Source organism: Phyllostomus discolor, chromosome 8 (assembly GCF_004126475.2).
Source record: "Phyllostomus discolor isolate MPI-MPIP mPhyDis1 chromosome 8, mPhyDis1.pri.v3, whole genome shotgun sequence".
Lineage (NCBI taxonomy): Eukaryota > Metazoa > Chordata > Mammalia > Chiroptera > Phyllostomidae > Phyllostomus > Phyllostomus discolor.
In genome coordinates, this window is record NC_040910.2 from 64,980,280 (window position 1) to 65,124,458 (window position 144,179).

Genomic DNA, 144,179 nt, shown 5'->3' on the forward strand with positions numbered 1-144,179 from the left:
GAAAATCTTGCAGGACTTCAATAAAGTTATTGACAGCAACACAATTATAGTAGGGGATTTTAACACCCCACTATCAAAAATGGACAGATCCCCCAAACAAAATATCAACAAAGATATTGTGGCGTTCAACAATGCCCTAGATGAAATGGACATAACTGATATATACAGAGCTCTTCATCCCAAAGAAGCTAAATACACATTCTTTTCAAATGTACATGGAAAAGATAGACCACATGATAAGACACAAAACAAACCACATTCTTTTCAAATGTCCATGGAAAAGATAGACCACATGATAAGACACAAAACAAACCTCAACAATTCAAGAAACTTGAAATCATACCAAGCATTTTCTCACATCACAGAGGACTAAAACTAGAAACCAACCCCAAGGGGAAAAAAAACCCAAAACACTCAAAATCATGGAGATTGAATAGCATGCTATTAAACAATGAATTGGCCAAGAATGAGATCAAGGAAGAAATCCAAAAGTTTCTGGAAACAGACAAAAATGAACTCACAACAACCCAAAACTTATGGGACATGGACAAGGCAGTCCTGAGAGGGAAATTCATAGTGATACAGGCCTACCTAAAAAAGATAGAAACATTTCAAACAAATAACCTAACCATACACCTACAAGAACTCGAGGAACATCAACAAAGATAGCCCAGAGGAAGTAGAAAGAAGGAAATAACCAAGATCAGAGAAGAATTAAATGACATAGAGACTAAAAGCACAATTCTAAGGATCAATGAATCCAGGAGCTTGTTTTTTGAAAAGATAAACAAAAACAACAAGCCTTTAAGCTGGCTCATCAAGAAAAAAAAGAGAGGACCCAAATAAACACAATCAGAAATGAAAGAGGAACGATTACAATGGATACCACAGAAACACAAAGGATTGTAAGAAATTACTATGAAGAACTGTATGCCAAGAAATTTGAAAACCTAGATGAAATGGACAGATTTCTAGAAAAATATAATCTTCCAAAATTCAATGAAGAAGAAGCAGAAAGCCTGAACAGCTTATGAAAGCCAGTAACAGCTTATGAAAGTCAAGCTGTAATCTACAACTCCTGACACACAAAAGCCCTGGACCAGATGGTTTCACAGGAGAATTCTACAAAGCATAAAGAAACAGCTAACCCCTATCCCTCACAGACTATTCCAAAACTTCCCAATATGATGGAAGACTCTCAAGCCTTTTTTATGAAGCCAGCATAATCCTAATCCCTAAACCAGGTAAAGACATGACAAAGAAAGAAAACTTCAGGCCAATATCGCTGATGAACATGGATACATAGATGCTAAAATCCTCAAGAAAATACTGGCAAACCGCATCCAACAATACATTAAAAAGATCATACACCATGACCAAGTGGGATTCATCCTAGGTAGGGATGCAAGAATGGTTCAATATTCATGAATCAGTGAATGTAATACATCACATAAACAAAAGCAAAGACAAAAATCACATGATCATATCAATAGATGCAGAAAAAGCATTTGATAAGGTACAACACCCATTTATGATAAAAACACTCAGCAAAGTGGGAATAGAGGGAGCATTCCTCAACATAATAAAGACCATATATGAGAGACCTACAGCCAACATCATACTCAATGGGTTAAAACTAAAATCTTTTCCACTAAGATCAGGAACAAGACAAGGTTGTCTACTTTCACCACTTCTATTCAATATAGTATTGGAAGTTTTAGCCACAGCAATCAGACAGGAAAAGGAAATAAAAAGCATCCAAATCAGAAAGGAGGAAACAAAACTGTCATTGTTTGCAGATGACATGATAGTGTACATAGAAAATCCTATAGACTTGGTCAAAAAACTGCTCGATGAAATGAATTTGGCAAAACAATAGGATACAAAGTCAATATCCAGAAATCAAAGGCATTTGTGTATACCAGCAATGAAACAGCAGAAGCAGAAATTAAGAAGAAAATCCCATTTGATATAGCAACAAGAAAAATAAAATACCTAGGAATAAACCTAATCAAGGATGTAAAAGACCTGTATTCAGAAAACTACACAACACTGAAGAAAGAAATGAAGAAAGACATAAACAAATAGACAGGGGGAGGGCAGGAATGGTGTGGGAAATGTAGAAGCTAAAGAACTTATGACACATGGACATGAACTAAAGCGAGGGGGAATGTGGGTGGGAGGGGATGGGCAGGGGGAGGGGAGTGAAGGGGGAAAATGGGACAACTGTAATAGCATAATGAATAAAATATATTTAAAAAAGAATACCAAATTAAAAAAAAGAAAAAGAAAAAAAAAAGAAAGACATAAACAAATGGAAACATATGCCGTGTCCATGGATCAGAAGAAGTAACATCATCAAAATGTCCATACTACCCAAAGCAATATACAGATTCAATGCAATCCAATGGCATATTTCACAGACATAGAACAAACACTTCAAAAATTTATATGGGACCATAAATGACCCTGAAGAGCTGCTGCAACTTTGAGAAAGAACAGCAAAGTAGGAGGGATCACAATACCTGATACCAGACTATATTACAAGGCTGCAGTAATCAAAACAGCCTGCTACTGGCATAAAAAACAGGCATATGGACCAGTGGAACAGAACAGACAGCTCAGAAATAAACGCAGGTTTCTACAGTCAGTTAATATTCAACAAATGGTGTTGGGAGAACTGGACAGCTACATGCAAAAAAATGAAACTCAAGCACCAACTTACATCATACACAAAAATAAATTCAAGGTGGATAAAATCTTTAAATATAAGCCCTGACACCATTAAAGTCCTAGAGGAGAACATAGGCAGGAAAATCTCAGATATTTCACACAGCAACATTTTTACTGATATGTCCCCTAGAGCAAGGGGCATAAAGGAAAGAATAAATAAATGGGATCTCATGAAAATAAAAAGCTTCTGCACAGCTAAAGAAAACAGTATTAAAATAAAAAGAGAACCAACTGTATGGGAAAACATATTTGCCAATGATACCTCAGGCAAGGATTTAATCTCCAAAATATATAAAGAACTTACATGACTCCCCTCTAAGCAGACAAGCAACCCAATTAAAAAATGGACAAAGAACTTGAACATACATTTCTCCAAAGAGGACATACAGAGGATCCAGAGACACATGAAAAGATGTGCAATATCATTAGTTATCAGAGAGATGCAGATTAAAACCAGAATGAGATACTACTTCACACCAATCAGAATGGCCATCATAGACAAAGCAACAAACAAGTGTTGGGGAGGTTGTGGAGAAAAGGGGACCCTAGTGCACTGTTGGTGGGACTGCAGACTGGTACAACCACTATGGAAAACAGTATGGAATTTTCTCAGAAAAATAAAAATGGATCTGCCTTTGGACCCAGCAATTCCATTGCTAGGATTATATCCTAAGAACCCTGAAACACCAATCCAAAAGAACCTATGTACCCCAATGTTCATAGCAGCACAATTTACAATAGCCCAGTGCTGGAAGCAACCTAGATGCCCATCAGTAAATGAATGGATCAAAAAACTATGGTACATTTACACAATGGAATTCTATGCAGCAGAAAGAAAGAAGGAGCTCCTACCCTTTGCAACAGCATGGATGGAACTAGAAAGCATTATGCTAAATGAAATAAGCCAGGTGGTGAAAGACAAATACCATATGATCTCATCTTTAACAGGAACCTAAACAATAAAACAAACAAGCAAAATATAACCAAAGACACTGAAATAGAGGACAGGCTGACAGTGACTAGAAGGGAGAGGGGAGGGAATTTCAGGGGGAAAGGAGAAGGGTTTACAGGAACAAATGTAAAGGACACATGGACAAAAACTAGAGGGGGTGGAAATGGGAGGGAGGTGGGGACAGCTGGGGGCTTGGCTGGGATGGGAGTAAATGACAGAAAAGTGTACTTGAACAACAATTAAAATAAAAAAAATAAAAAAATTTTAAAAAGCGTCTCAATGTTGTCATTCATTTTATATGAAAGCTGCATTGCAGTGCTTATTTGTTCAGTCAAATATCAGTCTAGATGGTGTTGTGATGTTTTAGATGTAACTAACAGTTAAGTCAGTAGACTTTCAGTAAAGCAGATCACCCTACATAAGGTGTGGGGTGATTAAATTAGCTGAAGACCTTAGGAGAAGACTGGAGTATTCCACCCTCACACCAGCACCCCAGCTCACTACCGAACTCAGGAAGAGGGAGTTCTGCCTCCAGATGGGTGGGACTCAAGACTGCAGCCTGAGCTCTTTCTGGGTCTCCAGCCTGCCCTTCAAACTTCAAATTGGTCAGAGCCCACAACCACATAAGCAATTTTTTAAGATAAACCTCTCTGTATATATACACCCCATTTCTTTTGTGTCTCTGGAGATCTCTCACTAATACACCCAGTGATTCTATGTTTGAGAACTGGTGATCTAGAGGAGTGTCTAGGGCATAGTAGGCAGTCAGTGAATACCCAAATGTACCAGTTTGTGTCAGTTTTCCCTGTAATGTGCAGACTGTAATGAATTCTGGAAGATGCTTTCTCTGGGACATCCAGATCCTAAAGCACCAAGAGAACAGCTAAGGGGTTTGCGGGGGCAGTGCTGATAAGAGCAAAGGGGAATCATCCAGACATTGAACTCAGCCCATCAGTGAGCACAGCTGAAAAGGGAATGAGAGCAGGTTGTTTTTCTCAGAAAGGATGCAAACATTGACTCAGAGATCCCAAAAGAAATCACATCTTTGAAATACAATGTAAGTAAGGTTCTGTTTCTTTCCATTTTAAGAAATAAATGTGAAATAGATAGGATCAAGGATATATGGTGACTATCATTTTTTAAAAGTTGGCCTCTAAACAGTATGGAAGGTCCTTAAAAAATTAAAAATGAAACTGCCTATTACCCAACAATTCCACTTCTGGGAATATATCCAAAGGTACCTGAAACACTGATTTCAAAGAATTTGCACACCCTTATGTTCATGGCAGCATTATTTACAATAGTCAAGATCTGAAAGCAGCCCAAGTGCCCATCAGTAGATAAGTGGATAAAACAACTACGGTACACTTATACAGTGGAATACTGCTTGGCTGGAAAAAAGAGAAGGAAATCTTACCCTTTGTGCCAGTATGGATGGTATTAGGCTAAGTGAAATAAGTCAGACAGAGAAAGACAAATACCATATGGTTGCACTTATATGTGGAATCTAAAGAACAAAATAAATGAACAAACAAAATTGAAACAGATTCATAGATAAAGAGAACAGACTGATGATTGCCAGGTGGGAGAGGGCCCAGGGACTTGGGTGAAAAAGGTAAAAGGATTAAGAAGTTCAAATAAGTAATTACAAAATAGTCACAAGGTACAGCATAGGGAATTTAGTCCATAATAGTGTAATAGCTATGTATGGTGCCAGATGGGTACTGAAATATTGGAGGGAATACTTTGTAAAGTACATGCTTATCTAACCACTATGCAGTACACCTGAAACTAATACAAAATAATATTGAATGTAAACTGTAATTGAAAAATAAAAATTAAAAATTAAATTAAATAAAAATGTAAAAATAGGTCTCTAGAAATAAGTCCTGGTTTGAATAAGAATAAATAATTAGAAACATCCCCTTCGAGACAGCCACCAGGCCGGTCTACCTCGAGTTTTTCTAAATACCTATTGAAATGACTAATGGAAAGCTGAACTGGCTCAGAACCAGAGAAAAGGCTTGACTCTTTAAAGAAATTCTCCAAGAAATAGGGCAGGGGAGACCAGGTTGCAAGAAGGTTTACAAATCCACCATTTGCCATATATGAAGAAAAACCCCTGTGGGGCAGCAGCTGATGCTCAGAAGCACAGCCTCTCTGGGGACCTCTGAGGCAGAGAGAGAGAGAGAGGGAGAGAGAGAGAGAGACAGAGACAGAGACAGAGACAGAGAGAGAGAGAGGAAGAGAGAGGAAGAAGTGTGGGCCTGGGAGTCCTTCTTGGAGAGCATGAATCCCCTGTTTCTGCTGAGGTCCGGATTGGGGGGCACACAGTCACTGTGGAGAGAGACAAATACAAAAACCTTGGATGCACTGTGGCAACCCAGGGTGGGAGTACCTGGCTGTGCTCAGACAAGGGAGCTCTGATGACCAGCCCCTCGGAAGCCCTTGGCACAGACCTCCAGCCAGGGACAGAACTGCAGCATATCCGTCTCTGCCCTCTCCCTGCATCTGAGCCTGGCAGTTCTCAACAGAGACCTCCACTTTGTAAAATACATCTCAACTGCTGAGTGGAGAAACACAGAGATCCACACCCCACCTCAACCCTGAAATCACTGGAAGAATGGGAAAGCAGAAATCGGTACTTGGAAAGAAGTGGAAGCACACTGAGGAATGAGACTTTATATTCCCCCATGAAACAGACTGACTTGTAGAAACAAGAAAAACAATCACCATAATTTCTGTGATTCTGGAGTAGGGATAAGGGGATGATCATGTGGAACACACAGAAAGACGCCTGCCAGGTCAAAACTCTGAGCTGATAATTTGAGAACTATCAGGTGTCCAGGCCTAGACAGTCTCACGTTTCCATTTATCCAGTTTATCCATGAGAGTATAGAGAGGCATCCAGCCTCCCTTGGGAAAATGCATGAGGGGAGAGCTCTAGTGTCTGGAAACAATGAAAAGGACAGGATGAAAATGTGCCTTGTAACATCAGCCTCCTTTTCTTTAAGCAGAACCTGGTACTTTCCAAAGTATGTCTTAAAGGTTCATTATCCTCAGACATGGAACCAAGATGTCTCCTTGTTTTTGCTATGTCAATTACACCTGGGCTTCCTGAGAATCTAAAATAGAATTTGGGCATTTCAAGCAGACTTCAGTTTAGATTATTTTTTAAGTTTGTTTGGTTTCTGCCTATTTTCTTAACCTGTTATTATGGGGGTTTTTTGTCTTATTTATCAAGAAAAGAGGAAATCACATTTTCCTTAAAACTCAGAAATGTACATGAAAAAAAATAAAGTGGAAAAAACTACCCTAAAATCATGTAGAATTTGAAGCAAATTATTGTGTATAAATCTTAATACATACAGAGCACTCTAGAGATATGCAGCAAAAGGGCAACACATTTCCATCCCAAAATCAGGACAGGGGGAATTAGAAACAATTAAGTTAACAGATTATTAATACTAATGTTAACAAAATGATAGAGAATCCACAATGTCTTGGGGAATTTACTAGCTACTAAAATACTGCATTCTGTTTTGTTTAAATAAAGGTTTTCCTTTTTTTAATGTATACAGTATTACCAAGAAGGGGAGACAGCACCAGACCACAGTGGTTTAATACACTCTGTAGACGGAAAATGCCTGAAGAAAAAGCAGATGGCAACTCCTTTTGCAGGAGCCACATAATTTCATGGTGCATTTTATCCTCATGGTTTCACTGAAATTCAAGCCCAAGGGCCAATTCCTTTTGGTGGCAGGATGAGCTCAGGGGAGAGGAAGGAGCAGCAAGGATGGAAGAAGTCGTAACAAAAGGTGGGCCAGTCCAATCTCTGCTTCTTTGTGCATGTCCACTGTTTCTTAGACCAATAGCTTTCTGGGCTTCGGCCCAACCAAGGCTCATGATGGCCACACTGGTACCTTCTCTGTTGGTCAACAATCTACTTCCCTCCACGCCACCCTATTTAAGTTCCTATTGAATTGGTTGAGCTCTCTTTTTTGAGTGAGATTACACAAACCAAAGGTCAGCTGCCAGCTTACCAGTAAATGCCCTTTTATGTTAGCACCTGGTTGTTTGAACACCACGATCCCCCAGGAGAGTTTGTAGGTGGGTAGCCACCCTACAATATGTAGGAAGTAGCACTTGGAGAGTGAACAAACTAAATCCTGAGAACAATTCTCAAAGTGCAGTCCCTGGACCAACTGGGAACTTGTTAGAAATGCAGAATCCCAGGCCCCATTCCAGACTTACTGAATCAGAAACTCTGGGGTCTGTCCGTTTTCACAGCTGTCTGTTTTCACAAGCTCTCTGAGGGATTCTAATGCATACTGAAGTTTGGGGATCACTGGTATAGAATAATCCCAGAATGCCTTTAAACTCAGGGCAATAGAGACTGAAAGTGAAGGCAAATTTTACCCCCTTAAAAAAGACTATGGACCAATGTCCATTGGTGAATGAATGGATAGACAAAATGTGGTATGTACATATAATGATATATTATTCAGTTTTTAAAAGGAAGAAAATTGTGTTGTGTGCTACAATATGGATGAACCTTAAAGACATTAAGCAAAGTGAAATAAGCCAGTCACAAAAGGACACACTGTGTGTGATTCTACATATGTGAGGTACCTAAAATAGTCAAAGTCATAGAGACAGAAGGTAGAATAGGCTACCAGGGTAGAAGGGAATGGCAAGTTATTTTTAAATGGGTACAAATTTTCTGTTTGGGTAGGTGAAAATGGTCTGAGACTGATTAGTGGCGATAGTCGCACAACACATTCACTAGTCAAAAATAAGGAGAACAATTAGAAGGTTTAGTGCAAATGCTCTTTCTTCTCTGAAACTGATTTATACCATAATTTTTTTTAAATTATCTGGTATTTTTTATAAAATTTGAAGAATAGTGCATCTTCAAAATGAGAATAACCTGGTTCTCAGAAAAGGTGAAACTCCTTTTCACATATGAAAAACTAGTTTCTAAGATTTCATAATAAATTTAAAGACCTAAAAAGATAAAAACTTTTAAAATACTCACATGTACTCACAACCCAACTTAAGAATAGAATGTTACCAAAGCCATCGACCTTCCCTGCATGTGTCCTCTCCCACAGTTTGACCACCTGGCCATAATCTTATATTGTGATCCCCTGATCGTTATACATCGCTGTGTCAGGAAATAGAGCACATACTTAAAAAGCTCAAGAAATACTTGTGGAAAAAATGGGCAATGATTTGTTAGTTGCAGTGTTTTCATATTTTATAGACAAATTTAACCCATTCCCAAATATTTTTAAAGATGCAACTTGACTGAGTAAAATACTTCAGGAATGCAATAGATTTCCTTTGTTAGAAACTCTGTAAAATTTCATAATGTAAATGAGTCTAAGGAACCAAAACGTTCATTGTAAAAATAGTCATAAGAAATATGATGAAATAGCCCTGGCTGGTGTAGCTCAGTGGATTGAGTGCAGGCCCATGAACCAAAGGGTTGAGGTTCAGTTCCCAGTCACGGCACATGCCTGTGTTGCAGGCCAGGCCCCCAGAAGGGGGCTCACAGGAGGCAACCACCCATTGATGTTTCTCTCCCTCTCTCTCTCTTTCCCTTCCCCTTTCTCTAAAAACAAATAAATAAACTCTTAAAACACAGAAATATGATGAAATATAACACTCATTTATTATTAAGGGGAATGACTGTCATAAATCATCAGTCAGAATATTCTTTTTTGGTAAAACATAGTTTATAGTAATGCCACTTAACAGAATTCTTAAGCACAGTTAAAAATTTATAAGAAATCCAACCTGATTTTTGGATAGTAAGCACCCAGAAAAATCAAAGAGAGTACACAAACATTTATTAAAACTAGAAATGCAGTGAGTTGGACAATGGTTAAACAATATGCAAAATTTAATCAATTTACCACATACCAACAAAGACTAGGTAAAAAATAAAGTTTACTATAGTTCAAAAATATATTTTCTCAATTAAAAAATGAATACCTAAAGCTAAATTTAAGAAATGACATGGTTTTATAGAATACATTTTAAAAATAGAAATATAGGGACATGTTATGTACTTAAAAGTAAACATCACAATTATAACAATGTCAGTTCTCACTAATAGATAATCTCAATAAAGTCTTAATGGATTATTTTGAAATATGAAAATATGATCCTCATATGCATTTGAAAGACTAAATATATGAGAATGGCTGATTTTTTAATACAGTAGGAAAGAGAAGCTTGCATATCATATAGAGTATCTAGAAGTAAAATAGACAAATATTAATATAATGGAACAAAAGGACCAAAAATGAGCTCACTCAAGTACACATTGGAATTTATTTTTTCCCTCTTCTCCTTTTACTACTCCCCACCCCTTTACCCCCTATGACCACCGCACTATATGAGTGAAATTATATGGTTCTTAGCTTTCTCTGTCTGACTTATTTCACTTAGCCTAATATTCTCAATGTCCATGCATGCTGTCACAAATGGCAGTATTTCATCTTTTCTCATGGGTGATTAGTATTCCATAGTACATTACATTCTTCATCCAATCCTCTATCAAAGGGCACTGTGGTTGTCTCCATGGCTTCACCACTGTGAATAATGCTGCAGTGAACATAGGGGTATATATATCTTTGTGAATAAACATCTTTGAGTTTTCAGGTAGATACCCAGAAGAGGAATTGATGGGTCATATGGTAACTATATTCTTAATTTTAAGGAACCATGATAATGTTTTTCATATTGGCTGTACCATTTCACATTCCATCAGCAGTGAATGAGGGCTCCTTTTTTTCCCCAACTTCTCCAACACTTGCTACTACCTGTCTTGTTGATAACACCATTCTAACAGGGGTGAGGTGGTATCTCATTGTAGCTTTGATTTGCATTTCCCAAATAGCTACTAAAACTTGAAATTTTAAATTTTCATAAATTTGTTGGCTGTTTATATATCTTCCTGGAAAAGGTATCTGTTCAGGTCCTTGGCCCATTTTTTGATTGGATTGTTCATTTATTTAGTGTTTAGTTGTATAAGTCTTTCACATATTTAGGACATTAACCCCTTGTTGAAGCTGTTGTTTGAAAACATCATCTCCTATTTGGTTGGTTGCTTTTTTGTTTTGTTATCAGTTTCTTTTGCTATGGAGAATATTTTAATTTGATATACTGCCATTCCCTTTTTATGTTTACTTCCATTGCCTTTGGGGTCAAATTCCTAAAATATTCTCCAGGACCAAGGTCTGTAAGTTTAGTACTTAAGTTTTCTTCTATGTAATATACTGATCTCATATTTAGATTTTTGATCCGTTTTGAATTACATGTTGTACATAGGAATGAACTGTAATCTAGTTTCATTCTTTTGCATGTGACTTTCCAATTTTCCCAGCACCATTTATTGAAGAAGTTTTCTTTTCTCCATTATGTGTTTTGTCTCCTTTCTCAAAAATTACTTTCCCATATACATGTGTTTTTATTTGTGGCCCCTCAATTCTGTTCCATGGGTCTGTGTGTCTGTTTGTCCACCAATACCATGATATTTTGATTATTGTAGTTCTGTAGTATAATTTGAAATTAGGTAGTACAATACCTCCGGCTTCACTGTTTTTTCTTAAGATTCAGGGTCCTTTGTGGTTCCATACAAATCTGATATTCTTTTGTTCTATTTCTTTAAAAATAACATTGGGATTTTCATGGAGATTGCATGGAACCTGTGTGAGTAATATGGCCATTTTAACTATGTTGATTTTTCCTATCCATAAACTCAGAGTATCTTTCTCTTGTATTGTCTTTTTCAATCTCTTTTAATAATGATTTGTAGTTCTCAGTATATCTTATAGTACCTTAACATTCTTTGTTAAGTTTATTCCCAGGTATTTTATTATTTTTGTTGCAATTGCAAAAGGAATTGCTTTTTCCATTTCTTTCTCTGAAGTTTCATTGTTAGTCTATAAAAGCAGTGGATTTTTGTACATTGATTCTGTATCCTGCAACTTCACTGTGTTTTTTTTTATTATTCTAATAGTTTTTTGGTGGAGTCTTTAGGGATATATATTTTTTTAGTCTGTCCAGAAAGTACCCATCCATGTGCTATGGAAAATAGAAACATTTATTGAAGAAGACACAAGAAACATTGTACATAAGACAATAATGCCTAAGTCCCCTTCAAAGTAGGCTCCTTGGAACCCCACACAATTCTCTTAATTGCCATAAGCTGCCCCATCATATTTTCCTGAATCTCATCAATGGCCTGAAATCTATTTGCTTTCAAAGATGATTTTAGTTTTGGGAAAAGCCAGAAGTTTCAGGGCACCAAATCTAGGTTGTAGAAGGGCTGAGTACCTGGCTGATTTGGTGCTTTGCAAAAAATTCTGCATGAGATGTGATGCATGAGCAGTCTCATTGTCATGATGAAACTGCCAATCACTAGTTGCCTACAGCTGTGGCCTTCTGAATCATCCAAATAGTTTCTGCAGAGGAATATTCAAGCTTAACACAAAATTTGATGCAGTTTCTTTGCTCACTTAGGCATTTTGAATGGGATAGGTACACAGTACACATTCTCACTCAACAGTGTCTACCGCCCCCACTGACTAGTACAGTGAAGCCATCATTGTTCACATATGGTCATTCCAGTCCACTCTACTTGTCTGCCATATTACACCATTGTCAGGCAACTGTTCTCATTATATTAACAATGGTTGGACTTTCTGGACAGACCTATAGAATTATGTCATCCACAAAGAGTGACACTTGTACTTCTTCATTCCCAATTTGCATGCCTTTTATTTCTTTCTCTTCCCTGATTGTTCTGGCTAAGAATTCCAGTAATATGTTGAATAACAGTGATGAGAATGGGCATCCTTGTCTTTTTCCTGATTTTAGAGGAAAAGCTTTTAGTTTTTCATGACTGAGTATGATATTGGCTAAGGGTTTGTCATATATATCTTTATCAAGTTTAGACACTTTCCTTTTATGCCCATTTTATTGAGTGCTTTAATCATAAATGGATATTGTATCTTATTAAATGATTTTTCTGCATCTAATGATAAGGTTATATGATTTTTATCCTTTGGTCACTGTGGTGTATCACATTGATCAATTTGCACATGTTGAACCATCCCTGTGCCCCTGGAATGAACTTACTTGACCGTGGTGTCTTATCTTTTTAATGCCCTGTTGTATTCCATTTGCTAGTATTTTATTTAGGATTTTTACATATGTGTTCATCAGAGATATTGATATGTACTTTTTTTTTATGTGTTATCCTTGCCAGATTTTGGTATCAGGGTTATGTTGGCCTCATAAAATTTGTTAGGTAGTATTATTTATTGGAATTTAAAACAAACAAAAAAAACTCATCATTGTAAATAAAGAGGTAATGCTAGATTATTTAACAAATAATGTGAGAAAAACTAAGCATTTAGGAAGAAATAAAACTAAATCTACCCTATATCTTCACTCAAAATATAATCCAATTGGCTCAAGTAAAACTGAGAAAATAGAATTAAAGAAGAAAACACGGATAATTTTTTATGTAATCCTGACCTGGAGATGGATATTCCTGTAGTGAATGAAGTGGTTATCTTATTACGTAAAATTTTTAAAAATCTGCATGTCGTAAGTTATTAGAAATAAAGTTACATGGCAAATAACATTGTTGGTGGGGGGAACTTCAGTACATATGCCTGACAAAAGCCTAATGTTCTCAAATTATAAAGAATTTTTAAAATAAAATTATAAGATAAATTTCTCTAGTGGAAAGATAAACAAAGATAAAAAAAGACATTTCATATACATACCCCTCACATTCACACTGCAGGAGTAAGTAATAACAAACAAAAAGTACCCAATCTCATTATTAATTAAAAATGTTTATCAAAACCACAATGATACATCATTTTTAGCCTATTAAAATGGTAATGATGAAAAAGAAAGAGAATATCCAGTGTTGATATGATTGTAGCAGGTATTTGTATTTACTTCTTAGCAAGTTAAGTCCAAATTGTTATACATTCTTAAGTGTGTCAAATTTTTTAAATTTTTCAAATCTTACAAAAGCAATTCTACTTCTAGAATTCAATCCTAAGAAATAATTAAAAATGTACACATGCACTCATGTTAGTTACAACAATGCTGGAAACACAAGTAAATTAATATTTCTTAAATTGAAAATAGTGTACAAATGTATGAATGAATATACAGGAGTACTTAGCCCTGAGTTGATGTTAGAAACACTAAAACTGACTAAAAACAGTGGATGGTGATAGTATAGTCAAATAAATTAAGGCAATGCAATCATTTTAAGTGCTATTTTAAAATAATATTTCATGTCATAAAAGGGTGCTTAAAGTATATGCCCTACTATAAGTACAATACTTATTGGCATCTAAATAGATAAAAGGTAGAATGTAGGTAAATAGGTATATAGATAGATGATAGATAACTTGATTGAGAAAGACAGAAGGATATACACAATAAAGTTCACAGCGGATAACTGAAAAATATTCAAATGTGATATTGTAAAATTGTTAATGTATGAACATTTTTAGGCTTTTTTTCTCTTCTACCACTGAAGAGGATTCTAGCCTTGCTGCTCCATATTCTCCCAACACCCTTTCTCTAACGATGGTTTTTGTACTCATATTAGTTGTCTGGGCCACCAGAGGGGTAGGAGAGAAGGACTGCAGGAGGTCAGGCTAAAGCTCTTAAAACACAGGATAATGTTGAGGATAGAGGCAAGGAACTGCTAGAGGATGTGAAGCCAGCATTTGGGATCAGTTGGGATTTCAAGAATTGTGGTTGCTTATTTGACTCCTTTTGAAATAAATAAGTGCAAGTACAATATGAGATATGCAAAAATATATAAGGTGTCCAAATTTTAGTTTGTGTAGTCACTCAAACTTTCTTAAAAAGTGAAATTCCAATACAAAATGTGAAATTACCTATGGCAGAGACTGTATTCACCCAAATCTATGCCCTGTCATTCACACACACAGCTACACTGCATTTTCCAGCCTCCTTTGCAATTAGATATGGCCATGTGACTGACTTCTGACATGGGAAGCAATGTGCCATTTCAAGACCTTACCCATAAAAATCTTCCCCTATATTCTTCCTTGGTTTTCTTGTTGTTGTTCCAGAGAAAGGCATGAATAATCCTACAGGGATCATGGAAGCCACGTGCTGAAGATAGCATCAGCCTGAGTCCCTGAATGACTGCAGATGGCAGAGTACCCGCCTCAGAGAACCACAGCCCCCTCCTCTAACCTGAAACAGTTCAACCACTCAGGACTACTAGGTGAGCAAGGGGCACACCTCTATTTTGTTAAGCCACTGTTGTATTTGGATCCACTTACTACAACTGTTGGGCTACCTTCACTAACACATCATCATATGCAAATGTTCAGAATAATGGTTGAGAAACTATTCCAACACCCTGGAATCTTCTCATCCACTTCAACAATGTCAAAGAGTTAATATTACCATACTTTTTGGACTATAAGACACATTTTTTACCACATTTTTTGCTTCAAAAAATTTTTCCTATTTTCCTCCTCTAAAATCTCAGCACATCTTATGGTGTGGACCCCAGATACACATAGGTTTTAGAGGAGGACAATAGGGGAAGAAGTTTTGAAGCAAAAAATGTGATAAAAATGTGCATCTTATAGTTTGAAAAATATGGTAATGTGATAAAAACAAGCAAGAAGAATGGTTGAGCTATTTCTATGTATGGAGGCATTGCTCAGCTGGGACATGCAAGCAGAGAAATAGGAAAGTTTCCCCCTTTCAAGCTCAAGCCTACTATGGGAGCTTTCAAGAAGATCACTTGCAGAACTGTAAACTGTGTACTTTAAAGTTGAAAGCTGATGAAGGCTAAGTGTCTGACTTGTACTGAGGGAAGTTAGGGCAGGCTGTGGAATCAGACTAACTTCTCTGTGCATGTCTAGAAGGCAAGAAGAGGAATGAGCAACTGCTTCAGGGGCAGAGTTAGAAACGTGTAGCCATAGAAGATGTTCTTGAGGTGTTTGCATTGCTGTTTTCAGGAGGACCTCAGCAGGAAGAAGCTATGTCTGGCTCCAAGGAGCTAAGAAGAGGGTACCAAGCAACCTTGACCAAATATGTGTTGATCCAGGTCAAAGGTATTGAAGAAAGAGCAGCATAGCAGGGAACTCTGAAGAGTTCAGGCAAGTGCCCCCAAACATTGGCCAGGTGAGAAAAATATGATGTCACATTACCACAGTTTCCTTTGCTGTCCCTCCAGACTAGCCCATGGGCACTGAATCCTCTAGCCAGTTGGAGGAGGCAAGGGAAACAGAGAGAGAAAGCAATGAAGGCTGATCTCACCATTGTAGGTGTCTAGCCTGAGTGAGATGCATAGAGAGAAGACTTAACACTAAGCAAAGTTTGAGGTTTTAACTTCTTAGAGGATTCTACATTCTTATTCTGAAAAAACAAACAAACAAACCTGAATTTAGGGCCTTAGAACAAAGGCCTTAGAACAGTCTTTGTAGGATGTTTTAGGTGTGAGAAGAGAGTCATGAGTGCCAGGGCATCCATCAGAGGGGCAGGGGCTGAGAGGAGAAGCACACTGGCTGAATCAAAGTGAAAGGGATGGTCCTCTGTGTGTCCTCCTTGGAGAAGTGTCTGTTCAAGTCCTTTGCCCATTTTTTAATTGGGTTGCTTGTCTACTTAGAGTAGAGTCCTGTAAGTCCTTTATATATTTTGGAGGATAAACCCTTGCTGAGGTATCATTGGCAAATATGTTTTCCATACAGTTGGTTCTCTTTTTATTTTAATACTGTTTTCTTTAACTGTGCAGAAGCTTTTTATTTTGATAAGATCCCATTTGTTTATTCTTTCTTTTATGCCCCTTGCTCTAGGAGACATATCTGTAAAAATGTTGCTGCGTGAAATATCTGAGATTTTCCTGTCTATGGTCTCCTCTAGGACTTTAATGGTGTCAGGGCTTGTATTTAAAGCTTTTATCCACCTTGGATTTATTTTTGTGTATGGTGCAAGTTGGTGCTCGAGTTTCATTTTTTTGCACATAGCTGCCCAGTTCTCCCAACACCATTTGTTGAAGAAGCTATTTTTACTCCATTTTATGTATCCTGAGAGGCATCCTCTTAGATTTGAGCTTCACATGTTAAACTGGACCCTGTTCTATGAATAGAGCAACACCTTTCAGTCAAGAGGATGTTTAATGCATGCTCTTCATCTGGGACTTCCCCATCACATCTGTTTGGAAGGTATTGTCTTTTCCCAAAATGACCTCTCCTTAAAATAAGAAGGTACTTCTTAGAGCTTTGAGTTTGAATGGGTTTTTCTAGACACTCAAGACCTTCCCATTTCCATTTTTTTGGGATCTTTGAGACAAGCCACATTTTAATTTTCCAACATTTGAAACTTAGAGTCTTCTGAAATTACAAGTTCTAAGGTGAACAGTTCACGCCCTGAAATCTAACTGATGGTATGATTGCCTTTGTCAGTGATCTCCAGGAAAACAGAACCAATAGGGCATCTTCCACAATCTGCCATCTGCAAGCTGGAGAAACAGAGAAGTGGGTGGTTGACTCGTTCAGAGTCTGAAGACCTGAGAATGAAGGGCTGCAGGTATAGCACCTGGAGTCTAAAGGCCCAATGTCCAAGGGCAGGAAAAATGAACATCCCAGGTCAAGGAGAGGAAATTCATCCTTCCGGCACATTTTTATCTTCTTCAGGATCTCAAAGATTGTATAATACCATGCACACTGCTGAGGATAGACCTTTCTCACTCAAATGCTAACTTCTTCCACAAACACCCTCACAGACAAGCCCAGAAATAATGTTTTACCTGCTATCTGGCCACCCCTCAACCCAGTCAAGTGGACACACAAAATTAATTATCCCAGTAACCATTACATAATCCCCTGTGACAAACCTGAAATGTACTCATTAGATTCTCAGATCAGCTATAGAACACATTTTAAAAGCAATATTCACATAGTTTTATTGTTTAAAAGACATTGTGTTCTGCAAATTTTATTGGAAAATCTGCATGGCACACCTCCTATAATCTATTCTCTCTCAAGCATCTGAAGTTCTTGTGGCTCCCGCAGACCTAACTTGTATCAACTAACCATGAATATTGCTTCGCTGTGACTTCTCAGTTGTCATACTTGGGTAGGGGAATGGGTAGAAAGGGGGGATGTAAGCTAGTCCTTTTGTCATTTCAGCTCTGTTCCATCCAGGGTGACAGGTCCACCCTGATATTCTCTGTACCAAAACATGGGATGAATTACTTTCTAGAGAGCCTGGGTTGTTCCTTGCTGGAATTAAAGACCAACATGGGTCCTAGCATGTGTTTATGAGTGTTCCACGTGTACAAGAAGGGAAATTTTCCCTCTTTTCCATCTTAGTTCTTCTGGCTAGTCTAATAATCATACTGACATGAGACAGATTAACTTGAAAAAATCATGAAATGTGTTATGTATGGACATACAAGGGTTCCATAAGAGTATAGGTCCTGGGGGCACATTGGAAGGTGATGGCTTATCTGCCACCTTGAGTTGAGGAGAAAGGAAGATTGTAGTTTGGGACTTCAGAGAGGAGGAAGGCAATTCACATGGAGATGGAAACCCAAATGTTTGGTAAACCAGTGTTTGCTGGGCCATCTTTAGCAATGGGGCACAGAGGGGGCTCTGGTCAAAGGGCTGCGCTGGGTTCCTCTCTCACACACATAGTTCATGTTGAACCACAGTTACCTATGATGATAGCTCACTTCCTGGAGCAACTCCTCTGTCTAAATTTTTTTAAATAGTTAAGAAAAGTCAAAGATTCTTCTCGAGTTTCTCTCTCTCTTTTTCCTTAAAAATAATCAGCTTACAATAATGAATATCCAAAAGTAGCATATTTTGAGATACAAAATTCTGCTTCCCCATCCATACACAAGAACTGGGGAAACATACTCCTCCTAGACCTCCTTTGTGATCAAGACAAAAAAGATAATTCTCTTCTAAAAAAGCATAAATTTATGTTGATGTTCAATTTTAACTAATTTTACTAATTTAATCTTGTTCTCTTACAAGTTTTTCACTTTTCTCACTTTTAGTAACCAACTTTTCTACAACCATTTTTATATCATGTTTAAATTGTAACATCATTTAAATGTTAGCAACCTTAATTTTCTAAAAAAATACTTGCAGATGTTTAAATTTGCAACATTTTTGCCTAAACTAAAATTATACCCCTTACTTTTCATAATATTTTTATGTTCCATTCATCATTATCCTTCAGTTTACAATGTTGACAAAAACAGAAACCAAATAACCCCAAAGAAAGAGAATGGATGGAATTAATAAATATAAAAGCAGAAATTAATAAAACAGAAAACAAAAACAGAAGAGCCACCCAATAAAACTAATGTCTGGTTCTTTGAAAAGACAAAAACAAAACACACACACACACACAAAAAAAAACAGATAAGTCTTTAGGAAGTCTAATCGAGGATAAAAGAGAAAAGACAGAATTAAATAACATTTATAATGAACAAGGACCCAGCTGCAAACAGATGGGTCATTTAAACAGTTTAAATGATAGATCTAGTTAATGGTGAAGGGCACAGATTCTGGAACCCAAATGCTTGCATTTATATCCTGGCTCTGTTCTTTGCTATGTATCCTTAATAAGTTACTTAACCCCTATTTGCCCATTTATTTTTATGAAAAAATGGCACATATTTATAATACCTGCTTCATAGAACTGCAGCAAGAACGGAATGAGTCAATCCATGTAATGCTCTTATAATAGTGTCTATAATATAGGGAGCACTCTAACTGCTGCCCTCATAACTGACTTCCGCTTGGTAATTAGCACCTCTATTCTCCCAGTTTCCAAGTGACTCAAAAACTCTGGAGGCTTCCTTGCCCCCTTTTGTTCTCCCAAAACCCATGATCAACCCAGAAACAAATCTTGTCTTCTGTACCTTCAAAATATATGCAGAATACTATTTCTCACCCCTCCACTGCTATTACCATGCTTCAAGCCAACTTTCAGCTAGATAGTTGGTTCAAATAATTAATAGCCAACAGCCTCTTCACTGATTATATGCCTATTCTCCTATAGCCTGTTTTCCATGTAGCTGCCAAAGTGAACATTCTGAAAACTAAATCAGATAAAGTCAGTCCTTGGCCCAGCCAAAGCCTTATCTAATCTTGCTCTATGTTATTATATAATTTCATATCACTACTCTTATCTTCCTCATCCCTTCCACTTCAAACATTCTTTTTTTGTAGCTATTCCCTGAAATGCCAGCTTGGCACTTGCTTGGAGACCTTTACACATTCTCTTCCATCTTCCTGGAATACTGATCCCCCAGAAAAGTGTATGGATGCCTCTCTCATTTCCTTTGGATGTCTTCTTTACTGTCACTTTCCTGATAAACTAAAGTAAATGTCCATTGATGATAAAATCTCTCAGCAAACCAGAAATAGAAGGGAACTTCCTCAATCTGACAAAGGTTATCTACAAAAGCTTATAGTATACATACTAAAATGTATTTATAAGTAATCTAAGGAAACACCAAGTTCGAAGAAAGGTAGAAAGATTTTTTTTCAGTTTTGTTCATTATAGGAAAACATTGAAAAATATAAATACTTATTATAAGGGAAATATTTCATACACTACTAAATGTTTTGCTACATTTACAAACAATGGAGTAGGTCCACATTTTTGCATGCAGAAGGATCTTCAAGCATGTAACAGAATAATTTACAAAGAATCTTAATTATATAAAAATAATCATAAAGAAAAAACATCTATCTCCATCTAATATTTTCATGTGACTATTACTGAATAGGAATGGTAAGGGAAGTTCTTCACCAAATGATAATAGTGAGAGGAAATGGGGGTGGATAGGTCAAAGTAAGTTTTGAAATCCCTTTATTCCAAAACTTCTTATATCAAGAAGTTATTTATGAGTTAGTGATACAGTAAACAAAGAGCTAGATAGGAGGGGAAGTTGAATAATGAAAAAGGAGTAAGTCAGTAATGTAATATGAGCACTTAATGAATCACCCAACTCAGCTCAGACATGAACAAAAAAATGGGAAATGAATTCTATTTTCTGCTGTTCATAGAAGGAGAATCTCTTTGTCTGAACCTGAATGAGGACATGAGACCAGTATAGGGACCCAGTAGAAGGATCAAGCTGCATCACTCACCAGGCACCATGTGTCCTAAGAGCTTTGGTGGATTGCCCCATTTCTATAGTTTCTGCACCCACCACCTATATCTATTGGAGGAGGGATAGCAGGGAGTTTTCTAAGGGCTCTGCTAGCTGGCAACAAGACCAAGTTGGTGACAGGCTTATTGCTTCCTAGCTTGCCTTTAGACTAGTTCTACCATTGAGGGAGTGCCAGCAAAAAATGCGGGCTGGGCATGGACAACGCCATACCACACCCTACAGATGCCTGAGCAGGCAAAAAGATTGCTGGAGTCTTTCCTGGATGCATTGCAAATGTCACCCCCAGGAGAAAACTGAAGTCTACTGAGCATATTAAACATGCCAGAAGGTGCAGAAGACTTAAAGATAAGTCAAATCTAAAATCTGCATTTGAAAACCACAGTCAACCATTTTCTTCTCCTCACACGCAAACACCATGGCAATTTACCTTTTGGGACATTTTACTTGTAGCTGTCTATTCATCTCACTTTTGTCTCTTATCAAAATATTTCATCAGAGTTTCCTATGGATGATTTAAATAACTCCTATCTGAACATCATTGTAAACTAAATTATGCAGCACACCTTGTATAACATTCCAGGTTAAAATAAGATCTATTTGCTAATAGCCCTCCCGTAATACCTATTCCAAAATTACCAAATTCATCCTTTCTCTTGCCTTTAAAAGCCTCCATTTAGTCCAGTCTCCTTTCCAACTTCTATGTTAAAACATAATTTATCACTTCTGCAAGACAAAGACATATTTATTTTAATCCCTTAACTCATTTAATTTATTCTGGCATGTGTTTGGACTTAACTGGCTCACTTTCCTAAGTCTTAGGGTCTAGCAGGAATGCATTTTTTTCAAGTGGGGTAGGAGGCATATGTTAGTGACCAAGGAACGTTTTGATATAGCTCTAAATAAGTGATCAGACTGAAAAACAGTTTCCACTTTTTAAAAAATTTTAGCATTTGCTCTTCAAGGGACCAAAAGGTTATTTTCAGAGTAACAGGGGTAGGGGAGGAGTAATGATCTCTCCAAGAAGTAAGCAAAGAAAGAACCAAAAAGGAGAAAGAAGAAGAGGAGATGGAGGTGGAAGAAAAAGAGAGGTGGAGGAAAGGAAGAAGGAGGAGAGGAGAGGAGAGGAGAGGAGAGGAGAGGAGAGGAGAGGAGAGGAGAGGAGAGGAGAGGAGAGGAGAGGGGAGGGGAGGGGAGGGGAGGGGAGGAAAGGGGAGGGGAGGAGAGGAGGGGAGGAGAGGAGGGGAAGAGTAAGAGATAAAAAGGAAGGAGGAGAGCAAAAGGGAAGAAGAAGAAGAGAAAGCATAGCTGAAATTATTCAACTGTTTTAGCTCATTGTGCTTGGTATTTAGCCAAGAATCAAACAAAAGGTATTGTCTCCTTATCAATCAAACACCAGGCTGGACATTCTTGATTTTTTTTTTTTTGCCAAGTCTATGGTTCATGATGCCAAAAAATTACTTGGCCAAACTTGGTTTTCCTTTCTTTCCCCACCCCCTTACCTTTAGCTAAATGGCTTTGAACAGTGTAGCAGAAACTGTGTTCACTTCCCTAGCATGTTTCCCACTTTCCCGCAGTTTTGTGACATCAGTGGTGCTTTAGGAAATAATCCCAGTGGCAGTAATGAGGTAAGGATTGATCAATCAAAGCCAAACACAGTTATTCCATCAACTTGTTTGAGGAACCTGGACTAATACCACCCAGTGCATAGCATTTGCTCAGCACCAGTTATTTCTCCAGAGCACACATGGTTGTTGGATGGAAGGGGGGAATTTTATTTTATGATTGGGGAAGAAGCTCTTTTTTGTTTCTTCTACCATTATACCCTACAGTTGTGAAGGGAGCCAGTCCTGCTCAGAAGCTCGCATTATGGGTGGCAGAGGAAAAGGACTCTAACAACCTGTGTCTTGATGATAATATTAAGCTGCTGGATCCACCAGCCCTACATTCCATTCCCTATTGTTAAAGCTCCAGTCATGTAAGTCACAGATTTTTATTATCTACACCAGCTTGAGTGACATTTTCTGTTCCTACTAAAAGCGTCCTAATTATATGAAGCCACCATACACGTTGACTTCTGATGATTATTCAGTGAGGAAATGTTATGTCCATTGAACCAAAGTGGTACAGTGACAGTTGCCTAAGTAGTTTGGCAACATGTAGACAGAAACTGGGGAATACATTTTGAGCATTTGGTACTAAATATAAAAAATGTCATTTTGTACAAGAGGAAGTAAATCAGTATGTCTGTTTCTCTGTCCATGGACTGAGTCTAGGTTCTGTGATCTGCATGGAGCATTAGAGGGAGGGTCCAGCCATTGATCTGTAGGCTCAAGTCCACCACTAATTGACCATAGTGTCTGGGTTGTACACACATGATTTCCTCATTTTTTTTCCAACAGTAAAGAATAGAGCTTAGATATAATGCAAGCTTTCCAATGAAATGAACCAAGATGCCTCTATGTAGAAGGTGACCACTCATTGACCATGCCCAATTCTACCACAGCCTCTGTCATCTGAGGTTTAAGCTTCTCCCTAGTTAGCATGGAAAACACAGTGTAGGCTCAAGCCCACACTTAGCCTACTGGGTCTCTGCTAAGTCAGCAGTGACAGAGTTTAAGTGTATTTTATTACAAGAGATTTATAAGTAAACTGCTAAGTCACAGGGCTAAGCACACCCCTCCCTCTGGGGTGTCTTTTCACGCCTACCCCACTAAATCCAGCCATACCACCTGGATACCTGTCCTTCAGCTGAACCAGGAAAACAAGCCCCTTCCAGCACCACCTGAAAGTGCTTTTCTCACAGGACACTTACAGCTTATGGCTCAGCTTCATGGACCTTATTCTTTCTCCTTGGTTCCTTTCCTGAAGTCAGCTTTCAAGGACATCTCATCATCTCTCAGAGTTTCTCATTTTTCATTCAGCCTTCATCCTTGTGACTATGTACTCAATTCAACTCCACAAATAAGTCTGAGCACTTGTGTGCCTGGCATTGTGCTAGATACTGAGATATTTGAGAGAGACATGAAGATTGCATGTTAACCGTAAGGACACAAATACACACAAATGTTTAAGTATGATAAATGCCTGTGAACAAACTGTAAAGCCCCTTATCAAGTTTGACACATGGTAGGAGACAGAGGGATGAAGCTTCAAGGAAGAAATAATAAGGGAAAGCCTTACATGAGAAAAAATATCTGAGCTAAATCTTGGGAAAAATGAAGAGTTAAGAGGCAGAAGAGTGAAAGGCACCCCAGGCAGCAGAAACCACCTGGGCAAAGGCACAAAGGCAAGAGAGAAGACGGCACGCTTAGGGTTGTCTGCAGGGTTGTTCTGAAGCATTAGGAGCAAGGTGTAGTGAGTAAAGATTCTGTGAGACACATAGGCAGAGGCTGAGTCATGAAAAGCCTTATGCATAATTCTAAAAATTTTGAAGTTATTTGTAGGAAAATCTTATGATTTAATCAAAATATTGGTAGGTAAGGTACACTAGATAATAAGCCAAATAATTCCTTAATTTACAGTAGACTAACACAAAACTTTATTTCTTATTTATAGTACAGTCTAATTCTTTACCTGTTTCTGGTTGGGTGGCTTCCCTCCCAGGAAAAATATAGAGACCCAGATCCCGTGAACTCTGTGAACCACGGTGTTCGCATGTAATTTCTAGGGCTGCTATGTGTGAGGAAAGACACAAGTGTTTAGAAAGATTTACAAGTGCTTAACCATGTCAGCCCAGAAAAGACACATGTACATCACTTCTTCTCAGACTCAGTTGGCAAGAACTAACCATGTAGCTAAACCTAAGTGCAGCGTGGGTCCTGGGATGTGTAGCCCCAGCCTCTGCAGGCAGCCACTTCCCTACAAAAACTCAACACTATGAAAGGAAAACACCAGTCATTAGTGGTCAGATATCTGTCTCTGACAAGAGCAAGAAAGCATCATGATTAGGTTAGCATTTTAGAGAACCCATTCTGTTTGAGGGTGGAGGATGAATTAAAGGAAAGGAAGAGGAGAGAGAGGAAGACCAGTGAAGGAGCCATGGCTCCCATTCAGGTGACAAATGACAGAGATCACCTACTACTACACCTCAGTAGTGTTGAAGTTGGAAAGGAGGAAAGAGGGTCAAGAAACACTCAGGAGACAGCATTGCCAGAACTTGGTGCCCAAATTCAGAGTGATGCTTAGAAAGAGGAGCAGGAAAACAGGTGAACTGACTTTCCAATCTGGGATATGATCAACAGGTTGGCACAGGCACCAGACTATGGAGCGTAAGGGGCAGAACAATTTTGGAGGCATGGGAAAGAAAAGAGGAACTATTAAACCAAGTTTAATTTTTTCAATGAGCTTAAAGTTATCTGGTAGATACCTTAAAGAAGCATTTTGTAAATCTATGCCTAGACCTCAGAGGAGAGGCCTAGGTTGGGAACATAGGTTTGGAATTATGGGTATGGTTATACACTACATAGCAGGGGTCCCCAGCCCCTGGCCATTGGCTGGTAGTGGTCTGTGACCTGTTAGGAACAAGGCTGTACAACAGGAGGTAAGCGGCAGGTGAGCAATTCATCCTGCTCCTCAGCACTTGCATTACTGCCTGAGCTACACCCCCTCCCCAGTCTGTGGAAAAATTTTCTCCCATGAAACCGGTCCCTGGTGCTAAAAAGGTTGGGGAGCACTCCTACATAGAACCTCTTTAGGTTTGAAACTCGGGATGCAGCCGGCCATTGGTTGTCCTGGGCCCCGCCTTCTTTCTCTTGTCCCTACTATTTTCATTTCAACCAAGCAATCTCTCAAACGTTACTAAATTATCTTCCCCAAAACTCACATTTTTACCCTAACTGCATAATTGGACTTTATATGATATTTTTTTAATTATAAAAATACTGTATGCTCATTGCAGAAAATTTTTAGACTTCCAGTCAAGATGCAAGACTGAGCAAATCTCAACATTCTTCTCCTTCAAACCCATAATTCAAAACATATGTATTTGCAAAAGGAAAAAGTGATAACTAAAGAATATATATTTACATTTTAAAATGGGAAGTTTCAGAGTCTAGAATCAGAGAGAATACACTCAGATACTCAGTCTCCCAAATGATCTGGATTGGATCTGTGACTTAGGGGAAGGAATTATAATTCTCTGTAGAGGAAAAGACAGAACTTCTTCAATCTTAGAAGCACACCAACGCAACCGCCCAGGGTCTGGACCTGGAAATGAACCACACCCCATACCATAAGAGAGAATAGAGTTACCTGTGAGAAGTTGAAATCCTAAGCTATGCTCTGTGTTAGATAAGATAGGAACTCCCATTATGCACTGTGAAACAGAGCCCTGAGTGCAGAAACATGTTAAATACAGGTGTGGACCTCATGACCTCCTCAAGACTAACACAGAAACAACTCTGCAACACCTCTTCATCCCAAACCAGGATGTCTTGGCAATCTAGTTCACAGGCTGGATTTCTACTAAAGGTGAGCTTGTGGACAAAAATGACAAAACACACATGGAAACACTTGGTCTTAAAGGAGAGTCAGCAGGCAAGAAACCAAACAATAAACTTTAGGAACTAGAAATATTCCAGACAATATATTTTATCAATATGTTAAAATTGTTAAAAAAAAAATACAGGTAAAGGAAAGAAATGAACCATTCATGCAATAATAAAAAAATGACCATTTGAAAAAGTTTTTCAAGAACCAAGTAACAATCCTGCAAATAAAACAGATAGCCAATATAATTCAAAGCCCAGGAGAATATTGCCTAATAAAATATAATGTTCATGAAGGCACAATTTGTTTGTTTGTTTTCTATGCTTCGTTTCCTTTTTAAACCTAGAACTTGGATTAGTACCTGACATACAGTCTATTTGGAAAAAGTCCAGCCATTGTTAATATAATGAGAAGGTTTGCATAACATCAATGTAACCTGACAGCCAAGGAGAGTGGACTGTAATGCACATGTGTGAACAATGACAACTTCACTGTACTAGTCAGTGGGGGCAGTAGACACCATTGAGTGAGCATGTGTACTGTGTGGCTGTCCCATTCAAAATGCCTAAGTGGGTAGAGAAAAGAATCTACATGAAATTTTGTGTTAAGCTTGAACATTCCAATGTGGAAACTATTCAGATGACTCAGAAGGCCGAAGTTATGGGCAACTGGTGATTGGCAGCTTCATCATGACAATGCACCCACTCATGCATCATGTCTGATGCACAGTTTTTTGGCAAAACATGAAATCACCCAGGTGACTCAGCCCCCCACAGCTCAGATTTGGCACTCTGCATCTTTTACCTTTCCCCAAACTAAAACCACATTTGAAAGGGAAAAGATTTCAGACCATTGATGAGATTCAGAAAAATGCAATGGAGCAGCTGATGGCAACTGAGAGAACTGTGTTAGGTCTCAAGCGGTCTACTTTTGAAAGGGACTTAGGTGTCATTGTCCTGTGTACAATGTTTCTTGTATCTTCTTTAGTAAATGTCTCTATTTTTCATATTACAGGGCTGGATACTTTCTGAAGTTAGAAAATTAAAAGCCTGTTTATTTCCTAATGTGCTTAGGGAGAAGATAGATGCTAAATTTAGACTTTGTTAATAAAACATAAAGTTCAGTATATGTGTTGAAAATATAAATGCAATATATGATCTCTAAATCAATACAAAGAGAAAAAGAGGGGACTATAAAAGGCAGGCTTTATTTAACTGAAGACAAAGAGTATCAAAAACAAATTAAACAAAAAAGCATGTTGATGGAAAACACAAAATAAGTAATCAAAGTGAGTGTTAGGAATGTTATTCACACACTGGTCAAAGACTCTCAGACTTGATAAAGAATATAATGAATATTAAGCTATTTATGAGATACTTTACCCCTATTAAAAAACTATACCTAAAGTTCTAAAATAAAAGAATGGAAGAATATACCAAGCAAACAGAATCTAAAAAAACAAATAAATAAAGAAGAACAACAAAGTCTCTACCAACGATAACAATAAAACTGAAAGAAGCAAAAGAAAATTGGTATGGCAGTAGTAACATTCAATAAAATAGAAAGCAAATAAAAAAACAGGAATTATAGAAATGAAAATATGTCATGTATAATGACAGATGCTGATAATAATAACTAATATGTTTGTATATATTTTCCAGAATTAGAATTCTACTATATTTTTTATTATTTGTTCTAGTCATTTATTGCTATATTAGCATTTTGTCATTTCTGGAAATTTTTCAACACCTGTCTACCATTTTCTAGGTGGTCTATAGTTTATTTTTGTTGTTAGACACTAATGTCCTAATTTTTTGCTGGTGTAAATAACACTATTATGAACACTCTCTTGCATAAATCAGTATGTAGTTTCTGCACAGCTTCATATTTATCTTTAGAAGAGTATAAAAAATTAAATATATGTAGGTGGAAAATTATTTGTTCTTTGGCATTTTAGGTGACTCAGTATGATGACTGGCATGAAAGGGTTTGATGTGTTTAGATCCAGGGAAAAGTTGGATTTAACAACTATTCCTCCTAATTGGTGGTGATGCTCAGAAGTAACAAGAGCATTAGCTTTGCCCTTCCTCCCAACAGTTGCTGGACTGCAGTTCTGGTCCAGCTGTTGAGTCAAGGTCTCTGCTGACAACAGAGGCGGAAAGGTGGAAGCGCTGTCCTGCCCACACCCATGCACTTCTCAGAAGACAAATGGAAACAGACAGGAAGACAGATCAATGTGACAAGGCTGTAAGGGATGGACCAGATCCATTTCATGTGGCTTTTCAGACTTCCATTTATTTTTTATTTAAAATAAGGGTAGAAGTTGTTGAAACCACTAAATTATTGATTGCCTTGGTTAATAAATAAATACAGAATAGTAAATACCAGACATCTTCTTAATATATTTGTATTCTCCAGAAACATTCTTTTCATTTAAATATCTCTAGGATTATTACAGTTTCTCAAACAGCAGCCCAGACTGAATCCCTGACTTCCCCTGTCTAACCCATGTACCCTGCATGGGGGGTTCGAGCACAGCAAGACCCCTCCTGGGGGAGCAGGCCCTGGGACTGGGCATCCCAGTGACGTTACTGCTGTCATGTCCAGGGCTCTACCCCTTCAGGAAGTCGAGCCTGTCCTCATGCTTTTCTCTTTCCCGAGAACAGTGACTTCCGTCCATAATATACAAAGACGCCCCACAGCACGTTTGCTATTTTGCTAATGAAGTTGTTCCAGGAAGTGTGAAGACAAAACCAGGACTTGAAAAGAGACAGACTTTGCTTTTTCTTTTATCACGATATCATTTTACAGCAATCACATTGACTAAAAATGAGGCAGATGATGGAAAAACCAAGCAGTGCCAATGATGACTTCACTATAAACACCCTAACTTGCAGTCCACCTCTTGCAGACCTGCCTGCCAGAAATGGGAGGAGATTTACCCACAAGAAGGAGAACTGAATTCTCTGAGGCCTAATACCATCACTTGGAGGTTTTTGACTCATTGACTAGGGTTAAAACTGGTGAGCAGAAGTTGGGGGGGTCCTCAAGAAATAGTAAATATTTCAATAATAGTCTTTACACTAAAATCAGTCACTGATCAGTTAACAGGTGTTTCTGAGCATTGTTCATCATGGGCCGAACAACAAAGGTACATGCAGGACAATGCTGGGATATATGGTTAGTCACCTGAAGTCACATGTTAGGGAATTTTAAAAAACCTGTGTAGCTGAATTACCAAAGACCAAAACAGTCTATATTATGGCTGAATGGATTAGCTTGCCAGGCAAGGAACACTGCATCACCCTGGAACACGTTCAGCCAATCTCCCTAAATATGTGTATTGGGAGATGAGGGACATGACACAGACAAAGTAGGATTCAGAAAGGTTTCCTTCGACTGAGGACAGGACTGAACGATCCCCTTGGTACTGATTGTTTTTTTCAGTGGGAGACGATAATGAGCCATCCATTCCATGGTCAGGTTCACATGAGGCCCAGGGGGTGATGCTCTGGCAGTCAGCCAGGCTGCATTCAGTCCCTGTTCACAGAACCGGGGCTGTGCAGAGAGTCTGTTAGCAACAGAGGGCTGCCCAAAATTCTTGAGGGGAGTGAATGATCAAGGTGGTATTTTAGACGTATGACTAACCTGATATCCCACTATTACCTGTTGTTTATTGCAGAGGTATAACAGGTATGATGTCACTATCCATTTCAGGAATGACTGGTTTGCTTCACCCAATTTCCATCCCTCGGTCATATTTGTGAGCACTAATTATTAATGGATCTGGGATCACATTTGAACATGGAGTGTAGTCACTACACACAGTGTTCTCGAATGTCAGTTTGGAAATGAGAGACACCTGGGCCACTCTTCTCATTAGCCAAGTTCCCTTTTCTGCAGGGAAGAAGGGCCAGCTGGTGGGTGTGCTTGCCTTGTGAAGGACCCTTGGGGCTCGGGCAAGTTTAGAACAGTACCTGGGAGATATGGGTGCAGATGGGGCATCTGAGTGAGCAGGGTTGATCGAGGGCTGAGGCCCAAGAGCTTCAGTGGGGAGGTCGAGTCAAGGAATCATTGGGAGGTGCCGCCAAACCTGGCAAGTGCTAGGACTTTCAGGGTAAGCAGTTGTGGTATGAAGTGTCTGCCACAAGTGCCTGGGCTTTGCAAAGCTCCAGAGGGCCAGCTTAAAAGGCCTGGTGCTGGACCAAATTATGATTTATGTACATACTTTTCTTTAGATGAGACTGAATACTTCTTCAAAGAAGACTTTTTCATTCATCAAGTATCCCCAACCAACTGGCACAGTGACTCACAAAGTGGGATCCCCAGCACCTATCATTACATTTTATTAAAAAGCTTCTTTCTTGCACAGTCATCAACCGAAGAAGATTCAAGATCAAGGCAGTATTCACAGCATTACAACACACAGTTAGTGCCTTTTCCCTTCACCTCACCTTGGTTCTGATCCTGGCCTCAGGGAACCCCCCACAACATTGCCCTCACTAGGTTTCTTCCTCCCTCAGCTGTAAGCTCTGCACTTGCAGGCTGCGGGCCACTCTGCCTCTTCTGGGATGTCTGCACTCTGAAGGACCAGCTTTCTTTAAAAAGGGCCACATCCCCTTTATAGTTGCAAATCTAAACCACATCAGATCACAAATTTATAAACACATCTCAGCAGAGCTGAACAAGGGCTCTCCATTAGAGAAAAAAAGCAGCAAAGTGGTTTTGCCACAACTACCCTGGTTTGGTGACAGCTCTCCCCTGACAGGCATGCGCAAGGCCTGGCTGGGGACTGGACTGGAAAGATGTGACCACCTGTGAGAGCACTGAAGGGAGAAGGTCTGGCTGGTCACCCTGTCATCCTGTGGCCTGCCCAGCCACTGCTCCTTCCACAGCAGCAACCTCTGAGACACATGAACAGACACTTAAGAGTCACACATTCTTGTGATTGCTCCACCCACAGTGATTTGGGGACAAATCACTATTTTCTTCTACCCACTTTATTGAGGTGTAATTTACATATAATAAAATATACTCATTTTAAGTATGCAGTGTGGTGAATTTGACAAACACATACTTGCACTACCAGAATCTTGTGTAACCAAGACAGAGAACACTTGTGAGTGGTTCCTGGTACCCTTTGCAGCCTACCTGCCTCCACAGCTCCAGCCCTGGCACCCACTCTATCAGTCTCTTCTAAAATTTGTACAGATAGCATCCTATAATAGGTAGTCTTTTAAGTCTAGCATCTTTAGCTCACCCTTATTCATCTGTGTTCTCACTTATAATAGTAGGTGGTTCCTTGTTTAATCCTAAGTAGCTTTTCAAGGTATACATAGAACAGAAATTTTACTGGTTGATGGCCTTGGGGTTGTTTCCTGTTTGGAGCTGTTACTGAATGAAGATGCTATAAACATTCACATGCAGATGTGACTGTGCACATTTTCATATTTCTTGGGTAAATGCCTAGATGAAATTCCTGGGTCATATACTGAGTGTTTGAGGGGGACCCCTCAGAAAACAGAACTTATTTATTAAAAATATGTATATTGTTGATGTAGCTCAGTGGATTGAGTGTGGGTCTGTGAATCCAAGGGTCACTGGTTTGATTCTTAGTCAGTGCACATGCCAGGGTTGCAGGCCAGGTCCCCTGGTAGGGGGCACACAAAAGGCAACCACACATTGATGTATTTCTCCTCGTCCTTCCCTTCCCCTCTCTCTAAAAATAAAGTAAATAAAATATATAAAAAATAAAAATAAAGAATTTTGTATTTATTCTTACATGTTTAATCTTCAGTCACTTTCAAAGTACTCTCCATTTGGTGCACTACACCTGTTGAGATGTTTTTTTCCACTGCTCAAAACAGTTTTTGAACTCATCAATTTTGATGCCTTTTAGAGCTTCTGCCATTTTTGTTTCACCTATTCCACATTGGCAAAATGTTTCCCTTTGAGAACTTTTATCATCTGGGGAAACAAACAAAAAAATGTTGATTGGGGAGAGATCAGGTAAATAGAGAGGGTGGGGCATAGGGATCATGAGGTGTTTCATCAAAAACTGCTGAACATCAGTGCAGTGTGGGCAGAAGCACTCATAAATCACCCATCATGAAATGGGCAAAGGTGTTGAAAGAGTCTTCAGAAAAAAATTCACTGAAGCTGAGTGCAGCCTCTCACAATGCCAGCAGGTGCATAAAGATGGGTTTCTAGAACCCTCACCTAGCAGAGGAAGCCTATACACAGGGACCCACCCTCCAGAAGATAATTTCAGGGTTTGGGGGATCCCCCCTCGTAGGTCTAACTTTATAAGAACTGATCTGTTCTGCAAAGTGACCGCACCATCTGTGTTCTCACCAGCTATCTGCAAACATTCCAGCTGCTCTGCATGCTCATCAACACTTGGTATTATCTGACTCTTTTTCTCTGTTTAGCTGGTGTCTGTGGTTTTAACTTGTATTTCTTAGATGCCTAGTAATGTTAAACATCTTTTTGTCTTTGTATTGATCATTCATGTAGTTCTTTTGTGAAATGTCTGTTTAAATATTTGAGACAAGTCACTTTTAGAAACCCTTGGATATAATGGGAAGACTCGGAAATGAAGTCCAGAGGACTAGGGTGTAAAACTTAGCCTATATATGGCTATGTCACCTTCGGAAATGATTCATGGACTGTAGGTATCAGTGTCTCATAGTTATGACAAGGAAAAATGATGAGATTATCTTCAAAGTTCTTTTTCAGCCCAAAGATTATGACTACAATCTCCATTTCTTCATTAGAATTCAGACACATAGGAACAGGTGTGAAGACAGAAGAAGACATGGAGATCTCATCCAGCTCCTGCCTAAAGTCGATACCAAGAGTTTAACGTTGTCAACACTATACAACTATTCAACGGCTTAGATGCATCTGAACCTGGGTCTCCTGGTTCTAGTGACTATTGATAGATGAGTCTGAGTGGGTGAAGGAAGAAAAAGTGGGGACAACTGTAATAGAATAAACAATAAAAGACAATAAAAAGGAGTTCGAGAAATAGGCATATATTCTGCCTCTGATTTAAAAGGAAATCTCCTGAGAGTCAGAGGTGGGTAACATGATTTTTTTGTTTGTTTTTCAACTAAAGTTAGGACATTTTCATTGGTGTCCCTAGCATTCACATGAACAACAGAAGGAAGTTAATATGAAGGACTCAAAAGCGTTCTATGCCCAGGATCTGTCTGGGGAAGCTTCCGAACCCTGATTTTACAGGTGTATTCCATGAAAACACAACCTAGTGTCCTCAGCCCAGGCAGCCTGTGAACAGAGCTGGGACTACTATAAACATTGCCATGCAAATTACATTTGCTCTCTGGTCTGCAGAATGCATTCTGTAAACTGACAAGTACTTAAGGACAAAGTATATTCCTCTGTAATTATGGCACACCATTCCCATGGGTGTTAATGTTTATAGAAGGATAGTTAACTTTGCACAGGATCTGGGATCACAGGGCTGTGTGTGTCATTCAGCTGCAGAGCTGAAGAATGCATTTCCACGGCCAGTAATGTGTACTAGTGCAGGGTGGACAATCATGGCTTGTTCTTGGGGCTGAGGAGAACACCCTGGACCTAGTTTGCATGGCCTCAAGTCCCCTGATTGCTCAACCAAAACCTGGAGCTTCACTTTCCCTGAACAACCCCCGATTAATGGACTGTGATGATTGGTCTTACACTGTAATTCTGTTCTATTACTTGAGCAAAGAGCAAACCATGTAGTTACACATTCATTTGGAACTTTCCAAGACCCTCTAGGAAAGAAGGGGCCATTGTAAACCTTTGAAACAGAACCCAGACATGCTGAGAGGCTTGGGGATTATTTCAAGTAACATAAAACTGCTTTTCATCAAGCACTCAAGGGGCTGCAAAGAAGGGCAAGACATGGTGCTTTTGTTCCAAAAGTTTACAACCTATAGTTTTTAGGTGGACAAGGCAGACATACATGAAAAATTCAATATAGTATCAGGTGATGTGTGTTAAATCTCTGCTGGAGGGCATAGAGGTGAATCTATAAGAGACTCAGAAGTGGGTAAGGTCACTGTGGCCTGTCTACAGAAAGGAAAACTTCATGAAGGAGATGGGATTGGACATGACCCTTGGTGGGTGTTGGAGTTTGGATAGCAAGTGGACCAGCTGAGGAAGTGTGTATGGTGTTCAGGTTGGAGCAGAGTCCAGTCTGGCTGAGGCAGAGCAGATGACTGAAGTTAGGGATGGAAAGCATGGGTCATGCCTGCAGATGCTGGGCATAGGAGAAGATTGAACAGGTCACCATGTGCTGGTTGCCTGTTCAATACCCTCCAATGTCTTCTTAACTCACTCCTTATGAAAACCAAGGTCCTAACCATGGTCCTCCATTGCCTGCCCCACTCCCTAGTATATCCCTGGTCTCCACACTTGCTCTACTCCAGCTACACTAGCTTTCTTGCTCCTGGGGAGGCCACTTTCCTCTGTAGCACTTCTGCACTTTCTGTTCCCTCTGCCAGAAATGCTCTTCCCCCTGGTATCCACAAGGCTTTCTGTCTCACCACTGAGTTTTACTTAAATGTCTCCCTGTTGGTGTCTTTCACTAATAACTCAATTTAAAATTGCAAAAGCCCCTCATCTTTCACTCTTTCTGTGCTCTTTTTCAGGATCATTATTTTTCTTAAGCATTTTGTCATGTACCATCATATATGTGCATATATGTATTTTTAAACCTTATTTATTGTCTCTCTTCCTTCATTAAAAGTAAACCCATGAGGTCACAGGATTTTGTTTATTTTGTTTATTGAGGCATCTCTGGCACCTAAAACAATCCCTAGATACTCACTAAATATCTATCTAATGAACAGATAAGTCAGTGATTTTTAAAAACACTGATATGACACAGGAGCTGTCGTCAGAGCACTGGACACCTCATACAGTAGAATGCATGGTGCGTGGCAGGGGCTGGAGGGAGACAGGTGATTTCAGCAGCTGCCCTTATAAGGCAGGATAGGGAAGGTATTAGTTAGGACTCCTTTGTTGCAAGAAGTAAAATTTAAACCTGCCTTAGGTTAAAGGTAATTTACTGAAAAGGGTCAGGAGCTCCCAGAACTGATGAGGAAACAGCCTAGGAAACAGAAAGGAAGAAAGCAGCCCTGGAGAGCAGGGGCCAGAGACCAGGACACCTGTACATGGCAGGGAGCATGTGCTCAGAAGGCTGCTGGTGAGTGGGACCAAATGCCAACACTTTTGAGCGGTCTTGTTCCTCTGGCAAAAATTCAGTTCCATCCAGGAGCATCCAAATGGCCTAGGTTAGGTCACTTGCCTGCTCTCATCCCTCCTTGTAAAGCTTTATTGAATCTTAGTGGTCCCACGTCCATTGTCTCCTCCTAGTATCATCACCAGTCTCTTCCCCTACCCCCACCCACCCACCTGACTACATAGATTTTGGATGGATTATATTCACAAATTTCTTTCTCCTCTGCTGAGAAGTTGGGCATGCTTTTCTTGTCCGAATTTTTACTCAGAGGGTATGACCTGGGGAACTGAACAAAGAGATTGCATTACAGTGATCTTTTGAGAGCTTAACATAATGAAAATGACTTTACTATTTATAAAACACTTCTACACATATTGTCCCATTTGAGTTGCAACCTTTCTGTATGGTGGGTAGGTATTATCCTCATTCTATAGATGCACAAACTGAATCTTGAAGAACTTGAGCAATATATGCCAGGTCTGTTTTGATATTAATAATGATGGCCAACATTTGTGAGCACTTGCCATGCATTAAACACTATTATGCATATTACATGTATTAACAATATTAATTTTCTTAGCAACCCTATGAGGTGGGTACTGATATTCTAGTTAGTAGATGAGACAGAAGTAAGGCCAGTAAGGCCATGTAACTTGCCCAAGGTGGCATATTTATAAAGTGCTGGAGCCAGGCTCCTCTCCCTGAATCTGTACACTGAGTACTATGCTGGATTGCCTCTCAAATTTTATTAAGTAAATGTGAGGGATGTATGTGACATCATCAATATTTACGTCCAGCCAAAATTCCAGATAAACACATGTTTCTGTGGTTCAAGTTTATAGATTCCAAGCATGCACAGTGCCCCTTCCATAGTAGTCATTCAATAGATGCAAGATGAATTAACGGATGAATGGATAGATGTCTTTCCCTCATAACTCTTTGCAGCAAGAGGTTTATCTTTCAAATAACTTTGCAGATGCTAGAACTTAGAAGCAGGATTCGTTCTAATGATTGTTAGTACATTTGTTTCTACTTGATGTCAGATACTAGGTACCAAAGAGAGGTCACTTCTGTAGCCTCCCTTCATTATGCTGATTCTTGAAGCATAACATGCTTAGAAAAGTATCTAAGGATATCTTTGTTCTGTGACATTTTGTGTCTAGTCTTGTTCCAAGGTGTCTATTTTTCTTAAGTAGGAAAAATCTTCTGATTTGGAAAATAATCAAGGTGCACCTTCTTTATGCCCTCCCAGTGGATATGCCCACGTGCCAGCTCTGGGAGCTCATACTGATAGTTGTCCCATGTGTGGGTGCCTTTAGCTTAAGAATGATGCAGTGTGGAAAAATCAAATTCATTTTTATTCTTTAAGCAATTGGATTTTTATTCTTGTCAGCATGATGTTAAGTTGGCCATGAGAGCAGCAAATGAATTGAAGCCTGAAGTAATAAAGAGACAGTCCACGAGAGAACAGATCAGTTGATATGGAGGCTCACTGGTGGTCTCCACCAGGCATTCTGGGGACTCTGGGGATGTGGAGCTGAATGAGACTGCCCCCTACTGCTTGAGCATGTGGCTGGTGCACCTGTTTCCAAAGGCCCAAGTTCATCTGTGTATAAAACACCTTTTCTGGAATATCCTTGGGGGAAAGTTCCCACAAGGTGAATTTGATTCAGGACTACCTGATCAGACAGTCACAAAGCCAATCAGGAAGCTACATCGAGTGTGTATCTATGGAAGCTGAGGGCCTGGGACAAGGATACTCATGGAAATGAGAAATGAAGATGGTGTGAAAGACACTGGGCAAAGGCAGGGGTTCTCCATCCCCCCAAATCCTTCAGTGGGTATTTAGAGTCATGCAGTCCTATGGAAAACCTGCAGAAAGAACCAGACATGTATAGGCACAACAGTGACTGGTACATAGTAGGTGAACAAATAAGCATTTGGATTATTGCATTCCTTGAAGGGGCTGCAAATGTACTAAATAATGCATGAATAGATGACATTACAGTAGTTATATTTCAACAGCTATAACTGCTGATACCTGGATCGATCAAAGAGGAAAGCTGAAATGAGGGGAATTTACCTAATCATTCTGAAAAGACTCCAAGAATGGGTATGGCAGCAGCTGTTTGGATGACAAGGTCAAGTCATTTAGCTACACTTGATTAAACACCAAGCATCACTTTAAAAAATGCACAGCCATAACTTCAGTGCAGCTTACAGCTTAGATCAATGCTCCTGTGTTCACACTTGGCTATAAACCAGCTTCAGCAGATATTGTCTTTATGCTGAAAGAATGGGATGAAGAATGGAGGAAAATAAACAGTTTTGGAGACATGGGCCGTGCCCTAGGAGAGGTCAGAGAACACTAACTCTAATTCCAGATTTCCATGAAGCTTTTAGTTTTACTTCCCATATGTGAAATCACTGACTATAAATCCAAGTCCCTAAGGTTATCGTATGCAAACGTGTAGTTTGACTTTGATAGGCACTCCGCAGTACAGAGCTGACACATAAAATAGTCACCAACAAGAAGACAGGGTTTGCGTCAGAATGTTCAAGGCCAGTTTCACTCCAAGTATAGCAGTGGGTTTATTCTCAGAAAACACGTGAGCTTAAGTTGGAGAAAGAACTCTCAGTAAGGGTCCCAGATTTTATGAGTAAACCATTCCATCTTCAGTCCTGAAGTTTCACACCTCCATGGGCTCTTTAAATATCAACAAAACTCCAAGGATTTGATGGAAAAATGGTGTTAAGTCTCATGTTGTTTCAGGAATTTCCCAATATGCACTAAATTAACTTTTGGGCCATATGAGGCTGAGTGGTAGGAAACCGCTCCATTGGACACAGATGGCTGTCCTAATGTTCCCAGCAGCTGCAGCACACACATGAAGTCAGATTGGGATTAACACGTACCTTCAGACCAGTCAGCCCCGGGTGCGTGGCTTCTCTGTAGTGTACCCCAAGCTTAGCTCTGTCCCTGGAACCACATGACCTCACAGGTCTTGGGAACATTTGATCCAAGAAATCTGAACCCAAGCAGAATTCATAAAGCATCAGGTACATGTTAAGCAAGAATTTATCTGCTTTTTGTCTGAAGTGATCTCACATCCTTTCAGCTTTTGTCTGACTCTGAGTGAAATATTTATAAGCAAGCTGCTTTCTAAGACAGAGTTACAGACTATTCGGGTATGGTGTGAAATGTCTCTGCCCGTCGACCACCTGCCGAAACTTAAATTTCAAGTGCAACCAGACCTAAGCTCATTTGTATCATCATGAGTTTGGAACTGATGCCAGGATGGTAACCAAAGTAAAATTTGCAATGTAACTGGCTATTGGTAAACAGATTAAAGACTCAAGTTTGTGATTAATGAAGACCCTCGCCAAAAAACATTTTTAGTCTTGCTTGGAAAAGGGATATTTCCTTTAGTGAGTCTGTAGTTTTATAGCTTCTGAAATTCTCTTTGACAGTATTTTCAGAACCATAGCTCAATCATTCAGTTAGATTTATAACTATATCTTTGAAGGATAAATTTGTTTTTAATAAATAACCAAAAGTCATTCAGAGCTAAACTTGTTGATCTAGGAAGTTGGGTGATATCAATATATATCAAAATGAGGTGTGACTTTTAATTAATAAGGTGGATTTTGTTGTATGACTTACACATGGTCTCAAAGCAATTCCAAAATTTAAAAAAAAAAGCCTATGTTGTAGCAATCTGAAACTTTAAATTTTGGAGTGTTTATTTAAAAATAGTGTTTTATTACATACAGTTACAGTTTTTATATGATCTTAATAAGCACAAACTTATAGAAAGTCATCAGAAACTTTTCTGTGTGGTTAATCATCAAGAAATAAGCAACTAAAAATTCCCAAAGCTCTGATCCTCTTCAGTTTTCAAAATTATTAGTCAAGATCTGAAGTTTTCCATGTTTTTCTGTCTTATGAAAGATCTATTAACAAGTTTAAATTTTCTTCTGTTCTTCCCTTTCATTATACCAAATTGTATGGCTCATCTTTTGTAACAAAAGCCAAAAGAGCGGTAACTAAAACCCAACTAAAGTTTATTTCTCTCTCATTCTATTCGAGTTTAAGCAGTCTGAGGCTAGTATGGTGGTTCCAGAATTTTGGAGATCCTCCTACCCTTCTGCTCTTTTTTTCACATCCAAGATGGCTACTCCAGCACCTGCCAACACATCCCCATGCCAGCAATAAATAGAGAAGGAAGAGAAATAACTTTTCTTTCAAGGGCACAGCCTGGGTGGTGTATACTATTTTATCACTTTGTTTCAATTCTCTTGGCTAGAAGTTAGCTGCAAGCAAGGCTCGAAAACATAGTTTAACTCCTAACCATGCATCCAGCTAAAACCTGTGACTTTGTTAATAAAGTGAAGAAGAAATAGGAATGTTGGCAAAAACAACTAGTTCCTCTGCTTCCTAAATCCTTGGTAAAGTTTTATTTAATGTGATAGCTCTGCCTTAAAGAGGGGAGAGAAGTTAGGGGAGAGGAAGTCCCCACTGGGACAAGAACAGCAGCCGAAAGATGCCAGCCAGGAGATGACAAGAATGAGGTGTGGGGGGCATCCAGCTGAGGTGAGAGGACAGATGTGCACAATGACTAAAGTTCCCTCAGGAAATCACCAAAACAGCTGGACTAAACTTAATGTTGTTTGTCAGGTTGGGCACAGTCTATTAGTGTTTAGGTGTTAAAGGGAAAAACTATCCCAGGAAACTGGAGACCACAGGAACATCTCGGGTTAAGCTAGTCTCCCTAGGACATGAGAATATCCCCAGTTCTGAAATACCAAACTTTCATTCATCAGAGAAAAGCCCATTCTGACATGTTTGATTTTTAACAAATGGTAGCAGACCAGAAAGCAAGGTGGTTAAGGAGAGAATAATTTAAGAGTATTTGGAATTACTAGGAAGTGAGTTGGGAGGAACCATTAAACCCCCTGGAATCTTCATTTGGCAAGTGCTTGGGAGCTAGCGCTCTAATTACTCCACAAGTGAAACAAATTTTTACTAAACACAAGATCAAGAAATTCCACAACATAAGGTCCACCACCACACTCTGTGGGTTGATGTCTCAATGCAGGAAACACCACTTGGCTGGAAGGCAAGATTTTTCTCTTCTGGCACTAATACACTGATATTTATGAGAATATCTCTCTCATTACTAAGATTTTCCAAGTCTAGTTGTACTCAGAATCCCAGAACAATGGTGTGGCTGACAACTGTCCTTTATGTGTATGAGTTGCTAATTAATATTATGTATAGTTTTAGAGTACCCTTACAAGAAGGCCACATTAAAAAAATAAAATTATCAGACATATTCTTTAATTATACTCTTCAACAAACATTGTGGAAGTATCAGAGAAGAATGAATCAAAGTGGTATAAATACATAACCTACTTTCCTTCAAGCGCTCTAGAAAGACAAAGTGAAGATTTTCTAGAGGGCTGTGATTAAAACCTCAATTATGCAGAAAGCAAGCCAGCACTCACATGGTGGTGGAAAAATGCAGTATAATCTGTGATGTTGCAAGTCCTGTTAAAACAGAGAAACAAGAATGGGAGGAGGTGGAGGAACAGGAGAAAAAGGAGGAAAAGAGAAAGAAGATGGTTTTAATCATGTTGGAACAGATAGGGTGCTACCAGTGGAGCAGTGGACCAGAAATGTTTAGCAACTTTTAAGAGACAAAGCAGGTAGAATCAGATCTAACATATATAAACAGTCCACCCCCCAAAAGAGGAAGCCACTGCTCAGAACCTATATGGACAGAGCCTTCTTCAGGAGAAGAAGCAGCTCTGAGGGATGGCGATGCCACAGCCAATGGCCAGAGGAAACCAGACCCCAAGATGCTGAACAGGGTGCTTGTTTTTTCACAGCTACACTCGGAGCAATTCTCTTCTCACCTCCTCACGAGTGCTGACCAGAGGAAGCAGTGGTGAGGGTATCAGGGACAGATATAAAGGGCAAACAGCCCCAAAGTACAGTAGCTGCAGAACACGCAGGGAATCTCTGCCCTGAAGAAAACCCACCAACCCTTCCTAACAATGTTGGGAGGTGACAGATAAAGGGCATGGGTGTCTCCTTGGGGTGATGAGAATGTTCTGAAATTGACTGTGGTGATGGTTGCCCAACTCTGTGAGCAGACTAAAGGCCACTGAATTATTCACTTTATTTATTTCTTATTTTTAAAATTTATTTATTTAAAATATGTTTTGTTGATTATGCTATTATGGTTGTCCCACTTCCTCCCTTCACTCCTCTCCATCCTGCACACCCCCTCCCACCCACATTCCCCCCTTTTAGTTCATGTCCATGTGTCATACTTACAAGTTCTTTAGCTTCTACATTTCATACTATTCTTACCCTCCCCCTGTCTATTTTCTACCTACCATCTATGCCACTTATTCTCTGTACCTTTTCCCCCTCTCTCCTCCTCCCAGTCTCCTGCTGATAACCCTCCATGTGATCCCCATTTCTGTGGTTCTGTTCCTGTTCTATTTGTTTGCTTAGTTTGTGTTTTTGTTTTCAGTGTGGTTGTTAATAATTGTGAGTTTTCTGTCATTTTACTGTACATATTTTTAATCTTATTTTTCTTAGATAAGTCCCTTTAACATTTCATATAAGAAGGGCTTGGTGATGATGAACTGCTTTAACTTGACCTTATCTGAGAAGCACTTTATCTGTCCTTCCATTCTAAATAAAAGCGTTGCTGGACTGAGCAATCTTGAATGTAGGTCCTTGTCTTTCATGACTTGGAATACTTCTTTCCAGCCCCTTCTTGCCTGTAAGGTCTCCTTGGAGAAAGCAGCTGACAGTCTTATGGGAACTCCTTTGTAGGTAACTGTCTCCTTTTCTCTTGCTGATTCTAGGATTCTCTCCTTCATTTTAATGTTGGCTAATGTAATTATGATGTGCCTTTGTGTGCTCCTCCTTGGATTTAACTTCTTTGGGATTCTCTGAGCTTCCTGGACTTCCTGAAAGTCTATTTCCTTTGCTAGATTGGGGAAGTTCTCCTTTATTACTTGTTCAAATAACTTTTCCACTTGTTGCTCTTCCTCTTCTCCTTTTGGTACCCCTATAATTCGGATGCTGGAACATTTAAAGATGTCCTGGAAGTTCCTAAGCCTCTCCTCACTTTTTTGAATTCTTGTTTCTTTCTTCTTTTCTTTTTGGTTGTTTCTTTCTTCATTCTGGCCCACTCCATTGATTTGAGTCCCAGTTTCCTTCCCATCACTATTGGTTCCCTGTACATTTTCCTTTATTTTACTTAGTGTAGCCTTCATTTTTTTCATCTAATTTGTGACCAAATTCAACCAATTCTGTGAGCATCCTGATTACCAGTGCTTTGAACTGTGCATCTGATAGGTTGGCTATCTCTTCGTCACTTAGTTGTATTTTTTCTGGAGCTTTGATCTGTTCTTTTGCTTGGGCCATTTTTTTTGTCTTGACACACCTGTTATGTAGTGAGGGGCAGAGCCTTAGGTGTTCACCAGGATGGGGCAACCCAGTCACTGGGTTGTGACACTGTATGTGAGGGAGGGGTCTGAGAGGGAACAATGGTGCTTGCTCACCTCTCTGCCGAGTTTCAGTCACTTCCCCCACTTCCCCCAAGCAAATTGGGCCCTTCTGGTGCTGATTCTTGGGTGGGTGGGTTTGTGTACATTTTAGAACCCTGTGGGTCTCTCCAACAAACTCTCCCAGCACCTCAACCCCCACAGGTGTTTTCAACCGGTGGTTTGAGGCTTTATTTCCCTGCACTGGGACCCTGGGTTGTGGGATCTGTCCCGCTCCCCAATTTCGCCTGGTTTATCTGCACGCAAATGTGGGACATCTGGGTCTGCCAGCTGCCTTGTGTGCCATGCCCCTCCACAATCTACCACCTCACTGGGTCTGCCAGTCACTGCATTGCTTCAAGTCCTCTCTGTACTGGCTGCCCAACTTCACCCCTCCTACTGGTCTGGATGAATATGTCCTTTTTTTTTTAAGATTAGAGAGGGAAGGGAGGGAGAAAGAGAGAGAGAAACATCAATGTGCAGTTGCTGGGGGCTGTGGCCTGCAACCCAGGCATGTGCCCTAACTGGGAATTGAACCTGCAATGGTTTGGTTCGCAGCCCACGCTCAATCCACTGAGCTACACCAGCCAGGGCTGAATATGTCTTTTTTAACTGTTTGGTTTTTGGACTTCCATATAGTTTGATTTTCTGTCCAGTCTGGTTGTTTTTTGTTTTAAAATTGTTGTCCTTTTTTTGGTTGTGCAAGGACCCACAGTGTGTCTACCTATGCCTCCATCTTGGCTGGGAGTTTGAATTGTTCACTTTAGATAGGTGTGTTGCATTGCATGTGAATTAGATCCCAATAAAGCTATTACCAAAAGAAAAATAGAAAAATCTGCTGTGAACTAGTAGTAGAAGAAAACTTCCTAGCCTAATGAAGGGTAACCATCAGAAAATGACAACAAATGTCAAAGTGAGTTCCCACTGAATGTCAGCTCTGTCGCCCAAGACTGTGTTTCCTGCACAGTCGCATCAATGCATTAGGAGATGGGAGAGCAGAGACCCTAATATTGAGAAAGGGAGGTAAAATACACTGCTGATATTTTCAGACGGTAATGTTATCAATCTAGCAGCTTTAAGAGAATCAGCAAACAAACAAACAAACAAACAAAAAATTATTAGGTCAGCCTTGGCCTGTGTGGCTCAGTTGGTTGGAGCATTGTCTCATAATTGAAAGTTTGCAGGTTCGATCCACAGACCGGGTGCATATGAGAGGCAACCAACAGATGTCTCTCTCTCGAATCAATGTTTCTCTCCCAATGACATTTCTCTCTCTCCCATCAATATTTCTCTCTCTCGCTTCTTCTCTCTAAAAGCAATGAAAAAAAAATGTCCTCAGGTGAGGATTAAAAAGAAAATCTGTTAGTTCAATAAAAAGGTTCAGAAAAGCAGATGGATGCAATATCAGCAAACAATAATTTTTCTATACCAGAATTAACTCGCCTGAAAATATTTTAGAAATAAATATTTTGTTTTTGTTTACCATAGCTACAGGAAACATAAAACACTTAAAACTAATGCATAGGACCCATGTGTACAAAACTATAAAATATCACCAAAGAACATAAAAGAAGAATTAAATAAATTGAGAAGTACACCATGAAGATTTAAGTTTGCCCAAATTAATAGACAAATTCAAATAGATAATTCTTATCTAAATCACCATGGAACTTTATGGAATGTTATAAGCTAATTCTAAGGTTTCTAATGAGGAGAAAATGTGCAAAAGTGGCCAAAAAAAAAAATAGGTTGATGAAACACAGCAATGAGAGAACCATACCAACCATATTGGTTTCTTAGAGTGCAGATTTGCTGTTTCGCTTGAATGCTCAGACTCTGCTTGGATCCCCCATAAAGAGACTGTATTCACACATTATTTGTAATGCATATTGCCACTGAGCTTCTTTTCCCAAATATTTGTTTGGAAATATTTTATATCGACATCGTGACATATTAACTTCTGAGCTGCATTTTATAGACAATGCATTGCCATTGATTTAGGTTGGATTTAAAAAAGGAAAGAAAGAGCACCAGACCACCTTTTTAAAAGTCAAAAGGAACTGAGGAATTCTTTTACAAGTCATTACCTCCACTGAAATCCAAATGACAGGTCAACCTGGCATTGGCTGGAAAGACCTTTCTTATCACTGCCACACACAGTGGTCAATTTTATTTGTTTCATTGCTGTAAAAGGGTTGAGGTAAGACATTTATAAAACTGGATCCTTCTGGCAAAAATCTTATCGAATTCCCCTGCCTCCTGTGCATGGAGGACATTTAGGTGATTTTCTGTAAATCAGGCTGAGCTCTTCCATTGTATTTGAAACAGATGCACAAAAGAGCCTAAAAGGAAAATAAGTTTCTTGATTTATGAAAAGATTACCTTTTGTCTACTCATTCACAAGAAACTAAGTATAAATAACTGATAAACCTAATTTGTACAGGTCCCAAGATGTTCTGTTGGGACTATTTTCACATTTGTCTGCAGTTACTTAAATTATTTGTTTACATGGCCCAGCCTAGTGCTTGTCTAATCAGGGACGTTCCATAAGTATTTGTCAAGGAGAAGAAAACGAAGGAGGGAGAAATTCCCACCAGTACAAGACAACAGAAGTATTATCTAATCACTGCATTTGTACTCACTTTCAGTCTATTATTTGAAAATGGGTTTCTGTTTAAAATCGCTTGTGTTTAGTGAGGACCCCTCAAACACCAACGCTTGGGTGCCCTGCCTAGGCTACCCTCCTGTGATTTGACAAAAGCCAGATGGTCCATTATCTCCAAACCACTCTGTTCCTTCAACCTACAGGGGATATCTCCGCCCAGGGGCATGAACCCCCTCCGTTCAGGAGGATCCTCAGAGCTGAGCCATCCTGACCCTGGCCTGACAGTGAGGTTGCTCTCACACAGCCCTCTGTCAGTAGTATCGTTGGTCAAAGTATGCTCAGTGTCACGTCTGATGTCTCATTAAACCAGCTACACTTTCATTTCCTTAACTAGACCACAGATACCTCATGACTGTTAACAGTAACCTTCGGTCAACAGCAGACCTTCCTCCGAAGTGGCTTTTTTCTCCCAGGCTTATGGACACTAGTCCCCACCCCCACCCACAGCAGTACCCTGTCCCTCGTGTATCACCATTAACCACCCAGTGCTCACGGGAACTGATAGGCTTGTTCAGTTAACACACCTCTGGCAAATTTCTTCTGAAGTAAATGCCTGTCTTCCAGTTTAAGATTGTTTCCAGCTTCCTATTAAAATACCCTTTAAAGCAGAAGAAAGGCAAGAAACTCACAGAATTGTCAAGCAACAAAATTTAACGCTCTAGGAGGAATTTCTATTAACTTATGAGGCAAATGGAGCCAGGTCTGGAAAATTCCATTCACAGGACCCTTTCACAGCATCTCCCCTTTCCAGCTTCTTATCTCTCCAGAAAAGAGGACCTTTTAAGCCACCACATACTTTAAAACAAAACAAAACAAAACATGTAATTAGTTATCTCTTTAACAAACAGCACAAATGACAAATAAATATGAATTGGTTTAAGCAAAATGCCCACTAATAATAATTATTATTTTACAAATAACCTACTTGCAGCTACTTATTTCCATTCAGCATCCCGACAGATAAACATGTGAGTTGATCTGAGTTGCCATTTCCAAACACAAACATGCTTCTAGGTGTCAGCAACCTCTTAGGCCTTCAGAGGCCTCAAAGGGGCTAGATAATTTCTCACAGGCATAAGGCACAGACAGGAATTATTTTTTCTTTCTAATATCAATAAACATATCCTCAGTTGAGGATTAAAAAATAAAAATTGGAAAAAAACACAATGAGCTGGGGCAGCTCTTCTTGAGGATCAGGACCATTGGCTACCAGCTTATCATTTCTGCTCAGTGAAGATGAGTAAGTTATAACCAGGCCTGGAGGTGGGTCATTTCAGTTTAGGTATCACTTGGGTTTAGGTGGGTTTAAGGTTTTGTTTAAGTCAGTGTGCCCAGCTACAGGTTGCTGTAAGGCATTCACAAGAAAGACTAGCACCTTTAGCACACAAAAATAGTTGAAGTTGCTTTTTTATTACTTGGTCCATTTACACAACAATCACAACTTCCTACTAAAGTATTGTCTACATACAGCCTATACAATTTATTTTCACAAACTAAACACATCTATGTAATAAGTACCAGATCAAGAAGAAGAAATCACCTGAATCCCAGTACCTGCCCTCCAAAGAATATCATCTAATCACTTAGATTACTTCGGCCTGTTTCGTACTTTACGTAGATGGATTCACACAGCATGTGTGCCTTTGTGGCTGGCTTATTTTACTAACATTGTTTGTGAGATATGGCCATACTTACAGTTCTGGAGGTTCAATCTCTTTGCTCTACAGTATTGTGTTGTGTGAATATTTCACCATTTATATATTCACTCCATCGTAGGAGGACATTGGGGTTTCCACATTTTGACTATTACAAACAATGCTGCTGCAAACATTCTAGTATATGTCTTTTGGTGAATATCTGTATGCATTCCTGTTGGGTATGTGTCTGTAAAATGGAATTGCTGAGTCATAGAGCTTGTATGGGACTAGTTTTGTTGATACTATGAAACATTTTTTGAAGCAGTTTCTTCAAGTTACACTCCAGCTATCAGTGTTGTCCTGCATCCTCGCAAATACTTGATATTATCAGTCTCTTTAATTTTAGCAACACTGGCAGGAGAGATGTAGTGATGGTAACACATATTGGTTCTAATTTGCCTTTCCCTTTTGACTAATGAAGTTGAAAAATTTTCATATAATTAGTGGCCACTTTGCATATTACCTTTTACAAATTGTTTGGTCAAGTCTTTCGCCTGTTTTTCTATTGGATTTTCTGGGCTTTTCATAATGATTTGTAGAACATTTTATTTTTTGGCTAAAATTCTTTTGTTGGGTGATTATGAGAGAGAGAGAGAGAGATTGATTCTTTCCATTGTATTGTCTGCCCTTTCATCATTTTAATGTTTTTTTTTAATTCTTAACTTTAAAAATAGTGCCAGCTATTTATTTTTCTTTCAAAATAACACATTTTGTATTCTAGTTAAACAAATATATTTTTCTCTGCCAAGGTCATGAAGGTGTTCTCTTGAGCTGCTTTTTCCTAAAAGCTTTATTGTATTACCTTTCACATTTAGGTCTGTAGTCCATCTGGAATTGATTTTGTGTATGGTGTGAGTTAGGTAGGGGTCAAGATAATTTTCTTCTTCCATATGGTTACCCAATTGACCCAGCACCATATTTTGAAAGACCACCTTTCCTCACCATTATTTTTTAATTTTCATACTGCTGACTCATGTTGAATTTGTGGTCAATGAGACAGTAAAGGTGCTTTTCATATGGGCTATATTAAACCAGGTCCCCTCCAACCTGCATATATCGCACAAGTGTTTTGTATCTATGTGTGTTTTTTTACTTAAATAGGAAATTTGAAGTTCATTCTTGATAAGTCTCCTCTTATTTTTTTAACCTGTTATTTTTCAGTGATCAGATAATTTATAAAGTTTTATGTCACCATCCAATATATTTGCTACCTTCAACAAGTTTAATAAAACTATTTTCTCTTTTTCACCCAAAATACTTAAAATATTGAGGAGGAACAGGCTTTACATTGTTCCTATGTCAGGCCACTTGGGAATGTTATCTGGGTAAACATTGGTTAATTCAACAGTGGTTTGGTAATACAGATAACCAGACAATTGCCTGTATATCATCCAGCCATGTTTACTTCTTGACCTATCATCCATACAAACTCCATGATCATCTACTCTCTTAGGTTACAACTGTACTTCCCCAAAATCGGTGACTAAAATTCAAAATGATGTCCAATTAGCAATCTGGTAGCCCAGTAGTATCTTTCTCAGGATCCAGGAAGCTAAACTGCCCAGAAAGCCTAAACGGCACCAGCTCCTCTAGAAATAAGGAAGCCCAACAAACACCTAGCCAACTATGACACCCAGATTCTTCACCCCTAAGCCATCACCTCATACATACCATAGTGACATCTGTCAAATGAGTACTCAGCATCTTCATTCCCTTCCTGTGGCAAGTCAGTGTTCTTTGGGGGACCTTTTGGGGGAACATTTACCATTCTCATCCCATGTGCTCTTGGTGAAGCTGACTCCAACCATATTTTCCAACAGTAGAACACATGACTTATACTAAAGCCAATTGGCAAACTTTTTTTCTGTAAAGAGCTGGATAGTAAATATTTTAGGCTTTGCAGGCCATGAAGTCTGATGCAACAAGTTAAGTCTGTCACTGTAGCACAAACAGCCATAAACATTACATATACATAAGAGCATGGCTATGGTCCCTAGACACTGTTTTGCAAGGATGGCAGAGTTTGCAACCCTAGACCTAGACTAAGCTATTTGGCAAACTTCATGCCATTTGGCCACAGTGATTGGTTTGAGTCAAAACCAATTGAGGCTGATAGTCTGTTAGGGGGCTGTGAGATGTGGGGGAAGCAGGCTCTCTCTTCCCTTGGACTGGACATTGTGAACATGCAAAGCTGATACTGCCAAGGATCTGATGAAGCACCTCAGAATGGAGACTCCACAGAGGAAGTGGAGGAGGAGAATAGATTTTGATTGCATCCTTTAAACTGTGGATCTAGATACACAAAGACTATCATGTAACACATACAGACATACACACTTCTTTTTTTTTCTTAATCTGCTTTGATTTGTGTTTTCTAGACCTTGCAACTTAAAGGGATTTATCAGACACACACATTGACTCCCAATCCAGATCTCCCACATCCTGCTCATTGGCCTGGACCTTTCCTTCAATGTGGGTCCTTACGTCCATCCTCATCAAATCTGACCAACATGCTCTAACTTGGCTTAGGCAGGATGAGCCTTCCCTACCTGATAAAGTCCAGGTGAATGTACAGAAATTAAGGGAATTTCCTTTATCACCTATATGGCAAATGTGTTCACAAGGCTAGAGATTTTAATAAAAAATAACCCGATGATTTCTTTGGGCTGCTAATCAAAATGGCAATGGATTTGTGCAAAACAGATTTTAGTGATGGAACCTTAGAAAAATTAAGGTATACATTTAAAAGAAGATATCTTAACAGTGTGGAACACATTGTTCACAGCCCACCAAGCTACCACCTTTACCTTCCTTCCCTATGGTTACATAGCTGGTTTTGTTCAGACTCTGGGAAAAGAGCTCTGCTCTCAGATGAGGCTCCTCCTTTGCCAGGTCTCAGACAAGACACCATGGTAATCCCTCTCCTTTTCCAGCTGCCCTTTCTCAGCAGGGGGTTGCAAAACCCTTTTCTGAGCAATAGGGCCTAGAAACTCTGCTATATATGCTCTTGGGAAGGACTTCCCACCTAGATAAGAAGACAAAAACTTACAAAAAGAAAACTCTTGTTTCTGCCCCTGTCTGCCTACTTGGGATGCTAGTTTAAGGATCAAAGACTAGTGTTGCTGCATCCACCTTGTGACCATGAGGGAGAGAACAAGATCACCAGAAAGACTCTAACCCAATGCGCTGCCATCATTGCTGAGCTAAATCAACCTTGCTAGTTTTTACATGAATGATTAAATATGTCCACTGATGAAGTCCCTGTACTTGCAGGTGTTTTCTTACTTGCAACTGAAAGTATTCTTGACACATAAAAATTTCAGAAGTATTTTTCACACATCACTGAACAAGAATATCCAAATTTGAGGGATCCTGAAACAGACACAGAAAAATTACTAAAAATAAGATCATTAGCTACAGGCCTTTAAATTCATATGGAAGGGTCATACTCTACAGCAGTCATTCCTGCAGTTCAGGGTGCCACCCACAAACTTTTCATGATTCCAGTCATCCACCCCTATGGATAAATATGCCAATTGGACAAGATCAGGGCAAGAGCAGCACAGCTTATTTCTATAGGCCAAGAGCCTAACATTCAAAAGACAAATAAAGCTGTCATACAATAGTCATGGAATAGGAATAAGACATACGGGAATGGTGAGAGCTGTGGAATAGGATAGGTGCACATCCTATTAGGATAGTAGACATCCTGCCTACTAATGTTCATGCTGTCTATCACATGAAGCTGTCCAAGGGAACTCCTGCAGAGCATATTTGGCCTACAGGCCCTGTTCTAGGTTATCATTAATTAAGCTGTTCATATAATTTAGTGTCCAAACCAGAGCATTTTGGGAAGTAAAATGAGGTGCTAATAATAGTTTCTCCAGGATAACAGAGGTCACTAGAAGTATCCCAGGCAAACCAGGATATATAACAATAACATTATGCCCATGAGGAAAACAAGGTCAGATTGAATCCAGGCAGTTCTGGTTGCTCTTCATGGCCTGGGTACCCCTTGAGGACCTATGGAGCCCACCTGACAGCTACTTACTGCAGTGTGAGGCCCCGAGAGATTTTCCGAGGGTGTGGTTTATACTCCACCACTGTGTTTCTCTGAGTTCTGTAGAGAGACATTTCCAGGCAGATCTGTTTTCCTGAGCTTTGGTCCTTTGGAGGCACTTAAGTGAACATGGCAGCAACATGCTGTGCAAACAAGCTGACTGTAGTCTTGAAAGGTTTTCAAAGCCAGCCATGTGCATAGCAGGCCTTGGTTCAAACTTCAGGAGGGCTGTCTTTCTAGGGCTGAGGCTTTGTTCTGCAGCAAATGTCAAAAGGAGCCCTCCTCTTCAGAGCCATGCAAGCCCACACATGGTGAGCCCTGGAAGAGTCCCAGACCTTGCAAGGCTGCCTGCAGCCCACCTGGAGCCACCACCTCCTACCCACACGTGGGATCCTTCCAGGATTTGGCAGCTGGAAAGACACCCCCCAGCTCTTTCATGACCAGGTCTCTTTCTCAGAACTATTTCAGCTGCTGTAAACCCCAAGAACCCCATAAAAGGAAATCAGTGTGTTCACCAAAAAGGGAACGAGGAGGCTAAGTTCCTTTATTATAGAAGAGAAGACTGAAATCACTTTATCCCATGAGTTTCACATTTGTTAGAGTTTAATGATGATTGCATCATTTTGGGGTAAAGAAAATTGAACTCCTTGAGAGCAGATACCATGTCTCACTGATGAATCATGAAACACCCATCACCAACCACAGTGGCTGGCACACTGTAGGTGCACAATAAATGTTTCTTAGATAACCAAAGGAAAAATGGCGGACATAAAGATTTAAAAGGGTGGAACAATGTACATTGCCCTCTTCCTCTCCATTCTGCCTCTATATAAAGGGAACAGCAGTTTTATACTCACTTAATTTATAGCATCTTTAGCTGTGGCCTTTAAAAGTGACTCAACCCAAAGCTGGGGTCTGTCAGCTGGGGAAGGAGGCAGAAAGGTGGCAGGAAGCAGGCTTTCCAGGAATACCCCTTCCCAAGTTTTCTGAGCATGGGTCTGTGGCTTGCATGTCTGCATTTCAGTGGAGCAGACAGCATCATCTCTGTGTTACCCTGACTTTAAGGATCCCCTCTCCTTGTACCCTTATTAATCATTTCAAGCTTAAGACCTTTTAAAATACTACCTTGTATTGGGAGAAGAAGCTGCAGCACAAAGCACTGTGGTTGGGTGATCTCTAGTATGGCCCTTTTGCTGCTGGTGGGAAATCCAAGTCCCTAAGTAGCAGAGAACAAAGTCACACTTCACTTGTTCTTCTTATTTGAGAAAAATAGTGATTGAGAAAAATTCAACATCAAAGTTGAATTTCCAAATTTATGACAAATTCTATTTGGGGGGAAATGAAGCATGCTGATGCAGTTAATCCTAATACTCAGCAAGTGGCCAACAAACTATAGCCCGTGACTCTTCTCCCCAGTGCTTCACTTTTTTTAAAAGATTTAATTTATTTTTATTGTTTCAGAGAGAGGATAAAGGAAGGAGAAAGAGAGGGAGAGAAACATCAATATATGGTTGCCTCTCATGTGTCCCCCTTTGGGGACCTAGCCTGCAACCGAGGCATGTGCCCTGACTGGGAATCGAACTAGCGATCCTTTGGTTTGCAGCCTGTGCTCAATCCATTGAGCCAAACCAGCCAGGTCATTGCTTCACTTTTGCATAAGACCTTGAGAAGAATCTAGGGGACACTGAAATACCAGGACCAGTCCCAAATGTCTCTACTGTGAGGGCCCTTCTCATCTGTCCCTCTAACTTCATGTGGCAACAAGCAAAGCTTTTCCTGTTTTCTGTTTTTATTGAGGTGAAATTGACAAAATATAATATTAACCATTACAGAACTGGTTATAACTGTTATGAAAGTAAACAATTCAATGGCAATTAAACCCTTCCCAATGTTGTGCAACTGATCCCAAAATATTTTTATTGCTCCAAAAGAAAATTCCATACTCCCTATCTGCTTCCCACCCCCAAGACTTGGCAACCACTAGTGTGCTTTTTCTATCCAAGGAAAGAGCTGTTCTAGGCATTTCATAAAAATGGAATCAGCCCTAGCTGGGTGGCTCAGTGGATTTAAGCATCATTTTGTATACTTAAAGGTTGTGGGTTTGGTACCCAGTCAGGACACATACCTAAGTTGTGGGTGCAATCCCATGTTGAGGTAAGTATGGGGGGTAACCAACCAATCAATGTTTCTCACATTGATGTCTCTGTCTCTCTCCCCCTTTTCCTCTCTCTAAAATCAATAAACATCATCAGGTAAAGATTTTTTAAAAATACAGGTCAACTTTGTTGTCCTGTATTTTTATCCTCATTATCCTCATTATAGCATGGATCACTACTTCACTTCTCTTATATGACTATTACTAATATTCCATTGTATGAATGTACCACATTCACCTGTTCATGGACACTTGGTTCCTTTCTCACCTTTTGGTTACTATAGATTGTAGGAGACCATTCTGCATGGCGTGGGCCCAGCTCCCACTCAGAGATGCACAGGATCCACGCCCATGGAGAGGTTCTCCCATGGGGAATTGTGGGGGAGCTCCACCTACAGGGCCCCCCTGGCCACCATGGATGAGAATAAGTCTACCAAGACATGATCTGCTTGGGGAGGAAAAGTGGCCAATCTCCCAAAGGAGAAGGGCCAAGAGCTTGTTCCTCAATGGGCTTTTATTGGGTTCATTTACACAAGAATTGAGGCAAAGCTCATTAATCATTGCCAGGCAGTAAGGATCAAACAATAGATAACAAAGAACTCTGAGGGCCTATTTTGAGTCAGAGTCAGATAGCTAAAGAGCTGTAAAATGTTGAGGAACAAACTTACTTTTTGTTTGGACCCTTATCATTTAATTGAGGGCATTCTAAATAAAGCAGATTTCACAGGATTTTACATATTCTTTCTTAGGCCTGATTGCCCGGGAACCCGCCCTTTCCAGCACAGGGCTGCACCACCCTCTGTCATTGTTTCAGGCTTAGGTGGAGCAAGGGAAGTAAAGCAGCCAAGAGATTAGGAGATTTCTTGCAGACAATGAGGACTCAGGCTATGTCAAAGCCGAGGGGCGAGGGTCCATCACCCCCTTTTGCTGTAGCCCCCCAAGTCCTTCTTTGAAGGCCTCCCATGTGACTGTGCCTGTCTTAGATCATTCCCCCTTTAGGGAATCTTACCCATCATTGGATAACCGACCAAGCATTGGGGTCCAGTTATGGATGAAGCAAAAGGAGCAGAAGTGGCACTCCTGCCAGGGAGATAAGCTTTTGTCTCCTTCATGGCTTACAGTCCAAGGTCACTCCCTCAGTCTTAGCCTTGGTGGGGGTTACAGCTTCTGAAACCAGGCAGAATGGTTCCCCACAGGAAATCAGGCCTGCATTGTGCCTAGGCCTCTTTGAGTCTTGCTCTTGCTAAAAAACTCCCTCACCCTGAACTGAGGACATTTACTGCAAACTAACTTCCTAAAATCCATGCTAAACCTTCCAAGGATGAGTATAACTGGTTCAACCACTTTTGCCTTTGCATTTGCAAATATCCCTCTTCTGTGATATGACTAGCAACATTGGCTCCTTTGTTTTCTGTAAAAGGTAACCACCTAAAGCGAACCTATGCATAGTAAATAAGGACCATCATATAATGTGTCGGGAAACCCAATAAAGGCCAGTCACAGCAAGGGCCAAGGCTTTTGCTCCCCTTGAGAGAAAAGCCATGCTATCCCTTTTCCTCCACCAAACTCAGTAGTCTGTGTGAATGTCTCATTTCATCCATAAAGACTAGGACACTGTGGGCCAGTGTCGGCATCAGTGGATAATGCTTCTATGAACATTTGTATACAAGTAATTGTTTGAACATCTCTTTTCAGCTCTTTTAAATATATACTAGAAGTGGGATTCCTGGGTCATATGATAATTCTATGTTTAAATTTTTAATGCACCAATGATGAGGACCCCAGCTCGTGGGGTCAGAGACATTGTGGATAAGATACAAGAAATTCACACGCACCACCGAGTCCTGTGGAGGAAAAGGGATGGCATGGCTTCTCTCTCAAGAGGAGAAAAAGCCTCAGAGTACCTCAGCCACTCTCTGAAGAGATGAGTGCCCCAACCCTTGCCTTGACAAATTTTATTGGGTTCAATTTGCACAGGAATAAAGCTCATCAACCATTGTCAGCCAAAAATGAATAAACAATAGATAACATTCAAAGAACTCTGATGGCTTATTCTGAGTCAGGGTCAGATAGTTAAAGGGCCATAAAACTTTGGAGTACAAACTCACTTCCTTTTTGCTCTCTTTTTATTTAAATTGAGGGTATTAGCAAAGTAGGTTTCAAAGGATTTTATGCATTCTTTCTTAGGCCTGATAGCCCCAGGGAACCCGCCCTTTCCAACAGAAGGTGGCACCCACCTCCAGCATTGTTTCATGGTTTAAGGCATTGTTCCAGGTTTAAGTGATTGTTTCAGGCTTAAGTCAGGCATGGGAGGTAGAGCAGCCAAGAGATTAGGAGACTTCTCGCAGACAGAATGAGGACTCAGGCTATGTCAAAACTGAGGGGTGAGGGTCCATTACCCCCTTTTTCTGTAGCCCCCCAAGTCCTTTCCTGGGAGCCCCTCATGATCATGCCTATCTTAGATTGTCCCTCCCTTGAGGAATCCTACCTGTCATTGGCTAACATATCAAGCATTGGGGGCTAGGCAGGGTGAAGAAAAAGAAGCAGAGGCGGCACCCCTGCCAGGAAGATAAACTTTGTCTCCTTAGTGGCTTATGGTCCCAAGGTCGCTCACTCAGCCTTATCCATGGGAATGGTTGCAGCTCCCGAAACCAGGCAGGGCAGTTCCCAATACACCAACAACTTACAACACATGAGTAAGGGGACTTACCATGAATTGTCTTATGGAGCACTCACTGCTGAAAGGAACTGGTGATTCAAAGTGGAGGCTCCTTCTCTGCCCGCTGAGGCCTTTTGGGTCACTGGAGAGTGAAGACAAGAAACAGAATGGAAAATAGAAACAGCCTAAGACTGGACAGTTGAAATGCTTGTGGAGGAAATAATTTCTCTAAAGGTCTTCAGGAAGAGAAAAGCCCCAGGGCTGGATGCCCATTAGACCATCTCACCTCTCCTAAAGCTAAGGAATAGTAGGAGAAACAGCTTTGTGAACTTTAACCTTAGAAATGCCCTTTCATCATGGAAAATGGCCTGAGCAGAGCTGTGGAGGCAGGGTGCTCCTCGGACCACAGACCATCCCTGTTGACTAGGAGGATGGTTCACTGGGGCCTCCCAAGGAATGAGACTGGGGAGGTCAGTGGGAGCCTGATGGTTGGGGGGCCAGGGACTGAGCAATAGTTGTATGAAATGAGAAGTCACTGAAGGTATTTCACCAAAGACAAGGAGATGATTTTAGGAGATGAGAATGAAACAAAGGAGGCAAATGAGACAATTATTACAATAACCCAAGTGTGAGATGACAAGAGCCTCCTGGAGGATGTATAATGGCAAGAGCAAAGAGGTAAGAGTCATAAGGGAAAAGAAAAAGAGTTCTCATAAAGCATCTATGAAACTTAGCAATAGATCAGAGGTCATAAGGAGAAAACAATGAAAGACTGAGAGAAGGCTTGAAATCCCAAGATACTTTTCTGTCATAAAGGTAGTGATTTGTAATAAGCCAAGTCACTTTGTCTTTCCACTGAATTATTATTTAGTGATATTAAAGAATTATTAAATTGTTAATCAAATTATTGATTTATTACATTATTAAATTATTGTTTACTCTCCCAATGTCACTAAAGACTGCACTTCATTTCAAAAAGCAAACAATACGAAACTGGACCATCTGAATAAAGAAAGGGCTTCATTTCCTGTGCTCTGTGAGACCACCAGCATGAATATTCATGAGTCTGAAACTACCAAAGTGTTGCATGTCTTATGAAGCTAAAAACTCCAAGAAAAAACAATTTGGGGAACTTTGACCTTGGAAATACCTAATGCCAGCAATTCTAACTAAAAACAAAAGTGCCTACACACCTGCTAATACCCACACATTCAGGGCAGTTCCTAGAGGAACATGTGTTGCTTCCACTCAGAGCAAAACAGATGCGATCAAGACCTTGCTCTAATTCTGAGTTTCCACAGTGCTGTGTGAGGCTCTAAAAAATGAGAGCCTGCCCAACATCTGTGCCTGGAACCCTCAGAAACAAGCCTGCAGAAGACAGAGGCCTCATGGCAGACTGATGGATTAGCCTGCACAAAAGCTAAGAGTATCTCTACATTGCAAAATACCATTAATCATATTAGAAAACGGGCACCACCAAACTGAGAGGAATATTTGCAACACACATAATGGACAGAAATTAACATCATCCTTAGATATCAATAAGAAAAAGGAAGGTACCGACTTGAAAAAGAAATGAGCAAAAGATACAAACAGGTGATTCACAGAAAGGACAATACAAATGACCAATAAGGATTCCATTTATTTGTAACCAAAAAAGCTCAAATAATATGATACCATTTTTGTTTATTAAATTGGCAAGATTTTTTTAAAAATTGCATAGAAGAATAAGGATCCCTAGTTGGCAAGTGTACTAATAAGTAGACATGGTTACAGACTGCCAAGGCAACTGTAAATTATTACAGCTTTTCTGGATTCACTTTGGGTGAGATGTTCCAAATGCCTTTCATAAATGTGCATACCCTTTATCCTGGTTCTGGACTGAGAAATCCATGCCAAGGAAAATATTGTGGGTGTTCATCAAACACGGTTGACATCAGTAAAAAATTGCAAACAATCTGAATATTTAAAAAAAAGAGGACTGATTCTAAAAACTATGGTACATGCATATGAGAAAGTACTGTGCAACTATTAAAAATGGTGATTTTGAGGCTCATACTGACATGTCGAGATGCATGTAATAATTTTGTAATGGACACTATAGAAAAGTAAGTGCATTATGATTCCATTTAGACTAAAAATATAAATATGTATACATTCCATTTGCCTGTCCTACATTCTCATTATGTTTATGAAAAGAAAAAATATGCCCAGAATATGGTAAATGTTAATAATAATTATCTGTGAAGGAGAGGTTATGAATTTTTTAAATAACTTTTCTTCAAGAAATTTAGACTTGCATATAAAAAATAAGAATAAAAGCAAAGAAAGAAAGGTTGGACAGAACCCTAACTCTGGCTCTGCCATACATCCACCACCCTGTCCTGGGCGCAGCAGGCCGAGTCTGGCCTCAGCCCTGAGGTGTGCCACGCATTGCATTCAACAGTACTTTGTGCTGGAATACGTCTCCAACCTTTTGCGTGCCTCTCCTCTAAGCAAACACAGACACTGTGGAGGGCACCCCAACTTGCTGCACTTGCGAGTTGTACGCTTGCAAAGGCAGCTGTGGGCCAGGCGGCAGCCTCACAGCTGTGCGCTGCTCAGAAGCGAAGCGGCTTCCTTAGGAAGTGGGAAAGACCTCACGGTAGCCAGAGCTTCTTGGGAAGGAAGAATTCAAATCAAAAATTGAGAGTTTAGCATTGCGGGTTGGGGAGGTTTCAGCAACAGCCCAAAGAGCTGGCGCACCTGGCTGTGTGACCACAGGAGTTTTGACAGTCCCGGGAAAGAAAGTCAACTCAGGCAGTCAGGGAGAGAAAACCCCCAAAGCTGCCAGGTGTCAGGCTCTGTGTGTCCTATAAAACAGGAACGGACATCTAAAGTGGCTGCGGAGGCCTGGGAGAGGGTCTCTTCATCTTCAGTGTGGACCATATCCATGACCTGGGTCCAATTCTTACCCAGACCCTCTCCTCCAGAGCCCCGGGACTCTGCAAAGCATCACTCTGCCCTGAAGGAACCAGCGGTTTCAGGGCTGAGGAAGCAGGCCTGAGCCTCCTCTGCACACCGGGTGCTGGGAATGCTGCAGGAGGTGGGTGCTGGGATGTGGGTGTCCTGGCCCTCCACACCCTGGCCCTCTGCCTCACCCTCTGGTAGGACATGGCCCTGCTAGCTGTTAGACCGGCCCAGGGTGTCACTTCTGCGTCCAGTGCTCTCCTTTTCGCTATCCCACTCCAATGGTTTGTTACTCTGAGAAGCCTGTGCATCAAACATCCTGAGAATAAGTCATCAGATTAGAGCTATGCAGCATCAGGGCTGGGAAAACTCCAAGGGAAGATCTGACCCCCATTTATAGACCTGAGGACAAAACTGAAGGTGCAAGGGGAAGTGAGATCCTGGGAGTCACCTGCAAGTTTGTGGCAGCCTGGTCCTGGAACCCACATCTCCATCACAGCTGTTTCCACCGCAGCCTCAGCACTCACTGTGTGGTCTGTGGCCCAGATGTACCAGCATCACCTGGGAGCTATTCGGAGAAGCGCAACCTTTTCTAAGCCTCAGCACAGACTCTCTGCATGAGAATCTGAATTTTAATAAGATTGTAAGTCACATGAAAATCTGAAAAGTGCATCTCTGAGGCAGTGGCCCTGACACTTTGGTGAGAGAATCGGAATTCCCTGGAACAGCCATTAACACACAGACTGCTCCTCCCGACCTGCAGAGTTTCTGATCCAGTGAGTCTGGTGGGGTAGGAGATGCTGCATTTTCAATCATTTCCAGGGTGAGGCGGATGGCAATGGGTCTGAGGACCACACTGAGAACTTCTAGGTTCTCCACCGCCTGCTGTTGACAGTCAACTCCACCAGCGGTAGGTTGCAGGATGGCCTGCCACTGGGCAGGGGGAGGGGGGCTGTCCCAGATAAGCCAGAAACAGCGAAGGTAGGAACAAAACTCAGAAGCACTCTCCCATCACCCTGGGTTTTGCCAGGCTGAGTCTGCTTCCACACCTTAGTTCTAGCCTAGCACAGGGCGGTGAGGGGTATCTACCCTGCAGAAGCTGCACGTGCCTGTTGTGGTCATTGCCAGTAAAACATTTCAAATTTGTGTCAATCTTCTGACTTCCCCCTTGTTACCTGCTTTGATTCTTTGTGTGAGTAGGGGAAATGAACAGGTCAGATATGACTGACCCCTTTATAAATGAGCAAAACCACCAGGAGAGAAAGTGAAAAGGTTTTCTTCTAACTGTGGACAAAACTAGAATGAAAACCCATCTCCCAACTCTTTCTTCCTGTATTCCCCCCCATAATTCATTGTCCTTCTGGGTTCTACTGCAGTGAGCATAACTAAGGTGTTTCTGATCATGTTCCAGGTGGGGTGGGTACACTGCTATTCCAGATGAGTGACAGAGCCATTACACTCATTTTACACATAAAAAAGGAGACACACACATACAAATATACATACACACAAAGCAATCAAGTGACTTTCCTAAAGCCTTAGTGCTAAAAACATATTGAGCTCAGCATCAATGCCTGAAGGATCAAAGACTTCCAAACGAGAGACCATCCCCAACAACAGAAAATCTGGTACTAATTTAACTCCACATTTTGCCATTCATAATGTTGTAAGCAGTGCCAAAACGTTAAAAGTGCTTTGCTTCAAAAGTGCAGTTTTAAGTCTGTTTCTTGAAGTGCAAAATGCCTACAGAGCATTTAGTACATAATGGGCACTTAAAAATTAATGCATTTCTTTGAAAGTTACAATGATGTAAATAGTGGAGGTTTTTCCCAAGTTAGTCCATAAAATCTGACTTCACCTACAAGCTATCTGGAATACCGTTTGCTTCTCTGACAGTGTCTTTTGAGGGGGGGTGTATTTAAACTTTGAATTCACAGCATGTACCACAGGGATTCCTCATAACTATTTCACACTATTTTAATTGCTGGTTACTTGTCTGTCTTCCCCTCTTGAAGGCAAGAAAGTAGGACCATATCTTTTCTTCATCATTGTACCCCATGTCAGTCTGATACATAAAGATATTTAGTGAATGAATGAATGCTATTCCTTGAGCTTGAGATGCTGTATAACAGGCTAAGACCTACTCTCAGTAAGGAGGCCAGGCCTCCCTTGACCCTCCATCAAAGTCAAATACCCACTCATGTCAAGTTCTCCCCATAACACCTGGTGCCATTCCATCACACTGATGAGTACACTGCACTTTAATTGTCATCTCGTTTCCCTCAAGTGTCACTTTTCAAGACTACACTCACATGCTCAGAACTATAAATTCATTTTTTTAGTCCCTCATTCTTAACATAGAACAGATACAAGGCAAGCATTTAAGACAAAGACTAAAACAAACAACTGGAAATAACATGTAGGCAACAAACTGCTGGAAAAAGACTATTTCAAGAACATAATATTATGAATGTTAAAAAATATATTACATCTATGAGTTATGAGTAGGGGAGTGGAATTTTATATTTAAATAAAGGAATATCCAAAACACAAAAGAAGGATTTTAGGAATTTAAGCAATGATGTCTGAAATTGTAAACTAAAGGTTGGAAGATAAAACTGTACATATCTTTCAGAAAAAAGGAGGGGAAAAAAGGAAAAACAAGAAAGGGAATGTAAGAAAATTAGCAGATATCCATGGAATCCAACAGTTTCAGAAAGGTAATGCAGGGCAAAGAAAGTTAGACAATCACCATCATCAACAATAAGATCAGAACTCTTACAGAACAGAAATGAAAATGTAACTTTCAAAATGGAAAGGGTATGGTTGAAAAAATCATACTGTATTTTGCCATGTATCATGTGCACTCATGTTTTTGTGCACATGATACATGGGGTTATTGTACCCATGGTATGTACTCATTATACCCATATGTAATATACATCCTTATTTTTCCCTCAAAAATTTGGACAGAAAAGTACACACTATACATGGAAAAATATGATACTTTCTATCCAGGCAAATCATGGTGAAATTTCAGGAGATGAATGACAAACTCCACAAGATTCCAGAGAGAAAGAGGTAAATCACATTCAAAGGGTCAAGGTTGAGAACAGCTTAGAACTTCTCAACAGCAACACCAAAAGATAGATAACAATGGATCATCGTCCTTTAAAATCTGAAGGAATATGAGTTCCAACTTAAAATTCCATTTACAGTACACTAATAATCAAACACAAATATAACATAAAAATGTTTAGACTTGAAATATTCCAAAAACATTACTTCCCATGGAATTTCTTCTTAGAAGAATTTGCTTCACCAGAACAAGAGCCTAGGTAAATATGGCCTAGGGTTTGGAAGTAGGGAGTACAACACAGTAGAGAAGTGATGGCAAGTTCTGGGATGGTGTGAAAGGAGATCGTCGTGTAACTGCTGGACACCACATCTAGATAATACTTGGTCCAAAATGGGGCAGACTTCAGAGACAGGTCCACTGAAGGCTATCGTAACCATGCATTCTGCTGGTGTCATCTTCAATGGAACAATTACTGGAGAATAATTACTTTACCAAAAAAGAAGCTAAAATATGAGACCCAAGAGCAGAAAATTCAATCCAGAAGAGAGACAACGGTGATTCTAATAATTACAACAAAGAGAAGTAATAATTCAAGATGAGGGATGTATAGTTCAGATAGAAAAAAGTTATTAAGAAATGTATCTAAGAAAAAAATTAAAACAGATGAATTCCTGATATAATTGACCTTGTAGAAAATTTTACTGAGAAGCCTTGGGAAAATGTGGGAAGAAATAAACACAAATATGGCCCAGGCCAGTGTGGCCCCATTGGTTGGAGTGTCATTCTGTACACCAAAAGCTTGAGAGTTCAATTCTCCATCAGGGCACATGCCTAGGTTGTGAGCTCAGTCCCTGGCTAGGGAGTATATGGGAGGCAGCCAATCAATGTTTCTCTCTCATTTCCTCTCTCTCTAAAAAAATCAATAAACATATTTAAATGAATAAATAAGTATGAATATGAGTGATCGGGGGTATGCCAGCAACCTGGAATTTAGAGCCTGCCTATAAGCCCACTTAGCCTGATCTTGAGTACATAATTTCTAGAAAGATACTGTAATATGTCAAGGCCCCAGGTGGAGATATTTCTGGAGTACAAAAAAAGCTAAATTCAACAAAACAAGCATCAAAGATGTTTAGACAATAAAATTCATCAGTTGAAGTTATTTAATAAACTAGAACAAATCTCCAGTCTCTAATGACCCTTTACAGAGTTTGTTCCCTAACAAACCTCATCCCATGGCAAAGTTGTCTGGTTGTAGACAGATGACTCACTGCAGCAGGGAGGCAGAAACAGTAAGAAAAGAGATGTGGAGTAAGGACTGAGGTCATCCCAAGGTCAAAACTCCAAGTTCCACCCAAGGTGCACAAGGTGGCAGCTAAAAACACATCAGAGACAAGAGGATACTTTGGGACTTCTTCAAATGGAAGTCTGTCACTGTGTACCTCTCCCCACTGAGGTGAGAGTTGTCTTGAGTGGCCACTATGACCAAGGCTTGGGACCAACACTGACAAAGTAGCCATTTTCTTTGTCTTTCTGGGTTCGGAGGGTCCCATGGAGTCATGAGATATTTCCCAATTAATAGACATAGGCCTGTTACCTGCATAATTATTGTGATAGTGGGGACCGCCTGTGTTAGAATTTACTTAGCATTTTTGTTTAAACCAGACTAGCTCTTTAACACTTAAACATATTTACTTAAAAGGTAGATTCATGACATGGCCACAGAGAAGAGCAGCATCATATTCTGTGGGAACCAGTCTCCCAAATAGCCACCATGCTTCTGGTCTGTTTGTATTCACACTGCTGGATTGCCTCTTCCCACACAGATGAGGTCTGACCTACATAACAGATAGGATACTGAAGGAAAGATGGAGTGTGAGTTCTAAAGTTAGGTCATAAAAAGCGTTATGATTCTGCCTTGCTGTCTCCTGGATCACTAGCTCTGTGAGAGGCCAGCTTCCATGTTATGAGGCCAGTCAAACCACCCTGTGAGTAGTCCCATGTGGCAAAGAGCCAAGGCCTCTTGCCAACAGCTATGTGACTGAGCCACTGTGGAAGCAAATACCCAGTCCCAGTCACACTGCCTGGTGAGAGTGGCCCTGGCTGACACTGTGTCTCAGCCTCATGGCAGCCTATGGACTACAAGCATCCAGCTGAGATGCTCATGAATTCTTGACCCAAAGAAACTGTGTGAGATAATGTTTATTGCTGTTATAGGCCACTCAGTTTGGGTATATTTTATTACATAGCTGTAAATAACTAATACACTTTCTGTAAGTAGGGAATGAAAACAAACCAATGCTGTTAAATTCTACTTGTAGGCTATTCCCTCCTGAAGTCTCTGCGCCTTAAGATTTGTTGTTTAATTAGTTAAAGGAGATTAGTGAGTATTCAAGTTAAAGACTAGTTCCAAAGACAGACTTTTTCTCCTTAAGATTTCTTTTGCTAAGAGAGTAGATCTGAAAAGCTCTCATCACAAGAAAAAATAATGTAACTCTGCATCATGATGGATGTTAACTAGAGTTATTGTGGTGAACATTTCTCAAAAAAATAAAGACTGCTCCTGTGATGAACTGGAGTAGGTAACTGGGACTTTTAGCTTCTCAGAGGCTTTTTTCCTTAGGATATATTTACAAATAAAACAGAAAAAATGCATGCAAGTACATGCATACCCATGCATACACATCAACACACAAATACACACAATCATATACAGTCTGATCTGGAGAAATAGGTTCTTCAGCTGAGACATCCTTGAGAGGCGGGAAGAACTACTGTTGATTCATCCTTGTGTTCTCCAAGTTCGAAACAGTGTTTGGGATAAAGCTGGTGCAATCCAGAAGAGAAAAGGAGAATTGGAAAGACTGACTCCCCATGCAGTTCAGGTATTTAATCTGATATCCTGCAACACCAGAAGTGATTCCAGGAACTGGCAATGGTAGGTGCTCCATGCCTGAAGAAGGGCAGATGGTAGAGAGGTCAGGGGATGGTGTCTGGGTTACTACAAGGTTTCTAGGCCCAGTTTTATCAATCCCTAGTGAGTGACTTTGGCATGTGAATTCAGCCTGTAAACCTCAATCTTCTTCTCTGTCAAAGGAAGATTGGACCAGATTATGCCTGAGGTTCCTTTTAGTTTTTGTAATCTTAATTCCAGGTGGGACCCAAGACATAAATAATAGTGCTATTTACCAGAACATCAGAGAACAGATAATAGCAACCTACAGAAAGCAGTCTGTAAACTGCTCTTTATTCACAGCTCAGAACATGTTTTAATGTGTTGTCGTGTCAGATTTGTTAATTCAAGATATAAAAAATGAATTTAGTCACATGCTCCAATGTAAAAAGTAAACAGCATTCCTGATTTATTCATCAAGAGCAGTTCTGATTGTTGCTAAAAATAAAGCCTGTAGCCTGAGTCACATCTAAGTCATAATAATTAAATACCAAGGAGCAGAAGCTTGAAAAGGGTGAGGTCTGATATCATTCCAGATGTGCATTTTTCACTGAGTATCAAAGTCACAGAGTTTCTGCATGAGAGCCAACAAGGCTCTGTGCCAATCTGAGCATTTTCTTTGACCTATGGAAAGCTAACCTGCTGGACCTGGAATTCTGAGAGAGCTGAGCTCATTTCCAGAGAAGCCTGATGTTTTAATGACCCTAAATTGATTCTAACCTACCTATGAACATATATGTACTCACAGTGACATATCAGCCTAGTATTATTTTCATAATATGTCCATCTTAGCGCATCTCATATCTATAGAGAAGAAGGCACTGAGGTATTTCCCACTGAGCTGCCTTGTCCCAAATATCTCCTACTTAACATTCATTTTGGAGGTTAACAATGCCACAAGGTCACTTCTCCTGTGTAAGGAAAGGGGTGGCAAAAGTTGGTGGTGCGGGGAGAGTTCTTTCTATGAGATCTTCTGAGAAAATCATATTTGAGAATTATGTACCAACTTTAAAAATTTAAATTTTTATTTGACTGTTCTTTCTGTGTTTAGATGGAAATATATAGCATTCAACCTGGCTAAGTTTAAGGTTGGAGCTTATGAAAGTTAATTCAGTAAATATAAATAATAATAATCATTAAGGGAAGGCAAAAGAAGGAGAAGAGAGAGGAAACAAGAACAAAGATGAGTGAAGAAGGAAGGAGTGAGAACAAAAAGAGTAAAAGAGAAAAACAAAAATAATAGACTGAAGTGATGAAAGAATAAGAGAAAAAATCAGAAGGGAAAGCAATTATTGACTTGTTCTTCAGGCTTTCCCGGTCTTCTCATTAGCACAAGACGACCTCCATATGACAGCATATTTATAGGCAGTGATGGTGCGATGTTCCTAAGCAATCATCCAGTCCTAGCCCAGCCAGCTCCTTGCGGAGGAGATTGCCCAAGGCCACACTCCGTCCATGGTAGAGCCACATTATATGTGGCCCCTCAGCCTAATGGGACCTCGGCTTTTGTTGAATTATTGAAGGAGCCCCTGCAGTTCTTTAGACAATCACCCAATTGTCCCAATTCATCTTGATTTTTTTTAAAATACAATATTGGTAAGTTTGTTGAAGACTGATGACATCTTACCAAGAACGTGTTTTCTCACCCAGCCAGAGTAGCTGTGAACCATTTATAAATGTTCTTCGGAGTCTGTGCAGGGCCAGGGCCAGGGCCACTCAGTGGGTCATTGTCTGATCAGCCATCTCAGGAGAACACAGGCTTCCCTCCACCCTTCCTTCAAGGAAGCTTTATGTTCAGAGCACACATGATAGAATAATGTTTTGAAATTTTAATCAGTTTGCATTTGCTTTGTCTACATTTTTCTTCTCTTTCATTTCTAGCTGGTAACTGGCCATGCCTATTCTTTCCTCAGGGACTTTTAGAAGGTGGAAAATCTTGAGCTGCAGTCCTCCTTGTCTTTTCTAAAGCTTAAACTTCCACAAGATTAAGCTAAGTGTTAGAAAAGAGAGAGCAAGCAAGTTAGTACCTTTGAGGCCAGCAATGTGGGAGAAAGATGTTGGATTCCCCACTAGGGCAGAAGACGTATGCAGCTTCTCCCAGGGCCTGGACCTGGGCCTATGTGGCCACCCAGTGAGTAGGCAAGAGCTCAAAGTGGACACATACATGCTACAGAAGGACTCTGGCCCTCAGATCTGAGAGGAACTTGGGGCTGGGATGATGGGCATCTCAGTGGGACTAATGGTCCCTGCATCTAGGGGCCTCTCTATACCTTATGCCACTGCAGGCCAACTAACCAGGACTACCGTGCACAACCATGTGATCTGTGCCCTGCCTAGGTGCCTGACCATAGGGCAGGTGGTCACTGAAATACAGCTTGTGCTCCACTCCCTGAGCTGTGCACCCCACTGCAGGACACCATCCCGAGGAGGACATGCCTTTCTCCAGTAGGCACAAAGCTGCCACATGATCAGGCAAGTGGCCTTGCCATGCACTGGCAGAGAGCTCCTCTACTCACTCAATAATTTTCCATTGCTAGTATAAGATGGGTAGGAAAGAGGGCTTGCAGTCAGATGTAGGTGATTAGAAGAGAATAAAGAATTGGATTATCACTCTGGCCAGTGTGGTTTAGTTGGTTGGATGTCATCCTGAAAACTGAAAGGTCACAGGTTCGATTCCTGCTCAGGACACACGTCTTGGTTGTGGGTTAAGACCCTAGTCAGGATGTGGGCAAGAGGCAACCAATCGATGTTTCTCTCTCACTTTGTTATTTCCCCGTCTTTCTCCCTCCCTTACCCTTTCTCTAGAATCAGTAAAAAATGAAAGAATTACATTATCTGTTGTATACAGAAACTTATATTCTACATTTAAAACAGTGGTCAGCCTTTCTCACACCCAAAACCCGGAACGGTGAGCACCTCTGTGGCCTTCCTACAGCTCAGAAGTACATCTTACAGATGCAGTGTCCCAGACAGACAGACAGACAGACAGCAGAAGGGACAGCGATTCCTCATTAGTCTTCACTCCTAGAGAAGAAGGGCCATGAGACTTAGCTGCAACTCCACCTGGGTAAATCAGAGGCCATCGGACGTACTGCTGAATGCCAGGAACTAGGATAAGGGTAGAAGGGCACATCCCATGAAAGCTGTCCTTTGTTAGGGAGGTGCCACTTTCCACTGTCCTCAGGCACACATGGGCCACTATTCGCCCAGGGATCCAGAACGAATGTCATCCTGTTTTAACGGCAGCAAGACCTCTGGCCATTGACCCATGTAAATCTCAATTAGCCAAAATTAGTCAGCTGTGTCCCAGCTCTGTCTTCCTTCAAAACACCCAATTGTGAGAAAGCCAAATTCCTTGAGGCACAGCCCCCACCTCCACAATCTGACCATCCCAGGCCCCCACCCCTCCCAAGGGTCTCCCTGGTTTTGTGTCTTCTCTTAATGAGCTGTGCCAGTCATCAGGACATTCCAGTGACACGTTATTACTCTTGGCAATCTTTCTATTCATTAGCCAGTGAGCCAAGCAAATGTCCCAGTTTGCAGGAGCTTCCCAGGTCCAGCCAGGCACTTCAAGACCCCATCAGCCTCCTGTCCACCCTGCTGAGAAAACACAGCCGGGCAAATGCTCAAGAAACATAAAGGGATGTTAATGTTGTACCAAATAACAGTGAGCAAGCCTGTGAGCCAGTGAGTATACATCCGTTCCCTCATGCTAGGGCTCTTTTTACCAGTCTTTGTGGAGTAAGTAATTAGATGTACAGTCACATAACCCAGAGCAAAAAATCAGAGACTGATTAGATTCCCTAACAGTGAACTCTTCAAAACTTACGCATGCTGTTTTTGTTGATGCGATTGAATATCCCTTTTTAGCTGTATCCATTTGCATTTTGGCAGGATGCTGAGCATGACACAAAACTAAACAGATCTCATTACTATGATTCACTTGTACTAATAAGACATCATCGTTGAAGTTGCACCCAGTAACCCCATTGACAAGATCAAGGCAAAGATCCAGGATGTCACAGGCCTTGCCCCAAGAAGCAAGAGCTGGATACACCCTGACTGACTGCAGCATCCAGAAGGAATCCTATCTGAACTGATGTAGGCCAGATAAAGTCCCAAGTTCTCAAGTTCATGTCAGGCTTTCAGGAAGAAAAAAATGCATTAAAGAAAGTCTAATTACATTCATTACAAACAAATCAAAATAAGATATTAAGAACAAGCTAGGTTTTTTTTATCCCTTTGCTCCTTAAAACACTTCTTTTGCTTCTTATAAAACCACATCAGACAAATGAAATCCCCAAGGAACATGCAGAACTGGAATTACATTAGGCAAATGAAAAGAGCAAATGCTAATTCTGAAAATTCACATTAGGTCACTTTGGCTTCATTCTCTGTCTTTTTATGTAAAGTAAGAAAACTCTTTCTTTTGTTTTCTCTGTGCTATGATTCAGTGCTGCTAGTTTACTGTGTCCAGAGGAAACTGGTGACAGTACTCCTAAACGTTGGCTTTGGGATTGAAGCTGCTTTGCCATAATCAGCCAACCATTTTCCCAGTTGACTCCTTGCTGGATGTGGGGCTGGAGCAAGAACTACTAGAAAAATGAGAAAGCAAGGTGTCAGGGGACAGATATGCTGTAGGTGCTGCAGACTATTCTATAATCAGCAGTCCCCACCCTTTTTGGCACCAGGAACATTTTGTGGAAGACAATTTTTCCATGGACTGGCGGTGGGGGGATGGTTTGGGGATGATTAAAGTGCACTACATTCAAGCTCACTTCCTGCTATGTGACCCGCTTCCTAACAGGCCCAGATAGGTACTGGTCTGTGGCCCGGAGGATGGGGATGCCTGCTATAATCTGTGCATGGCCCTGGGGTGCCCAGGAGGTAGGGACAGGAAAGCACCAGGGTCATATGTCACTGCATAGGGGAGTCCCTCCTGTAGACCAGACTTCAACAGATACTATTCCAGGAAGCAATGTACTGCAGAAAAGCCAGGCCTAATTCAGCCCATGCCTGGGGAGGGGCAGAGCTGAGAGAGCACAGCAGAAAGGAGAATTACAGTTGGAATATGCCTCTGGGGTGTGATGCCCTTCATGCTCTGGCTTTTTCCAAGTCTTCTAGAACCTGTGGACTAGCAATAGAAAGGTTGCCTGGGAGTTGACTGCAAATACAGTCTCAGGCCCCACTCAGGCCTATAAACCAGAATCTATCATTTTAAAATGTGATTCTTGCCCTGGCAGGCGTAGCTCAGTGGATTGAGTGTGGGCTGCAAACCAAAGCATCGCAGGTTCAATTTCCAGTCAGGGCACATGCCTGGGTTGCAGGCCACAGACCCCAGCAACTGCACATTGATGTTTCTCTCTCTCTCTCTTTCTCCCTCCCTTCCCTCTCTAAAAATAAATAAATAAAACCTTTAAAAATGTGATTATTTTCATCAACCAAGGAACAAGGTTGGCAGCATCTCACCCTGTGGTAAAACTCACCAGCCAAAGGCACCAAGAGCCTCATTCTTATGCTTAAATCAGTTGACCAGGATTACTCAGGTTTGGGAAAGCCCCCAATATTAAAGATAAAGGCCAAAACACAAAACAATTTTTATAAAACAAAACTTAAAGGAAACAGAGACAACACAGGAAACAAAAGAAAACTTATGAAAAAAATAAGAAACTAGGATACATACATCACAGAAGTAAAATTGCTTCCATGTAACAAGAATAAGAGGGTGTATGAAGAAAACAAGAGGAATAACCAGAGAAAAAGAACATATGAAGATTTAAAATCTCAGAGTCAAATTTGTTTTTAAATTTAGGGAAGAGTTAGAAGGCCAAGTTGAGACAACCTGTCATAAAATAGAAAAAGCATATAAAGAGTTAGACAATAGGAGGAAAAAAACTGGAGATTTAATTCCTCTAACAAGGAACTCAAAAAAAAAAAGATGAACATAGGAAGTAGTTGAGATAAAATTATAAAAAAAAATTGAGGAAATTTCTCAAAACTGTAGGACACTTTCAGATCAGAAAAATCTACCAGGCACCCAACACAACAAATGGAAAAAAAATACAAACTAAGAGACAAAAATAACAAAAGGATCTTAAAAGCTAACCTAAAGTGGGGTGTAGTGGACAAAAACAGAGATATTCCTTCAACATTCTAAAGGAAAATTATATCTAACCTAAAATTCTACACTCACCCAAACTATTAGTAGTCATGTGTAAAAGAGAAATAAAGATATTTTCTGATATATGAAGAATCCAAAACATACCTCAAAGCATGTGTCTCTCTTTTTTTTTTCCCAGAAAGGTACTGAGGATGTCTTTTATCAAAATGAGAACATAAATTAGACCAGGGGGTGACTGAGGGTCCAGGAAAAAGGTTTCTAACACAAGAGGACAGTGAAAGAAGAGACCGGGATGCACGCCCAGGACAGCAATGAAGGAGAATACTCAGGCAACTTTGGAGCCAGGGCCACAGGACACAGCACAGATTGAGCAGAAAGATGAAGAACTTCAGGGGTGGGGATGGGTGGAAAGCAAGGAAAAACAGAAAGGAACTATTGGATTATCTGGTGCATTTAAAACAGATTTATTTAGCTCCACAATAGCAATATCTAGATGGTCACAGAATTACTGTCATGTTAATCAATATGAATAATGATTTCACTAAAAAAAGTATAATAAAGTTTTGTTAAGAAAAGGGAGTGTACATAGGTTTATGGTATGATAGAGGGCAAGAGGAGATGGGTGTAGCAGCTAAGTCATTATCTACCTTAATATGATATTATAGACAACTTCTAAATTAGTAAGTCAGGAAATGACCATACAACCATACATTTAGAAAATCAGAGGTAAAACAAAAGAATTGAAAGATTTTGTTTCTGGAGAGCAGGCCTGTGAGGTGGTAAGGGGAGAATGAAGGGACTACTATCTGTCTAAGTCTTCACTACCTTTGATAAAAATGAAGATTAACTTGAAGAATAGAAAGAAAGAGGAAGAAAAGGAGGAGGGGAAGGAGGAGGAGAATGCCTATAGAAAATAGACTGTCCTAAATAATGGAGTCTAGGTCTTATGGGCTAAGTGACCAAATGGTCACGAACTTTGATCTGTGCCTTCCAGATGCCCCTGGGAAAGCTCTGCAACAGTGGAAATACTGTGGCTTCCCAGGGTCAGCCATTGGAATAATAACTATGTCCATATGTGATACTGCAAGGAATTTCTGATGAATAAAGTACAAGCAGAATAGGATAAATGGGTTGCCACCTTCTATAGCTGTCTTTTTGGTCCCTGTCGTCTGAAAGAGCAATGCTTTAAAAGAGTGCAAAGATCACCATTAAAGCCTCATCCAACCCCACTCACCACCTGTCATGATGGTTTTCTGTTGGCTGTGTTGACTGAACCCCCAGCAGACTGCTCCCCTGGGGTAACATGGGGTTGTAGTCAAGCTTTCCTTCACTTCCTGAGTTCTCCAGTATCATCATGCCCCATGCTGGAGAAGTTCCTCATTATTTTCAGCATGTGGAAGACTGCATTCTCTAGTTTCCAGTGTAAATATGGACTTTCTTCCATTTGCAATAATCCTTTAGTCTTTTTTTTAAAGATTGCATTTATTTACTTGTTTTTAGAGAGGGGGGTAGGGAAGGAGAAAGAGAGAGAGAGAGAAACATTGATATGAGAGAAAAATCTGGATCAGTTGACAGGGACCTAATCTGCAACCCAGGTATGGGCCTTGACAGGGAACCAAACCAGTGACCTTACACTTTGCAGGACAATGCCCAATTGAGCCATATTGGTCAGGACATCCTTTAGTCTTTCTCTTACAGTTTAGAAGCTATGATAGAGGTCAGGGGAGTGTTTTAACATAAAACTGGAAACCTCATAGATAACTACCCCCACCCCTTCTCTTTGAGCTTTGGAACCAGACAAAAGCAATCTTGACTTCACTACTTGGTAACCTTAGGAAGTCACCTCACCTCACTGCACATCAGTTTTCTTATCTGTAAAATGGGAGACACGATAATACAAACCTCACTGAGTGTTAGGACTAAGAGAGTTAATATGCATAAAGCACATGAAATATAAAAAAGTATTCTAACTAAAACAAAACGTTTTATTTTAAAAAAGCATTTATCAAAAATTTAATGCCCAATTCAGAAACTGCACAATGTGTCAATTTTTTATTCACACATAGTTATCCCATTTCCATTCAAGCTCATGTTCCTACCAGCCTTATTTCTAAGCCCCTCTTTAAATGTTCTTGTTGAAATGGGCCCCATCCATTCTTCACCGACTTAAGAACTTCCCAGCCTGCAGGGTGAACTTTCACTGTGTTCCTCAAACCTTTACTGGTCAGTAAAGGTATCTCAGATAGAGTTAGGAAATGCCCCACTCTGGACTGAAATGCCAGCTTCGGCAGACTACTCCAGTAGTCTACACTTGAAGAGAAAAAGAGTGTCTCGAGGGTGGAGAGGACAACTGGAAGTCCAGGGAGTGGCCAGGGAGAGAAAAGCAGGAGCAGCCACATACCCAAGCCCCACTGTGGAAATGGAAACAAAAATGAGAGGCCTGAAAGTTTTCATACATCATCCTTCCACAGGAGGGTGGTCCAACAGCCACCTTCACAAAGGACAGTGAAAACAATAACAGTTATGCTTCAAGTCACTGTGTGTTGCATGCCTATAAACCCATCAGAAGTTGAAAATACCATCAGTCAAAAATGCACTTAATACACCTAAACTACGAACATCATAGCGAGCCTCATCTGCCTTAAACATGATTCCGAACATGTCCAGTAGCCTGCAGTTGGGCAAAATCATCCAACACAAAGCCTTTTTTACAACAAAGTCTCATAATTTGTTGAATACTGTACTGAGAGTGTAAAACAGAATGGTTATATGGAACACATAGCCCTAGCCAGAGAAAAGATCAAAATTCAAAGTACGGTTTCTACTGAATACTATCACTTTTGTACTACTGTTAAGTCAAAAACTGTAGGTCACAAGTTAGGAGCTGTCTGTACTAATTGTGATTTCATGTGGGACACTCCAGTTTTCAAAGCACTCTCTCACCTCTTCTCACCTCACCAATGCTCTGAGGAGTTATTTGAGCAGGTGTGATGCCCATTTTACAGATGACATACAGAGGCTGAGAAAGATCTGATGGCTGGCCTAAGTTCCTTTGGCCAATAAGCAGAGCAGGACTGAAACAAGAGGCCGAGACCAAGTCCCGTCGCCTTCGCATGGCTGCTCGTGAAGGCCAAGGTGTGCAGTGCAGCTGAGTAGCACTGTGGAGGCCTCGGAGGAAACTCGGCACCGCCTCACAGCAGCCTGAGGAAAGAAGGTTCCCTGCCCCCGGGCTGGGCCAAGCCCGTTTGTCATAAAGGGTGCTGGAGGGAAGCACACTCTGCAGAGGGCACCTGAACAATTGTCTCCCCAGGGCACGCGGGGACCAAAAACACCTGCCTGACTGGAGTAGCTTAAGCTAGAACTCCCTCTGAATACGTGGGGGTGGACTCCGCCGCCTCACGCCGCGTGGAACGCATTATCCTAGGAGCTCATCTGAGTCAAGTATGAAGAGGTTAAAGAATGCTTTGCATGATGATATGCTCAATTGATCCAAACTGCATTATTACAAAGGAGGCCAGGGCTGTTAGAGTTCCCCTGCCCGGTGTTTGGGGGTGATGCTGAGAGAAGGAGCTATGAACACTAATCCTGAAACAGCAGACATGGGCTGATCCAGAGAAGAGTTTTCTGTCCAAACTAGTTTTGTGATTTTGATAAACAATCCCCTAGAGAACTATAAAAAACTCTTTGGCTCTGTGACAGAGCTAATGTCAACAAGAGAATCCCAATGAAATGCCTTCTCTTCTCCCATCCCTCATTTTGAATCTTTCAGCCTTTGGAATTGCTTCACTTCTGACTAGTCAAAAAACAAAAAAAGAAGAAGAAGAAGAAAGAAAAGAAAATAAACAAATACAAAGTATTGGTTCAGTAAGCCCTATTTCCAGTGAGCTGTCCTAACCCCTGTAGTGTTATGGTTTGGATCCTATCAAAGGTCTTCACCTCTGACAAGGACAGTTTTACTGTTTTTGGAAATAATCTAGTCATCTAGTATAGATTCTCTTGTATAGGTGGACACTTTTACATTGATTTTTTTTTCAGTCAAAAGACAATTGGGAAGAAAATGATGAGAGGGTTTAACAAAAGTTATAAGAACAAATAGAAAAAAAAGAAAGTCTAAGAAATAACACAAGGTAAACAAAAATAGTGGCAGTCTGAGAAAAGAGCCTCAACCATTATGTGTCTCAGTGAATAAAAGTGAATGAAAGATCTTAATTAATTTAATGAGAATTAAAAGTGAATGGAAAGAAGAAAGCTAGACAGAGATCTAGGAGAATAGGAAATGGGGAGGTAATAAATACCTTAGAGAAGAAAAGGATCAAAACTTGAAGTTTAAAGTAAATCATTGAAGTGAGCAACACTGACCTGGGACAAAGGAACAATTAAGGAAGAAACTAGCAGAGGATTAAGGATTGAGCATTAAGGAAAAGGGAGTCCCAGAAACTGAGGTGTGTCGGAGAAGTCTCCAGGAGCTCCCCCTAGATAACCAATTAATCAGCAGTCAAACATGTGAACGAGTCCAGGCCTTCTCACCCCATAACAATCTTGTGCATTCTTATCCCCAGATCACCTCCCTATTAAGTATGTCTGACACACACAGAGCAAGCTTCCTGGATGGCCACAATCTAAAATAAACAATGGTGAAGAAGGCACCAGAGATAGTGCTCAGTGCTAATCACCCAAGGCTTTCACAGCCCTTGTTACTTGCTACTAGCAGCCCCTGAGCAGAGAATCCTGCTGACCCAGTTAATCTCTCCCTTGTCATGAGGGGGTTTCCCAAGTAAAAGCTGTAAGTTTTCACCATTCCTCCTCCAGACTTACAGTTCATTAGTGCAGTTAGAGATGCATGGGACATATAAAAAACAGATCATCAGCTACACATCCCAATACAGGATCCAATTGCTATCTAACTGCACCACTGAAAGAAAGGGGGGTGGGGGTGGGGAGGAGTACTTCCCTTCTGGGGATTCCTAGATCCAGAGACATCCCATGGAATGCTGGGGTCTTGTATCTTAGACAGGGTGAAGGACTGATGGAACTCTGCTTAACAGAGACAGTCTTAAGGGTTCAATAGTGTGCCCTTCTTCCCACTGGAGAGGGGCCAAGACAGAAGACATCTTTCCCCAATGAGGAGGAAGGAAGAGGCCCTCAAAATTGATTGTGAATCTCCGGAGTGGGAGAACACTAAATCTCTTGCCATCTATTGATAGAACACATAGATGCTCTCATTTTGCTACTCTAACCAGTTACCCAGGATAGAGAGCTTGGACTCTTGAACTTCTCCTGTGTCTCTCTCTCCCTTGCCCATGGCTGTAAACTCTTATCCAGTAGCATTGGCCATTCTCTCCATCCCTGGAGCCCCAGCATCAGTCAGTTCAACTTCATAGCCTCTGATTGGATTTAATGCCATTGCTTTCTGTCTGGTATCCTCTTCTCTGTTTGCCATTCTACCACCCACTCATGCTGATGTTTTTCTAAGGCAGAGCTTTCCTCCCTTCGCATATACCCTTGAGAGGAGTGGGTCTTCTCTACTAGTTCCTAAGATCTGCATACTTTACGCTGGAATCCGAGGGGCTCCATAACCTGGGCCCACATACATTCCCACTATGTTGCTCACAGCTCTCCTTCAAATATACACCATGCTGAGCTCACCATCATCCTCAGTCCCCCGCACAGACTCCAGGCCTTCCTGCCCCTGTGTTTCTGCCTGGTTTTGCCCTCCAGCAGAGATGCCTGTCCAACAACTTGATTGAACATTCAGCATGGTGCCTGGCATAGAGGATTAAAGATTAAGGATAAAAAAGTTAGGTTGTAATTAGAGCAGCCTAACTACAGACCAGAACAACCAGTATCCTTTTCTTACTACCTTCTCTAGCCCAACACACATGTGTACACACACATTTAAACATGCTCACAAACATGCAATCACATGCATGAGTACTGAAACACATTCTCATGCACACATACACATTCACTTACACATGTATACTCACCCACATTTATATACATGAATACATACATGCACTTACACACATATGCTCACACATGTATGCTGAGGCACATGCCAGGACAATGGTCTCCATATTCCAGACTAAAGGCATGTTTGCAAACAGTCTAGTGACACAGCCTGCAATTCCCACCTCACTGGAAAGGAGCCTGGACTATGAAGGTGGGTGGGTAGTTTATCAAGGACTTTTCTGTAGTCTCCCTTATTGTGTGCAAAGGATGAACTTAGTAACTGTGAGCAAACAAGCTGGTAGTTTGGGCTTTGCTCAGGAAGACAGCCTGCCTTTCCCTAGGGTGGCATCTGCAAGTCTACTTTTGGCTCACTCCCTCTGATGGAATCATTTATACTGAGAGGTAAACATGGATGAATAAGCAGAAAGGAGGAGAGTGTATATTGGCATGTGTGAGTGATGTTTGAGTTTTCCTGCAGCCCTGGAAGCATCTGCAGCATCAGCATGTGGTCCTGGGAAGGCATTTGGGCAGCCAGAGTGCTGGGAGCCCTCTCGGCCTCTTGAACATCATGGCCCATCTGTCCCTGCACTTCGTGGGGCTTCTATTGCTTCTTGAACTGCACTCAGGACTCAACTCAAAGGACCTCCTAAGAGATACCTGTCTTGAATGACCACATATTGAATTGTCTCCTAACTCTAATACACTGTTTTTTATCCCTCAGAGCTCTTATCAGAACATGAAAGTTTCTTGTTTGCTTCACATGTTTTCTGTCTGCCTCCATCTACCAGAATGTAAGCTCAAGGGCTCTGCCTTCTTCACTTCTTTGTTGCCATCACTTTGAGTAGTTGGTGGTACATTGTAGTCATTCAATAAATGCAGTGTTTGTTGATTGACTGACGCATGCACAGGTTGCCTGAGGCCTGGGAAGAAACAAGTTGATAAACTTACTTCTCTGACCTAAGGATCTCAGGTGCAAGAATAACATAGCATTATTAAGATTTTTAAAAAATATAAAGGGCATTCTATTCTGAGTGTGATGGCTAATTCTATGGCCTACTTGGCAAGGCTATGGTACACAGTGGTTTGGTAAACCACCAATCTGGATGACACTGTGACAGTATATTTTTAAAGATGTGATTAACATTTAAATCATCAGTCTTCAAGCACAGCAGGTTACCCTCTCTGCTGTGGATGGTCCCCCTCCAGTTAGGTGAAAGCCTTAGAAGCAAAGATTGAGTTTTCCTGAACTTGAAAGAATTCTCAAGATGGCAACATCAGTTCTACCCTGAATGTCGAGCTGGCCAGCCTGCCCTACAGGTTTCAGTCTTGGCAGTCCCTACAGTTGTAGGAATCAATTTTTCAACACAAATCACTCTTTTCATATATTTTATATTATATTTATAAATTAATATAAATTTATATATGTATGTATACACATACAACAGGATATATAACCTATTGATTCTATGACTCTGTTTCTCTGGAGAGCCCTGACTAATACAAGGGATAGGCCATAATAATAATTGCTCCCATTTTCTTTTAAGTTGTCCTGTGACAGGTACCATGTTAAATGCTCAATTAAATCATTCCATCCAATTCTCACTACAACCCTATAAAACAAACACTGTTATTGTACTGAGTACTGAGCCTGAGTCTGTCTGTCCAATACAGAAATATTTGCCCTTAGTCACCATGCAGCACTGAAACAGGGACATGAATCAGGAGTGGCTCTTGCCTCTGAAGAGCATGTGATATATGATAGGGAGATATAGACAGAAGTAATGATAATCTACAAGGTAGAGGTCAATAAGATAACAGGTAAGTCTTATGGAATTTCAGAGGGAAGGTAAGATCAATTCTGGCTTCTATGGGTCATGCAAGGCTTAATAGTAAATAGGTGCAAACTGGGCTTTGAAGAATGGAAGAGACTCAAACACATGGAGCTAAGGAGGATGGTCACTCTGGACCAGCACTGTCAAGTAGACACATGACATGAACCTTAAAACAGGATGGTGCTTCTTCACCCCAAAGGAGAAGCATCACTCAAGGGAGGGAAAAGCCAGTGTCTACAACAGGATGTCTGACAAACGAGCCCTTGACTTCACTGTGAAGGTTCTTTGACTTCCTTAGTATGCTAAAGAGATCCCAGGAGCTTCTTCTGAAAACCCATGAACTGGCCCATGTGGGAGACACAAGAAGTATGCACCAAAAGCAGGTCAGGATACAGGCAAGCACAGGTGTGTGGCCAGTGCGCACCAACAAACAATGACATTTCTCTGATGGAGAGTTTCTGCTACTTTCTTCTGTAGGTAACTCTCAGAGAACTGGCCAAGATCCATATGTGGTCCCATGTTTCCTCAAGACAGTATGTAGAACAGATGTGCAAGATGGGGCAATAGTAGCTTTAGAGTTGTTCATAAAAAAATAACACAATATGCACAACTGTAAACCTACCCCCACACCTGTATGTTCACTGTTTGGAGCTAAGATCCCACATTCAACACCCTGACAACCACTCAGCTACTTTTCATCTCAGTGTCAAATTTTCAATCCCAATGTCAAATATAGGTTTGGAGTATAGGTTCCTGGAGTATAGGTTACCTGAAATTCTGACTTCTCTCTTTCTCCTTAATTGGTCTCAATAGGCTATCAAGTTCTAGAACACTGTCTTCTGGGAAAAAATAGTGTGTAAATGGAAATTAATACTTGATGAGTTCTAATGATATAATAAGCACTTATATGTGCATTTCCATGTAATCCTAATAGCCTATGACACTAAGGGAGGAAAGTAACTCTATTAGCCTGGATTCTTTTCATTGGAAATAGTAGAAACTCAAATGAGCTGAAACCGAAAAATGATGTATTACCTCCACAGCTGAGATGTGCAAAGATGGAACTGACAAATCAGGCAAGAATCTGGGGTTTCATAGAAGGGCTCCAGGAATTGGTGAGCTGCTGTTTTTGGCTCTGCTTTCCCTCGAGTTGGCTATACTGCCAGGCAGTGTCTCCAGTGAGGTGGCAAAAAGGCCTCTGTAGCCCTAAGTCTGCGCTATCCAAACAGCTGGCAATCCAAGCAAAAAACAACAAAAATCACATCTGCTTTCTCACAAGTTCCTGCAAAATTCTCATAGCTGACTCTCACCAGGATTGGCCATGTGACCATTCTGGAGAGAGGACAGGGTTAGCTTCCCCAGGACCACATGGCCTAAGAACGGGAAGAAGACGTCCCCCAGAGGAATTTTGACAGGTGTATTTTTAAATGTATCCATTGTCCTCCTCAAAATAAAGAGGAAAATTGACTGAGAAATGGCTTCCATACCATAAATGGCAGAAAGGACTTTAGCTAATGGTTTAGATATATCACTATATACATTTTTTAAAAAGCACAATTCTTCCATTATGATCTCTCTGATGGACACATACCTTCTTGGTTTGCTATCCCCTCCTACCTGCACACGTTTCCATTCTGAAAATCACTAGCAGCTCTGTGCAGAGGATTTAAAGCCTGGCTTCTTGGGAGGGGTTGGAAGGGGCCGGGGCTGGAAGGAGTGAATCCTATACTAGGGCACTCAAGCTCAGAATTATTTTATACTATTTCCAGATGTCTGTTCTGCAAAACACTATTCCCTTATGACACAACAAGGAGAAAAGTTTCCAATGATGAAATAAGGTTTGAAAAACACAGCACCTCATATCTCTTTGGAGAGTCACAATATGCATTAGCACATTAAAAACTCAGAATTTCTTCAGAAAGAAAGCAGTTTAGCTCCTTAATGCAATGTTTATCAACTTGCTCTGCCTCAAAATACTTTTTTTAAAAAGTAAATTACACATTAATGTCTTCAAACAAAATAATAAATGTTGGGAAATACTGGCCTGAGGAGTTTTACAAAGACCATAGGCTTCCAGATTTCCAAACCATCAGTTAAGGTGGATGGTAAAATAAAGCCATGTCATAGATTCAAGGTCTCAAAAGATATGTCTCCCATGTATGCTTTCTCAGAAAGCTATTGGAGAACATGTGCTGCTGAAGCAAGGGTGTACATGAAGAAATAGGAAGACATGGGTACAGCAAGCAATGGGTTAAATTCACACAAGAGAAGAAAGCTCCACAGGAACAGAGAGCAGCTATGCATTAGTTCATTGGTATGGGGGGCAATCGGCCCATACTGGAGCAGATCAGATGCTTCCTGGAAAGATTTGTTCAGGAAGATGAATGTGCTAGAATCCTCGATGCAGCATCAATATCCTAGGAGTAAGATTAGAATATTAGAAAAGTTTGAAATTGAATGAGTAAAAAGAAAAAAGTTGTAAGAAAATACATTAACAACAAAGAAAGAAAAATGTTATACAATAGAAACACAATATTGATGTAAACAAAATTAGGATGTCAGTTTTACCCATGTACATATACAGAGGAAGGCTTCAAGTAATCGTCCAGTTTTGCATCTCCTCCTGCACCAATGCCCTTTGCCCTGTAACTTCATGGTTCTCATGTAACCCCACCATGGGCAAAATAACCTAACCTGCCTCTTGATCTTGGGATCAGCCATATGGTCTGTTTCAGCTGATAGGATATTAGCAGAGGTTTCACATGGGCTTTCTCTCTTGTCCCTCTATCATCTCTATGAGAACACACCCACGGTGTCCTTCATGGTGATGAAAGCCACGTGGGGGAGAGGCTGACTGCAGGTGTACCCAAGTCGCCCCAGGTGAATCCAGTGCAGATTAGCCAATCCAGTCAACACCAGACACATAGGGAACTAAATCTGTAGAACAGAGAGCTGCTTGTCCTAGATCACCTAAGCCTTGCAATCGAGGGAAATAAATGTTTTGCTTTATCCAGCTGAGGTTTTGTTGTGTAGCATTTTGTGACCATAGATGAAAATGGGCCTGGGAAGGCTATGCCTAATGACAGAGGTGGAAGGAAAAAGAGAGCTAAACACCTTACCTTCAATATGAAGTGGAAAGTGGGTAGAAATGCTTACAGCATTAAAGAAGATGATAGATAAGGAGGAAAAGACGAGAAGCAGCAAAAGGAGAAGTGGGAGAAAGAAAAGGAGGAAGAGAAGAAAAGCAAGAATATTATTTAAACAACATGGACATGGACAACAGTGTGGTGATTGCGTGGTGGAGGAGAGGGAGGTACAAGGGGGACAAATGGTAATGGGGAAAATACAACAAAAATAAATTAAAAAAATATAGAAAGCTAGAGTAATCTTGTTCTCTCCTTGTAGAGAACGAATAAGGGACTTGAGGTGTGAGAGACAGGTAGTTATTTTTTTTTAATTGTCAATTACAGTTGGCATTCTATATTATTAGTTTCAGGTATAGAGCATAGTGATCAGACATTCATATAACTTACAAATGGTCTCCCTGACACCATACAGTTATTACAATATGATTGGCTATGTTGACTCTATGCTGTACTTTCTATAACTGCCCATTTGGACATCTCAACATGTCCCCCTTTTTTCACCCAGCCTCCAAACTTCCTTCCCATCTGGCAACATCAGTTTGTTCTCTGTATCTCTAAGTCTGTTTCTGTTCTGTTTGTTCCTTTACTTGGTTTTTTAAAATTTTACATATAAGTGAAATCATGTGGTTTTGACTTTCTCTTTCTGAGTTATTTCATTTAGCATAATACCCTTGAGGTCAATCTGTGTTGTCACAAATGGTAAGAGTTTACTTTTTTTTACAGCCGAGTAGTATTCCATTGTATATATGGAACATATCTTCTTTGTCCAGTCATCTATCAACAGACACTCAAGTTGCTTGCATTTCTTGGCCATTGTAAATAATGCTGCAATGAGCATAGGGGTACACATACCTTCTCAAATTAGTGTTTTGGCTTTCTTTGGATAAATACCCAGAAGTAGGATTTGTGGGTTATATGCTAGTCCTATTTTTAATTTTTTGAGGAACATCTATTTTGTTTTCTACAGTGGCTGCACTAATCTACATTCCCACTAACAATGCATGAGGGTTCCCTTTTCTCCACATCCTGGCCAGCACCTGTTGTTTGTTGATTTACTGATAGTAGCCATTCTGACAGGTGTGAGGTGATATCTCACTGTGGTTTTAGCTTGCATTTCTCTGATGATTAGTGATGTTAAGCATGTTTCCATATGTCTATTGGACATTTGTATGTCCTCTTTGGAAAAGTGTTTATTTGGTTCCGCTGCCCGGTTTTTAATCTGATTGTCTTTTTGTGTTAAGTTGTATGAGTTCCTCCTCTTTTTCAGATATCAACCCCTTATTGGATTACCATTGGTGTGTATCATCTCCCATTCAGTAGGTTCCTTTTCATTTCATTGATGGTTTCCTTTCCTGTACAATAACTCTTTAATGTAGTTCCATTTGTTTTTTTATTTGTTGTTTGTTTGTTTCTCTTGCCCAAGGAGACATATCCATAAAAAATATATTACTGAAAGCAATGTCAGAGGGTTTACTGCCTATGTTTTCTTCTAGGGGTTATATGTTTCAGATCTTACCTTTGAGTCTCTAACCCATTTTGAGTTTATTCTTGTGTATAGTGGAAGAAAGTGGTCTAGTTTTATTTTTTGCATGTGTGGGTCCAGGTTTCCCAACACCACTTACTGAAGAGACTGTCTTTACCCCATTGTATGGTCCTGCCTCCTTTAAGAAACAGCTAGTTTTTCTAAAGTTTTATTCTATATGGATGTATTATGTTAATTAAAATGTATATAAGAATACATTTTTAAAAATAAGGGCAAAAATTTAAACTCTTAAAGAAAACTTCTTTGAAGTCAAATATTATTTTTAAATCAGGAAAATTTTTTAAAAACTAGGAAATTAAAGTATCAGAGAATATATTAGACATCCATGAAGCCTGACATTTGGTTAATAAAATTTTGCAAAAGAGAACAGAGGAGCAAAGATTATCAAAAAAGTATGTAAGTATATTTTCCAGAGCTGACTAGCACACTAATCAGTCTTGAAAGGGTCCTAAATTTTTATTAAAACCACACCTCACACTTCATTATCCTAGAAGACCAAGGGTAAAAAGAATATTCAAAAGCCTAAAGAAAAAATAAGACTCTTTCTTCACCAAAAATGAGAATCAGACTAATATCTCAATGCTCCTAATACCAATAGAGGCTAGGAAACAACTATAAAATAGTTTCAAATATTTGAGGCAATGTGATTTTCAACTAAACCATATTAATGATTGAATATGAAGAGTCGATAGTCATGTTCCAACATGAAAGGACACAGAATGTTTATAGCCACAAACCATTCTTTAGGAATTCACTTAAGGTTATGCTATAGGAAAAAGAGAGAGGAAATGCTAAGAAGAGGGAGACATGGGGAATAGAAACCAGTGGAACAACCCAAAAGAGCTTCGACAAGAAACCCCAGGCCTAGGAATCAAACAATTCAGATCATGAACCAGAATAGAAGCCTCCAGGGGAGAGAGCTGAGGGGGGAAATAAAATCATTATAAAATGTAATTGAGTGGAGGGGGCAGAAAAAAATGAAAATATAAGAAAAAGTAATGGCACAAAAAAAGTGAGAGGCATTTTGAAACCTAGAAAAAAAAAAAGCAGTATAGCCCTGGTTGGTGTAACTCAGTGGATGAAGTGCCGGCCTGTAAACCAGCACTTAAGGGTTGCCAGTTCAATTCCCTGTCAGGGCACATGCCTGGATTTCAGACCAAGTCTGCAATAAAGGATGTGTCAGAGGCAACCACACATGGATGTTTCCCTCTTTCTCCCTGCCTTCCCCTATCTCTAAAAATAAATAAATAAAATATTTTTATAAAAAACAGTATAAAAAAAGGTAGTACTATCATAGTACCTGGTACCAGTGCGAATAATATTTACATAATTACAATAATGTAAACACTGTTTTCATTATGTTCTGGAACAGGATGTAAATGAAATCAACCTCAGTTTGTAAAAATGTAAAGTACAGATGGCAGAAGCTGGGAAGAAGAAGGGGAGGAGAGTCGCAGTACCATATTTACTTCCATGTTTATAAAGGAAAGAGTTAAGAGACATTGTCTGTAATTGATGGAACAATAGGCCAATATGTTAATATGATGTACATGTGAAGATAAGGAGAGAAAAAAGATGATATTAGAATTGCAGACATGAGGAAGACATGGGAAAGGTGGGGGTGAAATTATGAATAAGCTAAATCCTCATTAATATAGCCCAAGGTCAAAATATAATTCCTAAAACTGAAAATTTGCATATTATAGTATAAGAATATTATTTACAGTCACCAATAAAAATAGCTTACAGAGGTCAAGGTTATTGTCTCCAAGAAAAAATATTTAGGAACAAAAATAGATGGAACAGGGTAGCATGGTTTCTTCATTTACAAACATTTTAAACACTTTAATTCTTTTTTGTGTGCATATATTATTCCAATAAAGAAATTTATTTTAAAGAAATTCAATTTGATTCAACCCAAAACATCATGGCTACCTTCCTATCCATTCTCTTCACTTGTATCTAATCTAATCTCAGCCCACAGTTCAGGAACTGAGGCAGGAAGGTCTTCTTAAGCCCAACTTGTCCTTAAGCCCCTGACAGCCCCCAACTGCCAGCCCAGCTGAGGTCTGGCAACTCGGCCTGAGATTTCCAGAGGGAGCTGGGATCGTCTACAGTCCAGGTGCTCTTCCTGAGTTCCAGTAAGTCCGGAGGTCTAAATGAGAAAGGACAGAACAGCGGTGACCAATTGCTCCAGCAAATGCAGTGGCATGAATCATCCTCACACTGCGCTATGCAGAAAGAGAGAAGCAGGGAGAGAGACTTTGAGTAACTTTAAGACCTACTCTATGACACCCCCTGGCTGCTTACTATACCTTTATCTTTAAAAATATATCATAAAGCCTGTCAACAATACAGCTTTTAAAAAATACGGTTTTATTTTTAAAATTCCTTTTTAGTTTGTAAAAGCTCCATGTGAGCTTAAAATGAACATATAATCAGCAGTTGTTAGATGTAATTATATATATATACACACATATATATCAATTAGGTTAATTTTATTAATCATGTTTGTCCAATCTTTTTTGTCACAATTGGGCCACTGAGATGACTTGACACCAAGGGCTCAGTTACTTCTGAATGATCCTTACTGCTAGAGTATAGCTAACCAAGGTCTGGAGCTGACTGGAGGTGACTCATCAGGGCTCCTACCTTCAGTCTTGAGGAAGCCAGTCTCATGAGAGCCATCTTCAAGCCCCACACAGTTGCAGGAGTGGCCTTGGGCCTAGAACGTTTCCTTACAGGGAGACAAGGAGCCTTCCAGTCTGTGCTGGGCATAGTGCCTTGTTGGGGAATATTGCCCCGTTCCAAGCCTGACATGTGTGTGTCATATGGCACCTGGTGAACCCCACTACTGCATCTGTTCATGGAGGGGAGAGAACAGGGTCTCTCCCCTGCGGAATCACCCACTGGGCATGCTCACTCCTGAAGCTGGTCTTGCTCTGTGTCTTACCCATGAGAATAAAGCATTGTTGCAGCCAGTGCTGTGTGAGTCCTGTCTTTCTCAATGACTCTGACATCTGCATCCCTTGTAGTGGGGAGACATCCTGGGACTGTTGCTCTGAATTTTGTTGGGCCACAGGCATCACTTGCTCAACATTAGCAAGTCCTGGCTCTGGTTTTTGTTCCTCTAGTTCAGCAAAGCTGCCAAAGATTTTCTTTAGCTCCCATATACTATTCCTGAATTCGTCAGTGCCTCCAAAAGAAAACAGCCCCACATGGTGATGTCCCCTCTAGATTTCTGTCTTCCCCTTGGACCTTGGCCTGATAAATCTGCACTCTCTTGTTAATTCTCTGATGGCTTCAGGAGGACTACTTTCATATTTGCCTGGCTTTTGAATATGTCCAGAGATAGTGTCAGTCCAAATGACCTCATCCATCATTACCAGAAGTAGAAGTCCTTGAGTAGGGATAATGGTAACTTTCTTCTTTACTGTGTTCTGTATTGTCTAAACCTTTTACAATGAAAATGTGTTGCTGTTGTATTCTTTTATAATGATAAATAAGCCCTGTTTCATAGAAAAGATACTTTAGTAAAAGAGAATCCACAGAAATCTCCAAATTCTGGGACTCTATTCCACTCCTCTATGCCTTGTCTTTAGTCCATAAACATCCAGTTGGCTTTCAGCAGGATTAGCTGGTGCGTATGTGTGAAATGACTCTTGCTGTAAAAATATAGCCTTTGCTTATTTTTTTAAATAAAAAGATTTATTAATTGGGAAAGGAAGAAAAAAATAATCACATGATTCTAGTTGAGCTAATTTTCTATTAGTAATCCTGTAAAGTTCACTTGCTCTTGGAAACTCAGTCTAATCTCTGTTCACACTAAAAGAAGATGTCCACTTTGAGGCAATTCACAAAATGAGGGGCTGGGAAAGCTCTCCTCTTGGCTCTGTCACCTGAATACACAGCAAATCCCAGCATGAGTCCTGTTGCAGTCATGTACTGTCTTTTCCCCACACCTGTGGCCAGCACTGATGTCTTTTCCCTCTAAAATGGGACTCACAATGTGGTCCCTGATTCACTGACTTTACTATTCGGGAGATGAGATGAAAACCTCCAGGAAAGCAATCTACTGAGTGTAAAGCATTGTTCAGGTAGAAACTACAAGCCTAATCTTCAAAGGTCCTCGTGTATATCAATTCTGTTTCCCTAACTTTTTGACAATACTTTTTCTTCTTTGGTATTTTCCCCAAAGAGTGTTTTTAAATGCTAAGCACATATTAGGAACTTAATATAATTGGTTGAATGGCTTAAAGGAAGAACAAAACATCACTATTTTCGGTAACATTTGGTTACTCTTGGTTACTCCTTGGTAACATTTGGTGGCCAAGTTAATATTTAAAATGAATTGGCAGCCCTGGCTGGCATAGCTTAGTGGATTTAGTGTGGGCTTCGAACTAAAGCATCGCAGGTTCAATTCCCAGTCAGGGCACATCCCCACGGCCCCCCAGCAACTGCACATTGATGTTTCTCTCTCTCCTTCTCCCTCCCTTCCCTCTCTAAAAAAAAATAAATAAAATCTTAAAAATAAAAATAAAATGAATTGGTAGATACCGGCCTGAACAAATGGTTTTTAAGTATTACAGTAAACATATGGCCAGATTACTATTTCAAGATGGCAATAGTAATGGGTTTTTTGTTTTTTGTTTTTCATTTTTTAATCACAAGCACAAAATAGAAAAGTGCACACAATGAGAGACATCCGTAAGTGAAAGATTCAAACCAATGTTGAAAAAATAGAAAGGAGTCTGAAGTACACATGGCAAAACATTAACATGTGTTCGATCAGAGCGGTAGGTACCTGGGTATCTCAATATCTTTTATATATTTAAAACATTTCATAATCATAAAACATTAAAATTAAATTAAAAGCAGATGGGGGAGTGTTGATGGATGAAACAGAGCAGAGGACTATGCTGCAAATGGAAGAGCCTGCAGCTGAGCAGCCAGCTGGGGGCCTGGCGGAGCCCCAGGGGTCGCAGAAAACACAGAGGGAAGCCCAAGGAATGGGCTGATGTGGGGGTAGTAAATAAAGGTCAGTAACCACCTCCTACATTTCCCTGAAAAAGAGCAAACACTCACTTATTTACTACCAGGCTAAAATTTTCAAGGTTTTTCTCTAAAATTAAGCTGCTGCCTGGAGAGAATGAGGAGCGTTAATGTGAGTATCGCCCCTCCAGAGCATACCCTTCCCTGGCATCTGCAGAGCCCGAGCTCCTCACTCACTCACACCGACCCAAGCCTGACCACCCAGCCAGCCGCCCTGCAGTCTCAGGGTCCTTCTTACCCTGAGGATCAAGTTTCTCTCAGATACCCCCCTCACTTCCCTTCCTGCTTCTCACTCAGTAGTAAACCTTAATGAAGAGAATTGAGAAGAACCAAAGAGGGCTGCCCATGCCTGGTGCTGCTTGCCTTGAAGGGGTGGCACACCTGGTTATGGCTCAGCTGCAGGTTCAACTTGATGGCCCAGAAGGAGAACAGAAACCATATGCCAATTCCACTGGCATTTTAAATCTCACACACTGGGTACCTTTCCACTCACTCACCTGGATGGCCCAGATAGTGCAATCATGGTCTTCTCCTGTGTAATCCACCTGGTATGAGCCAGCTGGCTCACATGACCTGTACATAACAAGTGATCCTGAGGACTAATTACAGCACACTGACAGTGCTACAGGTTTCATTAGTGTACTTAGGAAAAAGGGGACTGCTCTGCATTCACTGAGACCTGTGGTCTTTCAAGAGTGCTGACCTGGATTGGGCCCACTTGAAAAACTCTTTGCAGCTCCTGTCTCTACCCTAAAATCATATACCAGCCTCTGGCAAACACCTGTGCCCCTAGGAATGGTCGAGTGACCACTCATGTGGACTTGGCTTGTCACTTAGATTAATCCCACTGGCTACTTGGAAAGAAAAGAGGGGTTGCCCTATAGCTGAGCTGTGTCCATTGCTCATGATTCATTTTAATTGTCACGAGGAAGGATTTGATATCATCATATGGCAGCTGCATTCATGGTCAGGGAGAGTCCAGTTTCTGACCATGGGACGGATTCTTCACTGGAGAAGAACAAGCATTGATCGGCAGCATGATAGGAGCAAAGGCCCAGAGCATTTCCCAGGACATGGAGATTCTGCATCACTCCCCTGCTGTGCTCATCTGACCTTGTGAGAATTTGCTGGCTGTTTCAGTCTAAGTTTAAGGTTAACATGTCACCGCCTTGCCATCTACCACTTCATTCATGCATTTGCTCATTCATTCATCAAGCACTTGAGGAGTGCCAAATTTGTGTCCAAGACAGTCTAGTTATCTATACAGGTTACTTTTCATTCACCAGACCAAAGCATCACTCCCTTTCTGTCGATGTCATGCCCTCACCTCTGGGGCAGTCCTTCAGTTTGCTGATCAAAATCCCACCCTTCAGGACTTGTCCCCTACCTGCACATCCTCCATCAATCTTGCCTCCTCTCAGACCTCCAGCATTTGGGGAAACTTGTTCTCTGCCTGCCACTCAAGTGGCAATGAGGAGGAGTCTCCTCAGAAGGTCTGAAGGCATACAGACCTGACTTTGAGTCCCAGTTAGACACTGAACAAGTTGCTTTACTCCTTTAAGCCTGGCTTTGTTGAATTCTTTTGTACTTGCTTGCTTTCTTCCTTATGTATATTCTCCTGACCTCCCAACACCAAGGCTTCGCCCCCTTGGCATTCTCCACCTCACGAAGTCAGCGGCATCACTGGAGAGAGAAAGAGAGACTTGTCCAAAGTTACACAGCATCACCTCGCAGGGACACTGAGTGGAACACCTTGCTGGAGGCATCTTAACAGCTCTACAAATGGCACCAAAGACTAGAATTTAGGAAAATCATCTTAAGCAGCTTTAAAAATATACAGGAGATGGTCAAACTGCATTTGTACTTAAGGATTTATTTCTTTTTCTTTTTTTTTTTTTAAAGATTTTATTTATTTATTTTTTAGAGAGGGAAGGGAGGGAGATAGAGAGAGAGAGACAGGGAAACATCAATGTGGGGTTGCTGGGGGTTCTGGCCTGCAACCCAGGAATGTACCCTGGCTGGGAATCAAACCTGGGACACTTTGGTTCCCAGCCCGTGCTCAATCCACTGAGCTACGCCAGCCAGGGAGGATTTATTTCTTAAATGAATTGTGTTTCTGTTTATCTGTAACATCACACACAAAGAAGAAAAACCTGCAGTTAAAAAAGGGAATATACATACATGCATACATATATACGATATACATTACATCAGTACATATACTATAGTACAAATCTTCATGTGTAGAGTGTATCTTACATGTACATAAATAACTACCTTAAAATATAGTATATCTTAGAGGTTCTAGAGAATGAAAACAGAAAAAGGTCAGAAAATTAAGTGATAATGAGATTTTGTTGATGTCCAACAAAGAGATTTCAAGATGATGTTCGGAGAAAAAGGATACAAAATTGTATGAACAGCATACATAAAGACTTGAAGGAGAAATGTTAATCTGCTATTTCTGGTGGTGAGTTTTCAATATTTTTCCTTTAGTTAAAAAAATCTTTATCAAATATAAGTGCAGCCCAAGCTACATAAAAGAAAGGGAGTGGGTCTCTGTAGTGAGGTGAATTCCAGAGGACAGCAAGTTAAAGATGAGAAGACAGGATGAAATACAGCCAAGACAATGGTGTAAGATCAAGCTAGAGGGGAATTGCACTTCTTTAAGATCCAAAATAAAACCCAGGGCCCAGGAAAAGGAGAAGGCAAATGTGCTGGACAGAGAGGATAGGTGATTTGTGGTTGGAAATTGGTGTGTCTCGAGGGCTCAGATGGATTCCTAAAGGAAAAGACAATAGTAGGAAATAGAGATTTACTGGGCTAAGTGTAAGCCAAAATGAAGAACTGAGTGAAGGAAATACCTGCTCTTTACATGACATAAAAAAGAGAAGACTCTAGGGGTGTTAGAAGAGTGAATTTGGAGGTACTTATTACTGAGCTTTGAAAAGAAGCCAAGGAAAAGGACATGATTGAGGTGAAAGAGGGGAGGGGTTGTTTCTGCCATGGCCAGAACCCGCATATGAGGCCAGGTATAAGCTAGGTTTCCTGAGGAAGGCATGGTCCCACCTCAGGCAGATGCAAAGAATATCATGCCCTGTCCTTCCATGGCCTGGCTCTAGTTTCTAAACAGAAATCATGTTTTCCCTGAGAGTCCTCATTCTGGCTTATTCTCCATTCCTCTAGTTTTGATATATTACCCTGATTTATGGAATACTATAGTGACCCTTGAATAACAAAGATTTGAACTACACGGGGGTCCGATTATATGCATTTTTTTTCAATAACTATAGTCAGCCCTCCATATCCACAAGTTTCACATTTGTGGATTCAAACAATGCAGATAAAAAGTATATTTGATTCAAGGTTGGGAATCTGTGCGTGCAGAGGGCCAAATGTGTGCATTGATGTATGCCATTTTATGTAAGAGACTTAAGTGAGCATCCATGGATATTGGTATCCACAGTGATCTTGGAACCAATCCCCCAAGAATACCCAGGGTCAACTGCAATTAAGCTTGTGGGGAGTCAAAATGTATGCATGGATTTTTTACTGCTTGGGTGTCAGCACCCCTAACTCCTGCATGGTTCAAAAGTCAATAGTTTGTGTGTCTGTGAGAGGAGGGGAATCTGCCTACCTCTCCCCATGTTCATCCTTAGAACCATCAATGACAATATCTCTTTTTTAAATTTTATTTTAATTGTTGTTCAAATACAATTTTCTATCTTTTACTCCCATCCCACCCCACCCACCCAGTCCTCCCACCTCCCTCCTATTTCCCCCCCTCTAGTTTTTGTCCATGTGTCCTTTATACTCGTTCCTATAAAACCCCCTTTCCCCTGAAATTCCCCTGAAATTCCCTCCCCTCTCCCCTCTGGACACTGTCAGCCTGTCCTCTATTTCAGTGTCTTTGGTTATATTTTGCTTGTTTGTTTGTTTTGTTGTTTAGGTTCCTGTTAAAGGTGAGATCATATGGTATTTGTCTTTCACCACCTGGCTTATTTCGTTTAGCATAATGCTTTCCAGTTCCATCCATGCTGTCACAAAAGGTAGGAGCTCTTTCTTTCTTTCTGCTGCATAGAATTCCATTGTGTAAATGTGCCATAGTTTTTTTTATCCATTCATTACTGATAGGCACCTAGGTTGTTTCCAACACTTGGCTATTGTAAATTGTGCTGCAATGAACATTGGGGTGCATAGGTTCTTTTGGATTGGTGTTTCAGTGTTCTTGGATATAATCTTAGCAGTAGAATTGCTGGGTCCAAAGGCAGATCCATTTTTAGTTTTCTAAGAAAATTCCATACTGTTTTCCATAGTAGTTGTACCAGTCTGCAGTCCCACCAACTGTGCACTAGGGTCCCTTTTTCTCCACAACCTCTCCAACACTTGTTGTTGGTTGCTTTGTTTATGATGGCCATTCTGACTAATGTGAAGTGGTATCTCATTGTGGTTTTAATTTGCATCTCTCTGATAGCTAGTGATATTGAGCATCTTTTCATGTGTCTCTGGATCCTCTCTCTGTCGTCCTTGGAGAACTGTCTGTTCAAGTCCTTTGCCCATTTTTAATTGGGTTTCTTGTCTTCTTAGAGTGGAGTCCTGTAAGTTCTTTTTATATTTTGGAGATTAAACCCTTACCTGAGGTATCATTGACAAATATGTTTTCCCATACAGTTGGTTCTCTTTTTATTTTAATACTGTTTTCTTTAGCTGTGCAGAAGCTTTTTATTTTCATGAGATCCCATTTGTCTATTCTTTCCTTTATGTCCCTTGCTCTAGGGGACATATCAGTGAAAATGTTGCTGTGTGAAATACCTGAGATTTTCCTGCCTATGTTCTCCTCTAGGACTTTAATGGTGTCACAGCTTATATTTAAATCTTTTATCCACCTTGAATTTATTTTTGTGTATGGTGTAAGTTGGTGCTCGAGTTTCATTTTTTTGCATGTAGCTGTCCAGTTCTCCCAACACCATTTGCTGAAGAGGCTAGTTTTATTCCATTTTATGTTGCTACCCACTTTGTCAAATTTAACTTGCCATAGAACTTGGGTTTATTTCTGGGCTCTCCATTCTCTTCCACTGGTCCATGTGCCTGTTTTTTATGCTAGTACCATGCTGTTTTGATTACAGTCGCCTTGTTAAACAGTTTGGTATGAGGTATTGTGATCCCTCCTACTTTGCTCTTCCTCAAAATTGCACCAGCTATTCAGGGTTGTTTATGGTTCTATATAAATTTTTGGAATGTTTGTTCTATGTCTGTGAAATATGCCATTGGTACTTTAATAGGGATTGCATTGAATCTGTATATTGCTTTGCATAGTATGGACATTTTGATGATGTTAATTCTTCCAGTCCATGAACATGGTATATGTTTTCATTTGTTTGTGCCTTCCTTGATTTCTTTCTTCAGTGTTGTCTAGTTTTCTGCATACAGGTCTTTTACCTCCTTGGCTAGGTTTATTCCTAGGTATTTTATTTTTCTTGTTGCTATTTCTAATGGGATTTTTTTCTTGATTTCTGCTTCTGCTATTTCATTGTTGGTATACACAAATGCCTTTGATTTCTAGATATTGACTTTGTGCCCCACTGTTTTGCCAAATTCATTTATTAGGTCAAGCAGCAAAGACAATATTTCTAAAACAACGATGTGTCTTGGTTATGCTATGAGGTCACTATATACAAGAGAGGTTTTCTTGACTTACAGGTGCTGCATAGTGAGGAACAGAAGATACAGGATGAAATGGGACTTGTGAAAACATATTCAAGATTCAACAACTTGGAAGAGAGGGGGAAGAGTAGAAAAAAGGAACAAGAAGGAGGCAGAGAAGGGTCTGCTCTGGGCCCCCTGCTGGGTAGCCTACCCCCTAACCCAGGGGCAGTAGGAGGGGAAGAGTAAAGAAGTTGAAGCACATTCTACACTGCAAGCACACTTGCAAACTTAAATGTTAAATGTTTTTGGAAATTATAAATACCCTGTTTTCTTAAACAGGTCCTGCTTTTAAATTTTAACAGAAACTTAATGAAGTTTTGCCAGTGAAAGTGCATTATGCAACTTTTAGCTAGAGAACATGAGGAGCTGTGTCCTTCATCATCACACTTGGCAGAGGGAAACGTTGAATGGTGGGGTTGAGTCTTTGTCCTCAGGGTTGTTCAAGCCATTGCTTTTCTTGTAGGTCAGCTGGCCTGGGCAGAACCCAGGCGGCCAGCATTCTGCCCCATGAGACAGCAGAGCAGACCCAAATGCACAAGAAACACACAGGAGCCAACACAGGAAACCAAGCCTGGCAAGAAAGCTGTACAGGAAGCTGTGGGCTGCCCTGGTGCCTAAGTAACCTCAGTGTCACTTAGCAATAGAAGACATGATGATGGGGAACACTGCTAGGCCTCTGGGCATGCTTTGTTTTCAAAGAGAATTTGAGCCAAAGAAAGTGAGTATCAATCCATTCAGCTAGGTGCTTAAAGCTTTGGCACAACTATGAATTCCCTCTGCAGAGAATCAAAAACTAAAGAAGATTAGACCATCCTGTGTGCCAGGAACCGTCTCACAGACAGAACAATGGAAGCCTCCTATTTGCAGATAGACCCAGCTCAAGTCCTGGGTTAAATAGGGTCTAGAAAGTCAGGCATAGCTATGGTGATCTCACAGTCTGACTCCCTGTGAAACTCAAATCCTGTCCATTAACAGGGAGAACATATAACAAAGAGGAGGCCTGGGAGAACAGAACAAGACCTGCAAGGAGAAGATAAGAGAGATTTTTAAGAAGAACCCAGTTCCATTATTAAAACTGTCCCCAAATTGAGCTGTGTGATGAGGGAGGAGCATTCTGTTCCTAGAAGTGGTCAAATCAGAGGGGGGAGAGGCAGTTTCTTGCTGAAACTCCTCAGCAAGATGGGGTGAAGAGTGGTCAAGTGGTGATTTATAAAGTTTCTTTATTACCTTGCCCCCAACCTTTTCATTTCTCATCCTAAGTTCAAGGCAGCATGACACAGTGGAAGGGACTTCAGGGGCAGACCAATCTGAATTTGAATCCCAGTTCTGTCCCTTACTGATTCTGTGAATTTGAGTGAGCTACTTAATCTCTTTGCCTCTAAATTTTACATCTGTGAAGTGGGAGAATGCTCCCTGTACTGCAGTGCATTGTGATCAATAGCACACCCATCGAGTGGGTGCTCTGTAAATATAATGGCAGCGATTGTCATTAGGGAAGTGAGGGAGAGATACCAGGATTCCGGCTGGAAGAGAACTTGGAAATCATCTAGTCCAACTTCCTCACTTTATGCTGGAGGAAATCAAAGTCTGAGAAGTGTAAATAATCTTCCAGGAATCTGAAAATAAGTTAGTGGCCAATATTAAACACCAGTTCATTTTCTACCCATAAATACCATGACTTCTTCCCACCACTCAGTTGAACATCCTACCTAGAAACCCCATTCTAATGAATAACACCTTTCAAGGTCTGGATATGATATTTATCAACCACCACTTTCTATGTGACAAGATCTGTGCCCATGAGTAGCTCACAGTTCATTTATGTGGAAGCCAGACATGTTTATTATAGCCTCTGAAGATGAAGAAGTGACACACTGGGAGATAGCCAGAACCCTACCATTTCCAAACCCAAATGTGAAGGCAACAGACCTGAAGTTGGTGTTAGTTTATCTGAAGCCTGGACATTGCTCTTGCTTCTAGCCCAGGTCTCATAGGAAATGCTTATGATGTAGGCCACAGCCCTGGGAAATCCCAGTTGGAGAGGCCTCTTGTGTCCTAGGAGGTTTTTATAAAAAGGCAGAATTACTTGCAAAATTAGATGCACTCATCTATTTTTTTTTAACCAACTTTTTTCCTTCTTCTGAGGAGCCCGGCCATGGGCCCTCATGTTAGCCACTTGAATTATTTTTGAGACCCTTCCTTGACCTTTCAAATAACCCTACTCAAAGAAACTTCCTCAACCAGCCTAATACAGGTAGGCATAACAAGTGCTGTGGGAGACTGTGCTCAGCCACATACCTGTATTTTGGGGGTATCTTAAGCCTCAGTTGTCTCTATTCAGATGATGACACTCAGATGAGTCATTTTCACTTGTAGCCTTCAATTTCCTCACTTGTAAGCAGAGAATAAGACTGAGTGAGTAACTGTGAACTTGTGTTCTGAAGATCTCTAGGACTTCCACAGGGTGCTTCAGACCCCAGCTCAGAACCAGAAGGCTCTCTTCTCCCCGCAATCTCACTTCTGCTCTTGTCTTTAAAATATTTGTTTTCTGATGATGGGAGAGTTCTGGCCAAGATGGAAGTATAGGTAGAAGCCCTTCGCTTCCTTGCACAACCAAAAGGAGGATAAAAATCAATCTAAAATCAGTAAATGACCAGAAGTGCCATAAAATCAAACTTCATGGAGCTCTGACAACCACAGAATTAAAGAAACAGTCAAACAGAACAACCAGACCAGTTAGGGACTGGGCAGAGAGAAGCCACAGCAAGGCTGCAGACCTTGGGGGTGGGGCTGGCTGCTGCAAGGCAGCAGGCTGCATGGGAGGGGCTGACTTAAGGGGAAACTGAGACTCAGAGGTGGCCGTAGACTACAGCGGTTGCCATGATGGGAGAAACTCCCAATCTCACACAAGAGTTCACTGAAAAGTGTGCTAGAGATGAGCATTGTTCCCTCTCAGACCCCTCCCCTCACAGCAGTGCCACAGTGCAGAAAGGAGGGTTGCCCTGCCCAGGTGAATATCTAAGGCCCCACCCCCTTACAACTTAACAGGAACCCTGAACAAAGAAATAGGGCCAAAATGAAAGAACTGAAGCAAAACTTTAGAAAGAGTGCTAAGTGATGAGGATATAGCCAACATATATGATGGAGAACTTAAAGCCCTGATAATCAAAATGCTCACAGAACTGATTTAACTTGCTTAAAAAATGAAAGAACAAATGAAAGATACCCAAAATGAAATAAAGCTAGATACCCAGGGAACCAACAGTTACAAGAAAGAAACCCAGGACTCAAAACAATGACTTGAAACAAAAGGAAGAAATAAACATTCATCCAGAACAGAATGAAGAAATAAGAACTCAAAAAAAGTGAAGAGAGTCTTACTAACCTCTGGGACAACCTGAAACATTCCAATATCCGAATTATAGGGGTACCAGAAGGAGAAGAACAACAGCAAGAAATTGAAGACTTATTTGAACAAATAATGAAAGAAAACTTCCCCAATATGGCAAAGGAAATAGACTTTCAGGAAGTACAGGAAGCCCAAAGAGTCCCAAAGAAGTTGAATCCAAAGAAGAACACACCAAGGCACATCATTATTAAGTTACCCAAGATTAAAGAAAAAGAGAGAATCTTAAAAGCAGCAAGAGGAAAGGAAAGAGTTATCTACAAAGGAGTGTCCATAAGGCTATCAGCTGATTTCTCAAAAGAGACCTTGCAGGCTAGAAGGGGCTGCAAAGAAGCATTTGAAGTCATGAAAGGCAAGAACCTACATCCAAGATTACTCTATCCAGCAAAGCTTTCATTTAGAATGGAAGGGCAGATAAAGTGCTTCCCAAATAAGGTCAAGTTAAAGAAGTTCATCATCACCCAGCCCTTATTATATGAAATGTTAAAGGGACTTACCTAAGAAAAAGAAGATAAAAAATATGAACACTAAAATGACAACAAATTCATAGCTATTAACAAATGAACCTAAAAAAAAAAACAAAAGCAAACTAGAGCAGGAACAGAATCAGAAAAATGGACATCACATGGAGGGTTTTCAGTGGGGAGGGGGAAGGGAGGAATAGGGGAAAAAAGGTACAGGGAAGAAGAAGCATAATTAGTAGGCATTAAATAGGCAGGGAGAGGTAAAAAATGGTATAGGAAACAGGGGACTCAAAGAACTTACATGTACAACCCATGGACATGAACTAAGTGGGGGGGATGCTGGAGGGATGGGGGGTACAGGGTAGAGGGAGGATAAAGGGGGAGAAATTAGGAAGACTGTAAGAGCATAATCAATAAAATATAATTTTAAAATATATTTGTTTTCTGTATATGATTAAAACCAAAAACAGAGTTCCACTGCTTTATTTTTTATTGTCAACACTGTTACAGATGTCTCCCATTCCTCCCTCTTTGTCCCCTCCCACCAGCCCCCAGGAACCCCCCACTTTAAAAAGAACTAGTGTTTCCCAAAGACCCTTCCAGCCTGCAAACTCTCTGACTCTGATATCCCATATTTTACAGAGGATATGAGCACACTGGTATCCAGTCTGATCCAAGCTCAGCATAAGATGCCTTTTCATGTGTGAAGTCAAGTTTAAAAGACTGATTTTTTTTGTAACATGATTTGAAGTGAATCAAAACTAACAAATGCTAGCTAGCATTCTTGTTAGTGCCCTCCTTTGTTAAGGCAGTGTAGAGTGCTTTCCACATGGGAAATTCTCACTTACCCAACAGTAACAATGCCATCTTTTACAGACTTACCAGCCCAGCATCTCTTAGGGACTCCTTTTATTGATCCCACCACCCATTAGCATCATCTTTGATCTTTTCAACTTCTCTCTCTCTTTTTATTCTTATCCATTTTTGGTGCTCCACCTTGTTCAACAATATGAACTTGAAGTGCTTCATTGTCTCCATTCATAGAGACAATGCCTTTAATTTCAGGTAGTGTGTTTTGTTGTTTTTTATAAAAAGAGCCTAAAGTTCCTCTGTAACTCTCATGAGTCATTCGTCCTTAATTTGAATATAATTTGAACAATTTCTTATTGAAATGTCCCACCCCTTACCTTAGGACCACTGACTACCCACCCATGTGCAAAACTATTATCGGCAAAGCAGGAGGTGATAGAGCCTCAGAGTGGAAGGATAAGGAAATGATGCAACAGGAGGACTGGGACATATCCTTGAAAATTGAAACAATGTCCTATTCACCTTCTATTTGTGTCCCACATGGCACTCAAAATAGGGACTTGGTACTACATAATTGTATAGCAAAGATATGTCAAACTTTCTCCTTCATAAAACTCCACTTGACCACTTTACCTCAATAACCAATAAGAGGCACAGACACCTCCTGAATAAGAAAAGTCAGTTTAGCTGCATGAATTGGAAAGAAGATCTTGATTTTTTTTGTAGTGCCATCACTTGCTTTTATTCCTGTACTTCCATCACTTTTCTCCTCTTTGCAGAGTTAGACAGACCTGAGACTGCCCAAATATGAGTACATAGTAGGGATCATATCTATGTATGAGGCATAAATTGGTTGGGTTATAAATTAAGGATGAGTGGATTTTCTTTTCTTTAATATTTTATTTATTTATTTATTTTTAGAGAGGGAAAGGAGGGAGACAGAGAGAGAGAGAGAGAAACATCAATGTGTGGTTGCTGGGGGTCATGGCCTGCAACCCAGGCATGTACCCTGACTGGGAATTGAACCTGTGACACTTTGGTTCGCAGCCCACGCTCAATCCACTGAGCTATGCCAGCCAGGGCTAATGGGTGGATTTTCAAGATTTGAATGATCTTTCTAAGAAAAATAAAAAGCACCAAAGATAACTACGTGATAAATGCATAATTTTTATTATTATATAATATTTTAAAAGATAATGGTTTTAAAAATGATATGTAATGCAGTATGGGTTTTATAACATGAGGAAATGAAATGAACAACTAACAGCACAGAGGCTAATAGAGGGGAACTGAAGTAGACCACTGCAGGGTTTTCACACGATACAGAGAACTGTGTTGCACTACTAGGTAGTGGACAGAGATAAAATTAAAATTTATACTATAAACCCTAAAGCAACCACTGAGAAACAAAAGATTGTCACTAGTAAATAAAGTAGAAAGTTTATTACAAATAAACCAACATACTATAAAATGGAATATAAAATATACATAATATAGAAGAAGAAAAATGAGAATAATACAATTTAATTATATCATATTTACTTGTAAGAGACTGAATACTGACCCAATAAGATTAGAAGCAGAACAAAGATGTCCACTTTAACCATTTCTATTCACTGTTGTGGTTGAAATTTGAGGCAGCACAAAAACAAAACCAATAAAATCCACAAAATGTTACAAACACTAATACAACATCAATGTACAAAGGTCAATGGTGTTTCTATAGATAGGCAATAAAAATCAAAGTAAATTAAAAATGCCCTCTTTAAAACATCAAAAAAAAAAATAACAAGTATTAAACAGTATATAACAAGTATTAAATCTGACAAAACATATGCAAGAAGTTTATAATGAAAACTGTTTGCCAGGAGAAATTAAGAAGATCCAAACAAATGGAGAGAGATAGTATTCATGGACCAGAAGACTTAATATTGTTAAAATGTCAATTCTTGCCCTGGCTGACATAGCTCAGTGGATTGAGCGCAGGCTGTGAACCAAAGTGTCGCAGGTTCGATTCCCAGTCAGGGCACATGCCTGAGTTGCAGGCCACGGCCCCCAGCAACCGCACATTGATGTTTCTCTCTCTCTCTTTCTCCCTCCCTTCCCTCTCTAAAAATAAATAAATAAAACCTTTAAAAAAAGTCAATTCTTTCCAAATGGGTCTATGACAGTGATTTTCAACTTTTTTCATCTCATGGCACACAGCCAACTTAGTAAAATTCTGTTGCACACCCAAAAATATATTTGTTGCTGATCTGACAAAAATAGGTATAATTTGTATTCATTCACAGCAGACAGCTATTGTTGTGTTGGCTGTTGTCTAAGGGAAAAGAGGTCAGTGCCCCTGACTAAATGGTCAGGTATTGCATGTTTCAAAAATTCTTGTAGCACACTGGTTAAAAATTGCTGATCTATAAATTCAACACAATCCAAAACAAAATCCAAGTAGACATATTTGTAGAAATTGAAAAACAGATTATAAAATTCTGTGGAGATGCTGAGACTTAGTGTAGCCAAAACAACTCTGAGAAAGAAGGACAAAGTTGGAGGACTAACACTGCCTGATTCCAAGATTTATTCTAAAGCTACACTTATCAATACAGTGTGGTATTAGCTACAAGGAAGCCAGATAGATCAACGGAACAGAATAGAGATTCCAGAGATAAACCCATCCATAGACAGACAATTGACTTTCAACAAAGACACAAAGACAATTCAGTGGGAAAAGAATAGTTCTTATAACAAATGGTCCTGGGACAATTGGATATCCAAATGAAAAGAGCTTCAATCCATACCTAATGCCACGTAAAAATTTAGTGAAAAAGGATCACAGATCTAACTGTAAAATTCAAAGCTCTAAATTCCAAAACACAACATAAAAGAATTTTTGATAAACTTGGGTTAATAATGTTAGAGTGAATAACCTTATACATATTAATTTTGTACTGTCAGAGATGTGTACCACTTTGCATCCCCACCAGCAATGTATCCACACACACCTCTTCCACTTGGATACTTTACTATACATGATTTTTATATATTTATTATAAATATATATAATGATGGGGCTTTACCTCCAGAGGTTCCTTTTGAAACAGTTTGTGGTAAGGATAGGCATTAGTAGTTATTAAAACCTCCCAGATGGCTTTGTTGTGTGACCAAAATTAAACACAAAGGACCTAAGTGAACTCCAAAATGTAGCAGGGGCAGAGAGGGAAAGGAGACCCTGAGAAGGCACCAGAGAAGACACATATGGAGAGAGAGGCTGAGGAGAAGAAAACAGGGTCTCACAGAAAGCAAGGGTAGCCCTGGCTGGTGTGGCTCAGGGGACTAAGTGCCACCTGTGAACCAATGGGTCACTGGTTCAATTCCCAGTCAGGGCACATGCCTGGGTTGTGGGCCAGGACCCCAGTAGGGGACCCTCAAGAGGGAACCACACATTATAGTTTATCTCCCTCTCTTTCTCCCTCCCTTCCCCTCCCTAAAAAATAAACAAATAAAATCTTTTTACAAAAGAAGAAGAAAACTGCAAGGGCAAGAATACACAAGAGTAGTTAATAGCTTAAAATGTCTGTGATATTGTGATTCATCATAAAAAATATATATTTGATCTTTGTCCTTATTTAGGACACAAAACTCCTAAAACCCTTAGGACTTCCTAAGGGATGGGAGCAATAAGAGTGTCTTTGTTAGATTAACAAAATGAGTTTTTGAAAGCACCTCAGGGTGGGGTAGGTGACCAGTGGAGGTGACCATGTGATCAAGGGGTTGGAATTTTCAGGCCTACCCCAACATCAGGGGACAGGGAGTGTTTGGAGACACAGTTCAATCACCAGTGCCCAATTACTCAATCAATCATACCTATATAAGGAAGTTTCTATAAAACCTCAAAAGGATGGGGTTGAGAGAGCTTCTGGGTTGGTGGGCAGTGGAGATCAGTGGGGAGTGGTGTACTAGGGGAGATTGTGGAAGCTCCATGCCCCTTCCCACATATATTGCCCTATGCACCTTTTCCCTCTGGAAAATTCTGAGTTACACCCTTCGATAATAAAGCAGTAATATAGTAAGTAAAATGCTTATTTGAGTCCAGTGAGCCACTGTAGCAAATTAATTGAACCCAAGGAGGCAGTCAGGGGGGCCTTTGATCCAAGGGCAGTCAGTCAGGTCAGAAGTCCAGGTGGTAACCTGGATTTGCAACAAGCATCCAAAGTGGGGACCATTTTGAAGGACTGAAACTTTAACCTGTGGAATTTGACACTATCCCTGGGAAGTAAGTGTCAAAACTTGGTTGAATTGTAAGACACCCAGCTGGTATTTGAGCATTACTTAGGGGTGTGAGGAAATAAGAGCATGCATTGGAATTGGGAAAATCTTCATGTCACTTAGAGATTAAGTAGTTCAGTATAAAATGTTGCCCATGGGATAGAATATGGAAGTTACTGCTGATCTTATAACAATTGTCACAGTGGAAGGATGGGAAAAGAAACCAGGCTGAAGTAAATTTCAAAGTGAGTGAGGACTTGAAGAGGAATTTTCCTGGCTTCTGACTATGCTGTCTCAGTGTCAAGTCCCTGTGGACTCAGGAAACACCTCACCCCCTGATAATATAGAGACAACAACGCCTTCAGAGTTGTGATCTCTAAAGTAGGTGGAAGCTGTGAACACCAGGATATCCATTGGAAGAGGAAACCCCACAACAAAGGAATCACCAACAGGTAACAACAAAAGAACATGAAGGAGGGAGTGGAAGCCACACTAACTTCAATCTAGGACCTATCTGAAAATACAACTAAATAGTGGAGACACTACCCAGTATAAACAACTGAACAAGAGAAAGAGAGAATCCTCAAAACCTTGTACACATGGAAGAACCAGCTCCAACACGACCTACCCTCACCAGCACAACAAAATACAAGAGGTGGTGGACAGAGTGACCCTCAGTTAACCAGCTGGTGAAAAGGACCCACCAAAGAAAGACCCAACAACAATCAAAACCCAAAGATGAACACAGAGCCAACTTAAACAACAGCCCAAGACCAGTGAGATAGGGAGATTAAGGAGACTACACCACTGAATCTCACAGGTATTCTACCACAGAAGTTCACACCATAATCACAGGGAGCCAGAAGAGATCAACTTAAGAAGCAGAGGCTAACAAGAAGAGGCTCACAAACAATGGGAAGACAAAGAAACAATCCCCAAATGAAAGCAAGGGAGGAAGCCTCAAAAATAATGCTAAATGAAATAGAGGCAAGTCAACTAACAGATATTGAGTTCAAAGCAATGGTTATCAGGAAGCTCAATGAGCTCACAGAGAATTACCAAAAACTACAGGGAAACTACAATGAACTCACTGCAAACTATATCAACATGAAAAAAGGAAATAGAAACTATCAGCAAGGGTCAAGAGGAAATGAAGAATACAATTTCTGAAGTGAAGAACACAGTAAAAGAAATTAAAAGCAGGCTCAATGAAGCAGAAGATCGGATCAGCAAGCTGGAGGACAAAGTAGAAAAAAACACCCAGAAAGACCAAGAAAAGGAACTCAGGCTCAGAAAAAATAAAGACGGGTTAAGGAAAATGCAAGACAACATGAAACATAATAATATCCATCTAATAGGGATACCGGAAGGACAAGAAGAAAAGCAAGGGATTAAAAAACCACTTTGAAACAGTAATGTTGGAACACTTCTCTAATTTGATGAGGGAAAATGTCACACGAATTCAGGAAACACCTAGAGCACCAAACAAGAGGAACCCAAACAGGCTCACTTCAAGACACATCATAATTAAAATGACAAAATTCTAAGACAAAGAGAGAATCTTAAAGGCAGCAAGGGAGAAACAGGAAGTAACATACAAGGGAGCCCCAATAAGGTTAGCAGCTGACTTCTCAATGGAAACACTCCAAGCCAGAAGAGAATGGCAAGAAATATTCCAAGTAATGAGAACCAGAGGCCTGCAACCAAGACTACTTTACCCAGTAACACTCTCAATCAAGGTAGAAGCCAAATAAGGAGCTTCCCAGACAAAAGAAGTCTAAAAGAATACACCTCCACCAAACCAGCTCTGCAAGAGATGGTAAAGGGACTGCTTTAAGAAAGGAAGGAAAAGAGAAAGAGAGAGAGGAACACAGGTACAAAAATGGCAATGAATAAGTATCTATCAATAATAACCTAAATGTAAATGGATTAAATGCTCCAATCAAAAAACGTAGAATAGCTGAATGGATAAGAAAGCCTGACCTACACATATGCTGCCTACAAGAGACCCACCTCAGGACAAAAGACCTACACAGACTGAAAGTGAAGGGCTAGAAACAAATTTTCCAAGCAAACAGACAGGAAGAAAAAGCTGTGGTAGCAATACCCATATCAGACAATAGATTTCAAAAAGGGGTCATAAAGGGAGACCCAGAAGGTCACTTCATAATCCTCGAGGGAAGAATTGACCAAGAAGACATAAATATTGGAAATATATATGCACCCAATATAAGGGCACCCAAATACATAAAGAAAATCTTGGAGGACTTCAAGAAAGATACTGACATCAACACAATTATAGTAGGGGATTTTAATACCCCACTGTCAAAAATGAACAGATCTTCCAAACAAATTATCAACAAAGACATTGTGGCATTGAACAATGCCCTAGATGAAATGCACTTAACTGATATATATATAAGCCTTCATCCCAGAGAAGCTAAATACACATTCTTTTCAAATGTACATGGAATATTTTCAAAGATAGACCACATGATAGGACACAAAGAAAACCTCAACAAATTCAAGAAAACTGAAATCACATCAAGAATTTTCTCTGACCACAAGGGACTGAATCTAGAAACTAACCCCAAGGGGAAAAAACCTGAAATTGCTCTCAGTAAATATTTCTACATTCTCAAATCTTGAAACACTTCTCTCTTGTCTTCAATGACACTGAACTCCAGTTTTCCTCCTATGTCATTGACTATTCCTCCTCCTCAGGATCCTTGGCCAGTTCCCTCCTTGTCTAACTTCTAAACCAGAGATCCCCAACCCCATGGCCACAGACCTGTTAAGAACCTGGCTGCACAACAGGAGGTGAGCAGCAGGTAGGTGAGAGAAACTTCTTCGAATTACCACCTGAGCTCCACCTCCTGTTTCCCTACCCCACCCCTGTCGGTAGAAAAATTGTCTTCCACAAAACCAGTCCCTGGTGAAAAAAAATTGGGGACCACTGTAATCTAAACTATTGGAGGGCCATAGAACTTGACCCTGAGCCCTCTTCCCAATTAGATCAGTTTTTCTACCTAGGTAATCCACACTCCATGAAGCTTAACCAATTCCATGAAGCTCAATAAACTCCATGAAGCACAAGAAACAAGAAGAAAAATTATACTGATGCATATGATAATCAAATTCCTCAATAACTAGTGATAAATAGAAAATCTTAAAATCATTTTTTAAAGACACATTATCTACAGAGGAATAAAGAAAGGACCATGGAACAATCCATTCCCATACAGTAGCCAAAACAATCTTTTTAAACATAATTCAAAGCTCCATTGGCTTTTCATAATTTTTAGAATAATATTCAAGTATCTCATACACTATCAGGCACTGCATACACTACCTGGCCCCTGCTTACTCTTAGATTCATCTCATGTTATTTTCTGCTCCTCTCACTGTATGAGCACATTGCCTTTATCTTGTTCTTCAGACGCACGAGCTTGTCCCAAGGCACCACAGTCTCTGCAGTCACTGGTCCTTTGGCTGCCAGTGACACTTGGATGTCAGTTCAAACATGACCTCTTCAAAGAGATATTCAGGCACCTAGAATCACCTCCTCCATTTGTTAGTTGCTCAGTATGATATCTGTCTTCTGACTACTTTTTAGTACTTTAAATTATAATGTTCAGTTATACATTTCCTTCTAATTTTCTATCTCCCCTATAACCTCAGGATGTAAGTTCCAATAAAGAAAACACCTTGCCTATCTTAAAATATTGCAAGTTCCTTAATCTTGCTAAATGGTGGTCCCTCAAATTATAAAACATTCCAACACCAGATGTAGTAATGGGACAATTCATTTCCACATTTCCAACTGAGAAAGGAAATTAGTGAACTTTTCAAATGAAAACAAATGAGAAAAATGTCAAGTAGAGGCTTGTCATGAAAGGCCAACAAGTTCTCCAGATATTTTGTTGGTTCTTGCTCATCATTTTCTGTAGCCAACTTTGTTCACTCCAAGAAGCAAGAAAAACAAGGACACATAACCTAAAAACGTTTGTTAAATAAAAGAAATACAGATGTCATTATCAAAAAGCTCAGTTCCTCAAAGACTCCTATCAGCTTAGTCTTGATTTCCCTCTTTTCTTGTTTCTCAGATGAAAGATAACCTCCCAAGTCCCCCCCCCCCCCCCCCCCGCCCCCGACTCTGCCACAGGTAAGCAGCACTGTGATCCGCATCACAACAAGACTGCTAGCCATCTCTGGCTCCACTCTCTTCAAATTAAATGGTGTTTAGCCTACATGAAAATATTTTAACTAATGTTATAATATTATGTTATCTTAGCCCTCAACTTAAATGAATATTAATAGTTTTTTTTTCTTTTCTGGGTATTTTAAAACATGCTATGAACATAATGGACTAGTTAAAACTCTATGATTTTATGGTTTCTTCATGGTATCAAAGGTCTGGATTGCTTAGTGGGGCCGTGGGCTAGGCTCACGCAATGTGTGATCTGAAGGCAGCACTTTTTGAAATCGTTGATGATAAATTCAGGATTATGATAAATTTAGGTTGAAAGCTGATGTGAGATAAATAGAGACTGGAAAACTTTCTGTCTTGTATAACAAATATGCATTACAATACACTGGTTGAGAAGTATCTTCTAAATTCAAAGCATAGGTATAACTAAAAGGGTAATAATACTGACTTTTTATGACAAACCACCAGTATTTTTTTCAATAAATCTTTTCATAGTTTTACACTACTTGCTAGCCTTCATTCATTGGTAAAGTATTAGAAATCACCATCAGAAATGCCCTCAAAACATGCAAGAAAACCATTATAGTTTATAATGGTGCATTGTTCTAAACGAAAAATATATTATACACTTTATTTACCAGATTTGGCTCTCAATGATTCTTTCAGCTTTCAAAAGTTTAATCTATCCTCAAAAGATTAAACTCTGATATTGATAAGGTTATTCTAAAGAATGAACCACTGACAACTGACTCTAAAGTTCACACACACACACACAAAAAGCCAAGTTTCATTAATTTTTTGTGGAGAGGAAAGTTGTTTTGTTTTCTTATATGTGAGCAGTAATTGGAAGACAGCTCTGTCTGATATTTGTATTATGTTCTATGTTGTATTCTTTTGTACATTTCAGCAAATCTTAATTTCAGAATAAATTAGCTATAGATATTATCTTGTACCCCATAAGTGTTTACACTTCAGCATTATTACAGCCCCTGCACAAGTCAGGCCATACATGAACAACAGACCCTGGGCCTTATTTAGCAGGTGGCAAGAAATTAACTTCTTGCCAGAAAGTGTTCAGGGGTAAGAAAGGGGGACAGTGGGGAGAATGCCATTCCAATATTTAAAAGACCATTCTGGAAGAACCAGTGTAGGGCAACTTTTTAGTTAGTTTTAGCACTGCCTTCATCCTTTTGGAAGATTTAGGTTCATAAAGCAGCGGCCACATAGTGATGGGTAGGAGTGGCAGAGACGTGACATGGGCAGGCCTGCACCCAGGTGTAGCTGTTGAGAACCCAGAGGGCTGACTCAGCTGCAGAGGGCCCCTGAGGAGTGAGGGGTCTCCGTACCACACCTAGCTTCCCAGCCCAGAACGTTGCTGGGAAGAGGAGCACACATAATATCCTTAAGTGAAAACTCAGTGGAGATTCCCTCTATCCTGGTGAGATAGGAGGCTGCTGCAAACTCAGGCATCCTGTTAAGGGTCCCACATAAAAACTCGTGTCTGCAGGCACTCACCTGAGGCTCTGGCAGAGAGACAGTGGTTTGGCAGGCCCCAGAAACATACAGGGAGAAATTGAGTTGTGAGTTTTAATGTAAAGGCTGGAGGGACAGTTGCCATCATCCCTGTGTAGAGCCCAACCCTGCACAACCTACCAGCACCATCTTTTGTGTTGAGCCCTTCCCCTACATGATCACATTTGACCTCACATTAGCCTGGTGAACCCCACTAGCCCCACCCTGATGACCCCCTGAGACATAGCCCCACAGCAAGTGTCTGTAGGGCCCAGCCAACTGGCAGCTAGCCTCAGTGTAACCTGGGACTTTTGCTGAGTGGCCTCAGGCCCAGTGTGCTAGTGCCAAATCTGAATTGATATTAGCCTGGTAAATGCTACTCATTCCACTCTAGTGATTCCCTGTCACCCTGCTTCACCCATCTCACATGCAGGCTGGGACTCTTTCAGTAACTAGGCCTTGCAGGCAGACAGCAGGTTGAGGAAGATCCCAGGGTGTATTAGGTCTTATCAACCTGCCCCAGGCCCAGTACTAGTGGCAGCCAGCCTCTGTTCATAGCAGGGCTTGCCCACATACATTTAGGCTCAGTTCAGGAATCCACCTTCCTCAGACCACTGTGTAGCTCCTAACAGGCAGCCCCAGGCCCGCCATAGGCAGTATCTGATATTGGGCCGTACCAGTGTCCCTCCAAGGAAGCCCCAAACCAACACACCAAACAACCAACCACAAACCACAACAGAACACCATCCAGAAACTTTCAGAAGAGGCACACCCACTGAGAGGTCTCAGCAGGCATCAACACTACTGAGCAAAGCCCACTCCCTGGGGTCAGTCCCTGAACAGCAGCTTGTACACAGTGTTTGGAGCTAATCTTCACAACCAGCCCACCTGTGGGTCAAACCCAGCACCGACATGCCAATGGCAGTCATAATTCAAATACAACAGGAAGGCACACACAACCCATACGAGACATACCTGGAGAAACCAAATCAGGCAATCAGGGATACTGTACCACTGGGCCCCACAAGACACCTACTATGTGAAGCCACCCTTACAAGACTAGGAGACATAGCAGATATACTTACTATATAGAAATAAACACAGAGAGACAGCAAAAATGAAAAGACAAACATGCCCCAAATAAAAGAACAGGAGAAATCTCCAGGAGAAAAAATAAATAAGATGGAAGCAAGCAAAGTTCCAGATACAAAGTTCAAAACACTAGTTATAAGGATGCTCAATAAACTTAGGAGAAAAATGGATGAACTCAGGGAAAATTTCAGCAAAGAGACAGTAAGCATAAAAAAGGAAACAGAAACCATAAAAAAAGAGCAAGTGAGAAGTGAAGAATACAGTAACTGAAACGAAGAACACATTAGAAGGAACCAATATCACATTAGATGTAGCTGAGGATTGAATCAGTGATTTGGAAGATAAGGTAGCAGAAAACATCCAATCAGAACAGCAAAAAGCAAAAGGAATTTTTTTTAATGAGGATAGTCTAAGAAGCCTCTGGGGCAATTTGAAGCATTCCAGTATTTTCATCATTGAGGTCTGGAAGGAAGAGAGAGAGAACAAGGAGTTGTAAACCTAAAAATAATGGGAAAAAATAATGATGGAAAACTTCCCTAACCTGCTGGACATTCAAGTCCAGGAAACACAGAGACTCAAACAAGATGAACCCAAAGAGGCCCACATCAAGACACATCATAATTAAAATGCCAAAGGTTAAAGACAAAGAGACTCTTAAAAGCAGAGTAAAAAAATAGTATTTAGTTACCTACAAGGGACCTCCCATAAAACTGTCAGCTAATTTCTCAATAAAAACTTCACAGGCCAGAAGGGCTGAGCAGTAAGCATTCAAAGTGATGAAAAGCAAGGACCTACAAACACAATTACTCTACCTAGCAAAGCTATTATTTAGAATTGAAGGACAGATAAAGAGCTTCTCAGATAAAAAAAAAAAGCTAAAAGAGTTCATCACTACCAAACCAGCAGTACAAGACAAGTCTTGTTTAAGAAAAAAATAAAAATATGAATAATAAAATGATAATAACTACATATCAATGAATAATTACCTTAAATGAAAATGGATTAAATGTTCCAATCAAAAGACACAGGGAAACTACATGGATAAGAACATAAGACCCATACCAATGCTGCCCACAAGAGACTCACTTCAGATCAAAACACACACATAGATGGAAAACAAAGGGATGGAATAAGATATTTCATGCAAATGAAGATGAAATAAGCTGGTATAGCAATGTTTTTATTAGACAAAATAGATTTTAAAACAAAGGCTATAGAGACGATAGGAGCAGTGGCAGGGTATGAGGGGATGTGGGTGGCAGGAGGTGGGTAGCAGGAGGAGCGGAGAAGCATGCTGGGGACCCAGGAAGGCAGGTCCAGGTGGTGCACAGGGAGGTGGTATAGGAAGCAAGCAAGGCAGAGTGGTAAGGTGGTGGCAGTGGTCTGGGAGCTGCCCACATGCTCTGGGACAAAGGCATAGCCACCAGATCCTCTAGCTGCCAGAGCTAAGGTGCATAGCTGGCTACACCCTGTGCCCTATGCAGCCACTGACATGACATTTCCACAAAGCTGACACTTGGGTTTGTTGGCTCCTACCCCAGCAACTCGATTTCACCATCCCTGACTCCTGCAGCCACTCCAAAGACAAGTGTTAGCTCCTGCAGGCTTTGTATCACCACTTGAAGCCTGACAGCAACCAGCTGGCCAGTGAGAAGTTCAGATGTAGTGTCATTTTATGAAGTACCATGAGACATACTAGGCCTGAACACTGAGATGCACAAGCAGGCCAAAATCATTGAGAGACCAAATAGGATCTGTGCCCAGGTCCTCCTCTACCTTCCCCAATAGCACCCGCAGCAGGTCTTGGGAGCCATTGAGAGGGCTAGGCAGGTCACTGCTCCAGAGCTGAGCTACTTCATTTGACAGTAGTCCCAAGCCCACCTGCTGTCCCAGCTGTAGCTCTGGCCCTGCCCCTGACACCGCCACCCATGGAACTGCAGCTGCTTCCCTGTCCACTGTCAGCATGGGCACTAGCCTCTTCTTGCTGTCTGTGCTGGACTCCCAGGCCCACCTCTCCAAGGAAGACAAGGATGGCACCACAGTGATACCCACCAGGAGGAAGACAGCAAGAAGTTGGATTATGAGTGGCTGGGATGAGAAAGTGGAGGGACAAAGGGGACACCGACACCCAAAGAGAGGAATGTTCATTTCAAGACAGTGTAGCTCAGGGTTGGCTAAACTCTTGTAGTATTTATAGTAGCACCTTCTGTGTGCTACCCCCCAGCTATGTTCCAGCTCCCAGCCTTCCTCTTCCTTTCCTCTTTGGCTTGAATGGGTGGATTCCTGTTTGGACCACAGATAACACTGGCTGAGGCTGGGAGGCACAACAGGAGGCAAGGTCAGAAGGGAGGAAAACCTCAAAAAGTCCAACACTGCTTCACTTCGCCGTTTTGCACACGTGTGACTGACAGCCCACATTCCAGGCACCCTCAGGGTATACCCCATCCTCCCACCTTGGTGCTGAATGTAAACACAATGCTAGCTGCCCCTTCCTACCCTGGGAACCCCTGTCTCCTTCTCCACCTCCTGCCCATTTACCTCCTCAGCTAGTTCTAGACACCCTTACTCTCTCCTGGTCTTCCGAGAGTCAGCGAACTCAGCTCAAAAGAAGGGTGGGGAAGGAAGAGCCAGTATTCCCTCTCTCTTTCCTGAATAAAGATGAGAACACTCAAAAGTAAATTAAGTGAAGGAATAAAACAAAGGCTTTAAAAAGAATCAAAGAAGGACATGACATGATAAAGGGATCAATCCAAAAAAAGGATATAATCATTGTAAACATGTATGCACCCCTCATGGGAGCATCTAAATATATAAAGCAGGTCTTGATGAACATAAGGGAGAAATCAACAGTAATATGGTCATAGTAAGGAATTTTAACACCCCACTGACATCACTGGCTAGATCTTCCAGACAGAAGTTCAAGAAGGAAACAGCAGCCTTCAATGACACATTTGACCAGATGGATTTAATTGATATTTTTAGAGCATTTCACCCCAGAGCAGTAGAATATACATTTCAAGTGCACATGGAACATTTTCTAGGATAGACCACATGTTAGGCCACAAATGACTCTCAATAGTTATAAGAAAATTGAAATCATATCAAGCATCTTCTCCAACCACAATGGTATAAAAGTAGAAATCAATTACAAGGAAAAAAATGAAAAATACACAAAAACATGGAGGCTAAACAACATGTCACTAAATAATAAATGAGTTAACAATGAGATCAAGGAAAAACCCAAAAGTTACCTTGAGACAAATGGAAATAAAAACATAATCACCCAAAATCTATGGGACACAGAGAAAGAGCTCTAAGAGGGAGATTTATAGTAATATGTGCCAACCTTAAGAAATAAGACAAATCTCAATAAACAAACTAAGCTTACACCTGAAAAAAAAAATAAAGAGAAAAAAACAAGGAACAAAGGCCAAAGTGAGTAGAAGAAAGGAAATAGTAGACATCAGAAAAGAAATAAATGAAATAGAGTCTAAAAACTCAATACAGATCAATGAAACCAAGAGCTGTTTTTTTTTAAATATAAACAAGATTGACAAACTTTTAACCAGACTCATCAAGAAAAAAGAGAGAGAGGATCCAAATAAAATCAGAAATGAGAGAGAAGTGACAACTGACACCAGAGAAATATAAAATATTGTAAGAAAACCCTATGAACAACTATATGCCAACAAATTGGACAATCTGGAGAAATGGATAAATTCCTAGAAACATGTAATCTTCCAAACCTGAATAACAAAGAAACAGAAAATCTGAGCAGAACAACTGCAACCAACAAAATAGAAGCACTAATCAAAAAAACTCCCAGCAAACAAAAGTCCTGTTCCACATGGTTTCACAAGTAAATTTTACCTAACATTCAAAAAAGAATTAATGCCTATTCTCAAATTAACCCCAAAAATTCAAGACAAGGGAAGGTTCCCCAGCTCATTTTACAAGGCCATCCTCATCCTGATTTCAAAACCATAGACATTACAAAAAAATATAAGTTAATATTCCTGATAAGCATAGATGCAATAATCCTCAACAAAATATTAGCAAACTGACTTCAAGAATGCATGTAAAAGATCATGCATCATGTCAGTTGGGATTCACTCATGAGACACAAGGTTGATTCAATATCCACAAAGCAATTAATGTGATACACTACATAAACAAAATGAAGGATAAAAATCATATGATCATATTAATACATACAAAAAAGAATGACAAAATCCAGCACCCATTTCTGATAAAAACTCTCAGCAAAGTGGAAATAGAAGGAACATACCTCAGTGTAATAAAGGCCACATTTGACAAACCCACAGCCAATATTATACACAATAGGAAAAAACTAAAAAATGTTTTCCTTAAGTTCAGAAACAAGACTAAGATGTCCACTTATACCACCCTTATTCAACCTAGCCACAGCAGTCAGAAAAGAAGAAGAAATAAAAGTCATCCAAATTGGAAAGAAGTAAAACTGTCATTATTTGCAGATGACATGATACTACATATAGAGAATTCTAAATAAAGAGTTCATCAAAAACTACTGGAATTGATAAATGAATTAACAAAATAAATATTCAGAAATCAACTTTATTTCTATATACCAATAATGAACTATAAGAAAAATTAAGAAAAAAATCATTTATAATTACATCAAAATCTATACTAGCACCTAGGAATAAATTTAACCAAGGAAGGAAATATCTGTACTCAGATAATTATAAGACATTGAAGAAAAAATTTGAAGAAGACACAAATAAATGGAAGCATATACCATGCTCATGGATAGAAGAATTAACATCATTCAAATATCCATACTGCCCAAAGCAATCTAAAGATTCAATGCAATCCCTATCAAAATACCAATGGCATTTTTTTCACAGAACTATAACAAATAATTCTAAGTTTTTCTGGAATCACAACAGACCCAGAATAGCCACAGCAATTTTAAGAAAGAAGAATAAAGCTGGAGGTATCATGCTACCCGATATCAAGTTATACAACAAGACTATAGTAGTTGAAACAACATGATACTGGCATAAGAACAGACACATAGATCAATGGAACAGAAGAGAAAGCCAGAAATAAATCTATGCCTGTATGGTCAATTAGTGTACCACAAAGGAGGCAAGGAGATACAATGGGGTAAAAACAATCTATTTAACTAATCTTGTTAGGAAAAACTTGACAGATAGAAGCAAAACAATAAAACTAGACCACATTTTTATAGCATATACCAGAACAACCTCAAAATGGATTAACGACCTAAATATAATACTCAAAATCATAAATCTTCTAGAAGGAAACATAGGGAGTAAATTCTCTGACATTGCTCTTAGTAATACTTTTTCTGATATATCTCCTCAAGCAAGGGAAGCTAAAGAAAAAATAAATGAGACTATGTCAAACTAAAAAGTTTTATAAAAAAAAGGAAACCATCAACAAAACAAAAAGATAACCTACTATATGGAAGAAAACATGCACCAATGATACATCCAATAAGGGGTTAATTTCCAAAATTTGTAAAAAACTTATATGACTCAACACCAAAAGAAAAATCCAATTAAAAAATGGGCTAAAGTCCTGAATAGACGCTTTTCCAAAGAGGACATACAGATGGCCAATAGACATGAAAAGCTGCTCAATGTCACTAATTATCAGGGAGATGCAAAATAAAACCACAATGAGGTATTACCTCACGCCTGTCAGAATGACTATCATCAGTAAACCTACAACAACAAGTGCCGGTGAGGATGTGGAGAAGATGGTGACCTCATACATTACTGGTGGGAATAGATTGGTACAGCCACTGTGGAGAACAGTTTGGAAAGGACTTTAAAAATTAAAAATATAACTACCTTATGACCCAGCAATTCTACTTCTGATTATACATCTGAAGAAATCCAAAATACTAATTCAAAAAAAATACATGCACCCCTATGTTTATAGTAGCATTATCTACAAAAGCTAAGATATGGAAGCAACTCATCAATAGATAAGTTGATAAAAAGCAGTGGCACATTTACACAATGGAATATGACTCAACCATAGAAAAGAAGGAAATCTTACCATTTGCAAGAGCATGGATAGAACAAAAGGGTATTATACTAAGTAAAATAAGTCAGACAGGGAAAGAAAAATACCATATCACTTTACTTACATGTGGAATATAAAGATCAAAATAAACAAAACAGAAACAGACTCACAGATACAGAGAACAAACTGATTGTTGCCAGATTGGGGGGGAGTTGTGGTGCTGGGTGAAAAAGGTGAAGGGATCAAGATGTACAAATTGTTAGTTAGAAAATAGTTATGGGAATGTAAAGTACAGCATAGGGACATAGTTAATAATATTATAACTATGTGTGGTGCCAGGTGAGTACTAGACTTATCATGGGAATCACTTTGTAAATTATGTTATTGTCTGATCTCTATGCTATACACCTGCAATTAATAATATAACATAGTATTAAATTTCAGCTCTAATTGAAATATAAATACATACATAATAAAAGCAAGACAGGTTAAATGTAGGGCATTTGGAAATTATAAAAAATGAGAAAAATTAAAATGTATAAAAATTCCATCTCAGAAGAAGAAGAAGAAAAAGGCAGAGGAGGAAGAGAAGAAGGAGGAGAATGAAAAGGAGGATGAAGAGGAGATTCTTACAAACAGGGCAAGGGGCTCCTCATCACAAGCCATAGACATCAACTAAAGTACAAGCTCTTTCAGGAACTGCAGGTCTGAGAGGGAAGTCATGGACTCCAACATTTCAAAGTCCCATGGGAACCAAAGAAAAGGAGCCAGAGAAAATTATGGCAAAATGGATGTATGTTGCTAACTCAGACCTGCAGTAAGAGGCTCCACTGAAGCTGCCAATCTCAATAGGAGATGGGGGTGGGTGAAGGACACTTTTTAAGAGTATTTTAAGTTGCTGGGGTGAAGGAAAGGGAGAAGATCCAGTCAGAGTGAATGAAGAGCAGGAAGACCAACAAGGTCAACAACTGCTCTTCCTCTGCCTGATATCTTAATACATTGCTTTTAACATCTCCACACAGAAACATCTTTAAAATGTTACATTTTCCATATTCACATACTACAAATTATACAGTGCCATAGCTCAGGAAAATGATCAGTAAACATGTGTTAAACAAAGTCATTGTGTTAATTGTGGAAAAATAAAAGAATATTTTTACTGAGCGCGGGCTGGGAACCAAAGTGTCCCAGGTTCGATTCCCAGCCAGGGTACATTCCTGGGTTGCAGGCCATAACCCCCAGCAACCGCACATTGATGTTTCTCTCTCTCTCTCTATCTCCCTCCCTTCCCTCTCTAAAAAATAAATAAATAAAATATTTAAAAAAAAATAATATTTTTACTTAGTCATCCTGGAGAGCTCTGCATTTTTAACAGGTAGGTACGGAAGCTGTGGAAGACATTGGGTTGGAGGAAGATATTTTTTTAAAGGCAAAATATTTAGCCCTGGACAATGTGGCTCAGTTGGTTGGAGGGTAAACCAAAAGGTTGAGAATTTGATTCCGGGTCAGAGCACATGTCTAAGTTGCAGGTTCAGTCCCTGGTCAGGGTGTGTATGAGAGGCAAACAATTCATGTTTCTCTCTCACATTGGTGTTTCTCTCCCTCTCTCTCTCTTTCCCTTCCCCTCTTTCTAAAATCAATAAGCATGTACCCACGTGAGGATTTTAAAAAGGCAAAACATTTAGATTTATTTAGAGAAAAATATCCATCCCTCTATTTTTCAATTATAAAATGATCTTCATATTGAATTCTGAAGTTCAAGGTCAGAGAAATGGCTCAGTGGGAATGCCTCGCCTACTGTCCACACAGCTCTGAGCGAGTTAACATCTCTAAGTCTCAGTTGCTTTACCGCTAAGTAAGGAATAATAATACCCAGATTGCAAGATGTTTGGAATTTCAAATGAGATCATAGATAAACATAAGAAATGGGGAACACTTCTGGGCCTCCACAGCACTGATCCAGGAGCTACATGGACACCAGCCTTCAGGGGTCACCAGGACCACCCACATTTCTATCACCTCCTGGGCTCATGGCTTGGGCCATTGTCTCCTAGTTTCTGCAGGTGCCTCTCTTCTCACAAGAGGGGGTGTACCAGCCTCGATGCTCTTCCTTGCAGACACACGAACACTCACATACCTGCTGAGAAGCCCTGGCAAGCTCAGCCCACGCTGACAGAGGGGTGCTATGGACCAACCACCACCATCTGTGTATGATGCTATGCCACTAGTGGAGGATGCAAGGCTCTGATCACAGCTGTTCCTGCTGGCTTCTCTCACTGGATCAGTGATATGTTAAACATTCTCATTCTCCAAAAAGCCATCACTGAGCAAAGGATCCAACAATGTGGGGATGTCTTGTTTCAGTGTGCAGAGTGACTTTTCAGAAGCGGGGAAACAAACTTAGGTGGTCTAGAAATTACCAAGTCTGTTAAGGTCAAATCAAGCCCAGGTTTGGCCCCTGTGGCTCAATAGAACCACTTTGTTACTGGCCTGCTATCAGAAAGGCAGTTGTGAATTTATCTACTCCCCTGCAATGGCCCTTTAAGAGACACTTCCAAAAATAACCAAAGTCAGCAAGGCATCCAGAAAACTGGGCTCTCTGCCCCTGGTCCTCCCAAGAGACATTCTCAGACACTTCTACTGTTGCCTTATGCCCCCATGGGTAGGGCTATTTATTGTGCCCCCCACTCAAATAGAGGTTCAATTAAAAATCAGGACTTGGCAGCAATAACCTGTTTTCTTGTCAGACACATTGTAAATTGTAAAACATATATATATTTTACTGTGATTTACAACTTCAGAAATAAAAACACATCCGTGTAGCAATTTGTCTGCTGCAGCTCCTAGCAGTCTGGTTGCGTGGGCTCCTGGTCAGAGGCCTGGAAGTGGCCGTCATAGGGGACGTGCAGAAGAGTGGACTCATGTGGTGGTGACCACCAACAGCTGGGTGTGGACAGAGAGACACATTCCCCCTCCTCTGGGCGCTGTGTCGAGATGAACTGGGTAATATATCTGAAACACTGAGCACAGCTTCTGGCATGGTGCCATTTAATAGCAGCAGTGGGCGTCGGGTGATGATGACATTAGCAGTAATAATACAAGTCAGAGTAGTAATAACAGTGGTTAAGTCCTGAATGGGAGTCAGGGAAACCAAGGTTCCAGTCAATGCTCTACGGTGAATAACGTGTTTAATCCCTCTTCCCAGAATCCAAGAAGGAGCAACAAAAACTCTGGAAGAGCAGATCAAGAACAGGGTAGAGTGCTCATTACTAGTAATCTAAGAATTCCTTGAAGCAGCCAGAGGTAGGCACAGCCAAAGAGAAAAGTTACATCTCAGGACCTAGGAATGCAGCAGAAAGTAAACAATCTGTGTAGTCTTTGTTCCCTCCACAGTTTCCTTCAGAGCAATAGACAGGAGAGTTCTGAAAGAGAAGAGGATAAGTTTTCCAGATAATAAATGCATACATGTTATAGAAATTGAAATTATGTGATACCAGGACAGGAAAAGACAGATAAGGAAAATCAATGACAAGTCCAGAAATAAATAAAAATGCATTTGGGAATTTAGTACGTGATAAAGGTGGCACATTAGATCAATGAGGAAAAGCAAAGATAGATTATAAATAAATCATGCTGAAAAAATGGATGGCATCTGGAGAAAAGAAGAAAATTTAGGTTTCTAACTCATACCTTCTAATAAAATTACATGTGAGAAAACTTTGAAATGTGTGAAATGAATCCATAAAAGTACTAAAATAAAATGAGGCCTTTAATTAGGAAAATGAGGTTTTCCTAAAAATATTATGTAAAACTGACTTCCGGCCAAGATGGAGGCATAGGTAGACACACTGTGCCTCCTCCCACAACCAAAATAAGGTCAGCAACAATTTAGAAACAAGGTAACAATGAGATCTGACAGAAAATTGAACTGTATGGAAGTTGGACAACCAAGGAGTTAAAATATACACATTCATCCAGACCTGTAGGAGGGGCGGAGTCGGGCAGCCAGGTGGAGAGGGGTCATGGAACAAAAAGCAGTGGCACCAGATGCATAACCCACCCCAGGAGCGTAAGGCATCCTGGGTGTGTAAGGCATCCCGAGCACAAGACCACAAAGGGCAGACCCTGGGCACACAGGTGGCTGGCAGACCCAGCGAGGCAGTGATTATGAAGTGAGGCACTGCAGTACAAGGTTCCTGGCTGTCCAGACCATATTTGTGCTCAGATAAACCAGGCAAAATTGGGCAGTGAGACAGACTATGCAACCCAGGGTCCCAGCTATGGGAAATTGAACCTTGGGACACTGATTAAAAACACCTGTGGGAGTTGAGGTGCAGGGAGAGACTCCCAGCCTCACAGGAGAGTGCATTGGAGAGACCCATGGGGTCCTAGAACATACACAAGCCCACCCACACAGGAATTAGCACCAGAAAAGCCCAGTTAGCTTGTGGAAAGCGGCAGAAAGGACTGAAATCCGACAGAGAGAGGAGCAAGTGCCATTGTTTCCTCTTGAACCCCACCCCCACATACAGCATCATAACCCAGTGACTGGGTTGACCCGTCCTGGAGAACACTTAAGGCTCTGCCCCTCATATGTAACAGGCATGATCAGAACTCCCCCGCTCCCTGCCCCCAAAAATGGCTCAAACAGAAGTACAAATCAAAGCACCAGAGCCAATACTTTTAAGCGACCAAGAGAGAGCCAACCTATCAGATGCACAGTTCAAAGCACTGGTGATCAGGATGCTCACAAAATTGGTTGAATTTGGTTGCAAATTAGATGAAAAAATTAAGGCTACAATAAGAGAAATGAAGGAAAATGCACAGGGAACCAATAGTGATGGGAAGGAAACTGGGACTCAAATCAACAGTTTGGACCAGAGGGAAAAAATAAACGTTCAACCAGAACAGAATGAAGAAACAAGAATTCAAAAAAATGAGGAGAAGCTTAGGACATCTTTAAACATTCCAACATCCAAATTATAGGGGTACCAGAAGGAAAAGAAGACTAAGAAATTGAAAATGTGTTTGAAAAAATAATGATGGAGAACTTCCCCAATCTGGCAAAGGAAATAGACTTCTAGGAAGTCCAGGAATCTCAGAGAGTCCCAAAGAAGTTGTACCTAAGGAGGAACACACAAAGGCACATCATAATTACATTACCCAAGATTAAAAATAAGGAGAGAATCTTAGAAGCAGCAAGAGAAAAGGAGACAGTTACCTACAAAGGAGTTCCCATAAGACTTTCAGCTGATTTCTCAAAAAGAGACCTTACAGGCAAGAAGATGTTAGAAAGAAGTATTTGAAGTCATGAAAAGCAAAGACCTACATCCAAGATTGCTTTATCCAGCAAAGCTCTCATTTAGAATGCAAGGGCAGATAAAGTGCTTCTCAGATAAAGTCAAGTTAAAGGAGTTCATCATCACCAAGCCCTTATTATATGAAATGTTAAAGGAACTTATCTAAGAAAAAGGAGATAAAAAACATGTACAGTAAAATGACAGCAAACTCACAATTATTAATAACCACACCTAAAACAAAAACAAACTAAACAATCAACTAGAACAGGAACAGAATCACAGAAATGGAGATCATATGAAGGGTCAGCAACAGGGGAGTGGGAGGAGGAGAGAGGGGGAAAGGTACAGAGAATAAGTAGCATAGATGGTAGGTAGAAAATAGACAGGGGGAGGGCAAGAATAGTATGGGAAATGGAGAAGCTAAGGAACTTATGACACATGGACATGAACTAAAGGTGGGGAATGTGGTTGGGAGGGGGTGTGCATGGTGGAGGACAGTGAAGGGGGGAAATGGGACAACTGTAATAGCATAATCAATAAAATATATTTTAAAAATAAAATTTAAATTTAAAAAATATTATGTAAAACCCAGAAACTATTAAAATTATTAATAAACTTGACTATCTCTCCAAATGGAAAGACTAATGACAAAATATCAAAGCAAAACACAAAAAGCCAAAAGAAAAATGTCAAACAAAGGAAAACATATTTGTGGGTCAAATCACAAAGGGTTAAATTCTCAATATGTAAAAAGCTCTGGCAAAGCAATACAAAATATTTGCAATTATATAAACACGTTTTTCACAGAATACAAAATACAGATGCTCTGCACCATACCAATAAAAAAAGCTTAACTTTGCTTATAATAAGAGGACTAAAATTATGAGATATCTTTCACTTCTCAGATTGGCCATTAAAAGAATGGTAAGATTTTGAAGAAAGGTGGTTAATTAGTAAAAGCAAAGATATATAGTTAAATATAAAAATAATAGTGGTACATACAATATTGTCATTTTATTAGAAACATATTTTTATGCTTGTAAATTTATAAAATATTCCTGAAGTATTAACAAGAAACCGGTGCCTATGGTTGTCTGTCAGAAGCAGAAATGGATGGGCCAGGGGCCAAAAGAGAAGAAAGAGTTATTTCTTATGCTCTTTTATACCTTTAGGATATACTATGGGCATATATTGACTATTTATAAAATCTAATAAAATAATCTGTGAATCTGGGAAGGGACCAGAAAACAAAACCTTCCACCAATCCTGTTCCACTGCCCCTCAAGCCAATTCCTTTTGATTCCTGAGAAGGGTTTGATATCTCTGTATGCACATCAATCCTCTTTCCTGGAGCACTAATCTCCCCACTCCCTGTATCAGCCACACCATATTCATCCCTTATCTCAGATTTGCTGTTAAATTCTTTGGAAAACCCTCTTGATCTCTGGTAAATTCAGTTAGAAACTTCTAGAGCACACTGCATTTACCTACCACACTCTCTCCTATTATCTCATTGGCTGCCTCTCCCTCTAAACTTTAAACCTCAAGAAAGTAGAAATCTTCTTGACCCTGCACCTGTTCTTAAGTATTTTATATTGCATGCAATAGAGTGGTCCAGCCCCTTTACCATTTTGATAAATGAAGAAGTAGGCACAAAGGGATCACAAAGGGACAACTCAAGTTCTTACAGCTATGAGGTGGCAGATCATGAACTTGGCCCTGCATTCTCCTCTTTTCTCTGCACCACTTTAGTTGTCCACATATTCTTTGATAGGTAACCAAGTGCAAGCCTTTATCCCCCATCACCAACATGGCATCTGACGTGTCCCTTTGGACTCATGCTTAACTTCCTTTTCTGTTTATCCACATTTCTCCTTCCCTCAAAACAGAGCTCAGAATTGCCCAGCTCCCCACCTGCCATTCCTCAAAGGCTTATGAAGAATATTAAGTCAGTTTTATGCTCTGATTGTTCTGCCACCAAATAAATTAAATATATTTTATAGTTTATTACAATCATTTCAGATATCTTCAAATATTTTTAATACTCATTATTACCTCCAGATTATGATATTATTAAATAGGCTTCTTAATTTTACTTAACATTTAGTAAGGAGATTTAAAATGACCAAATGACAAATTTAGTTTTTGAAATAATAGCATTATTTCAATATAATTGGTTTTCTTTGTAATTAGTTTTATTCTGAGAAGGGATCCATAAATTTTACCAAGCTGCTTAAGGGATATATAGCACAACAAAATGTACAAAACTCCTGCCTAAAGAGTCTGAATAAATATTTCTCCAAAGATGTACAAATAGTCAATAAACATACACATGTGCATACATATATATGCACAAACACTTATACAACGTTTTACATCATTAGTTGTTAGAAAAATGCAAATTAAAACCACAATGAGATACCACTTTATGCTCAGTAGGATGGTTATAGTAAAAAAATCAAGATAATGAGAAGTGTTAGCAAGGATGTGAGGAAATTGGAACTCTCTTACATTGCTAGTGAAAATACAAAATGAGCCCTGACTGGTGTGGCTCAGTGGGTTGGGTATCACCCCTCAAAGAGAAAGGTTACTGGTTGACTCTCAGTCAGGGCACATTCATGGGTTGTGGGTTTGGTCCCTCTTCGGGGTGCATTCCAGAGTCAACCAATCAATGTTTCTCACATTGATGTTTCTCTCCCTCCCTCCCTTCCTCCTCTCTAAAAATAAATAAATAAAATCTTTTTAAAGGAAATATAAAATGGGTCCCTGGGCAGGTAGCTCAGCTGCTTAGAGCATCATCCCAATACACCAAGGTTATGAGTTCAATCCCTGGTCAAAGCACATACAGGAATGAACCAATGAATGCATAAATAAGTGCAACAACAAATCAATGTTTCTCTCTCCCTACTTCTCACTCTCTAAAAATTAATTTCGAAGTTTTATTTTTAAAAAATAAAATATAAAATGGTACAACTACTATGGTAAAGTCTAGTAGTTCCTCAAAAAAATGATTGCTGGGTTACCATATGACCCAGAAACTCTGCTCCTAGATATGTACCCAACAGAAATGAAAACATATGGCCACACAGACTCTTGAATATAGATGTGCATAACACCATTATTCATAGTAGCCAATAGAATATATTGACAGTAAAAAGGAATGAAGTTCTGATACATTCTACAGCACGAATGAAACTTGGAAACACACTGAGTGAAAGAAACCAACCAAAAAGACCAAATTATTGGTAATACCATTTATAGTCAACCTTTTTATTTTCAGATTCCATATTTGCAAATTCACCTACTTGCTATAATTGTATTTGTGACCCCCAAATCAATACTTGGGGCACTTTCATGGCCATTCACAGACACACACAGAGTGGTGAAAATTTTGAGTTACCTGACATACTTTTCCCTAGCTGAGATAAAACAAGTCTAGCCTCTACCTTCTTGTTTCAGCTTTTGTACTGTAAAAAGTGTCTTTTCATGGTCTAGTTGGTGACATGTTTTCATGTTTCACAGTTTTGTGCTTTTTGTTGGTGATTTTGCTGCTTAAAAAAGCCAAGCGTGGTGCTGAAGTGCTATCTAGTGTCCTTAAGTGCAAGAAGGCCATGTGTGCAGTACAGAAAGTAGGGGCTTCATTCAACCATGACTTGTAGTGCTCTTGACCATGAGCTAAATGTTATTGAATCAATAATAGATATCAAATAAGGTGTCTTTGAACTGAAACACACATAAATCAAGGTTATATATTGGATCAGTTAACAGAATGTTGTAACCAAAAGCTCACAGGAACCTGACCCTGTGTTTCCTCCAGCAGAGCGATGGATGGTTCCGTCCTCATTAATTCAGTGTCCATGGCAGCTGTACAGAACATAGGTACTGCAAATCACAAATGCCAACTTCAGATGAAAAGTCCAGAATAGGCAAAATGATAGAGACAGAAGGTGGCTGGGTTGAGGGTAGGAAGAGTTGGAGGAAAATGGGCTGTGACTGTTGATGGTACAGTGTTCCTTTTTGGGGTGATGATAATGTTTCAGAACTGATGATATACAACTCTGTGAATATATATATTTTTAAAGATTTTATTTTTTTATTTTAGAGAGATGGGGAAGGGAGGGAGAAAGAGAGGGAGTGAAACATCAATGTGTGGTTGCCTCTAGTACACCCCATACAGGGGGTATGACCTGAAACCCAGGCATGTGCCCTTACTGGGAATCAAACCAGCGATGCTTTGGTTCACAGGCTCTGTGATTATATTAAAAGCCATTGAATCATACACTGTAAATGGGCGAGTTGTATTATGTGTGAATTATATCTCAAAAAAAGCTCAAAAAGGAAAAAAAACAGAAGGAAGAGAGAGAGGGAGGAAGGAAAAGAAAAAGAAGCCCTGGCCTTGGAGTGGGCCGCTGTGGGGCAGCCCCTCCCTCATGGCTCCAGGGCAACAGGGACAAGACTGGAGTGAAGTCCCAGGTCTGGCCCTTTTCTGAGCCAGGTAGCAAAAAAAGGAAATGGTAGTAGGAGGTTCCACAGGCCCCTCTGGCTTCCGTGGAATGAAGGCAGATTGCTCACCATTATGCTGAGTGTACCCAGTGGTGGAAAAGTGATTCCTGGAAACCTGGGCACTTTTAGGAAAAAAGAATGAATGTCAATATACAATCATGACAACAGCCCCCAACTGGTAGCACAGGAGAAGGTAGGGAGGAGGGCAGGTGCTGGGGGTGGTTGGGGAAGGAACAGTAGGGAGGACCACTAATGGTAGCAGCAGTAGATTGAGAATACCAAGTCAAATAGACATTTTTCCCTAATTTACCAAGTATAGTACTTTCTGTTACACACACACATGAAATTTTTACTAGAAAAAAAGAAGAAAAAAGTTTATCACCCCAAACAAAACTTTGAGCATTTTCATGCATTTCCTTTCAGTCTTTTTTCTTCTGCATATTTATTCTTATTTACAAACATATCCATTTTCACCTCAACATTGCTGCCTACTAGTTGGCAACATGCATGTCCTGACCCAGCAAGTTCTCAGTGGGAATAAAGAGTACAGCTGTCTGTCACTTTCATGAGCTTTCTCCCCACTCTGGAAACTTGCCACATTGCCTCTGCCTTCACTTCACTCCAAAGGGCACAGCTACACACTTGAGTGTGCAAATGCACGTGTCTCTTCTCTTTCCTTCTCTTCAGCCAGCTTCGCTACATGCTGTTTCTCTCTACGAAGTTAAACTGGGACTTCAGGGTCTACAAAGACATTCTGAGTGTATTATGTTCCATGTCTCGAATCTAATCTGTTCCCTCTTTTGACTGGACAACATGTCATTTCAGATTACCTTACCTTGCAAATGGAGACTTGCATTATCTAATGAGTTCTTTTTATAAAAATAGCCATTTCTTATTAAAAAAACAACCTAGGGGACCTATCTTAAGTCAGACCTTTTACCCATGTAAAGATATTAGTTTTTACAGTAACTCTACCTTAAGTCTAAAGCTTAATCCATGATTTCCATTTGGTCAATTCCTCTATAGTTATGTTTGGTAATTCTCTCATTTGCTCTTTTATAAAATCTAAATACCTTGGAAAGTGTTGTGAGGGTAGAAGGGACTGAATATGTGTGAATGGCCTACAAATAAAAGCAAGCACCAAAGAGACAGACAGAGAGAGGAAGAGGGAGAGGCAGGGGGAGGGAGAGGGATAGGGGGGCAGGGAGGGGGGAGGAGAGATGAGGGACAGAGAGGGGGAGGGGGAAAGGAGGTGGGAGAGGGAGAGGAGGAGCTGGGGAGGGGGAGGGACAGGGACAGGGAGGAAGAAGAAATGACAGAGAGAAAGAGAGAGAAGAGAATTTATCTATTATAAAGACCTGGAAAGCTACTGAAGGTGTCTACCTTAGGTTACTGGTGCTCTGGTGCTCAGATTAAAACATCAACACTCATTTTTAAATTATCTAAATTTAGAATTCAAAGAGATATCTGCATACTCATGTTCATTTTTCACAAGAGCCAAAGATGAAAACAATTCAAGTATTCATCCACAGATGACTGGATAAACAAAATGTGGTTTATATACATACAATTGAATATTATTCAGCTTTAGAAGTAAAGGGAATTCTGATACATGCTACAAAATGGATGAACCTTGAGGACATTGTGTTAAGTGAAATAAACCAGCCACAAAAAAGACAAATACCATATAATTCTATTTCTATAAGGTACCTAGCTTAGTTAAATTCATAGAGACAGAGAGGAAAATAGTGGGTGTCGAGGGTGGGAAGAGGGAAGAGGAGTTAGTGTTTAGTGGGGACAAGTTTCAGCTTCGCAAGGTAAAAAGAGCTCTGTGCATGGTATGTTATATGTACTTTGGCACAATTAAAAAACATTTAGAAATGACTAAAATTAAAATTAGTTTTCAAAAAAAAAGTAGCCTATTTCTTAAACTGTCTGGATCCAGTCTCTAGGTTAGTCCAACACTTTCTGCCAAGCTTCATTTTCACCAGTGGGGAAAGGAGTGGGGGAAAAAAAACAAATGAAAACAATATGCATGCTTCCCCTCCCACCCTTATTTATTAAATACAATATCCCTGGAATTCTTGGTTTTAGGGCTCTTTTGAATTTATCTTCCATGGATTCTAAAGGCCATGACTTTCCAACATGGTAACTGAACAGTATTTGGTAACATGAAAAAAGTTTAATGTTTTAGTTCTAGGACCCAGAGCAAAACTTGCCAAATAGACTCCCAGTTCCATTCACAGTGCCATGAGAGTGTAAGTGTGATACACAAAAGATGAGTTGCTTGGGGCTCAGTTTTCACCTGGTCTTTTAAACATGAGGACAGAAGCCCAATAATCTTGGAAAGGCTGTGTTGAGCCAGTGCTAAGAGATGAATACAGAATAGACCCTTTGTAAAGCCACTTTCCTGGTTTTAGATCTTAGAGAGAGTGAGTTTAAAGACCTTAAGTCATCCATAGCATGAACAATTTTGCATTTCCGGTGACATTTACTCATTCAAAAAGTATTTTTAGAGTGCCTGCTACATAACAAGTACCACTTCCTTCATTGAGCTTGCAGTTTGCACTCAAATGAACAAATCCTTTGGAATGAATGTGCAGTAGTAACCATGTCCCTCCCTTCCCCAGCCCCAGTTGCTTTTTAATTGGGATCCCCTATCATTTTCAGTTAGAAATGGGGGCAGAAATGGCAATTTGGAGAGTCAGCCATTAAAACTCTAGAGATCAAATTTTTATCAGTTACAGAGCTCAGCCTCAGCCCCACCTTCACCTGTTTTTAACTAAGCAGCTCAACCATTCTTCATCTATCTTGGTTCAAAGGAGAGTCACACATCTAGCTGCCCCTGCAGGACTGTGTTGGTTGTTTTCTTCATACAATTATTGCTATTGTTATTGATATTGTTGTTATTATTGACATATGCATAATTCTTACTATGTGATATATTTATCACATATGTGCACATATATTTAACAGTAGTAGGTACCAATATTTTTCTCAATTAATAAGTGAGAAAACTGAGTTGCAAAGAAGTATCTACCTCAAGTCACTCAGCTAATAAGTGGCAGCACTAGGATTTGAACTCAAGAAGTTGGGTTCTAGAATTTGTGCTTTAAACCAGAGCTACACAAAGTAGCTAGACCTCAAAGTATTTTTTACTGGTCTGTGAGAGAATGAGGTATTGGCACTAGACTGTAAATCTGTGCAGTGCTTCCTTCATGGGGGAAGCCTTGCCACGAAAACATGTCAGCTGGGCAGAACAGTATGCTTCATTTCCTAAAAGATTTACATTATGGTATGAGCTCTGAATCTCCTTGGGAACCAGCAGCAAACCAGTTCTAGACCCATACCAGTTGGCTGAGCCCACTTTCAGCAACACTGCTAAAGCACTACGCACACCACATCTCATATGAGACACAGTATTCATACTTCTTGAAGACTTGGATTGTGAACCAGAGGTGTTAGGAGAAGTCAATATAGGTCAAGCGCTATCAAAGGGTGTCCCAATTACAAAGAAAATCTTAAAGGGATGAAATGATTCCCAAGTCTCAGCCCACCATCCAAGCTGCATTTGATATCTGTGGAGGTGGAGAAGCCGCCATGGGAACAAATCCTTTCCAGACGATTGTACAAAAAGGCATCTTCCCGAGTGACAGCTGGAGCCCTTTGTAATTTAGCTCAGCTTTGAACCCACTCGAGTAGGATGCAAAATAAGCCAATTATGGCTGCTCGCTCAGAAAGAGATAAGACTTCAAGATTTGTCTTTTCTTTTTTATGGATGACCTGAAGCTATCGCCAGAGAAGAGTGCTCAATTACAAAGCACACTTGAAATAGAATCCTGTTTCAATCAGTCAATTAGCATGGAATTTGGGCTGGATAAAGTGCAATTTTATGTGCCAAATGTGGAAAGGTAAAGAACTGCAAACACATGCAACTCTTTGATGGAACTGAAAATTGGGAACAAGAGTTTCCAGGGGCTTATAAATTCAGTATGTGCAACAATTTTTCTCGGGAAACACCAGAAAAATCCAGTAAGTCATCATACAATCTTGCAAAGAATCGAGCATAGTCTGAAAATTCAACTCCCCACCGAATATTCCCTAAGAGTACAGTTCAGTAGTGAAATGTGGGCTGTGGGTGAATTCCTGGCTCTGCTGCTCAGAGATCTGTGAGCAACACAATACTTAACCTGTTGTGTCTGTTTGTCACTATTAGGCAGTGATATCTCCCTAATAAAGATCTTACGGGGATTACATAAAATGTTAAGCAGAGTGCCTGGTTAACAGTAAGCATTCATTTAGGGTTGACTCTTATTATCAGTGCATAGACACCCCCATTTTAGCTTTTGCACTTTGAATTTGGAAACATGTGCATCTTTCAGAAGTCTCCATTTCTTCATCTTGTAAAATGGTGGTAGTAGCACCCTTCATCCCCCACCTAACACTGAGTGGGTATATGTATTAAATGAGATAGCACGTGTAAAGTTTATTATAATGCAATAACTGGTATTTGAAGGAATGGTTAAGTGATGGCTGCAATAACCATTACAACCTTCAGCACCACCACCTCCGCTGTCAGCAGCACTACCACTACCACCTCACTATCAACACCACCATCACCACCACTCCACAATCTTCATCACCTCTACCATCACCACTACCTCTACTTCTACCATCACTAGCACACAATTACACCATTGCTCTTTTGTTATTATTACAAAGCCAAATATCTGCCTTTCACACAGCCCCTGTTCTCATCATAGCAGAGGCTATTATGAGAGATACATAGCAGTTTCCCCCAACTCCTTTTCAGGGTCAGCTTTCTCCAGAATACTTGAGACAAAGATTCTTATTTCATACCCACTGTGATGTTGGTCTGCACTGCCCCTGCTCCTGCACTGGTGCTTTCTCTCTACTGCACTCCACCTACACAGCTGGGGTCACAAACAGAGCCCAGATAACACTGTGTCCTCCCATGACTATACTTACAAGTCTATGCTTGTCTCTGCTTTGCATGGTGAAGCCAGTCTCTGGCATCTAGTATTCCAATGCAGCATAATAAATTAGAGAAAGCATGGGCTTTAAAGTCAAGCCTGGGTTCAAATTCTGACCTTGACTCTAGCTGTATGACCTTAGGCAAGTCAATTTACCTTGTTGACTTTTAGCTTCATCAATAATGAAGATTTTGTGGCCTACAATATTTATTTCAGAGGAGGTAGGAGTCATGAGTAATAAATGAGATCATGGATATAGAGTACTTAGGACTCTATTTAGCATAAAGTAGCTGCTGAATAAATGTGAGTTTCCCTCTTTCCTTTGCTATCTCTAACACTTTCCCAGTCCATAAAGCCATGATTCTCAAACTTTAAGAAACATCAAAATCAAAACCTGGATTTCGGAATCCCACTCCCAGAGTTTCTGAATGGAAACCTGAGAGTCAGCATTTCTAACAAGAGCCCCCATAATGAGGGTTCTGCAGGTCACCGGACCACATGTTGAGAAGCTCTGCTGTAAAGGAACATCATAAAGAAAAATGTTAATAACTAAAAGTTGATAAAAGACTGTACACAGCAGTACATTTTTAAATTAAAATATATAAAACAGTCAACCCACTTGTTTTTTAAGCAGAAAAGGTAATAAAACATCTCAGTGAATGACATAAATACAAACAATGTGTGCATGTACCATTTCACACTCTGGTATAAACATGGTCATTGGTCCAGCACAGCTATTTTAATGCTCGGGCATGCCAGCTACCCACACACTTTCGCTCCCAGTGGCCAGTGTCCAATCTCTTTGTCTATTTGGCCTTTGAGCCCAGAGAGCAGGCAGTCCCTTGGAACTCTGTATTTCAGGGCTAAGGCCTTGACCAGTGACTGAGAGTGCAGCTAAGCAAATACTCCAGCTCCTCACCCTAGGAATGGCTTTCAGGTATGAACCACTGTGTCCTGCAAGCACTGAGCCAACACCACTCCTAGGGAACTTTGCTTAATTTCTCCATCTTGCTTTGGCCTCCTCCCTCTGCAAACTCAATTCCTGAATTCCCTACAAGTTTTTCCTTGTAAGACTTTCAAATTATTTACTTTCACATCCATATTGAGTTTCACCTCTGCTTTGGGGAAATCCAATCTAAGTTACAGAGTCTGATTAAATAAGGGAAAAACAAAGATCAGAGGAGGGAAGAAAGGTATTCCAAAATGAATCAAAGGGTGTCAGAGTAGAGTACAGACACAGACTCATGTGTAGATATGCAAGAGGGAGGCAGAGAGATACAAAGAGAGGGAAAAAGAGGATGACAGAGGAAGGCCAGGGGCCCAATGCACCTGAGGTGTGGGTCAAACTCTAGTGCTCTGGTCAAACTTTCCCATCCACCTGGACTATGGGCCTCACAGCTCATTATTAAGCTTTTTGACATCTTAATGAGCCACTCCTTAGAGCTCCTCAAGTAACTATGATTTGTAAGCTTCAAGAGACATGATTTTAGGGGCCCACCAGGAAAATCATTCTCTTTGCAACAACTTCGCTGGGCAAGATAGCCTTGTTCATTTGCCCTAACAATGCCTCAGGAATACCTACTTCTGGCGATTCTAAAAGCCCAAATGGGCTTCCCTTTAGACAGCTAGAAACACCCAAAGGCTGATTGCTTGCTTTTTACTCAGACTCAGGCAAGACACAATGGACACAACAATCCTTGTTTTGCCAGGGATCATGAATATCCCAAGAGAGTTCCCAAGACTCTTCTCAATCACTTCTAACACACAAATTCATTCCAGCTCACATTTAGCCCTAAGTATCCTCATTTATCTAAAACTAGGGATTTGCAGATTTGTGGACACCAAAGGTTGAATGGCATCTTGGGAGTGATCCCAGAAACAACAGGCCCAGAGGGTTTGTGTTTGCTCTGAGCCCTCAGGGTAGGAACTGTAGGTTAAGGTGGTTTGGGGCCTCAGTACCTAAGTAATCCATAAACTCTTCCAGGCATTTCAGCAGACCCCACAGGGCACAGGGGGAAGAAAACGGATTTGGAATTGGTCACTCCAGGATTTTAAGTTCCATCCCAGCCAGGCTGATCCCCGGAAGTGAGGAGTTCTCTCCCAACTGGTGAGAGAATCAAAGGGTGTAAACCCTTTGATGTACTTGCTTCTTTTGTTTTCTCCCCCACCAGACGATACCACCCATCTTGATCACTGTGGTTGAATCTCAGAGCCCAGCACCATGCCTAGTGCAAAATCAGTACTAAAAAGTAGCATGTTGAGTGTAAGAATGAATGAATGAACTGACAAGCTATGTGACCTGGGGTAAGTTTTTTTTATCTATAACATAAAATAGAACTACCTATCTTAAAGGTCTGCTGTGGAAATAAAAATTTTAAAAATATATAAAAATGTTGATACGTAGTCTCTGGTACTTGATAGGTGCTCAGTAAGTTTTTTTCTCTTGTTCTGCCAACTTTTTACACTGTAATATTTAAGCATGGCACTGCTCGCCTACACCTGAGAAATACTGTGTGAGATCCTGGAATTCATCTCAAATAAAATGGAGCAGAAGAAATTAAACATTCCACTGCAGTTTGCAGTAATAATCAAGCAGCACACCCATCAGTGTAGGAAGCCCACCCACACACTTCGTCCCAGAGGCGCCTTTTTTCCCACGCCCTGAGCAGTGTGGAAAGCTGGCCTGTCTGTTTCAAGGACAGCTAAATCACAGGCAAGGTGAAAATCACTGGCATCAAGTGGTTGGAGAAAAAGACGTTTGAACTGAGATTCTTACAGGGAAAAAGAATATTAAAATATTCCCTAAAATGTTTCCATGCCTTTAATAAAAGGAAGAAACTTTATTACCATATTTATTACCAAAGCAAATTCCTTTTTAATCTCTTGTTTTGTTCATTTCTCATTTTCAACAATTCACATCTCCCTGATGAAATCTAATTCCCATAAATGTCTTATGGAATTCAAAGAGGTCAGATCTTTGAATCTTCCTAATATCATTAATAAATGTTAAGAGGGTGTAACATAAAACTAATGGCAGAATTTAATAATTTTCCTTTTGGAATTTCTTTTCCATTTAGTTCCCAGAGCAGCGAATGTTAGTGCATACTTTCTGTAGGCAATATTGTTTAATGGAAACTTTGAAAAAATTTAGAATTAATCTCTTGGTGAACAGGGATCTTTAATTTAATTTGTTTTTACTGCCAGAACATGGGGAGTTACTCAGTGTATTGCACCAGCAGGCAGCCGGTTAGAATTCCGTTTTGTTGTGATCCCAGGGTAATGGCTTCTCTGAGGCCTGGTGTTGGAAGAACAGCATGGTTTACTTATGATGGGAATTGTAAATGTCATTAATAAAGTCCTGAAGGAGCAATTGCACTGCAGAGGGGCCTTATAAACACAGGAGGCCAATCACTCTTCACATACTTGTGAGGAGAGAGAGGGTGGCTGTAATGCACTGGGGGAGGGGAGGAACAAGGAGACAAGGGGAATGGGAGCCTTGTTTTTATTTGGATTTCTTCTCTTAAAGTCTGTCTCCAGTTTAAAACACAAAATAAAACCCTTTGTTGTGAACTCTTGGTTTGCTTTTCTGATGCTGACTGTGCTGTTCCCACCTCCATGATGCAGAGCCAGTCCATCTGGAGAAGGCACAGGACAGTGTGGTGTGAAGGGAAACTGCTGCCACTAGGTGAACACCCAAAGGACTGGAAAGCAGAGACATGAACAAATATACTTAAATGTTGGTGTTTTAGTAGCATTTACAATTGTAAAAAGTGGGAGCAACTCAAGTATGCATCACCAGTGAACAGATAAACAAAAGGTAGCATACCCAAACACTGAAATATCACTCAGCCGTAAAAAGGAATGAAGTTCTGACACACGCTACCACTGGGTGAACCTGGAAGACATTTTCCTAAGTGAAATAAACTAGACACAAAGGATCAGGTAGAAAATTCATATGATTTCATTTATATAAGATACATAGTGTAGCATCTCCGTAGGAACAGAAAATAGAATGGAGGTTACCAGGCACTGGAGGGAGTTGTTCCTTACTGCTTACTGAGTTTCTGTTTGAGGTAATGAAAAAGGTTTGGAAGGAGATAGTTGCAATGGTTGCACAATGTTGTGAATATAATTAATACCACTGAATTTGTACACTTAAAAATGATTAAAATGGTCAAATTTGTGTTAAGTGTGATGTACCATAATAAAAAGAAGTGGACCATTCTTCCTATTTTCCTTCATTCCCTTCTATTTCCAACAGTTTCTCTGCTCCTCTCATATGTAACTCTCAAGTCCCCAGACCACCCTGAAATAAGGTGAGTGGAAGCACCCAGCTTACAGTTGGTGCTCAGTGGAATGTGTGAATGAGGCTAGAGACATGAATTTGGTATCTGTGACTTCTTTTAGCTCATTGATTTTATTTTTTATTTTTTTAAAAAATGTACTTAAAATTATTTTTACTAAAAGAGAGCCTGGTTCACTCAATACACGTTTTTTTGGGCCTACACTGGCCTATACTAACTACATACTACATGTTGTGAGCAGGCTTTTTAAATAGCCAAGAAGTGATTTCAGTTGGAATTTAGTCAATAAGAAAGCACAAAGCCAAAAGAGAATCAACTCCCGACCCCAACATACACACCAGCCTCAAAGACAGGTCACCTTCTGATGACCACTTATCACTGCCAAGGCCCCAAGACTGTAATTGAGCTCCCTTACTCATAGACACAGGTTTCTGTATCTCTGAAACCTGAGGACTTAAGGTGAAACATTAGCAAGAAAAGCCAGGGTCTAGCCTCACTCTTGCAAAAAACAGCATCAGGTAAATTCTCACTCCTAGGAGAGTAAAGGCCCAGATACTTGGGGGATTTTAATTTCAAGATTTATAGCTGTGGAAAAGCTTTTTCTACAAATTAAAGAAGATTTTAATAAAATTTGTGTATACAATTAAGACTAGAAAAGTACCAAATTATTTGTTAGTTTTTTGACAGTTTACTGTCAATTCCTTTTTTATTGTATAAGGAAAAATAATCTTAAAATATAGGTTTAATTTATCATTTTTACCTGTCTCTTGCCTCCAAAATTCAAAGTAAATAATAACATAATTTGGCTAGAGAGATTGGTGAGATATTTACTTGTGTTTTCTTTATTTTCCAAATTGGCTTGGCTATTTTCTTCCACAATGAAAAAGTTTAACTACAATATAAAACATGTTATTTAAGATTGCTAAGACTGACTGTTTTTATAAAAGGTTATATTTTCAACTGTAGATTTTCAGTGAAAAAGCCAGTTCCGATCTCTTTCTCAGACTATTGTGCAATACTTATTATTTAACCACTGGCCAAGAGCAAGGCTCTATCTTACTCCTGGTAGTAGTTTGTGACTAGATTTTATGGAAATTAACCAAGAGCTTTTCAGGCAATAAGCTCATAAGAATGTGCCCATGAAATAATGACAGCAAACATATATATCACTATTTTTACAGGACTGGCTTAAGACATCTAGAGAACCTAAACTCTTAAAAAGATTCTGTTACCCTTATTCCTTTGTGATTCAAAATACAATAAAAGCAATAGTAAACTACGCTGATTGCTATTAATATTAGGGCACATTGTTTGCACTACCTGGGCTTTCTGGGATTAAATGGCACACTCTGGAAGCCCAAGCCCATGCTGAGGCCACCCAAGAGCTGAAACAAGGGACGCAGCGTGAAGACCACCGCTAAGGCCTGGGCTGAATGAAAACACTAAACCAGAAGTGATTGATCCTGTATTTTCAATCATCTTGCATGCCTAATTTCATCGGCCATTTTAGTGGGACTGTCTCATTAACTCAAGCCCCCACTCAATTAAATCTAACAATCAGTTAAACTGATTTCCCCCACAATCCCCCTGGTGAACAGACTAAATATCCAAATGCATGGAATTCACAGGTTGTTTTCACATCATGTACACATGGCCTTAATGACAAAATTGGACCCATGCCACTGCTGAGCTCATCGATTATACAGAAATCACTCCCCCACCTTCTTTCAAAATAAATAAAATCAGCTAAGAATCGATGGTCCAGGGGCCAAAGAGTACCTTGGCCTGAGGCTCTGAGGACAGCACACCCAGCTTCCGAAATGTCTTCATACAAATTCTGCCAAGATGTATTTTAGACGATAGCTTCCTACATGTGCTTACATGGATATATGAGCTTGGCAATGTGACCATACATTCCAGAAATTTCACAACACTCTCAAGTATAAATACTCTGTCCTATTTTCCTATAAGCAGACTTGGTATCCTCATTTTTATTCCAAATTACGGTCACCTCAATTCAGAAAGGATTCAAATCTTCAGTGCCTTTACCAGTCCCCTCCTGGCCAAATGTGTGATCCCAGGGGCCCATTAAAGAGTGCTTATGAGGCTTGATCATAAATTGCTGAACTATGAAAACTGATACAATGTCTACAGTAGGCAATTTGGCAAAATCTATCAAAATCGCACACACACAGCCCCGGCCACATGGCTCAGTTGGTTGGAGCATCATCCCATACACCAAGAGGTTGTGGGTTCAGTTCCCAGTTAGGACAGACACCTGGGCTACAGGTTTGATCCCAGTACAGGAGCCTACCAAATGTAACCGATCTCTTTCTCTCTTGATCTCTTTCTCTCCTTCTCTCTCCCTCTCTCTCTCTCTCTCTCTCTCTTTCTCTCTCTCTCTCCCTCCCTCCCTCCCTCCCTTCTTCCACTCTCTAGTATCAATAAACATATCATCAAGTGAGGATTTTTTAAAAGTTGTACACACATGGACCCTTTGTTCAGAAAGTCTACTTCTCAGAATTTGTCTCACAGATACGCTTACTTGCAGATTTATGGAACAACAACCTTAATTCAGGATGAGTCATTGCAGCTTTGGCTGTAATAGAGGATTGGGAACTGTCTAAATATCCATCAACAGGTGCCTAGTATAAATAATATTGTGAATCTATACAATGGAGTAATATTCAGCCTTAACAAGTGAGGAAACTTTATGTATTGAAGCAATCTTCTAGATATGACATCTTAAAAATATATCTAGCATGCTTTAATTACTTTATCTTTAAAGAAAAATATGTATGTATTTGATTTTTTGTGTTTTATGTATAATGTAGCTTGCTTTTAGCTGAAAAACCTCATTTTATTTCTTAAAAATATAATATTTTACAATGGCATACAATATTATTGAATGATAACCCTATTTATTAAAATATTAATATTTGTTTTATTCATTCATTTATTTAGGTGAGACATTATGCAGCAACTAGTTATTTGGTGGGGAAAATGTCTTTGCTATGTCTGCAAGATACACAGATAATCTTAAGAATACTAGGTACTGGGGTAACTTTGGAAACATTTCTCTGAAATTGGAGAAAATTCCCTGTATTTCTGTCTCTTCTTAACATCTAGGACAAAGCCTAGTACATTTCATGGGGCATTTCTTTATGAACACACATTTGTTTTATCACAAATACATACCTGGAAGTATTTCATTGATCCAACAGTTACTTGATACGATACCATTGCTGCGAGGTGCTGGGCAAACAGTGGCTGACAAGGTCCTGCTCCATGGGAGAGAGTCATTAACAGAAATAACAGTCATACCATGTGATGTGCTATGAAGAAAAGTACAGCAGTTCACATGCTGCTGAGCAATGACACCCAGCATCTTTTTCTGTCATAAAAAGAACAAAAAGGAGGGAAGGGAACTAAACCACTGGCCATGCAATGACAGTAAAATAAACCACAGTGAGTAATTATCATGGCCGATAAACTCTGGGGGCAGGGTAGGCTGGGTTTTCAGCAGAATGAAGTATTTCAATGGAATTATGAATTAATTCCATTCACAATCTTGTTGGAAATGGACAATGGCCATCAGAGCTCCAGGACAGACATTTAGAGATAATAAACAAAGAGTTCTTTGGGATTTAAAAACCTACCAAGTCTGATAGCCAGGGGTACAGCAAGAATGACCATGGGAACCAGCATAGGCTCTTTGCCTAGAGACCTGGAAAGCCAAGAAGGAGCAGTGTTACACAGTGTACAGTGAGGCCCCCAAGGTGGCTCTGGATAAGCTGAAAAACAAAGCTGGAAAGGAGAGCTATCATTATGTCTGAGGACTCTATCTGTTACAGAACAGATGGGGGGAGTCCTGAATGATATAAGACCCCCCCCCTTTTCTCCCAGGTTCCTCCCCACCTACTGGGTTTGTTTTGCCTGCTGCCTGAGGAAAGACATCTCTTAATATCAGAGATCAGTGAAAAGGAAGGGAATTTATTATTTATTTAAAATAATACAAACTAAAGTTCTCCACAAATGCATATAGTCCTCCCGGCATCCTCCACGTGGCAAAAAGGGAGCACTTCCAAAGCCTCGTGGTCCTGATTCTCACCCAAGCCACTAGTCCAAACCAAGACACCAAAGCCACGTGGTCCTAAACAGACACGTGGTCCCAAAAAGAGAGACGCCAAATGGCTGCCATGCCTTTGTTTAAATCCCAGTGCCAATCTTCTTTTGCAGCCTCATTTCTGGCTCCTCCCACAATTGGACACAGCTGCCAGCATTCCCGGCAGGTGTGGCCCTGTGGTGTGGAGCCAATTATCTCCAAGCTCTTCTGGACCCTATTACAAATCCCTGTTTAGGGCTCCCTTCTTGGCTGCACCCTGTTACATATCCTGGTAGGTCAAAAGTGGAGACTATGAAAAGGTGGTTGCTTACCCCATATTATACACAACTGTTTCAAAATAGCAAAACCATACTCTACCACAAAATTAATTTCTGAAATTGTTCAATATTTTTTTGCATGTTCTTTTGTTGTTTCCCCTTACTGTTAGGGTTGCTCCATACCTGCATCATCAGATCACATAACTGCCATCTTGTCTCCTTGCCAACCCTCACTGAGTCTTAGGTCTATGGTAACATGAGGTTGAAATGATGTAGTCTCTAACCGTTTCAGTTGTCTGTTAACTCATCATCTAGTATATTTCTCAAGAAAGAGCTGTCTTAAAATTGTTTCTTCATTTCCCACTAATGAAGCAACGTTGTCAAAAATCTAATAACAATATAATTCACTTTCTGAGTGGCTGGGTGTTTTTACCTGTTACACAAAAAAAATTTCTGTTCTTTTTTTATTCCAAAATTTTTACTGGATTTGTCCTGTGTTGTTCATCCTGAATTGATGCTCTCGGGTACATGATAACTTCAAAAGGGCTGTTTCCATTCTTTTTGTATCTCTGGAAAGTTCTCTTGAGTTCTAATTCTTAGTTCTCTCCCATTGCACTGCTTTTCTCTCTGGAGGTCACTATCATGCTGTTAGGGGCATCCCTGCACCACCCCTGGCTCATACTCCCTGCACAGTCCATCTCAGCTCCCCTCCAAGCTCACATAGCACTTACCACTGCAGCACTCAATTCTCTCGCTTTTCTCTCTCACCCCCTGCCTTCTCTGTGCCTCAGGCACTTTGGTCTCATCTCCCTAAAAAGACCACACACTGTCTTACTCATCTTTGTTGTGTCCCCAAACTGTCCTGAAGTACTACAGCTCTGAGCTCCTTGTAGATATTCATCGAATATTCTTGTAATTGAACCAAATAACCTCTCTGCCTTGAGGCCCCTCTGATTGGCTCCTGAGAATTACAGTAATCTGCTTTTTGCAGTGAAGTAGAAGACATGACAGAGCTCTGGAAGCAGCAAACTCCTTTAAATGTCCAGTAGGTGGTTGGGAGCCATCGCACCATCTGTCCCCTCCCTGGGGGACTTGCCTAATCGCTGTCATAATCCTGGATGAAATGCATAGGCTTATTCTGCTGGGCCTGGCTGCTTAGTTTAAAAAGTAGCACATGGCTTCATATATCATTAGTAACAAGGAGAAAGGCCATTCAAATGTTTGCTTATTCTCGCCGGGCCTGTGGTCGTCTGGGAGTAATTCACTTTGCCTACCTTCCACATTTGCTTCATTTTATAACTTTTTTTTTTCAGAACAGAGTTATATCCATGATTCTTTTTTTTTCATAGAGGGTGTAATTTTCATGAACTACTTGAAAACAGTTCCTTATTTTGTCTTTGACTAATATTGCATTGATGTATTCCAGGTAATTAAAGTGATAGAGAAAATGTTGTTTTTCATCTATTAGACTTAGCTTTTTATGTATTCTTTATGTCATATATGTTTATCTTTTAAGTTCAGTGTTTTAACATTACTGTGAAATACAGGGCCTGGCAGAAGTAAGACCTGCTTGAGTGTGTTAGGGTGGGTGAGCACTTCACTAAAAATGTCATATGGGATGTTTGAGTGTGATATTGTTATGTTACAAACTTACATGCATATGATTTTGTAATAAGAAGGGGCATTGTGTGTGCCAGATCCTGTATAACACAAATATAGAAAAGTGCTTAAATCATAGAAGTACAGCTGAATGAGTTACTATAGAGGGGACACCCATCACTACCACTGAGGTTGAGAGGTAGGACAGTGCTGGCCCCCAGACGATCCTGCAGCTTCTTCCCAGTCTTAAGCCCAGCCCTTCCATCCTAAACGTAAACGGCTCTCCTGATTTTTCATGGTAAACACTTCCTAGCTTTTTCCCCCCCAATTTTACCTTCTAAACATGCAGGCTTCAAGGTTATAGTTTAGTTTTGTCTGGTTTGGAATTTTATATGAGTCTAATAATACTGTGTGCCACATTAATATTTATAATATAACAATGCTTTATTTAATTCAGATTCCTTGGGAAATAAAATATTTGATATAAGTTTTTCTTTGTTTTGTTAAATAACTTTTATTACTTCTTATTTCTAGTGAAATGAGATTATCATTGTTCCCTTCCAAAATCTTTTGTAAACTAGAAAAGTTTTGCAATGTTTTTGCTAGCAGAGCCCCCCAAAATATTTTCAAATGCCACCTTTTTTCAAAAAGTTTTTATCATGTGTTTACATAATCACCAAGAATATCGCTTTCAGCACTTCATGCTTATTAATGTTTGTAAATAAAACTGTCACATCACTCTTAAAAGACTCCTTCAACGAACCAATCTAATACTACCCAGCAGCCTGTTAGGAGCCGAGGAACCTTAGAATGGGTTTATTATGCCCGCGTGTCCAGAACTGGGCTTCCTGAACCCAAATCCTGCTCCACCTAGGACTGCAATGCCAGGAAGCTATCTATCCCTCTATCCTGCGTCTCTCCTTCACAAAAACAGCACTAAGAATAAACACCTCTGAGCATTTTTGTAACATGAAATTGAGTTCATACCCTCAAACATCACGTGCCTGGCACAGAGCAAGCCCTCAGGAAGAGTCAGATGCAGCTGCTGTGAGAGCAAGCCCCCTTCAAATAGGCCACATTTGGCCCCTATACTGCATCCCCTGCCACCCTGCAGGCACTCGCCTTCCTCAGGCTTTACTGATGGCTTAAAGTCACTAACAAAGAATTGAGATGCCACTGACACTGTGCTTTGGGGTGTAAATGCTTATACTGCACCTGACAATTTCCGCAAAGATAAGCCCAACTTTGCAACGTTCCATCTATTCTAGCGAAGGGTAAAGACAATGAAGTCCCGGGATTTGAAGTACTCCCGGCCTAGGGTGCTCTGTGTACTCAGAAATGGCAAAAAAAGAAAAAATCCTGAAATTCCAGTATTGCTGTTTAAATCAATAGACATTCAATGGAAGCCTCATTCACTGTAAGTTTGTGCCCTTTCCCCCGAAAGTGAATTAGATGAATTACCTCTCCAGAGCAAGAACCATGTTCATACATCCCTTTTCCCTACCAGCCTTGCTCAGGGGCATGGATGCCCTGACCTTTCCTGCTCAGAAACACTCCAGCTGACACATCCTGGTGTCATCAGTTAGGGGCTCACAAAAGCCATGGAAATCAACAGGGGATTATGCTGAGCAAAATAGGCCAGCCACAGAGGGAAAAGTGCCGGGTGGTTCTACTTATATGGGGGGCCTAACATGGTCCAGTTTGTAGGGCCAGACGGTAGAGTGGAGGCTGGCAGTGTTGAAGAGAGGGGGGAATAGGGAGTTATTGTTTAATGGGGACAGTTTCAGTGAAGATGACAAGTTCTGGAGATGCATAATGGTGATGGTTATACAACAATGTAGATGTACTTAATGCCACTGAACTATACACTTAAAAATGGTGAAAGTGGTAATATTTACATTATGTGTATTTTATCACAATTTAAAATAACTGATACAGTGTGCAGCCAAGAGGGGCACCCCAAATAGGGATTTGGAATGGGGTCCAGAACTCAAAGTGTCCAGGAAATATTAGAAACATATATAGGATATCCTCACCCCTTCCCCCCACAGGTGTGAGTTGGGGGAAGGGACATATGGAGCAGGAACATGCAGAGCTGTTTTGTACAGCCACAGCTTTGCAGCTAACCTCTGGTGTGGTCGTTTAACATATCTATAACCTTTAACTGGTTGCATAGATATGTTAAATAGCTGTGGTCTGCTTTGAGCCGGGAGGGGGGGGGTTGGAAGTGACTTCCATCCAAGATGTAACTGAGGGGCAGGTTCCCTGAGTTACAGCACCTGCTTGAGAGCTTGGAGAAGACTGGCTCTATGATATGGGGCTACACCTGCCCATACTCAGGATGGCAGCCCAGTAAACTCGGAATAATACAAGAATGCTGGCAGTTGTAACTGATTGTAGGAGGAGTCGGAAATGGGGCTGCAGAGGAGAATGGGTGTGAGGATTTAAACCCAGATGCGGCAGCCATTAAGGAGAGAACCACATGGCTGTGGAAATAG

The 144,179-nt window shown here is 40.3% G+C and overlaps 1 pseudogene; it reads left to right on the forward strand.

The window, feature by feature from the left end:
- Positions 1 to 14,917: 14,917 nt before the first annotated feature.
- On the forward strand, positions 14,918 to 112,653 carry LOC114515392 (annotated as a pseudogene).
- The last annotated feature ends 31,526 nt before the right edge of the window (positions 112,654 to 144,179 follow it).